Consider the following 144,179-nt stretch of genomic DNA (forward strand, 5'->3'; position numbering starts at 1 on the left):
CCCAGACCTCTCTCTGTCCTCACATCATGATAGTTACAGTTTAACTGATGTGTCATTCATTTTACAGGGTAATTAATGAAACTTTACAAATGAAAGGCAGCCAAAGATGTGGACTCTGTCAGACATTTGAGACTATTAGTTTGGGATAAATTTTTGTTCAGCGCAGGAATATGTGATTTGCACTGGACTTACAGAACAGGAAAACAAGCGAAACGTCAATAAGAATAAATAAAAATAAAAGGAAAAATGGAGAGACAACATCACATGATGTCAATGTGTAGTCAATAGAAATAAATAAAGATGGAATAGATAATAATGCATCATGTACTGTCAATATAAATAAACAAAGAAAAGAAATAAAAGAATAAAACGGATTAAAATGGTTTAAAAACAACGTCACAATCAACAGTGTTTGTTTGTGTCAAATTATTGGTATTTTAGGTGGATAACCATGTAATAAGCAGGATAATGTACAGTAAGAACTGTACTGTATATTATTTCTCACATGCTGTTTTACAACCAGCGAAAACTATTATATCAAAACTTTTATCAACAGACAGAAAGAAAATCATATGCCTTTGAAAACTATGACATTTTGTCGAAAAAGAATGCAGAGTCATAACAACCCAAATTGGCTCTTTGTCTGATTATAAAATACAAACATGTTTTTCCACTGAGTGAAGAAAAATAATGCTGTGGACCTCATACAGCCGGGTGAAACTTTGTCCTCTCTACAAAATTTCATGGCAATCAGTCCAACAGTTATTTAGAAATTGTACAGGACTTTAAGGACATGGTGCATTACTCTTAGGGTGAGTGCTTCTGTATTCTCTTTAATGTCCAAGACAAACTTCTCCTAAGGGAGACAATAAAGGTTGATCTAATCTGATCCAGATATTTCAGCCTGGAATAACCAATGACCAACTGGCCATAGAGCTGCTGCACTAGTCTGGCTATTAGTGCTCCAAGACCTTGGAGGGCATAAATCACAGTTTTTGGACTCAGCACCTGGACAAAAGAGAAATACAGTCCAATGTTTGACCAGAATTTCTATCAAATAGGCCACGCTTTCAAGAATTTGTATCATTTGTTTCTGGTTTGTCAAAGTGATTCAAATATGCATTCAGGAGTTTTGGTAGTTTATCTAGGTATATGCAGTTCAAAAGGTGATAACTGAGCGACTGGCCAATTGTCCTGAGGCAGTCAAAGATCAGGATACAATTCCTGCAGCATCTTTCAACATTTATCACCTTTTAACAGTTTGTTGACTTGGTGAAATTGATTGCAGTGAACAAGAGTTTCAATTCTCTGTCCAACCACTGAGACACTGTTGACCAGTGGACGCCTTAAAAGTTTGAATAAATGGCCTCATCTTCTCCATTAATGTCTGCAGTTTGTTCACCAAATGTTACATTTTCATAGTCAGCTTCATCATCACTGGTCTCGTCTTCTTCTTCTTCTTCCTCTTCCCCTCTGTTTTCCTCTACACTGAAACAGAACTCCGTGGCTGTTGTGAAATTTGCATCAGGGCCGGCTTCTTCATAATCCTCATAATCATCACTCTCATCTTCTCCTGCTCTCCCTGCTTCCTCTTTAAGGTTCTTCTTGATGTCCATTAGATCAACATTCACATAGTCCTCCTCCTCCCCCTCCTCCTCCTCCTCCACGTCATCACGTTCATAAAACTTCCCAACTCTGGCAGCTACGGAAACACAAGCATTGACACAAAATATGAATACAAGCATTTTGATGAAAGTGTGTATTTAAAATGGGAATACTGTGTGTTTTGGTGAGCACAGACATTGAGTTTGGTAGAGGACTGCAGGCTGCTTGGCTCGTCGTCTTCTCCTGAAGACCAGACAGACCACCAACAAGACCAGCAGGAGCAGCAGCAGGAGACCAACAGCTACTGATGAGACCAGCAGCAACAAAGACACTAAGAGAGAAAAACATTGATCAGTTTATCCTTCTAAACATGTCTGATTAAGTGTAATGTACTGCTACTTCTTCTCTCTAAATGATCTACTTGATTCAAACTAGTCTGGTTTCACGTGCGCTCAGTCGATTGAATCTGCACCACTGTCATTGTCTTAAGACCCCAACACATGATCAGCAGTTAAAAACACTTTGAGCTGCCTGTCCAACTATTTTCCTATGGAGCGAGTGATGGTGCCCCACTAAGTGGCACTGATACCCTTGGCGTGGTGCACTGTTCAGATCTGCTGCAGATCACTGTACTCAAAGTTCAAATCATTTTCCACTGACCTTTAAAAGTGCAACCAATGAGGTAACAGGTGTAAATGACGATACAGGCAGAAGAGACCACAGACGTGTGGAAGTGACACAAGCAGCAGAGGAAGAGACTGATGGTCGATGGCCATGTAGGATCTCGAGAGAGTGATCATATTAATGTTTGTGCAACTTCACAATGAAGGAACAACATACACAAATCTTGCAAGAGTTTTGCAAATCTAGGGTTCCCTTCCAGATACGACCAAAGAAAAGTGTTTCAGGGTTCCCCAAACTCTGCAACACAACATTTAAAAAAGACTACAACCTCGCTAGTAAACACATGACACGAGTAGTAACACATGACGAAATGTGAACAGTCAGGTTGGGCTGTAAGATTTTTAAATCATATAGTTTATGAACTTAGCCTAATCCAAAGCCAAAGGTAGCTCAGCCAATTGTATAGCAGTCAGATAGGACACAGTGGTTGTAGCACTGTGCTTTGCCTCTCTGCGCCCTGCCTCTCAGTGAGTCCAGGACAAATTTCTGACCCTTTAAGGTTAGTAGGAACTGATGCCCAGTCATCAGTTCTTATTTTACTGTAGCTGGAAGCCTGTCACTCAAAAAATCCACCTGTCCACCCCATCTGAAGGCATCTCAGGTACAGAGCTTATTTGGTTGGACTTTTACCTCACAGGGCAACCATTCAAAGTGGCGCAGTAAATCAGCATCCTAGGAGGGACTACTTGCAGCTAGGGGTGTGTGTAATCATGGCCTGGCCTCCTGATGCTGTTTTTCTGATGTAATCTGATGTTTCCATGTCACAGATGATGAAAGGTGTTAAAACACAAGATCAAAAAATATCAGACTCATGAAGGCTGATACTGATCAACATACAGTCTGTATGAAAATGGACTCACTCTGGACACTGAGCTGCTCTGTTCACACATGACTAGAGAGCTGACAGGGTTAAATCAGACCAAAACTGCAGACATTTGTCTTCACACATACAGCTCCTCTGGGTAGTTTCTAGATAACTGCAGAGTTGCAGTGCATGTGTGAGAGGGTGTGATGTTGTTGTGTGATGTGGTTATGATTATGGATAGATTATGAAATATATCTGGTAACTAGAGCTTCCTTTACTTCTATTAATTTATTAATGTTTAAATGTTCTGTAGTCCCTGAGGAGAGAGAGAGCAAGAGAAAGAGATCATGCAAATTAACAGACATGAAGACACAAAACAAAACTGATCGCTTGATAATGAGGCGTGATGTAACTCAGATTTATCAGTGAAGTGTGTGAACTACACTGCAGACTTGAATCTGCTGTTACTCTGACTGCTATGAACAGGTCCAGCACTGGTTAAATGAGTATCAGTAGATCCATATATATTTACTTCCTGTATGAAAGTCACATTCAGTTTCACTTCCTCCTCCTCCTCAATGCATAAATAATGATCCTTGTCATTCAAATGAATACCAAAAGCATGCACAGAATTTTATATAATGTCATTAAATAGACTGAGTTTCTCTCAACATCCTCAGCTCTGACTAACATGCAGGGCACCCACTTAGTCTGCAAGACACTGATTCAGTGACAGCACCTCAACCATTTTCCATGATGCAAAACTATGTATTCATTCATGCACAACTGTGTCATTCACATAGTTATTGCTTTTCTTCTGTTAGTATCTGCTGCTGCAAAACGGTGGAGAACCATTAAGTTGCTGACCCAAGCAAAGAAGTTTAAGTAGCCTGTCCCAGGGTCTTGTTCATGGGTGATGGTAAACTGGAGCTAGAGCTCAATCTGCAAAGTGCTGTGGTGTCAGCAGCAATGCAGGTGTTGTACTGAAGTCTTGTATTGAAAAGGCAGCTAAGCTGAAAGGCACAGCTTTTGATTTATCAGACAATCAATGTTCCAACCCCAAACTATGGTCATGAGTTTTGGATAGCAAAGGAAAGAATGAGGATGAGGACACAAGCAGCTGAAATATTTTTCCTCCATTGGCTGTGTGGGATCAACCTGAGACATGGGGTGAGGAGCACAGACCTCTGGAGGGAGTTCGGAGTAGAATCACTGGTCCTTCCTGTAAAAAGAAGCCAGCTGCGGCTTCTTTCCCATAAATGTCCAAGCACATGCAACTGGACCCAGTGTAGACCCCGAACTTGCAAGAGGGATATCTCATCTGTTCTAGGAACAGGAGGAGCTGGAAAGCATTGCTGGGACAGGGATGTCTGGAATAACCTGCTTAGTCTGATGCCACCAGGACCCAACCGAGGATAAGTAGAAGAAAATGAATGGCTGGAACCTGCAATCTGTACCGCAAAGTATGACTTTGAGAGGTCTGTTTATTTTTTTCAATTCAGGAAGTAACCATGATGAAAGTTTCTGTTTCTCTATAGTTTTGCCCACTGCCTCTCTTGTTTCTTTCTCTCTTTCTGTTCTATAATTTGTATCAGGTTTTATTTGTGTGGTCAAAGGGTGAATAGACAGAGATCACACCTGAAAAACTGACAACCTGACTTGTGATTACACTTTCACAATTACTGAACTGTGTCATTCAGTTATTCATGGTTATAAAAACACATGGCTAAATTCAACAGGGTACTTACATTGAATGACAACAATAATCTGTTCTGTTTCAGGAGAAGTGAATTTCCTTGAGGACAGTGTGACTTCATACACACAGCTGTAGTTTCCCTGGTGTTCATACTCAGCTACAGGGAAGTTGAAGGAGGCTGAGTGGTTGACTGCTGGCTTGGTGTCAATGATGTTGAAACCAGAGAAGATGAGAGAGAAAACACCTCCAGGATAGCTGGAGTTAATGGAGCAGGTGATGATGAAGCTGTAACCCCTGGTGACCTCTGCACCTTCAGGACCCCAGACCAACCCTCTGTTAGGAGATGTCAGGGAGATGCTGGGCTGCTGCAGTGGGACTACAAAAGAGACAACAGGATTAAGAAAACATTTTCCTCACAGATATATATATATAAATCTGTTAATTATACGAGACAAATCATGATGCAAATGATTTTGGCAACTAAAGTGGCATTCCAAGGTTGCAGTTTGATTTCCAATCTTTTACCAAAACGTAGTCATCTTCACCCCGTTTATCTGAGTCTACAGAGAACAGCTGCACTATGACTTTTAACATAAGTACTTACATTACTTACTTACATTAGTACTTACAGTACTTACATTTTATATTTGTTAGATTTTATATTTTTAATCTGATAGGTATATACATATTTTCTACTTTTTATCTTAATATTTATAAGCACTTATTGTCACTTTCTATCTGTAGTGCTTGAGCTGCTGTGACAACTGAATTTCCCTGGTGTGGGATCAATAAAGTTCATCTTATCTTATCTTATAGTTATTTTACTAACTTATTGCTAGTTTGTGAATTAGTTTTAAACCATCTAATTTTTTGCACTTTGCATCATTTATTTATTTTTTGAAAGGCCGCAATAATCACACTCACAAAAATAATGTTTGGATAACCAACATGAGACAGTGTCAACCAATTTACTTTATTGATTTATTTGTTAGTTTTCTTACCAGTGAGAGACAGTCTGACAGAGTTACTTTGGGGTGAACTGAATTCTCCACGTGAAAACCTTTTCTTATACTGACACTGGTACAATCCTTCATTATCAAAGTTGACTTTGAGGATATTGAAGGTAGCAGAGTTGGTACTTGATGTTTGGGTCCTTGTGAATGAACCTGAGGTTTTCTGCAGGATGAATGTTCCACCTAAAGCCAGAGTTGAGATCGAACAAGTGATGTCAATGTTCTGACCCCAGGCAACCTGACCAGCAGGATTCATAGAGATTCTGGCTTTTGGGAAGCTCACTGAAAAAAAAGCACAATATTAGTGTTAAATGTGTTGCCTTTGAGCTGAGCTATACTTATCTTGACTAATCAGTTTGCTTTCCTTTGAATAGTGAATGAATCATCAAGTTCAAGAAACACTTTTTTTCTCTTACCAGCAACAGAGAGTGTGACAGAGTCACTTCTGCGGGTGCTGACAGAATAACCTGAAATTGTTTTCTGATACTGACACTGGTATGACCCCTCATTGTCAAAGTTGACTTTGAGGATACTGAAGGTGGAAGAGTTAGTATTTGATGTTTGGGTCTTTCTGAATGAGCCTGAGCTTTTCTGCAGGATGAATGTTCCACCTAAATGCTGAGTTGAGATTGAACAAGTGATCTTGACGTCCTGACCCCAGGTAACCACACCAGTAGGATTCATGGAGATGCTGGGCTCTGGGAGCCTCCCTGCAAAAATAATACAATGATCAAGTTGAGACACTGTTTTCAGTGCTGGATCTTTAATCTGAGTTGAATTTTCTCGGTGTTCAGCATGTCTTGATGAGCCAACCACCTGAAACAACTCTCACAGACAGAATTTGGGATGCACCAACTATCAAATAATCACCCCATCACAGTCATTTTTAATTATAAAATAACAAATGTGTGACTGTAAAAAGCAGCTGCTTATTTATGACAACACTGACTTCATCTTCGACCATTTCCGAGCCACCCATTAAACCTACAGGAGGCTTTTCTTGTTTCAAATATACTGTTGAGTTTTGGTGGAGTATTCCTTTAAAACTGCTTCTTGTAGAAGATTATTACAATGAAATATGTTTTAAAGAATGAAATAAATACACCACCTACACTGGTCCAGTTGTGGTAACTGCTTGGTTTCACTGTTCAGACTTCATGAATATCCTGTCAGTGCAGTTTTAGGGCAGACATTACAGATAAGTGATGTGAATCAGTTAGTGTATTTCTGTACTTCCTGCTTTGAGTACATAAGTGTCTTCACATTGACATTCACAGCAAAATGAAATGTGTTGTGAGTACTCGGGTGATGAACACAAAACGGCCAAAAAGTTGAGTGTGGAACGCTGTATGAGGAAATAGCCATGGTGACTTCAGTGGCTGCAGTGAACACCGAATTATACACATATAAGTCATACATGTATTTTTATCAATAAATACCATTACACTGTTGTCAGATTGAAGTCATCAATACATTTATGTGGTTACATTTGTAAAGATTTGGTAGCACAAATTAATTATAAATCAGTATATTAGTGAAATTTCAGCCAGCAGGAGGAGGGAGGGCTGGACCATCACAGATGGAGAGTATGATGTATTTTTAACCTCCTGAGAAACACAGGGCAAACTAAAGCAAATAATATTAAAAGGATGTTCATAAAGTGAAATTGAAGTGAAACTGAACACAAATGAATAAACAAGGCAGTAGATGTCTTGGCAGGTGGCAGTAAGGCTCCGCCTGGCTTCAGTTCACCCACAAAGAAGAAAAAGAAGAAGAAGAAGAAGCTGCGATTGGCATTTCCAGTAAAACCACAATGGCTGTCCTCGATTTGAGACAACACTACCTTGTTGAAATTTGCACACTTATACCTGAGTGAGTACATAGTGTGCAAAGTGTACGACATGACAGTGTTCTAATGGAAGTAATTGAGACACAGCTAATGTAAGCTGTGTTTTCCTTTTTGGATAGGGCTGTTTTATGTTGTGAAGTCTTCATATTTAAAAGTTCCTATTCAGAGACTTTTATTTTGGAATTTTATTTTGAAAGTATGTGCTTGTTTTCTTCCTTCCTGTTGTTTGCAGCACTCTGTTATGTTTCTGCCTTCATCATGGAGCAGAAGTCACTGACAATGTGATGTCAGGCTCATGTGGCACAATAACTCAACTCACTGCAAAGTTTGGTAAAAAAAAAAAAAAAAAAAAAAAATCATATTGCGTTTACTTTGACCGAAACTGTGATTATGAAATGATCAGTTTTGCATCACAATTCTATGGAGCCCCTAAAGTTCCACAAAGAAAAAAAAAATATATTGTGCGCACAAGATACCAAATTGAGCGCATGAGATACTAAAACGTGCCTTCGTTTAAGCTAAATCTTGTGCTCGAGACACTAAAACATGCGCTCGATTTAATTAACTCCTTCATTTATACAGACAGGCGGCAACACAACAGACAGCCTATTGTCTTTTGTCGCTGTCTGACTGAAAAGGCTCATGGAAGTGCTATTTTACAATTCTTCAAATTTTAAACAAACAAAATTCGTTAAATCAAGTCATTTGGTGTTTTTAAAGTTATGAAATTGAGCCGAAACAGATTCTACATTCCGTTCATATTCAGAGGCTGAAGCTGAGCGCAGCAGACGTCTTGCACCGTGCACGCTTCAATGTTCAACATAGTAGGCTTAATAAAGTAAATGATCACTCAACATTAAAAAGTAAAACTCTAAAACAGGTCTCACTCACTTGGTGTGAGGCTTCAGATGGATTCTTCGGCAGTTTTTGGCATCTTTCTTCAGTTAGGGGTTTTGCCACAGCCACCTGCTGACCTTAAATCCATCGGATGCTGCAGTATTTCTCCCAGAAATGTTTTGGATAAACTATAAATACAGTGATCTTCAAACTTTAAGCTTTCACCTGGAATTTTGTCTGATATTCCAAATGTTGCTGCAAACCTAAGTCCAGCAGATTTTATGCCTCCAGCACAATTTACATTTCTGTTGTTTAATCTTTTGAAGTATTTCCACACAGAGTTGGTGGCAGACATCTGATCTGTGTCTCATTCAGATGGTAGAGCAAAAAAGTTATTGTGTTAAATATGTAAATGATCAGAGGTGCTTATACACATGGCACTTTGTGTTTGTTAACTAATTAATTAAAGCGCTTGGTGTGCTGGCTGGTAACATATAAGAGCAGCAAAACACACAGCAGCCCGCATGAAATCAAATACTAAGAACAATATAGTAACATGCTATGACTTTATTTTCCTTTTCTGTCAAATGTCAATTAAATTTATTAGACTATAGCTATTTGACAACTGCATTACATCCTGCTTTGTCTCAAGATTGGGGGATTGCTGCACCCCCAACTTCAACTTTGGGGGGGCATAAAATCCAATGCCCTCCATAGATGGTGCCTATGATCGCAGGTGCAGCACGTTTTAGTGTCTCATGTGCTCGATATAGTATCTTGTGCGCGCTATATAGATTTTGTCTCTAAGGCTGTTGTTATGATCATTATTATGACAACACACAGTATATCACATAAGAGATTCATAATTCTTCTCACCTGAACACACCACACCAGCGTCCTCACCGTGGTTACAGTCATGTGTCCCAAATCCTCTGTGCTGACACTCAGTTAGAGAACTTTCACTTCCTGAACAGACCACCTCATCAAGCCAGATTTTTCCAGTTCCTTCACCAAAGTGGTCCGAGTGGGGGGCACTCACTGCTGTACCACAGCTCAACTGTTTGCACACCACCATAGCATCATTTAAGTCCCAGTTGTCATCACAGATTGTTCCCCAGACACTGCTGTGTTGGATTTCAACTCTTCCAGAGCACCGAGTGGATCCAGACCCAGCTAATCTGATGGGAACACCTAAATTCAGAGCATAGAAATATAATCATCACAGGATAGAACACTTTCTTTTTTTAAATTTGGTCCTGACAGAAACACACTACACATTTGGCAAAATTTCTGATTCATTTACACACTGTTCATCACTCATACAGACTGTCAGTACAATGTAACACTTTTCACACTCGATCAAACATTTAATTAATTTCTTCATCAATATTACAGTTTAATTCACAGTATACTGAGCAACATTTCACACTTGTTATTCTGCTCTTTAATTCTAACAGCAGGCTGCAGGGTGAGCTTACAGATGTTTTCCACTGCTGCATCTGAATGACTGACATCACAAACCATGATGACCAGGTGACAGAACGAAATTATACAGAAAAAGACATATTTATTCAAAATACTTTGTTTAAAAGTTTTCTCACCTGAACACACCACACCAGCGTCCTCAGTGTGTCCACAGTCCTGTGTCCCAAATCCTCTGTGCTGACACTCAGTTAGAGAACTTTCACTTCCTGAACAGTCCACATCATCAAGCCAGATTGGTCCAGTTCCTTCACCAAAGTGGGCCGACTGAGGAGCATTTTGTGCTGTACCACAACGCAACTGTCTGCACACCACATTAGCATCATTCAAGTCCCAGTTATCATCACAGACTGTTCCCCAGGTGTTGTTGTAATAGACTTCAACTCTTCCAGAGCACTGAGTCGACCCAACTAATCTGATGGGAAGAGCTTTTAGGCAAATAAGACAGAGCATACAATATTTTCATATTATACACAGAAGGTAAAGTAAATGGATGTTTATGCATGACAGGAGAATGGACTGACCTGCAGCAGTTAAAGGTGAAGTCAAGAGGAAAGAGACTGTAGAAGAGGGAAAAAAAGGAATGACTCATTCCATTCAAGATACTGACAAAACAGACATAAATGTTGTTTCTGTCTGAGATATAAATAAAGAGAAAGATGTACAAACTCAAAAAAGAGTCTTAGAAGTTTTCTTTTGATGCTATACAATGAAACTGCTGTGCTATACAAAAAGTTGCAGTCTGAATTAAATTTTGTAATGCCTTCTTACCCAAAGCCAAGCAGTGAAGCTTCTTCTGTTGCATGCTCTCCATGACTGACAAAAAGTCTGCAACGCTGCTCTGTATCATTTATCAGTGACAACACAGACGACAGACAACTGAACTATAAACCACAGTGGCGATACACATAAACACTTCACACTGCCTGCTCTTCCTGGAACACTTCCTCTTTGTTTTTGTTGCTGTTTTTTTCAACTGAAACTACAGAGAACTCAGCAGAAGGGAACCCTTAGAGCCTTCTAAGTCAAACATATCAGCATTTCAAATGTTATATTTAAACATATTTGATCTGTCATTTAATAATTAAACTATTTTCTTCTGAATCAAAATCTTTCACTTCATTTTCTCTCAAGTTTGCTTCAGAAATGAAAGGGTTGCTGTACTGAAAACAGTAAAAGATGCATGTACATGCCACCCCCACACAAGTCAGTGTCTCACTTGGGCCACACCCATCAAAAAGGGTCTGGAAACACAACTGACAGGGAGTTCCAGAGTTTAGGAGCCCAGATTACAAAAGCCTTTAGTCTTCAGCTGGAATTTAGGAACAGGGAAGATCCCTGCTGGAGGATCTGAGGCTGCACTCTGGCTGGTAGTGCAGCAGGTTGGGGGAGACTCTTTGGTTCAGTGGATAGCACTGTCACCTCAGAGCTGAGAGAATCTGGGGGGAGGAAGTTTGCGGCTGATGCCTTTTTGTGTGGACTTTGCATATGAGTGTGAATGTTTGTCTACATGTTTCAGCCTCGTAATGACCTTGTGACCTGTCCAGGATGATGCCACCTCTCGCCCTGAGGCCCTAACAAAGGATAAATGCTTAAAGAATGGGTGAATGGACTGTGTTTGTGGATAATATGTCTCACTGAGACCATGTATACAGAACAACAACGGGCTGAAGATGGCGCCTTGGTGAACACCACAGGTTAGGAGAGCCACAGTAAGGGCTTTCCACTAAACGAGCTCTGTGTGACAATCACAGTTTAAACCAGTCTAAGATAGTATCTCATTTTTCAATGTGAGCCAACAAACTTTCATGATTTACAATATCATGTATAGAGATAACGTCAAGTTAACACTGAACAATCACCAACAGCAGCAAGATCATGTATCATGTGTGCTGTAAAAATAAAAATATATAAATATCCCGATATCCCAACAATATAAAAAATTGTTGGCAGATATCCAAATCAAGGGTCAAGGCAGAGTTTCTTGTGAAACTGGTGGACTACTGCATATTTAAGGCTGGAAGGAAAACAGCTGGTGAAAAGAGAACTAACAAAAGTCACAGTGACCTTTGATACTTTTGCCACAGTAAGAGATATGGGTCAAGAAGTTCTTCAGTTCTTTAATTTCGGTAATCTGACACATCAGATGGTTTGTTACTCAGAACCATCTGGGAAATTGTCCTTAGAAACTGTTTGGCAGGCAATTTTAAAAAACTAAAATCAACCGATCAAATTAGCAAAGCATATGATGTAGTAGGAGAGTTATGTTGCGAGGCAGCTGGATTTGCAAGATCTCGCAAGGATCTTTCAGTTCTGTGTAACAAACATCTGGTGTGTCAGGTTATTATCAGAGGAGCCAGTTGGCTCTTGCAGAAGCCGGCTTGGAGAAGAGTGAAAGCATCTTTTCCACTGCCTTCTTTCAATGAAGAAATCCTCTCCAGCTCTGACAGAACTGATGCTATCACAGTATCTACACTAACCTCTTCAGGAGCCGCCATTGTTTGTTTGAGTTGCTTCCAGGAAAGCTTCTCCTATGATAAAACCACAATCTTAGCTGCCAGCAGTTGATCCTAAGACACTGATTGGCTGCTTCAGTTTGGCACAGACACAAACAGATAACTTGAAACCTGGCAAGACAGATACTTTTTTGATAGATGTGTTTTATAATTTTTAACGGGGATGTAGCACATATGTAAGATATTTTCCTTTACAGTGCAATTCTGTCAGAATGTGTTCCAAATTTAAACTCTAAAATAGTCTAATACTGTAAGAATATCAGTCAGAAACAATAGAAAAAACTCAAAGGGCCTAATAGTGGGAAATGATGCACTTTAGTTTGCAGTCCTGCTCTCTTGTAATGCGTCCCTGATTATCCTCTAATAAGGGTCTAACAAAATTCGTGTTCAAGCCTGTGTTCAGCCTGTGTTTTAACACTGATAATTTTAAAGCCACTTGTTTCTTCTCTCCCAGAGCTGAGAAAATGTAATACTGAAACACTTTTTTTAATCAACCCAAACCTCAGGTCTTAAGTATCACTTCTTCAAAATGCTTCTTGACAAGGTTTTTGACCAGACAATTGATTTTGCACTTTGCATTACAAATAGTAAAGAAAAATGTAAACAGTGATTTAAACTGGCTGAAATAAATATTGTTATGAGCATACGCTATATTTAAAACATTTTCCCCGCTTTATTTTACTGTCAGACAGATTTTACCAACTGCGAACTGAAGTTGCTGTTCATGCTCACTTCACAGCCACAAAACCCCACTGAAAAATAGTCATTTTCCTTTGACACGGGAGCTGCTGGTCTACTGCTGCCTCGATCTGCAGCAAGTGCCGTTAATACAGACCCAAACAAATGTGTTAAAACACAGAAGTCACACCAAAGTCAAAAAGACAAACTCAAATGCCTACAACTCCTGTGTCTTGCGAGGAGAAAAGTCTATTTCTGTCAATGGGGTCTGGTGGTTGTAAACAGAGCAGAGATGGTGGCTTCAGTTCCTCATATCCACAGGAAATATGTCCACGATGGCTGATTCTACACCAAGTTTAAACACCAAGTTGTATTTGGTCACAGACCTGCAGTTAACATTTGCCTTTTTATTTATTTATTTACTTACCTTAATCTTTGCTCAACCATTAATCACACAGTAGTTGCTATGCACCGATATTACAGAAAGAGAGAATTTTAAGCAAAGATGCATCAACATTAAAAAAAAACAACCAACCAATTTTTATGTCCTTGTCAGACTGTAGTTTTTTTTAAAAAAAAAAACATATCTGAGAGGGATTTTTTTTTACATTAAAGTAACACATTTACTTTAGAATAAAGAAGCTATATGATGAAAAGAATTTGTACGCAGAGTTGAAATGTGCTTCTGGAGCAATTGTGGACTTTTTATTATTAAATGAGCAATAAAAACATTAATAAAGAATAAGTAATTATATGATTAAAAGAACATCAATATCTTCATTACTGTAGTTAAAGTTTTTGGTTTGAAGTGATCATCATTACTCCTTTTTGCATTTTATTAATTTTGTGTTCCTAATCTTGACAATATTATATTGAATCTTATTTGTCCTGTTCTGACTCTTTCAGTTCCAGTCAGTCTGTGTAACAGTGGTGAGGGACAGTGGTGATCAGGACTCAGGTGCAGACAGTCAGACAGGATGATTTCACTGATTTCATATTGACTTGTTTAAGACTCAAAAGTCTCACTTGTTGGTGAACTTGTTGGTCTTGATTTAGGATTTAAGACTTGAGTCTTCACTTGTGACAACTGTTAGCTAAAACTGCAGTGAACTGCAGCTTGTTTTCACACCACAACCTCAGAGTTTGTTACAGTGACAGTTTTTTAAAGCCTCAGTGCCACTGGTCCACTCCGTCCTCAGGAAAAGAAGCCTCTGTATGAGCAGCTTATTAGATGTTGGGATGAATGAATGATACAAATGAACTCAAGACTTTCACCCAGTGGGGTGTTTGTGAAGACTCACAGTCATCCAGGTCATGGTATTTGTAGCAAAAGGCTGTCGTAGGCAACTGGACTTGAAGAAGCTTCTTCAGTTCTGACTGACTGGTTGGGAGCTCCAGGTATTAAACCTCTGTGGAGTTGTTAACACCTTGAGAGGCATGTGACTGAAATGCCTCATTTATAAAACACCCACCTACCCCTGGTAGCTGCCTCAGGAAGTGTCCTCAAGCTACTTGATTGACTCCTTCCAACATGGCAGCCAGGCTCAGTTCTTCAGTCCAGAATCTTTCAGACCTCTTTCACAGCAACTGACACAAGTTAGGTGATATTTTAATGTCAGTGAAAGATTATGTGTTAGAGACACTAATGTAAATCATTTTGATTACAGTTATATTCCCATTGTTATGTGAAAACTTTAAATCTGTTTTGTTCACTTCCCCTCAATTTCATTTAAAATACATGATTCAAGACTAAGAAGTGAAGTTAGATATTTGAGTTAATTTGTGAAAGATAAAATTACAGTCTTTAGATTTAACTATTTACAATTTTATGCTCTCAGCAGTGTCTTTAATAACAGTTAAATTTGCTGAATTTGCCTCACACATTTACCTCAGTTTATCTGTTACTACAGCGTTACCTGATACAGATGATGTGGACATTGTGGACTACAGGAAATGGTGGAACATGTCATTTTATATTGTCTGAGTTACACATAAGACACTTAAAACTACACTTTAAATAAACTAAATCAACATGTACATTGTGATTTCTGTGGGCTTTATATGATTCAATGAGTTTCTGGTCCTATTACCAGGATGATGACACCTGAATCCGTTTCAGGTGTTGATCAATTTCAGCAGTCCTCTGATTGGCTGTTTGTAAATGGATGCAGTCTTTGTTTTTATATATGTGTAGAAATGTTTGCATGCTGCCAGTATAACTAATGGAGGTCGTCCAGACCGAAACGTCGGATATTTAATAAGCCAACAGAAAGCGAGACAGTGTGCATGAGTCTTTTCTGGTTTTCATTTTTTGAAATGCACTCTGAATTACTTTCCTTATGAAGTAACGCTGTAATGTAGCAAGTTACTTTTTAACAGCTGTAATCTTGTAATGTATTGAGTTACTTTTAAAAGCAAAACAGTTGCAGTAATCCAAACATGATGAGATGAAGGCATGCAAAATGATTGTATTTTTGAAATATTTTTAAGATAAAAATATGATTGCAAAAGCTTTGTATTGTTATTGTGCTGCTCAAAACATCAATTAAACACAGCGTCCATTTCCCTTGGAACAGGTTTGATATAATCCACCAGGGGACCAGCAGATGGCAGAGTTTGTTTTGTCATGTGCTGAGGCCCAATGACAAGGATCTCTGTTTTGTCTGGTTTTGAGTTCAGCTGACGTCTTTAAGTGAACTCAGCATGGCAGAGTCTGTGAATCTAACGGGCAGGTGCATCTGTGTGTCATCAACATAAAAATGATGAGAGACACTGTGTCTCTGAATAATGTGGCCAGGGTGGAAACATGAATGATAATCTTTTTGGGCAATTTGCCTTTATTTGATAGTGACAGCTGAAGATGTGACAGGAAGGTTGGTAGAGAGAAAGAGGATGACATGCAGCCAATGTGACGTTGGTGGGAGTAGAACCAGCGTCTGTTGCAGAGAACTGAGAGCATCAATGTATGGGACACGTGATCTACTCACTGAGCTACAGGAACACATGGAGCCTGGGATTTGTTGTGTTTTGTGTTTTTGAAATGGATACACACATTCAGTTTTAAAGTCATCAGGGACACAAGCATTAGATAAGGAAGTGTTAAAAACATAAATCTAACAGGGACACAATAAATTCCATTACTTTTTGTAAGAACTTTGTTGTTGTTTTGTTGTTTGTACTCTTATCTGTACTACTGTTTCTAGTTTCAGGTTCAGACAGGGTAGTGGGATAAAACAGGTTAAAAGTATCTTGTTGCAGGTGAAGAACATCAGAGTAAGAGACATTGGGAGTAATAGAAGCTCAACTGTAAGACACTTTGACAGTTTAGGTAGAAAAGTTCTACATATACACTCCATTTAACACTTTTAGTCTTGAGGTGAATCCTGTCCTCAGGAATATTTTTTACTCATCATTATTCTCTATCTGCAGTCTGGAGACACCTCAAACCAGCTGTGCAAGTGTTTGGATTTAGAGCAAAGGACTGAGAGTTTGTCCCCTCATTTTACACACCCAGTCAACAACTATAGACTAAAAGACAATGTAACACAGTCCTCTCAAGCTGTGTCCTCCATACATATAAATACATCAAGTTAAGGACATTCTGAAAAATGTCAGAGGGAATTTTTACTTTACAGTCACTTAGTGTGAGAGTTTAAAGAGTCTGAACATACAGTTTGTGAGTGAAGCAAAAATAGAAACAAGTCAGAGGTATGGCTTCATGCCTTTATGCATTGTGTTTTATTGAAGGTATAAAATGCAACATTTTCTTTAAAAAGACTCATAGAAACATAATAGCTCAGTCAAATCCCACTGATTCTACGTTTAAACAGAGTAAAATCAAAATAACATCTCTCAAAAGTTTCCTTCAAAATAAGTGAAAACACAAAATATGATGAAAAAGAAAAAAGCAAAATTGCAGAAAATTCTTACAGGGTTAATTAATTACAGTTCAAAATAAGAAGTTATGAGTCATGAGTAATAACAGATCAATATATCTGATCAATGCTGCACTAAAGACTTTTTATATTGTGTATAAATCAAAAAGTCACTCTGCACACTTTAGCATGTACACACACAAACAATTACATATAACATCTGTACATATAAACAGCAGTGTGCTCAGCATATCTGCATCATTTTCAAACCAAGTTATTGTTTTATTCATCAAATCATTTGAGCTGTTATCATGTATATTTGTTCCATTGATTCAAACACACTTCTCTTCTGCAATATGAAAATGTCAAATCCATCACTGAGCTGACAGGCGGTTGTGTGGCAGCTAAGAAATCCACCTGGAAGGAGCACAAGCTCATTGTAGGTCCTACTGCTGGGTTTCTTCCTCCTCAGCAGGCCCTCCTTCAGCTCCAACATCATCAAGGTTCTGATAATCCACCTCAGTCGTCTCCTGTTGGCTTGATTTCTTCTGCCCTCTTCTGGCCTGGAGAGACATAACAGCATGCACATGTCATTGGTTGCATCTCTCCTCTCTTCCAGTTATTATTCACAGAATGAACTGTGGATTTTAGCCTGTGAGGAACAAAGATGTACACAGTACCTTGTAGTAGAAATAAAGGACGATGATCACCAACAGCAGAATAAACAGCACAGTAACATGTCGGATTATACTTCCATAAACTGTTGGATCTGTTGAAAGAGATTTACATGATGAGTACACACACATTATGATATAATATACTGTGAAATACTGTGATCTGTTGGTTACTTGTTTGTTTTGCACCAACATAAATCCACATTGTCACTTTTCATGATAAATGGTTCAATACTGGAAATGTAGATGGTAAGAAATGAGTCTGTTAAGCGCCCAGTATCCTTGAAATTTGGAACAAAACAGAGAAAAAGGAAACACTGTTGATTTAACCATATGATTTTGCCATATGTGCATGTGGGAAGCAGGACACAGTAACATTTCTTCTGCAGTGTTTATTCATGGGCAAACTGTACATTTACTGCCACTAGATAACGTCACTGTTAAATCTTCATCACTCTGCTCTGATCACCAACACCTGTCTGCTTTGAGGACTCACTGCATTATATACATTGTGTTGATGAAAATACATCAGGACTGGAACATTTTTGGTACATCTGGCTAAATTTTCACTGAACTATACACACACACATATATATATATATATATATATATATATATATATATATATATATATATATATATATATATATATATATATATATATATATACATTTATATATGTATATATGTATATGTATACACATATGTATATGTATATAAGAAATGAATGATGCATAAGCCACTGAAGGGGGCACCATATAGGTCTGCTGCTCATACTGGTATTGTTAACATGGTGGCGCGTGTAGATGCAGCAACCCGGTGCTCTTCAGCTAGCAGCTACACATTGAGAAGGACTTACACCTGAACTGAATTATCAGCCTGAAACATCACTGGACCGGCTGGACCAGAAGGGTTCGACTCGTTCCCGGAGAGGATATGTCGGCGAGAACGGACAGAAAGGAGGCAACGGCGGCGCTGCGAAAGACGCCAAAAATGAGGCAAACGAGCCGGCATCAGAGCTAGGCTAACCGCAACCGAAACCAGCGGTTCCAAGCATCTTTCTCGCCAACGTCCACTCCCTGGTTAACAAGATGGACGAGATTTAACTACGGGATGTTAACAACCAGATAGACAGCTGTATCATGGTGATAACAGAGACCTGGCTGCATGAAAAGCGTGGAGCTAGCAGGACGTACAATCTTCTGGGCGGACTGCACATCGGAGTCTGGTAAGAGTAGAGGAGGTGGTGTGTGCATCTATATTAACAACAGTTGGTGCACGGACGCTGCCGTTACTGAGAGACACTGCTGCCCAGACCTGGAGTTTCTAATGTTGACGTGCAGACTGTTTTATTTGCCCAGGGAAATAACCCAATGAGCAGGCTGCATGACACCATCACCAGGCAACAAAACAAACACCCAGCGGGCTTCTTGATCTTGGCTGGAGACTTTAACCACACCAACTTAAAGACTGTGCTCCCCAGATTCTACAAGAATGTTGACATTCAGGTAAGGAAGGGCAGAACACTAGACCAGGTTTATACCAACATCTCTGGAGCATACAAAGACCACCCCTCCCCCCATCTCGGACACTCAGACTAGGGCTGAACGATTTAAGGAAAAGATCTAATTGCGATTTTTCTGGCAGATATTGCGATTTCAATTCGATTCGTGATTTTTTCTTCAAATCAAGCTTCAGTGCAATATTCACAATATATAGTAACATTTACAATCATTATTAATTATTCAAACTAGGTATTTGTGAGGGCTTCAAAGAAAAATAACATTAAGAGAAAAACTACTGACTATACTGAAGACAATTCGCACACATCATCACATTAAATCCGTATAAATAAATAAATTAATAAACACACACACACACAGGTCTGGTCCATTCATTAAGTTCCATAAGACGTTTGCTGCATTGTTGGTTGTGATGCACGTCAGAGGAGTGTAACTACGAAGCGAGATAAATGTGTTAGCGAGCTATGTTGAGTCTAAATCCAGGGTTTTCAGTGTCACGAAAGTGGCTCTCTTTTAACCTGCTAGATCACCGTGGTAATTTATGCTAAACTCATGACCTGGTCAGGAGCAGGTTATGTTAAGAGTTTCAGATTAAATCGTCTGTAAAACGCGCCGTTCTTTAACTTATTATTGTCCTAACAAGGTTGTTTATGAGCGATATAGCTTTTAAACTGAGGGAAGACATTAAAAATGAAAAGCTGCTGAGCTGTATGTTCGTTATATCACCGAATGAATCCATATAATGTAAAAATGAAACAGCGGCACAAACTGTCTGCATCGTGCTGTCATGATGGTAACCTCCGTTTGGTGATGCAGAGTCATTTTTCCTGTTTGCTCCAGATCATATTAATACTTTAAATTTACATCGTATATAATCCACACACTAAAATAATGATGAAACAACTACAGACACTTTGAATACTTTTTACTGTTATCTGTTTTGTCTTGGTGATTTTGCAGCTCAGATCACTGATTAGAAAATTCATCATCATTTATCACGGACAATCTTAAATCAGTTACACTCATTTTACTTTCGTTTAGCCAAAAACTTCAGTGATGTCCACGTCTCTGTCATCATAGGACAGTGTCAGACAGACTTAATCATGTTTAATCTGCTGTATGGAGTTTTATTGTTTAATGTGCAGTTTTCATGTTAGAATAAACAGCAGCATTAAGACCGCATTTAGTCCATCAGTCATTTTCTGACATCATTCTTCTTCTCCTGCTTTATTTGCAGCAACAATGTTGTTTTTTGCCGTAATGTATTTAGTATACTTTCCACAGCTCATAATTATAACAACTAGATCATTTCAGCTTAAGTGGCTCGCGATCGCTTCATTTCATGCGGAAGAAGAGTGAAATGATGCAACAAACGCCCCTTTTATGTGAGCGCGCACAGAGTCTGAAGATGAAAGCCTGGATTAACAAAGCGAGTTGATAACCACCGTTGTGATACCCGTTATCTCTGATTGCGGTTTTAGGCTTTGTCGATCCAGATCATGCAAAGAAAGCCTGGCTGTGTTGAGCTTGCTTCGTAGTACAGCCCTCAGGAGCACTGCAAAAAACCACAGCTTTGGCGATCACGTGATCGCATTGTCTGAAATCGCAATTTCGATCAGAAAATGATAAATCGTTCAGCCCTAACTCAGACCATCTTTCCTTGTTCCTGACACCAGCTTACAAGCCCCTCATCTGCAGATCTAAGCCACAGTACAAGCTAGTGCAGTGCTGGACTGAGGAGGCCACATTATCCTTGTAGGACTGTTTTGAGGACACCATATGGGAGCTCTTTGAAGACCTAGACATTGAGCTCCTCCTCTGTACTATCATATATCAGTTTCTGCATGGACAATGTAACATCAAGGAAACAGGTGAAAACATTCCCCAACCAAAAACCCTGGTTTAATGCCGATATCAGAGCACTACTCCAGGCCAGGGATTCAGCACTGAGGACAAGGGACATGGAAGCCTACAGGAAGGCTAGAGTGGACCTGAACAGAGGCATCAAGGCTGCTAAAACTATAAAGAGAGCAGATAGAGGCTCGGCATTTAAGTCCATCAGCCCCAGCCGACTCATCAACAAACTGCAGACACTACAACTTGGAACCTCCCTCTGTCTGTGGATCAAGGACTTCCTGACTAACAGACCCCAGCATGTCAGAATGGGCACCTCCACATCCTCCACCATCGTCCTCAATACTGGTGTTCCTCAGGGCTGTGTGCTGAGTCCAGTCTTGTACACACTGTACACTCATGACTGCGTCACTACTCATGGCTCCAACACCCTCATCAAATTTGCGAATGATACAACCGTCGTGGGGCTCATCAACAACGGTGATGAGGCACCATACAGGGAGGAGGTCCAAGCACTGGTGGCCTGGTGCAGTGACAACCACCTCAACCTCAACACCAAGAAGACAAAAGAAGTCATCATTGACTTCTAGAAGTCGAGGACCACACTGCACTCAGGCCTGAGCATCAATAGGGAGGAAGTGGAACGGGTCACTAGCTTTAAGTTTCTTGGCCTGCACATCTCAGAGGACCTGGGCTGGACTGTGAACACCACCCACATCATCAAAAAGGCCCAGCAGCATCTCTTTTTTCTGAGAACAATGAGGAGGAACAAACTCCCTCCACCTCTGCTGAAAAACGTCTACCACTGCACAATAGAGAGTGTCCTCACCTATGGATGTACGGTGTGGTATGCCAGCTGCACTGCATCTGAAAAGAAACAACTGCAGCGGGTCATCAAGACGGCTCAGTGGATTATCGGCTGCCCACTTCCACGCCTAGAGGAGATCTACTCCAGCCATCTACTCCGACGGGCCACAAAGATCCAGGATGACCCCGCCCACCCAGGACACTCTCTATTTACCAGCCTTACCTCTGGCAGACTCAGAGTCATGTGAGCCCGCACCAACAGACTGAGACACAGCTTCTTCCCCATGGCTGTGGTTTTTCAAGGTGGAACAGTGAAGAGAAGTTCAGGTAGACCATGTTTGACCATGTTGGTTCAAAATACAAGGGATAATTTATCCCAGGATCCCACATTTATGGTGCCCCCATCAGTGGCTTATGCATCATTCAGTCTTTGTCCACCCATGAATTAAAACAAAGATTCAATTCTGGCTACTTACATTTTATGGTGACGCTCATCGTTGCTGTTTCAGGAGAAGTGAATTTCCTTGAGGACAGTGTGACTTCATACACACAGCTGTAGTTTCCCTGGTGTTCATACTCAGCTACAGGGAAGTTGAAGGAGGCTGAGTGGTTGACTGCTGGCTTGGTGTCAGTGATGTTGGAGCCAGAGAAGATGAGAGAGAAAACACCTCCAGGATAGCTGGAGTTAATGGAGCAGGTGATGATGAAGCTGTAACCCCTGGTGACCTCTGCACCTTCAGGACCCCAGACCAACCCTCTGTTAGGAGATGTCAGGGAGATGCTGGGCTGCTGCAGTGGCACTGGGTAAAAAAGGGTAAAGAATATGAAGAAAATATATGATGAAGACCAACGCACAACAAGACAAATATTACTAAACTTTCTAATCATAAAAATGGAACAAAAAAAATGAGGAAGCTAAGCTAAGAAAACAGCAGCATGGTTGAAAGACACACACTGACAGCATCCCACAGAAAAGTAATGTCACTGTCATCAATTTAATCAAGAGTCTTTTTCTCCTAACTGGGCAGCTTTAGTAAGAACATGGAGGACATGGAGACGGAACATTAATGCAGCAACATCTTCTTCTTCTACAAGTCAAAAACAGAGCAAAACTCCTGCCTTATGGCAACTCTGAGGGGACACACTACCTTAAAACACAGAAGTTTTTTAAATCATGATGTTGCAATGGTGTGTCAGTGGTCAGTGACTGTCAGTCATCAGTGAAGGATGATGGCATTGACCATCAGCCCAAACCCCTAATACTCACAGCCAAAGAAATAGGCTTTTGTTAGTTATAATGAGTATGTTAACCATAGCTAACACTGTGTAAATCCATTCTCTTTAAAATACAGTTACATTTGTTGTGGATCAAGCAACATATTCACTTTTAGACACTCTGCTCTGAAATGATGAACATGTGCTGCAGAAACCATGTGTCCTAGAAATTACATTTATATATTACTAAAGTGTTTGTATAATTAATTTCCACCTGGATTATGTCCAGAGGAAAAGAAAAGGTCAAAACAAAATCTCGTCTCTGTCTAACCCATGTCTCTGATAGTTGGTGATTCATCCATTCATCCATTTTCTTCCACTTATAATCAGTCAGGTTGTGGTGGCAGCAGGGCGAACATGACGTCCTTCTCTCCAGCAACACTTTCCGATGGCAAGCCCTTTTAACATTTAATATCTAGGCTGGATATGTATTGCAGATATCTGTAATTCAAATCTTCTGATTTAAAAATAACATTTCAGATATCCACATCATTCTTACAAGGACAAATGACATCACTTTCCCCATTCATGTGTATGGGGTTCGTCATTACAGATCAAATATCCACAACTCACATTGAAGATATCTACATCTGAATTACAACTATCCCTAATCCCAGTTACAGATATCTACAACATAATTTTGACTAGTTGTAGTTACAGTTGAAGATGTCTTCACCCTTCACCCATAACACTGTAGATATCTTGAACTGGAATTATGACTATTCAAAATAGTCAATAGTCAATAGGAAGAATCATGTTGTGGATATCTGAAAAGTTATTTTTGAATAGGAAGAATTGAATTACAGATATCTGCAATTCATGTCCAGTTTAGCCATTAAATGTTAAAATGGCTTGCCATACTTTCCAGCTCCTCCACCTCAGCTGGTAAATTGATTGTATAAAAATGTAATTTCTAGGAGACATGGTTTGCTGCAGAGTGTGGTTACTTATTGTTTTCTAGTTTACTGCTGTGCCAACTGACACACATTATAAGACACAATTATTGGATGATAGACATGTAAAACAGTACAGCAGATGTTTACAGTGATTTGATATTCTGTAAATGATCCAAGATGTTTTCTCACCTAAACACACCACACCAGCGTCCTCAACACGGTAACAGTTGTGTATCCCAAATCCTCTGTGTTGACACTCACTTAGAGAACTTTCACTTCCTGAACAGTCCACTTCATCAAGCCAGATTGGTCCAGTTCCTTTACCAAAAATGGATGAGTTTGTGGTGTACAGCGCTGTACCACAACCCAACTGTCTGCACACAACTTCAGCATCACTCAAGTCCCACTTATCATCACAGACTGTTCCCCAGGTGTTGTTGTAATAGACTTCAACTCTTCCAGAACAATGAGAAGATCCAGACCCAGCTAATCTGATCTGGATGCCTATAGAACAAAAGACATACAGTCATACACAGTAATGTACAGACTTTTACACAGACTGTGAGTAAGAGTAACACTTTACACATTAGAATACAACCTGATAAACTTTTTCAGTTACATAACAGTTAAATCAAAATCTGGTGAAATGAAATTAAGTTTAGTTTAATTCTGCTCTTTAATTCCAAAAGCATGCTGCAGGGTGTGGTTACCAGATCTTTTCTTTGTCTAATCTGTGCAATAATACAATCCAAATATATATTTTGTGCCATTTCTTTCACTGAATCTTGAAAGGTTTTGTGTTAAATTAAGTTATTTTTTAGCTTCCAGTGCCTACATAGTTTACTCTTTTTATCTTTGGAACCAACTAAATGTATAAAAATCAATTTATAATCTGATAAAGGAGCATGGCAATGTGAAACTTCAGATATATGTAGTACACAAGACATAGAGATTTCTGTGTAGCCTAGACCACTTATCTACAACCTTTATCAAAAGAAAAAGAAAAAGAAATCTGACTGGAGCTGTAACTATTAAATTCTCTATTTTCCTCTGAGACTTTTCTTTGTTTGGATTTGGCAGCTAGCCTAGAGAGACTCAAGAGTATCAACAACATAGAGGAAAAGACCTGAAGACACACGATATGATGCACATTTTAAATGATAAAATATTAGAACTTTTTAAAAGATCTATTTGTTGTCAAGACTACAAATTTTTACGTGTGCATAAAGTAACAACGATCATTACTAGTTAACATTAAAATAAGAACTGTTATCCTCATGAATCCAGCTGCCTCACAAGCTTGTAGCAGGTTAGGTAGTTAAAATTGTTGCAGTTAACAAAATTGGTATTTCTTCTGAAAATAATAACTCTGTATAAGACAAGTAACTTTTCATGTCTTTTTCACAACTGCCAGAGCTGTAAGTTGACATCTGACAACTTTTATCTTAAACTCAAGTCTGCTGCATCTGAACAGCTCTGACATGATGAGCCCCAATAATGATGTGACAGAGCTGTTCAATTATACAGAAATCATTCACAATACTTTATCCAAAAGTTTTCTCACCTGAACACACCACACCAGCATCCTCACTGTGTGAACAGTTGTGTGTCCCAAATCCTCTGTGTTGACACTCAGTTAGAGAACTTTCACTTCCTGAACAGTCCACATGATCAAGCCAGATTTGTCCAGTTCCTTCACCAAAGTGGTCGGACTGAGGGGCTCTCAGTGCTGCACCACAACCCAACTGTCTGCACACAACTTCAGCGTCATTTAAGTCCCAGTTGTCATCACAGACTGTTCCCCAGGTGTTGTTGTGATAGACTTCAACTCTTCCAGAGCACTGAGTCGACCCAGACCCAGCTAATCTGATCTGATCACCTATATTCAGAACACAGAACACAAATAATTGCTGAATAAAACACAATCAATGAATCAATCTCTGATTGAATCATTGATTGATTGATTGGCATTTGGTCATGAGAGAAAGCGCTTTTGTAAGAAACATTTGGCAAACCTTCTCAATAATTCACATTCTTAACATTACTGACAAATACTGCAAGAAATAAACAGCACATTTCACATTAGATCAAATATTTGTGACAAACTTGGTCACCTACATTACAGTTTAATTATGGAGCAACATTTCACACTTGTTATTCTGCTCTTTAGTTTGAACAGCATGCTGCACGGTGAGGTTACCTGCTCTTCTCTAGACATCACAAGCCACAATGACGAGGTGAAAGAGCTGATAGATTATACAGAAAAGGACACATTTATTCAAAATACTTTATCCAAAAGTGTTCTCACCTGAACACACCACACCAGCGTCCTCACTGTGTGAACAGTGATGTGTCCCAAATCCTCTGTGCTGACACTCAGTTAGAGAACTTTCACTTCCTGAACAGTCCACATCACTGAGCCAGATTGATCCAGTTCCTTCACCAAAGTGGGCCGACTTAAGGCCACTCAGTGCTGTACCACAACCCAACTGTCTGCACACCACATCAGCATCATTTAAGTCCCAGTTGTCATCACAGACTGTTCCCCAGGTGTTGTTGTAATAGACTTCAACTCTTCCAGAACAACGAGAAGATCCAGACCCAGCTAATCTGGTCTGAAGACCTGTAGAAGACAAACAAAGTATTGCTGGTTAGAACACGTTCTTTTTGTTGTTTGTATATGACAGAAAATGATTTTAAAAGACACATTTAACAAAAAAATATGATAATCTTAAAATACATACTTCTCATCACTCCCACAGACTTTGAGTAAGATATGCAGGGTGAGGTTAGCAGATCTTTTTATCTGACAGGCTCTGACATCATAAGCCACAATGACGAGGTGACAGAGCAGTTAAATTATACATAAAAGGACACATTAACTACAAATACTTTATCCAAAAGTTTTCTCACCTGAACACACCACACCAGCGTCCTCACTGTGTGAACAGTTGTGTTTCCCAAATCCTCTGTGCTGACACTCAGTTAGAGACCTTTCACTTCCTGAACAGTACACATCATCAAGCCAGATTGGTCCAGTTCCTTCACTAAAGTGGGCCGACTGAGGGGTTCTCAGTGCTGTACCACAACCCAACTGTCTGCACACAACTTCAGCATCATTTAAGTCCCACTCATCATCACAGACTGTTCCCCAGGTGTTGTTGTAATAGACTTCAACTCTTCCAGAGCACTGAGTCGACCCAGACCCAGCTAATCTGACACCTAGTCACGGAACACAAAAAGTTATTGCTAGATAGAGCATGACAAAAATTTTATATGAATTTTACACACTTTTCATCACTCGCACAGACAGTGAGTAACATATAACACATTTCGCAGTGGATCAAACATTTAACAAACTTTGTCACTTATATCACAAATTAAACTACAGTGTATTAAGCAACATTTCACACTTGTTATTCTTCTATAGCAGCAGGATGCAGAGTGAGGTTACAGCTCTTTCCAGTGCTGCATCTGAACAGCTCTGACATCACAAGCCACAATGACGACATGACAGAGCTGTTCAATTATACAGAAAAGGACACATTTATTTAAAATACTTCATCCAAAAGGTTTCTCACCTGAACACACCACACCAGCGTCCTCACTGTGTCCACAGTCCTGTGTCCCAAATCCTCCAAGCTGACACTCAGTTAGAGAACTTTCACTTCCTGAACAGTCCACAACATCAAGCCAGATTGGTCCAGTTCCTTCACCAAAGTGAGCCGACTGAAGGGCGCTCAGTGCTGTACCACAACCCAACTGTCTGCACACAACTTCAGCATCATTTAAGTCCCAGTTGTCATCACAGACTGTTCCCCAAATGTTGTTGTGATAGACTTCAACTCTTCCAGAGCACTGAGTCGACCCAGACCCAGCTAATCTGATCTGAAGGTCTATGGTAAAAAAAAACAAACCAAAAAAAGACACAGAATAAAATATTTCAATATTTACTGAGTGCATCAAAGAGAAGCTACAACAATTTTACACAAGAGAATGGACTGACCTGCAGCAGGTGAAGATAAGGTCAAAAGAAGAGAAACTACAGAAAAAAAAACACACTGAAATATAAGAAGTCATTTTTGTGATACATAAATTAAGAAAAAAATAACTGTGAGTAAATATTTAAACATTTTTTTCCTTCTGTAAACCCTGTACTATCTGAATATAAAAACAATTAAGAAAAGTAAGTTTGAGGAAATGTTTCTCACCAGTGATCAAACAGAACAAGTGTCTCTGTTGTGAGCTCTCCATGGCTGAAACAGACAGGATGCTCTGAGTGGTCAGTGTCAGAGCAGAGGAGAGAAAAATGAACTAAGAGCTGTGGTGCTGTGTGACACTTCACCTTGCTGTTCTTCCTGAATCACTTCCTCTCTTCTGGTGTTTTTTCAACTAAGATCAGTAACTGATTAGTTTAAAGTCAGAGTGCTGCAGCACAAGCAACATTTAAAGAAACTATTAAATGTTATATTTGTTGGACATCAACAAGTTCAACAGCTACACCACATCCATGGTCAGAAAGATATGTCAAATGATTCATTTTACACTTTCAGAGAAATTTATTTTAAACACGTGGAACAGTTGTTTCTTTGGCACTTCTGTTCAACTGAATTAGCATGGAAGTTTGTTAACTGTCAGATTATAACTGTTTCAACTTCAGGTGCCCCAAAAGCAGAGATTCAACTGAAGACTTTTGTTTGTTACGTTCATGAACTCTTAACAAAAATGACCTGCAGGTACAACCTGAATACCTGTCTCCTGAGGAAACATTCCAGGTGTGGTCACAGTGAATTTCAGTCCTCCAAGTATTTACTCCATTTCTCATGATCTCCTCAAACTTCACCTGGTGTCACTTTCACAATAGTTCTCTGTGGGGACTGCAGTCATGGGAGTATGACATAAACAGTAGGGGGCTGAGCACGCAGCTCTGTGGGGCTTCGTTGTTGAGCACTAGAGTGTAGGAGGTGAGACCATCAATGTGAGCTGAAGTCCAATGTCCAGTTATAGAGGGTGGGACTGTTTTAGCTTAGTTTAATTGATAATTGAAATTCATCAGTTTGTGTAACGTGCATTGTTGGTAACAATGACCTGCTGTGCCCAGTCAAACCATGAATTCACCCAGATACTAACAAGCCACGCCCACAATCATCTGAAACTAGTGGTCCGTGGGCCAGATACGGTAACCTGACACACCAGAGGGTTTGTTACACAGACCATCTAAAAACTATTTGGAAAAGGGCAAGTACTTTCAAATAATATTTGGCAGGTGATTGGATGAACCATCTATCATGTCTAACATGGGCTAAGTTCAACCAATCAGATCAAACTCATCAACTCATGATCAAGACAGTGAGGAGAAGAGTGAAAACATCTTTTCCATGGAGAAAAGCCTTCAGTGCTGTTCTTTGCTCTTCTTTCAATGATGAAATACTCTCCACTTCTGATATAACTGATGCTCTTCAGGATCCAGTAGTCCCTCCTAGGATGCTGTTTGGCTGCACCACCTTTGGTGCAGACACAAGTGGATAACTTGAAGCCTGGCAAGATGGTTTCATGCATGATCTTGTGAATCCAGCTTGAAAATTATCAGATATGACCCTTTTGATTTTTTTTTTTTTTTTGGCAACCAATAGGCAGCATGGAAATCATGTTGATGTGTGTGATATAATAAATAAGACTAAGGTATATATCACTGAGCTACTTTGACACATTTCAACCAACCAATACAGGGTACCTGTGGGGTCTTAAAAACTTGAAAAAGTCTTAAATTTAATAATCGTAAATTAAGGCCTTGAAAAGGTATTGAATTTTGTTCACAAGTCTTAAATTTCGTTCTGAAAGGTCTTGTTTCCCTTTCTTACTTACATGATACAGCGCTATGAGTTGTCAAACATATATTCAATGTTATTCAAACACAGGCGTCCAGGGATATGATAGGCTGTTTCAATGAGCCAGGCAGAGATCACACGTGGGACTGTCTGTTAGATGGTTGGCTGTTCATGTGTCACTCTTAGCATGCTCTCTTGTGAAGGGATGTTACAGGTTGGTGATGAGCTGAAGCTCTGTGCTCCCATGTTGTGCATTTACACGTCAAATTATCCAACGTTTTATCGAGCTGTTTTCTTATTGCTATCAAGGAAATATGTTGCTAACGTTTTATCATCCAGGCCTAATATTTAGAACTTTAAACCTATTTGTATCAAACTTAGGATCACATGCAAACACAGTCCCATTTACAGTCAGTTATTCGGTCATTTGTAGGAGGCCTGGTTACTTGTTTCTCTCGCAAGATCTGGCAACACTGCTTGTGACTTACCCACTGAAGTCGTTGCTTGGGCAGCAACTTCTTGTCAGTGTCAGTCAAAGATGGGCAAGTGTCGGTTCAATCTGTTATGGCTAAATGACTCGAAATACGACTGGGTTCAGCCTGTACCAGGTAATGAGTGGAAGCTCAATGCAATTTGTGCCGTAAAAGTTTCAAGCTTGGAACCATGGGACACACTGCCTTGGACTCAGACATTGAGAATGCTAAACACTTAGCATACTCAGCAACAGGCACCGATATCACAGTTGTGCATGATGAACTCTGCAACAAGCACCTCGGCTAGCAGCGGTATCCAGCCTACCCAGCTGGGTAACATAAGAGCAGCAGAGCTTTGAAGGCTGTACAGCCTCTACTGTAATACATTGACACACAAGCGCACGCACAGACGTATTCACGCACACACACCCTTCACACAGTTATTGTGTTTTATATGACTGTGTCTGATGTTAATATAGTGTAGAGATTGCAATATGGTTGGGCAATTGGACAACTATATTGTCTATCAATGATGGGCTGAGCCCATCGCCAATGGCTTTTTTTGCCCGATTTTTAGGGCAATATTTGTCATTTTATTTTGCAAATGTAATAGTCTGCAGAGTGACAGCCTCTGACAGCGGTTTCATCCAGCAGCGCAGTTCACACCCATTCAGCTGACCATGAGTGCACTGAGCTGGGTGACGAGTGAGAGGAAAACAGCCTGCAGAGTCAGACTCTTTAAACTCTTTCCACGCAGTAAACCGAGGATTTATTTTGACCAAACCAGAGTTTGTGACTGTTGGAAAAGTGGACAGACTAACAAAGACGGTTTTGGTGAGTTTTACATGTTTTTCTGTAGAGTTATTCCGAGGTGTTAACAAGCCAATTAAGTTTGTATTACTTCGGTAAAAGAGAAACTTGAATTCATAAGGTGAACGGTTGTATTTCTCCATTTAAAATGGAAAATAAGTGTGAAAACCCGTAATTTTTTAGACACACACATTTTGAGTTTATTTTGTCCACTGGACGTAGTGAACGTACGCAGCATGCATAACATAGTGAATTCGCCGCCTGCGCACATCTCCCAGCTGAGACCCGAAAGGTCGGGAGAAGGTGGATGGGGGGATGATGGTACCGCCAATCGCTGATGGATGGGTTGACAGTGATCATTTGGACTTTAGCATATCGTCCGACTCTAGATTGCCACAGCTTTGAAGGCTGTAGGTTCTTTTGTGTAATGTATGTGTGTGTGCACACACATGCACACACACACACTCCTCACTAGGGGTGCAAAAAAAGTCACGGTTCGGATTGTGTCACGGTTTTGAGTCATAGATCGGATCATTTTTCGGATCAGCAAAAAATAAAAAAGTGGTGGGATTAGGGTTAAATTGTTTTAAAAATGCACTTGTCTTTGAACTTTGTCTGTCTGTAATGATCACCATAGTTATATAATGTAATAATAATGATAATAGTAATGATAATGGTAATAATATTAAAAATTACAATATAACTTATTCAGCTTACAATATAATTAGATCATTATACACTGTACAGTATAATACACAACTAGTCTGGCTCAATGTCCCGCCTACAGCACAGCACAGAATACGTGCAAGGTTGGTCTTAAATTTCATTGGAAGTGGTGTTAAAAAGGTCTTAAAAGGTTTTAAATTTAAGTTGAAAAACCCTGGGGGTACCCTGCAAAAACATATTGGTAACATCTTTTCAAAGCACCTGCTGTGATTGGCTGCAACAACAGCCATTTGTCCAATCAAACCCCACGTTGCATTCTGGGGCAGAGAGTTAACAGATATCAACAGAAAAGTAAAATGGTCAGATTCCTCAAATTCCTTGATATAAGAGGGTAATGTTATGTTATGTTTGTACGTAGTTAAAAACTGCATTGACACTAACAAACCTCAGTAATCCTGACTATATTCATAACTTGGTAATGTTTAAAAAAAAGCTATGATTTCCTGTGATCTCAGTGAAAATACCACCTAACATCTCTGCATCATTATCATGCTGGAGATCTTGATGACATGTCATCCTCTTATCTCTCTGCCTGAGTTCCTGTAAGACACCATAAAAGCTGTACATTGCATGAATGTCACATGCTTCTCTCTAAACACTAAAATTAAATTACAGAGAAATGTCTATAAAATAATGCACTGGACTTTAAACATTATGGTGCAGCTGTGTATGCAGCCTAATATAGTATGATGTGCTGTGGTCACAGCGGAAGATGCTGAATATAAAATCTATATTGTGATAAAATCAAGGGGAATAGTAGAGTTCATTAGGGGTCAAGACAGGAGAGATTAGTTCTTCACACTGCATTTTTTAACAACTTAAAGCTTTTGACTTCATGTTTTTTAAAATCAATTTATTTATCCTAATTTATTTGTCCTTGAACTTGTCTTTTTGTCATCATGCCTGGAATCTCCTGCTGCCTTATGACAAAAACTGCATTTCCAACCACCAGCTTGTATGCACATTTTCAGTTTGCACAAAAAGAAAAAAAAAAGAACAAATAAATTTGTTGAATTGAAAAGTGCTGCTGGTTCCTGACTTTTTTCCAAGTTTTGTTGTGTCCAGTCTTTTCCCACAGGCTCTGGTTATTTTTTGTGATGGTTCTAAGTTGAAACTTGTTATTATTAATGTTAAAATGACATGTTTATAATATTCTTAAATAGCTCAGAGGAATTCTAGATTAATCTAAAATTTGAATCAGATCACTGATGGTTATTATCCCACAGACAAATACTGCTGTTAATATATGCAGTCATTAAAGATTACTACAAATGATCGCTGTGTGTGAGTGAGCTAGACCCGCCTCCAAGCAGGCTGACGTCTGTCTGACCACGGCCAACCTATGACGACCCCTCTTTCTCCCCCTCAGACAAGTGAGTGTTTTCTGAAAGTGTCTGTGACTGTGTGTTCAGCTTTCAGTCCAGCTTTAAGTTTAGTTTCTCTCCTGTGTCTCTGTTTTTACATTCAGGTATCTGCTGTATTTTACTGTCAAAGCTTTTTAAAAAGCACAGGACTTTTATTGTGAAGAATTTGTAGGAAGTTCAGTGTTTGTTGACTGTTTTACAGCTGCTCGACTCAAGCTAAGCTGCTCGTCTTCAGTTAAAGACACACCTTCATGCGAGTAGCCCTGTTGTGATGAAAATGCAAATCCCTGCCGTGCTGGGCTGACGAGCCGAGTCAAACTGAGTCAAACCAAGCCAGCACATGTGTGGAAACTGGGTAACAGGCTGCTGTTCATTGTGAATGGGACCTGACATTGGACCCACTGACATCACAGAGGAAAGTTTAGAAACTTTAGTTTCAGAGCTTTGCATTCTTATTTTCACATGATATTTGTTCCTAATGCTTCTTGTTGAACGTTAACAAAATAATAATGATAATAAGAAGAGGATAAAATAACGTTGTCATCTTGTATCTCCTGAAATGATAACTAATTTACAGTAACCCTGAAAAAAATAAAAAAAAACATCAAATACACAAAGTGTTTCATGATCGCTGCAGTGAAATAAGAAACATTACAGGAGAGTTCATAATGACAGAGACAGCTACACTCATACTGTCCTTCATGCTCTGTATCTAATTAATGAAGAGGAAGTTGTAGGTTGTAGCAGTTCACACCCAGACCTCCGTGTTTTTAACACATACTATTTTTTTCTTAAACCACAGAGCCTCTTCAGTCTGTGGACACAGCTGGGAAAGTGACTGATTAAACCTGACACTGTATGCAACATGTTTAATATGGTGTACCACAAGGGTAGGGAAATTTTCTGATGATTCAGTGTCACAACATGACCACACACCACATCTGTACCCAAAGACACATGAAGTATGATTTTGCATCAGGTAGTTATAATGATGATTGAAATAAGAAAGAAAGAAATTGATTGACTATTTTAGCAACAAATTTAATGCATCTCACCACCTATATGGTCACATGATTATAGTAGAAATTAGTAGTATAGTATAGTAGTAAATAATGTTGCACAACAGTGTTTGCACTGCAGTCTGGTGTGTGTGTGGTCTGTGTGGTTATACTGGAGCAGCCTGGTGTTGAATTCAGGCCATTTAATGAAGGTAAACACACAGACTGGCTGTGTCTAACAGGTATTGTGTTCAGGCACAGAATTTCTCAGAGGCTGCAGATTTATTCATCCATATGTGGCTCTGTGTGTCTTCAGAGACATTAAAAGAAGTTTCAGAGACAGTAACATTAAAGAGACTTGATTAAAAGACCTTGCCCACCATTTAAAATTTGAACTCATTAGAAACAGCTAAGAGGCTTCAAAACCTTTATTTGTGTGTGAATAAGTGAAGGTGAATGATACAAATGCTAACCATAATCAAGCCTGCACGCATTGCGGCTCTGATTAATGGCAGGCCAGGAATAAATACATCACAACATGTGGATGGAGGCAATTTCTCCTGAGTTTTTCAGAATAATAGTGCAAAAGATGTGTTTAACATGGATTTTGCTATTACATTTCAAAATAATATGGAAACATGATCCCAGTATTGAAGTGCATTGTTGTTTTTGGTGAACATTGAGTAAGACAAAGACAATAATACTGATGATTTAAAAAAACAGATCTAAGTTAAGTTTAAAAAGGAAGTTCATTGAAGATAAATACTTTTGGTTGTTTACATAATGAATCATTACATGATCACATGACTGTAATTTGATTTGATTTGTTTAACTTGTAATGTGTGTTTTGAAGACACCAGTCACTAGTAGAGTGAGACGTCAGACAGAATGAGTTGTATTGGAATTAGTGTTTTGGTTTCATTATGTTTTGTAGCACCACCTTGTGGGGATTGCAGGTATCTGCACTGAGGGAGAAGTGAACTGATAGAGAAACAGGAAGCACAGTGAGCACAAGTGTGACAATCCTCTTAATCCTTTGCCTCCAAGTCCACAAAACAGCTTCATCTGTAAGTCATCTGTTATTTATGTTCATATTTGTATGTTTATGTAACTATTTCTTGACTTTGGGTCTAATTACCATTGTGCTTTCATCGTTTATTACATATTTTGACATGCCTTTAAGCGGCTGTTTGCATTAATTTGTCAGTAATGTTTCACTAATCATGTGATGGGTGTTCTTAGGACCCAAAAGCAGCACTCTGGAAATCTGGGACAGTTGGTAATGGCCCTTTAATTTTACACAAGCAAAACAGGAAACTCGAGCTGACACACAAACACAGGTAAAAGTTCTTTCTTGGGACCTGGAGCCCACACACAGTCTCTGGATGTCTGACGTGAGGAATGGGCGGAGCCAAACCTGGACACAGGACCGAGGGAGAAGCCGTGAGCCCCCAGACCCGTACAGTTCCCTTCTCCAGCAGGCAGGAGTGATAGAGAGAGGCTTACTGGAGGCAAAGTCGACGAGGCGAGGGATCCAAAACCAGGAGAGCTGTCCGACGAGGCAGAGGAGCAGACGAGGAGCGTGCAGAGGGGAAATCGGGACCAGGCGGAGGAGTCGGAGCCGGAAGAGCTGACAGAAACAGGAGACGCCGAGGCAGAACTCGTGGTCGGGGACAGAAGGCTGGCAAGTTTTCCGGGAGACAGGCAAGGTAGGCTGGTCAGAGGCAGGCAGGGTTGTCAACGGGAGATCAGGCAGGAAAAGAACGCTGGAAAGTCTTGCATGAATGCAGTAGAACAATCTGGCAAGGAGTGAGCGAGCTGGAGAGGTTATATGCAGGGCTGATTAGGAATGACCTGCTGCTGTGTTTGCAGGTGAGTGGAGTTGGGCTGACGAGGTGGGAGTGGCTGGCAGGTAGAGTGGAGCAGAGACAGGGAGAGTGGAATTATACTGAAGCAGAGGGACAGGAGGGAAACTGGAAGAATGGAGCTGTGACAAATTATTACTAGACATGTTATTAAGTACTTACAAAGGTATTTACTCCTCTGTATTTTGTGTTCTTTTGCAGTTTTACAAAATGAAATATCTTTCCCTTCATTAAATTCTGCCAAACACAACAACCTGCCTGTTCCTTGGAGGAAACAATTATGGAAAAGTATAATGTTAAGCCGGCTGTATGGCTGAAAAATACGTTGCCTGCAACAACTTTTAGTGAGGACAGCACATGAGTAATGCAAAAACAACACAGACGCTGAGGACTGATATTTATGTATTTTTGCTACTGTTCCTACAGGAATAAAAAATAATGTGTTACACAAACGATTGGCCACAACGTCAGTCTTATAAGTGTAACACATACTCTCATGTGTCCTTTATGTTGGCATGGATGTTGAGCAAAACATCCACCAGAGAGCGCCACTCAGAGTCAAAGAAGAAGAGTTAAAAGTTGCCCCATAGAAAAAGAGTCAAAGGTTTCTGACAGCAGCAAACATGGTGAAGCCTGATGAGGCTGTAATAATGAACCTCTTGAAGACGTTTTGAGGTTTTCTGTGCTCCATTAAATACATCACAACATGTGGATGGAGAATTTTGTTACTTTGTCCTTTTGTATTGTTTGTTTGCTTTTTTGCATTAGAGTCCTGAGATTACTCTCCTGTTGTAATGAGCAACGTAACACATTATCATACCATTCTGTTGGAGTTTTACTGCATTTTCACTACTGCACCACCAGAGAGGACACTGAGGATGACTTTTATCTTCTGAGACAGAGGACAGACACAGGCCTATATGGTATCAGCAGACACTGAAATCTCAAGTTGGGTTTTGAGATGAATGTATGACAAATTCCCCACGATCAGATCTTTCTACGAGTCAATACGCCTGTGGAGAGGCTTGTTAACTTTGGAAGTCTCATCAGAGGAACTGACTAGCTGAACATTGACTCATCGAGTCTATGTGATTTAAAAAGCCTGTGTGCTTTTATTAGTATTGGATGTGTTTTGAGAAGCATCCTCCCTTTTTGGCATGACTGTTACTGAAGTAGAAGTGCAAAGTCAGTTGGCAGTCTCAGCCTTGTAGCAGCACTGCAATTTCTTTACATTCTTTATATTAATATTGATTAACCAGGAATCCGTTTGTCCAGATTAGTCAGTCTGGGCCTGGATGAAAACCACTCTAACACTGTACCAGATATCCCCACACAGTGTCTCAGCCTGTCTAACAAGATGCTGTAATCAATCGTGTCAAAGGCTGCGCTAAGTTCCAGGAGCACAAGGGCTGAAAATGGAGGGTTGGGCAATTGTTAAAATATTCCATAGCCAGACCATCCATTGGTGACTGGGGACATCTTTGTCTCCCCTCGCACCTCCTCCCATCCTCTGGAGTCTCAGCTGGGAGATGTGTGCAAATGGTGAATTCACTACGTTACATACACTGCATAGGTTCACTACACCCAACAAACAAAATAAAGACATAAACTTTGAAGAAATTTAAATATTCTCACATCAATTGTCCTTTTTAAACAGACAAATAGAACAACACAGTCTCTGAATTCAAGTTTCTCTCTTTTTACCAGACTAAGACGAACTTAACTGGCTCGTTACCTCCTCGTAAAACACACGTCATTAAAACTCAGCTGAAAAGCATCATTAGTCTGTCCACTCTTCCAACAATCACTAACACTGACTTGGTCAAATTAAATCCTTAATTCACTGCATGAAAAGAGAACAAAGTGTCCAGCTTTGCAGGCTGTTCACCTCTCACTCCTCACACAGCTCAGAGCACTGAGTGTGTGTGTACTGTGCTGCTGGATGACCGACCATTCATCAGACCATTACATTAGCTAAATAAAATGACAAATATTACCCCAAAAATCAACCAGATCATCATCGAGAGACAATATATTCATCCAGTCACCCCACCCTGTGAGAACCTGCTGCCATCAGCAGCCAAAAATGTTATTTTCTAGTGCAGAAAGAAATGGCTTGAACACTTTTTTCTTTCTCTTTCCTTTTTTAATGTAAAAGGTGACTTGGAGGTTAGTCTATAGTTTTGAGGGAGGGATCCATTCTATTTCTTTTTCTTTTAGCAGTGGGCTCACACATTCAGTTTTAAAGTCATCAGGGACACAAGCATTAGATAAGGAAGTGTTAAAAACATAAATCTAACAGGGACACGATAAATTCCATTACTTTTTGTAAGAACTTTGTTGTTGTTTTGTTGTTTGTACTCTTATCTGTACTACTGTTTCTAGTTTCAGGTTCAGACAGGGTAGTGGGATAAAACAGGTTAAAAGTATCTTGTTGCAGGTGAAGAACATCAGAGTAAGAGACATTGGGAGTAATAGAAGCTCAACTGTAAGACACTTTGACAGTTCAGGTAGAAAAGTTCTACATATACACTCCATTTAACACTTTTAGTCTTGAGGTGAATCCTGTCCTCAGGAATATTTTTTACTCATCATTATTCTCTATCTGCAGTCTGGAGACACCTCAAACCAGCTGTGCAAGTGTTTGGATTTAGAGCAAAGGACTGAGAGTTTGTCCCCTCATTTTACACACCCAGTCAACAACTATAGACTAAAAGACAATGTAACACAGTCCTCTCAAGCTGTGTCCTCCATACATATAAATACATCAAGTTAAGGACATCCTGAAAAATGTCAGAGGGAATTTTTACTTTACAGTCACTTAGTGTGAGAGTTTAAAGAGTCTGAACATACAGTTTGTGAGTGAAGCAAAAATAGAAACAAGTCAGAGGTATGGCTTCATGCCTTTATGTATTGTGTTTTATTGAAGGTATAAAATGCAACATTTTCTTTCAAAACAACACATAGACTCATAGAAACATGATGGCTCTCAATCATCACTTATGATGGACTAGAAGTGTGTGGTGGTGTCTGTGTCTGCAGAGAACCTGCCTTCTGTCTGTATTTCACCATTTTTATCATTATTTTGCTGTTCTCAGGACACTTGACAAACTCAAAACGTTGGTATTTAACATCCTGGTATCTTTATGGTGTGTTTATGAACAGCTCAGACAAATCCTACTGATTCTACGTTTAAACAGAGTAAAATCAAAATAACATCTCTCAAAAGTTTCCTTCAAAATAAGTGAAAACACAAAATGTGATGAAAAACAAAGAAAATTGCCAAAAATTATTACAGGGTTAATTAATTACAGTTCAAAATAAGAAGTTATGAGTCATGAGTAATAACAGATCAATATATCTGATCAATGCTGCACTAAAGACTTTTTATATTGTGTATAAATCAAAAAGTCACTCTGCACACTTTAGCATGTACATACACAAACAATTACATATAACATCTGTACATATAAACAGCAGTGTGCTCAGCATATCTGCATCATTTTCAAACCAAGTTATGGTTTTATTCATCAAATCATTTGAGCTGTTATCATGTATATTTGTTCCATTGATTCAAGCACACTTCTCTTCTGCAATATGAAAATGTCAAATCCATCACTGAGCTGACAGACGGTTGTGTGGCAGCTAAGAAATCCACCTGGAAGGAGCACAAGCTCATTGTAGGTCCTACTGCTGGGTTTCTTCCTCCTCAGCAGGCCCTCCTTCAGCTCCAACATCATCAAGGTTCTGATAATCCACCTCAGTCGTCTCCTGTTGGCTTGATTTCTTCTGCCCTCTTCTGGCCTGGAGAGACATAACAGCATGCACATGTCATTGGTTGCATCTCTCCTCTCTTCCAGTTATTATTCACAGAATGAACTGTGGATTTTAGCCTGTGAGGAACAAAGATGTACACAGTACCTTGTAGCAGAAATAAAGGATGATGATCACCAACAGCAGAATAAACAGCACAGTAACATGTCTGATTATACTTCCATAAACTGTTGGATCAGAGATTTACATGATGAGTACACACACATTATGATATAATATATTGTGAAATACTGTGATCTGTTGGTTACTTGTTTCTTTTGCACCAACATAAATCCACATTGTCACATTTAAGACTAATGGTTCAATACTGGAAATGCAGATAGTAAGAAATGAGTCTGTTGGCCACAGGCGCCTTGTACCCTTGAAATTTGGAACACAACTGTGTTTTATTACAATATTAGGAAATGCTTTTGATTTAGCCATATGTGCATGTGGGAAGCAGGACACAGGAACATTTCTGCAGTGTTTATTCATGGGTAAACTGTACATTTACTGCCACTAGACAACTTCACTTGTCTGCTCTGAGGACTCACTGCACATATGCATCTTGTTGATGAAAAATACATCAGGACTGGAATATTTTTGGTGCATCTGGCAAAATTTTGGCTCAACTATATATACATATGCATATATAAAAAATACATATGTAGTACAATACAATAATTGGATTTTCCCATCTAAATTTAATCCTGGGATAAATTATCCCCTGTACTTTGAACCAACATGGTCAAACATGTTCTACCTGAACTTCTCTTCACTGTTCCAGCATCAAAAACTAGATTTTAATGCACATGCAAATGCTTCAAAGAGACAAAGCATAGAAATACTAGTATGAGCAGCAGACATTGACGGTGCCCCCATCAGTGGCTTATGCATCATTCAGTTCTTGTCCACACATGAATTAAAACAAAGCTTCAGTTCTGGCTACTTACATTTTATGGTGACGCTCATTGTTGCTGTTTCAGGAGAAGTGAATTTCCTTGAGGACAGTGTGACTTCATACACACAGCTGTAGTTTCCCTGGTCTTCATACTCAGCTACAGGGAAGTTGAAGGAGGCTGAGTGGTTGACTGCTGGCTTGGTGTCAGTGATGTTGGAGCCAGAGAAGATGAGAGAGAAAACACCTCCAGGATAGCTGGAGTTAATGGAGCAGGTGATGATGAAGCTGTAACCCCTGGTGACCTCTGCACCTTCAGGACCCCAGACCAACCCTCTGTTAGGAGATGTCAGGGAGATGCTGGGCTGCTGCAGTGGCACTGGGTAAAAAAGGGTAAAGAATATGAAGAAAATATATGATGAAGACCAATGCACAACAAGACAAATATTACTAAACTTTGTTTTTTTCTTTTTTATTATTGTGTTTATTGAGCTTCAGATAAGTAACTTCCATACATACGTACAAAAGAGATAACATTTTCAAGTTTTTCCCATTAACTAAAGGGGAAAACAACCTAAAAATTGATAAATAAATAAATTTTAAGACATTCCACCAAAGGATAAGAACCAAAATAACAACAACAGCAACAAAACACAAACATACAGGAAAAAAAGAGGGGGGTGTCAAGTTGCTTAAGAGCTCAGTGTGGCGGGGCGCCCCTATAGCTCAGTCGGTAGGGCGTGCGCACCATGTCCTGAGGCTCTTAGTCCTCTGCAACAGCCGCCGGTTCAAATCCCACCTCCGGCCCATTTGCTGCATGTCATCCCCTGTCTCTTCACCCCCCCTTTCCTGTCATACCTTCAGCTGTCACTATCATTAAAGGCAAAAATGCCCCCAAAAAAATAACTTTAAAAAAGAGTTCAGTGTGGCAAGATTCACTGATGTGGTATATCAAAAAAAAGAAAAAAAAACCAATAATGACAATGATGACAATGTCAATATGATTGAGAAGTGCATGAGAGGAGATCTAAACCTTAGATTCAGCCTAAACCATGAAGGGACACCACATTTTCTCAAATTTATTGGCAGAGCCACAGAGTGTTAATCTGAGTTTCTCCAGTTTGCTGTGCAGGTTGCTGTGTAGTTAACTTTGTTAGCTTGTTAACTGTTACCTCGCGGCTAATCCAGGTGATGTAGCTACTTGATTAGACGCAAGTCTGATATGTTTTGTTACGTTTTGTTTCAGTGCATCTTGAGTTGCATGTTTAATGAGAGCTGGCTGTGGACGCTAATTTGCTGTTCACCAGTGCCTAAATAAACGGCGGCCCAAGCCAGATAGTGACTGAGAGTGAATCATCGTTAATCTACACAATGCAAGAGTGCCTCACCTCCTAGAATCAAACTGTGTGAATTTAAATTAGGAACAGAGGTGAAGAATTTTGAGAAGAATCGCTCATCGTCAGAATTTGGAGCATAAATACTAGCCAAAATAAGTGGGATATTGTAGAGATGCCCAGTAACTAGAACAAATCTGCACTGAGGATCTGCAGAAATATGAGAGAAAGTAAAAGTAATTTTCTTGCTTATCAGGATGGCAGCACCCCTTGACTTTAATTGAAATTAAGAATGAAATATTTGTCCTATCTAACCCCTGCGTAGGTGGGAATGATATCTGCTTTTAGTTTTTTTAAATGGACCGAGACCTTTCACCTTTTAGTTGCACTATTTAGGCCTTTCTCCTCTAACATTTAGATTAGTCATTAATCACAAAACGGGAAAAACTCCATTTGGTTTTACTCACATCAAAAAGGGAATTATATTGCAACTTTCTATGACAGAGGATAACATTAAAAAAACAGGAAAACAGACAGACAATCTGAAAACCAAAAACACCTACCCACCCCCCATACCCCAAGAACCAATTCTAGCATAAACCTCAACATAGTGGTATCACACTACAACAGCTTAACTATGTGAACCTTCTGTTAAGCTAAGCTCCCTTTCAACAACAAAAATATGTAATATGTATTGCACACATAACCACTGAGCTATAATAAGTGGAAAGTAACACAAAGTTGTGACAATCACAATCTTCATAGTGGGTATTTTAACATAACATTCAAAGTAGAAAAAAACAAATATTCTTCAGAGCCAGAATCATTTTCTTCTGACTTTGCAAGTCTACATCACATAACATAGATGGACTGTTTTCTGTGAGAGTTTTGACTCTTGGAGCCACCGTAGTCTGCAAGGGGTTGTCGTGTTTAACATACATACATACACTCCATTGAAGTTGAGGATGCTCAGCTTTCTCTCATCTAGTTTGAAACAACATGCAAACAAAATGATAAATAAAGTTAGATCCGATCTACCGTCTTATTAGCCATAAAACGGAAAGGTTAATTTCTTGTCACTCTGATCATCATCATCGATCAGTCATATATGAGCCAGGCATTAGCATATAGCTAGCCAGCTAGCCAGTAGCAGTAATAACAGTAACTACAATGCTATAAAACATGTAAACGAAATATCAAAAAATAATCAAGTCTGATCTACCGTCCTATTACTAAACTTTCTAATCATAAAAATGGAACAAAAAATTAGGAAGCTAAGCTAAGAAAACAGCAGCATGGTTGAAAGACACACACTGACAGCATCCCACAGAAAAGCAATGACACTGTCACCAATTTGATCAAGAGTCTTTTTCTCCTAACTGGGCAGCTTTAGTAAGAACATGGAGGACATGGAGACGGAACATTGATGCAGCAACATCTTCTTCTTCTACAAGTCAAAAACAGAGCAAAACTCCTGCCTTATGGCAACTCTGAGGGGACACACTACCTTAAAACACAGAAGTTTTTTAAATCATGATGTTACAATGGTGTGTCAGTGGCAGTGGAGGACAGTAACGAAGTACATTTACTTGAGTACTGTACTTAAGTACATTTTTTGAGTATCTGTACTTTACTTGAGTATTTGTTTTTTTTGGAAACTTCTGACTTTCACTCCACTACATTTCAAAGACAAATATTGTACTTTTGACTCCACTACATTTCTAGGAAGGTTGTTGTTACTTTTTGACTGAGCACATCATTGAAGTCAGCTTTTGGTGTTTTTGCTTTTCTAAAATGCAGTTGGTCACATGCTGTGTTCCTCACAGAAGGAAACCAATCACAGTACCTCCTCTCAAATGGGACTGATGTAAAAGCAGAAATACGTCCAGACGCACTAACAAGAACAAGCAAACTCTCCCTCTTTCATTCAAACAAAAAGCAGTAATGGTGACGGCAGGAGAAAGACTAAATTAAATCTCAAGATGTTATTATAATTATTAATTATTCCAGGTAGCTTTTAAAGTTGGATTGTTTTTATCAAGATGAAAAATACAGCATAATTCATGTATATACTGCCTCTGAAGACAGAAAGAAATCTCAGTTATTTAACAGACTTGGAGAACTCCTTACAGTTAGCTTCAATCTAATTTTGTGATGTGATTTTAATACAGTTACATCAGAAATTGAATATCTGCCCTTTTTGTTTTTGATTGTATTTTATACTGAAGTTTTTATAGTTGTTTCTATAGGCTTTGTGTAGCAGAGTGGTTCTGCAAGCAGGTCAGTGCATCATCAGGTGGTTTCAGAGAGTTACAAGCTTCTGTAAATGCATCATGAAAACAATACAGCATACATTGGTATTAGAAAATGTACTTTGTAATTTGTACTTGTGAATACTTAAGTATTTTTAAAAACGTACTTTTGAATACTTAAGTATTTTTAAAACCAAATACTCTACTACTTTAACTCAAGTAAAATTGTGACTGAGCAACTTTTACTTGTAGTTGAGTAATATTTGACCAGGAGTATCTATACTTTGACTCAAGTACTGGGGTTGAGTACTTTGTCCACCACTTGTCAGTGGTCAGTGACTGTCAGTCATCGGTGAAGGATGATGGCATTGACCATCAGCCCAAACCCCTAATACTCACAGCCAAAGAAATAGGCTTTTGTTAGTTATAATGAGTATGTTAACCATAGCTAACACTGTGTAAATCCATTCTCTTTAAAATACAGTTGCATTTGTTGTGGATCAAGCAACATATTCACTTTTAGACACTCTGCTCTGAAATGATGAACATGTGCTGCAGAAACCATGTGTCCTAGAAATTACATTTGTATATTGCTGAAGTGTTTGTATAATTAATTTCCACCTGGATTATGTCCAGAGGAAAAGAAAAGGTCAAAACAAAATCTCGTCTCTGTCTAACCCATGTCTCTGATAGTTGGTGATTCATCCATTCATCCATTTTCTTCCACTTATAATCAGTCAGGTTGTGGTGGCAGCAGGGCGAACATGACGTCCTTCTCTTCAGCAACACTTTCCGATGGCAAGCCATTTTAACATTTAATATCTAGGCTGGATATGTATTGCAGATATCTGTAATTCAAATCTTCTGATTTAAAAAGAACATTTCAGATATCCACATCATTCTTACAAGGACAAATGACATCACTTTCCCCATTCATGTGTATGGGGTTCGTCATTACAGATCAAATATCCACAACTCACATTGAAGATATCTACATCTGAATTACAACTATCCCTAATCCCAGTTACAGATATCTACAACATAATTTTGACTAGTCGCAGTTCCAGTTGAAGATGTCTTCACCCTTCACCCATAACACTGTAGATATCTTGAACTGGAATTATGACTATTCAAAATAGTCAATAGGAAGAATCATGTTGTGGATATCTGAAAAGTTATTTTTGAATAGGAAGAATTGAATTACAGATATCTGCAATTCATATCCAGCTTAGCCATTAAATGTTAAAACCGCTTGCCATACTTTCCAGCTCCTCCACCTCAGCTGGTAAATTGATTGTATAAAAATGTAATTTCTAGAAGACATGGTTGGCTGCAGAGTGTGGTTACTTATTGTTTTCTAGTTTACTGCTGTGTCAACTGACACACATTATAAGACACAATTATTGGATGATAGACATGTAAAACAGTATGTTTACAGTGATTTGATATTCTGTAAATGATCCAAGATGTTTTCTCACCTGAACACACCACACCAGCGTCCTCAAAATGGTAACAGTTGTGTGTCCCAAATCCTCTGTGCTGACACTCACTTAGAAAACTTTCACTTCCTGAACAGTCCACTTCATCAAGCCAGATTAGTCCAGTTCCTTCACCAAAAATGGATGAATTTGTGGTGTACAGCGCTGTACCACAACCCAACTCTCTGCACACAACTTCAGCATCATTTAAGTCCCACTCATCATCACAGACTGTTCCCCAGATGTTGTTGTAATAGACTTCAACTCTTCCAGAGCACTGAGTCGACCCAGACCCAGCTAATCTGATGTGGATGACTATTGAAAGAAAAGACATACAGTCATACACAGTAATGTACAGACTTTTACACAGACTGTGAGTAAGAGTAACACTTTACACACTAGATTAAAACCTGATAAACTTTTTCAATTACACAACAGTTAAATCAAAATCTGGTTAGATTAAATTAAATTTAGTTTAATTCTGCTCTTTAATTCCAAAAGCATGCTGCAGGGTGTGGTTACCAGATCTTTTCTTTGTCTAATCTGTGCAAGAATACCATCCAAATATAAATTTTCTGCCATTTCTTTCACTGAATCTTGAAAGGTTTTGTGTTAAATTAAGTTATTTTTTAGCTTTCAGTGCCCACATAGTTTACTCTTATTCTCTTTGGAACCAACTAAATGTATAGAAATCAATTTATAATCTGATAAAGGAGCATGGCAATGTGACACATCAGACATATGTAGTCCACAAGACAGAGATTGCTGTGTAGCCTAGACCACTTATCTACAACCTTTATCAAAAGAAAAAGAAAAAGAAATCTGACTGGAGCTGTAACTATTAAATTCTCTATTTTCCTCTGAGACTTTTCTTTGTTTGGATTTGGCAGCTAGCCTAGAGAGACTCAAGAGTATCAACAACATAGAGGAAAAGACCTGAAGACACACGATATGATGCACATTTTAAATGATGAAATATTAGAACTTTTTAAGATGTATTTGTTGTTTAGGCTACAAATTTTTACGTGTGCAGAAAGTAACAACAATCATTACTAGTTAACATATTAAAATAAGAACTGTTATTCTCATGAATCCAGCTGCCTCAAGCTTGTAGCAGGTTAGGTAGTTAAATTTGTTGCAGTTAACACAATTGGTATTTCTTCTGAAAATAATAACTCTGTATAAGACAAGTAACTTTTCATGTCTTTTTCACAACTGCCAGAGCTGTAAGTTGACATCTGACAGCTTTTATCTTAAAATCAAGTCTGCTGCATCTGAACAGCTCTGACATGATGAGCCCCAATAATGATGTGACAGAGCTGTTCAATTATACAGAAATCATTCACAATACTTTATCCAAAAGTTTTCTCACCTGAACACACCACACGAGCGTCCTCACTGTGTGAACAGTTGTGTGTCCCAAATCCTCTGTGCTGACACTCAGTTAGAGAACTTTCACTTCCTGAACAGTCCACATCACTGAGCCAGATTGGTCCAGTTCCTTCACCAAAGTGGGCCGACTTAAGGCCACTCAGTGCTGTACCACAACCCAACTGTCTGCACACCACATCAGCATTATTTAAGTCCCAGTTGTCATCACAGACTGTTCCCCAGGTGTTGTTGTGATAGACTTCAACTCTTCCAGAACACTGAGTCGACCCAGACCCAGCCAATCTGACACCTAGTCATGGAACAGGATGTATTATTGCTATATAGAACACAACAAAAATTTTACATGAATGTTACACGTTTCATCACTCACACAGATGGTGAGTAATGTATAAGACATTCCACAGTGGATAAAACATTTAACAAACTTTTTCACTTATATAACAGTTTAAACTACAGTGTCGACCCAGACCCAACTAATCTGATCATGTCACCTATATTCAGAACACAGAACACAATTAATTGCTGAATAAAACTAATCTTTGATTGACTCATTGATTGATTGATTGATTGATTGATTGATTGATTGATTGATTGGTATTTGGTCGTGAGAGTAAGTGCTTTTGTAAGAAACATTTGGCAAAATTTCAGAATAATTTACATTCTTAACATTATTTACAAATACTGCCAGAAATAAACAACACCTTTCACATTAGATCAAATATTTGTGAGAAACTTGGTCACCTACATTACAGTTTAATTATGGAGCAACATTTCACACTTGTTATTCTGCTCTTTAGTTTGAACAGCATGCTGCACGGTGAGGTTACCTGCTCTTCTCTAGACATCACAAGCCACAATGACGAGGTGAAAGAGCTGATAGATTATACAGAAAAGGACACATTTATTCAAAATACTTTATCCAAAAGGTTTCTCACCTGAACACACCACACCAGCGTCCTCACTGTGTGAACAGTGATGTGTCCCAAATCCTCTGTGCTGACACTCAGTTAGAGAAATTTCACTTCCTGAACAGTCCACATCATCAAGCCAGATTGGTCCAGTTCCTTCACCAAAGTGGGCCGACTGAGGGGCTCTAAGTGCTGTACCACAACCCAACTGTCTGCACACAACTTCAGCATCATTTAAGTCCCAGTTGTCATCACAGACTGTTCCCCAGGTGGTTTTGTAATAGACTTCAACTCTTCCAGAACAACGAGAAGATCCAGACCCAGCTAATCTGGTCTGAAGACCTGTAGAAGACAAATAAAGTATTGCTGCTTTTTGTCATTTGTATATGACAGGAAGTGATTTTAAAAGACACATTTAGCAAAAATTATGATAAACATAATGTACATACTGTTGATCACTCCCACAGACTTTGAGTAAGATATGCAGGGTGAGGTTAGCAGATCTTTTTATCTGACAGACTGTGACATCACAAGCCACAATGACGAGATGACAGAGCAGTTAAATTATACAGAAAAGGACACATTTACTACAAATACTTTATCTAAAACTTTTCTCACCTGAACACATCACACCAGCGTCCTCACTGTGTGAACAGTTGTGTGTCCCAAATCCTCTGTGCTGACACTCAGTTAGAGACCTTTCACTTCCTGAACAGTCCACATGATCAAGCCAGATTGGTCCAGTTCCTTCACCAAAATGGGCCGACCACGGGGCATTCAGTGCTGTACCACAACCCAACTGTCTGCACACCACATCAGCATCAATTAAGTCCCACTCATCATCACAGACTGTTCCCCAGGTGTTGTAATAGATTTCAACTCTTCCAGAACACTGAGTCGACCCAGACCCAGCTAATCTGACACCTAGTCATGGAACACAAAAAGTTATTGCTAGATAGAGCATGACAAAAATTTGCATTAATTACACACACTTTTCATTTATTACACAGATGGTGAGTAACATATAACACATTTCGCAGTGGATCAAACATTTAACAAACTTTGCCACTTACATAACAGATGAAATTACAGTGTATTAAGCAACATTTCACACTTGTTATTCTTCTATAGCAGCAGGTTGCAGAGTGAGGTTACAGCTCTTTCCAGTGCTGCATCTGAACAGCTCTGACATCACAAGACACAATCACGACATGACAGAGCTGTTCAATTATACAGAAAAGGACACATTTATTTAAAATACTTTATCCAAAAGGTTTCTCACCTGAACACACCACACCAGCGTCCTCACTGTGTGAACAGTGATGTGTCCCAAATCCTCTGTGCTGACACTCAGTTAGAGACCTTTCACTTCCTGAACAGTCCACATCACCAAGCCAGATTGGTCCAGTTCCTTCACCAAAGTGGGCCGACTGAGGGGCTCTCAGTGCTGTACCACAACCCAACTGTCTGCACACAACTTCAGCATCATTTAAGTCCCAGTTGTCATCACAGACTGTTCCCCAGGTGGTTTTGTAATAGACTTCAACTCTTCCAGAACAACGAGAAGATCCAGACCCAGCTAATCTGGTCTGAAGACCTGTAGAAGACAAATAAAGTATTGCTGCTTTTTGTCATTTGTATATGACAGGAAGTGATTTTAAAAGACACATTTAGCAAAAATTATGATAAACATAATGTACATACTGTTGATCACTCCCACAGACTTTGAGTAAGATATGCAGGGTGAGGTTACCAGATCTTTTTATCTGACAGACTGTGACATCACAAGCCACAATGACGAGGTGACAGAGCAGTTAAATTATACAGAAAAGGACACATTTACTACAAATACTTTATCTAAAACTTTTCTCACCTGAACACATCACACCAGCGTCCTCACTGTGTGAACAGTTGTGTGTCCCAAATCCTCTGTGCTGACACTCACTTAGAGAACTTTCACTTCCTGAACAGTCCACATCATCAAGCCAGATTGGTCCAGTTCCTTCACCAAAATGGGCCGACTGAGGAGCTCTAAGTGCTGTACCACAACCCAACTGTCTGCACACCACATCAGCATCAATTAAGTCCCACTCATCATCACAGACTGTTCCCCAGGTGTTGTAATAGATTTCAACTCTTCCAGAACACTGAGTCGACCCAGACCCAGCTAATCTGACACCTAGTCATGGAACACAAAAAGTTATTGCTAGATAGAGCATGACAAAAATTTGCATTAATTACACACACTTTTCATTTATTACACAGATGGTGAGTAACATATAACACATTTCGCAGTGGATCAAACATTTAACAAACTTTGCCACTTATATAACAGATGAAATTACAGTGTATTAAGCAACATTTCACACTTGTTATTCTTCTATAGCAGCAGGTTGCAGAGTGAGGTTACAGCTCTTTCCAGTGCTGCATCTGAACAGCTCTGACATCACAAGACACAATGACGACATGACAGAGCTGTTCAATTATACAGAAAAGGACACATTTATTTAAAATACTTTATCCAAAAGGTTTCTCACCTGAACACACCACACCAGCGTCCTCACTGTGTGAACAGTGATGTGTCCCAAATCCTCTGTGCTGACACTCAGTTAGAGACCTTTCACTTCCTGAACAGCCCACATCACCAAGCCAGATTGGTCCAGTTCCTTCACCAAAGTGGGCCAACTGAGGGGCTCTCAGTGCTGTACCACAACCCAACTGTCTGCACACAACTTCAGCATCATTTAAGTCCCAGTTGTCATCACAGACTGTTCCCCAGGTGGTTTTGTAATAGACTTCAACTCTTCCAGAACAACGAGAAGATCCAGACCCAGCTAATCTGGTCTGAAGACCTGTAGAAGACAAATAAAGTATTGCTGCTTTTTGTCATTTGTATATGACAGGAAGTGATTTTAAAAGACACATTTAGCAAAAATTATGATAAACATAATGTACATACTGTTGATCACTCCCACAGACTTTGAGTAAGATATGCAGGGTGAGGTTAGCAGATCTTTTTATCTGACAGACTGTGACATCACAAGCCACAATGACGAGGTGACAGAGCAGTTAAATTATACAGAAAAGGACACATTTACTACAAATACTTTATCTAAAACTTTTCTCACCTGAACACATCACACCAGCGTCCTCACTGTGTGAACAGTTGTGTGTCCCAAATCCTCTGTGCTGACACTCACTTAGAGAACTTTCACTTCCTGAACAGTTCACATCATCAAGCCAGATTGGTCCAGTTCCTTCACCAAAATGGGCCGACCACAGGGCATTCAGTGCTGTACCACAACCCAACTGTCTGCACACCACATCAGCATCAATCAAGTCCCACTCATCATCACAGACTGTTCCCCAGGTGTTGTAATAGATTTCAACTCTTCCAGAACACTGAGTCGACCCAGACCCAGCTAATCTGACACCTAGTCATGGAACACAAAAAGTTATTGCTAGATAGAGCATGACAAAAATTTGCATTAATTACACACACTTTTCATTTATTACACAGATGGTGAGTAACATATAACACATTTCGCAGTGGATCAAACATTTAACAAACTTTGTCACTTATATAACAGATGAAATTACAGTGTATTAAGCAACATTTCACACTTGTTATTCTTCTATAGCAGCAGGTTGCAGAGTGAGGTTACAGCTCTTTCCAGTGCTGCATCTGAACAGCTCTGACATCACAAGACACAATCACGACATGACAGAGCTGTTCAATTATACAGAAAAGGACACATTTATTTAAAATACTTTATCCAAAAGGTTTCTCACCTGGACACACCACACCAGCGTCCTCACTGTGTGAACAGTAATGTGTTCCAAATCCTCTGTGCCGACACTCAGTTAGAGAACTTTCACTTCCTGAACAGTCCACTTCATCAAGCCAGATTGGTCCAGTTCCTTCACCAAAGTGGGCCGACTGAGGAGCTCCCAGTGCTGTACCACAACCCAACTGTCTGCACACAACTTCAGCATCATTTAAGTCCCACTTATCATCACAGACTGTTCCCCAGGTGTTGTTGTAATTGATTTCAACTCTTCCAGAGCACTGAGTCGACCCAGACCCAGCTAATCTGATCTGAAGGTCTATGGTAAAAAAAACCAAACCAAAACAAGACACAGAATAAAATATTTCAATATTTACTGAGTGCATCAAAGAGAAGCTACAACGATTTTACGCAAGAGAATGGACTGACCTGCAGCAGGTGAAGATAAGGTCAAAAGAAGAGAAACTACAGAAAAAAAAAACACACTGAAATATAAGAAGTCATTTTTGTGATATAGCTTCCTAATTGAAATAAATTACGAAAAAAATAACTGTGAGTAAATATTTAAACATTTTTTTCCTTCTGTAAACCCTGTACTATCTGAATATAAAAACAATTAAGAAAAGTAAGTTTGAGGAAATGTTTCTCACCAGTGATCAAACAGAACAAGTGTCTCTGTTGTGAGCTCTCCATGGCTGAAACAGACAGGATGCTCTGAGTGGTCAGTGTCAGAGCAGAGGAGAGAAAAATGAACTAAGAGCTGTGGTGCTGTGTGACACTTCACCTTGCTGTTCTTCCTGAATCACTTCCTCTCTTCTGGTGTTTTTTCAACTAAGATCAGTAACTGATTAGTTTAAAGTCAGAGTGCTGCAGCACAAGCAACATTTAAAGAAACTACTAAATGTTATATTTGTTGGACATCAACAAGTTCAACAGCTACACCACATCCATGGTCAGAAAGATATTTCAAATGATTCATTTTACACTTTCAGAGAAATGTATTTTAAACACGTGGAACAGTTGTTTCTTTGGCGCTTCTGTTCAACTGAATTAGCATGGAAGTTTGTTAACTGTCAGATGACAACTGTTTCAACTTCAGGTGCCCCAAAAGCAGAGATTCAACTGAAGACTTTTGTTTGTTACGTTCATGAACTCTTAATAAAAATGACCTACAGGTACAACCTGAATACCTGTCTCCTGAGGAAACATTCCAGGTGTGGTCACAGTGAATTTCAGTCCTCCAAGTATTTACTCCATTTCTCATGATCTCCTCAAACTTCACCTGGTGTCACTTTCACAATAGTTCTCTGTGGGGACTGCAGTCATGGGAGTATGACATAAACAGTAGGGGGCTTCGTTGTTGAGCACTAGAGTGTAGGAAGTGAGACCATCAATGTGAGCTGAAGTCCAATGTCCAGTTATAGAGGGTGGGACTGTTTTAGCTTAGTTTAATTGATAATTGAAATTCATCAGTTTGTGTAACGTGCATTGTTGGTTACAATGACCTGCTGTGCCCAGTCAAACCATGAATTCACCCAGATACTAACAAGCCACGCCCACAATCATCTGAAACTAGCGGTCTTTGGTCCAGATACGGTAACCTGACACACCAGAGGGTTTGTTACACAGACCATCTAAAAACTATTTGGAAAAGGGCAAGTACTTTCAAATAATATTTGGCAGGTGATTGGATGAACCATCTATCATGTCTAACATGGGCTAAGTTCAACCAATCAGATCAAACTCATCAACTCATGATCAAGACAGTGAGGAGAAGAGTGAAAACATCTTTTCCATGGAGAAAAGCCTTCAGTGCTGTTCTTTGCTCTTCTTTCAATGATGAAATACTCTCCAGTTCTGATATAACTGCTGCTCTTCAGGATCCAGTAGTCCCTCCTAGGATGCTGTTTAGCTGCACCACCTTTGGTGCAGACACAAGTGGATAACTTGAAGCCTGGCAAGATGGTTTCATGCATGATCTTGTGAATCCAGCTTGAAAATTATCAGATATGACCCTTTTCATTTTTTTTTTTTTTTGGCAACCAATAGGCAGCATGGAAATCATGTTGATGTGTGTGATATAATAAATAAGACTAAGGTATATATCACTGAGCTACTTTGACACATTTCAACCAACCAATACAGGGTACCTGTGGGGTCTTAAAAACTTGAAAAAGTCTTAAATTTAATAATCGTAAATTAAGGCCTAAAATAATAAATTTCGTTCTGAAAGGTCTTGTTTCCCTTTCTTACTTAAATGATACAGCGCTATGAGTTGTCAAACATATATTCAATGTTATTCAAACACAGGCGTCCAGGGATATGATAGGCTGTTTCAATGAGCCAGGCAGAGATCACACGTGGGACTGTCTGTTAGATGGTTGGCTGTTCATGTGTCACTCTTAGCATGCTCTCTTGTGAAGGGATGTTACAGGTTGGTGATGAGCTGAAGCTCTGTGCTCCCATGTTGTGCATTTACACGTCAAATTATCCAACGTTTTATCGAGCTGTTTTCTTATTGCTATCGAGGAAATATGTTGCTAACGTTTTATCATCCAGGCCTAATATTTAGAACTTTAAACCTATTTGTATCAAACTTAGGATCACATGCAAACACAGTCCCATTTACAGTCAGTTATTCGGTCATTTGTAGGAGGCCTGGTTACTTGTTTCTCTCGCAAGATCTGGCAACACTGCTTGTGACTTACCCACTGAAGTCGTTGCTTGGGCAGCAACTTCTTGTCAGTGTCAGTCAAAGATGGGCAAGTGTCGGTTCAATCTGTTATGGCTAAATGACTCGAAATACGACTGGGTTCAGCCTGTACCAGGTAATGAGTGGAAGCTCAATGCCATTTGTGCCGTAAAAGTTTCAAGCTTGGAACCATGGGACACACTGCCTTGGACTCACACATTGAGAATGCTAAACACTTAGCATACTCAGCAACAGGCACCGATATCACAGTTGTGCATGATGAACTCTGCAACAAGCACCTCGGCTAGCAGCGGTATCCAGCCTACCCAGCTGGGTAACATAAGAGCAGCAGAGCTTTGAAGGCTGTACAGCCTCTACTGTAATACATTGACACACAGGCGCACGCACAGACGTATTCACGCACACACACCCTTCACACAGTTATTGTGTTTCATATGACTGTGTCTGATGTTAATATAGTGTAGAGATTTCAATATGGTTGGGCAATTGGACAACTATATTGTCTATCAATGATGGGCTGAGCCCATCGCGAATGGCTTTTTTTGCCCGATTTTTAGGGCAATATTTGTCATTTTATTTTGCAAATGTAATAGTCTGCAGAGTGACAGCCGCTGACAGCGGTTTCATCCAGCGGCGCAGTTCACACCAATTCAGCTGACCATGAGTGCACTGAGCTGGGTGACGAGTGAGAGGAAAACAGCCTGCAGAGTCAGACTCTTTAAACTCTTTCCACGCAGTAAACTGAGGATTTATTTTGACCAAACCAGAGTTTGTGACTGTTGGAAAAGTGGACAGACTAACAAAGACGGTTTTGGTGAGTTTTACATGTTTTTCTGTAGAGTTATTCCGAGGTGTTAACAAGCCAATTAAGTTTGTATTACTTCGGTAAAAGAGAAACTTGAATTCATAAGGTGAACGGTTGTATTTCTCCATTTAAAATGGAAAATAAGTGTGAAAACCCGTAATTTTTTAGACACACACATTTTGAGTTTATTTTGTCCACTGGACGTAGTGAACGTCCGCAGCATGCATAACATAGTGAATTCGCCGCCTGCGCACATCTCCCAGCTGAGACCCGAAAGGTCGGGAGAAGGCGGGTGGGGGGATGATGGTATCGCCAATCGCTGATGGATGGGTTGACAGTGATCATTTGGACTTTAGCATATCGTCCGACTCTAGATTGCCACAGCTTTGAAGGCTGTAGGTTCTTTTGTGTAATGTATGTGTGTGTGCACGCACATGCACACACACACACTCCTCACTAGGGGTGCAAAAAAAGTCACGGTTCGGATTGTGTCACGGTTTTGAGTCATAGATCGGATCATTTTTCGGATCAGCAAAAAATAAAAAAGTGGTGGGATTAGGGTTAAATTGTTTTAAAATTGCACTTGTCTTTGATCTTTGTCTGTCTGTAATTATCACCATAGTTATATAATGTAATAATAATGATAATAGTAATGATAATGGTAATAATATTAAAAATTACAATATAACTTATTCAGCTTACAATATAATTAGATCATTATACACTGTACAGTATAATACACAACTAGTCTGGCTCAATGTCCCGCCTACAGCACAGCACAGAATACGTGCAAGGTTGGTCTTAAATTTCATTGGAAGTGGTGTTAAAAAGGTCTTAAAAGGTTTTAAATTTAAGTTGAAAAACCCTGGGGGTACCCTGCAAAACATATTGGTAACATCTTTTCAAAGCACCTGCTGTGATTGGCTGCAACAACAGCCATTTGTCCAGTCAAACCCCACGTTGCATTCTGGGGCAGAGAGTTAACAGATATCAACAGAAAAGTAAAATGGTCAGATTCCTCAAATTCCTTGATATAAGAGGGTAATGTTATGTTATGTTTGTACGTAGTTAAAAACTGCATTGACACTAACAAACCTCAGTAATCCTGACTATATTCATAACTTGGTAATGTTTAAAAAAAAGCTATGATTTCCTGTGATCTCAGTGAAAATACCACCTAACATCTCTGCACCATTATCATGCTGGAGATCTTGATGACATGTCATCCTCTTATCTCTCTGCCTGAGTTCCTGTAAGACACCATAAAGCTGTACATTGCATGAATGTCACATGCTTCTCTCTAAACACTAAAACTAAATTACAGAGAAATGTCTATAAAATAATGCACTGGACTTTAAACATTATGGTGCAGCTGTGTATGCAGCCTAATATAGTATGATGTGCTGTGGTCACAGTGGAAGATGCTGAATATAAAATCTATATGGTGATAAATTCAAGGGGAATAGTAGAGTTCATTAGGGGTCAAGACAGGAGAGATTAGTTCTTCACACTGCATTTTTTAACAACTTAAAGCTTTTGACTTCATGTTTTTTAAAATCAATTTATTTATCCTAATTTATTTGTCCTTGAACTTGTCTTTTTGTCATCATGCCTGGAATCTCCTGCTGCCTTATGACAAAAACTGCATTTCCAACCACCAGCTTGTATGCACATTTTCAGTTTGCACAAAAAGAAAAAAAAAAGAACAAATAAATTTGTTGAATTGAAAAGTGCTGCTGGTTCCTGACTTTTTTCCAAGTTTTGTTGTGTCCAGTCTTTTCCCACAGGCTCTGGTTATTTTTTGTGATGGTTCTAAGTTGAAACTTGTTATTATTAATGTTAAAATGACATGTTTATAATATTCTTAAATAGCTCAGAGGAATTCTAGATTAATCTAAAATTTGAATCAGATCACTGATGGTTATTATCCCACAGACAAATACTGCTGTTAATATATGCAGTCATTAAAGATTACTACAAATGATCGCTGTGTGTGAGTGAGCTAGACCCGCCTCCAAGCAGGCTGACGTCTGTCTGACCACGGCCAACCTATGACGACCCCTCTTTCTCCCCCTCAGACAAGTGAGTGTTTTCTGAAAGTGTCTGTGACTGTGTGTTCAGCTTTCAGTCCAGCTTTAAGTTTAGTTTCTCTCCTGTGTCTCTGTTTTTACATTCAGGTATCTGCTGTATTTTACTGTCAAAGCTTTTTAAAAAGCACAGGACTTTTATTGTGAAGAATTTGTAGGAAGTTCAGTGTTTGTTGACTGTTTTACAGCTGCTCGACTCAAGCTAAGCTGCTCGTCTTCAGTTAAAGACACACCTTCATGCGAGTAGCCCTGTTGTGATGAAAATGCAAATCCCTGCCGTGCCGTGCTGACAAGCCGAGTCAAACTGAGTCAAACCAAGCCAGCACATGTGTGGAAACTGGGTAACAGGCTGCTGTTCATTGTGAATGGGACCTGACATTGGACCCAGTGACATCACAGAGGAAAGTTTAGAAACTTTAGTTTCAGAGCTTTGCATTCTTATTTTCACATGATATTTGTTCCTAATGCTTCTTGTTGAACGTTAACAAAATAATAATGATAATAAGAAGAGGATAAAATAACGTTGTCATCTTGTATCTCCTGAAATGATAACTAATTTACAGTAACCCTGAAAAAAATAAAAAAAAACATCAAATACACAAAGTGTTTCATGATCGCTGCAGTGAAATAAGAAACATTACAGGAGAGTTCATAATGACAGAGACAGCTACACTCATACTGTCCTTCATGCTCTGTATCTAATTAATGAAGAGGAAGTTGTAGGTTGTAGCAGTTCACACCCAGACCTCCGTGTTTTTAACACATACTATTTTTTTCTTAAACCACAGAGCCTCTTCAGTCTGTGGACACAGCTGGGAAAGTGACTGATTAAACCTGACACTGTATGCAACATGTTTAATATGGTGTACCACAAGGGTAGGGAAATTTTCTGATGATTCAAAGTGTCACAACATGACCACACACCACATCTGTACCCAGAGACACATGAAGTATGATTTTGCATCAGGTAGTTATAATAATGATTGAAATAAGAAATAAAGAAATTGATTGACTATTTTAGCAACAAATTTAATGCATCTCACCACCTATATGGTCACATGATTATAGTAGAAATTAGTAGTATAGTATAGTAGTAAATAATGTTGCACAACAGTGTTTGCACTGCAGTCTGGTGTGTGTGTGGTCTGTATGGTTATACTGGAGCAGCCTGATGTTGAATTCAGGCCATTTAATGAAGGTAAACACTGGCTGTGTCTAACAGGTATTGTGTTCAGGCACAGAATTTCTCAGAGGCTGCAGATTTATTCATCCATATGTGGCTCTGTGTGTCTTCAGAGACATTAAAAGAACTTTCCGAGACAGTAACATTAAAAAGACGATTAAAAGACCTTGCCCACCATTTAAAATTTGAACTCATGAAGGTGAAGGTGAATGATACAAATGCTAACCATAATCAAGCCTGCACGCATTGCGGCTCTGATTAATGGCAGGCCAGGAATAAATACATCACAACATGTGGATGGAGGCAATTTCTCCTGAGTTTTTCAGAATAATAGTGCAAAAGATATGTTTAACATGGATTTTGCTATTACATTTCAAAATAATATGGAAACATGATCCCAGTATTGAAGTGCATTGTTGTTTTTGGTGAACATTGAGTAAGACAAAGACAATAATACTGATGATTTAAAAACAGATCTAAGTTAAGTTTAAAAAGGAAGTTTATTGAAGATAAATACTTTTGGTTAAAAGAGGGTGTTTACATAATGAATCATTACATGATCACATGACTGTAATTTGATTTGATTTGTTTAACTTGTAATGTGTGTTTTGAAGACACCAGTCACTAGCAGAGTGACACGTCAGACAGTATGAGTTGTATTGGAATTAGTGTTTTGGTTTCATTATGTTTTGTAGCACCACCTTGTGGGGATTGCAGGTATCTGCACTGAGGGAGAAGTGAACTGATAGAGAAACAGGAAGCAGAGTGAGCACAAGTGTGACAATCCTCTTAATCCTTTGCCTCCAAGTCCACAAAACAGCTTCATCTGTAAGTCATCTGTTATTTATGTTCATATTTGTATGTTTATGTAACTATTTCTTGACTTTGGGTCTAATTACCATTGTGCTTTCATCGTTTATTACATATTTTGACATGCCTTTAAGCGGCTGTTTGCATTAATTTGTCAGTAATGTTTCACTAATCATGTGATGGGTGTTCTTAGGGCCCAAAAGCAGCACTCTGGAAATCTGGGACAGTTGGTAATGGCCCTTTAATTTTACACAAGCAAAACAGGAAACTCGAGCTGACACACAAACACAGGTAAAAGTTCTTTCTTGGGACCTGGAGCCCACACACAGTCTCTGGATGTCTGACGTGAGGAATGGGCGGAGCCAAACCTGGACACAGGACCGAGGGAGAAGCCGTGAGCCCCCAGACCCGTACAGTTCCCTTCTCCAGCAGGCAGGAGTGATAGAGAGAGGCTTACTGGAGGCAAAGTCGACGAGGCGAGGGATCCAAAACCAGGAGAGCTGTCCGACGAGGCAGAGGAGCAGACGAGGAGCGTGCAGAAGGGAAATCGGGACCAGGCGGAGGAGTCGGAGCCGGAAGAGCTGACAGAAACAGGAGACACCGAGGCAGAACTCGTGGTCGGGGACAGAAGGCTGGCAAGTTTTCCGGGAGACAGGCAAGGTAGGCTGGTCACAGGCAGGCAGGGTTGTCAACGGGAGATCAGGCAGGAAAAGAACGCTGGAAAGTCTTGCATGAATGCAGTAGAACAATCTGGCAAGGAGTGAGAGAGCTGGAGAGGTTATATGCAGGGCTGATTAGGAATGAGCTGCTGCTGTGTTTGCAGGTGAGTGGAGTTGGGCTGACGAGGTGGGAGTGGCTGGCAGGTAGAGTGGAGCAGAGACAGGGAGAGTGGAATTATACTGAAGCAGAGGGACAGGAGGGAAACTGGAAGAATGGAGCTGTGACAAATTATTACTAGACATGTTATTAAGTACTTACAAAGGTATTTACTCCTCTGTATTTTGTGTTCTTTTGCAGTTTTACAAAATGAAATATCTTTCCCTTCATTAAATTCTGCCAAACACAACAACCTGCCTGTTCCTGGGAGGAAACAATTATGGAAAAGTATAATGTTAAGCCGGCTGTATGGCTGAAAAATACGTTGCCTGCAACAACTTTTAGTGAGGACAGCACATGAGTAATGCAAAAACAACACAGACGCTGAGGACTGATATTTATGTATTTTTGCTACTGTTCCTACAGGAATAAAAAATAATGTGCTACACAAACGATTGGCCACAACGTCAGTCTTATAAGTGTAACACATACTCTCATGTGTCCTTTATGTTGGCATGGATGTTGAGCAAAACATCCACCAGAGAGCGCCACTCAGAGTCAGAGAAGAAGAGTTAAAAGTTGCCCCATAGAAAAAGAGTCAAAGGTTTCTGACAGCAGCAAACATGGTGAAGCCTGATGAGGCTGTAATAATGAACCTCTTGAAGACGTTTTGAGGTTTTCTGTGCTCCATTAAATACATCACAACATGTGGATGGAGAATTTTGTTACTTTGTCCTTTTGTATTGTTTGTTTGCTTTTTTGCATTAGAGTCCTGAGATTACTCTCCTGTTGTAATGAGCAACGTAACACATTATCATACCATTCTGTTGGAGTTTTACTGCATTTTCACTACTGCACCACCAGAGAGGACACTGAGGATGACTTTTATCTTCTGAGACAGAGGACAGACACAGGCCTATATGGTATCAGCAGACACTGAAATCTCAAGTTGGGTTTTGAGATGAATGTATGACAAATTCCCCACGATCAGATCTTTCTACGAGTCAATACGCCTGTGGAGAGGCTTGTTAACTTTGGAAGTCTCATCAGAGGAACTGACTAGCTGAACATTGACTCATCGAGTCTATGTGATTTAAAAAGCCTGTGTGCTTTTATTAGTATTGGATGTGTTTTGAGAAGCATCCTCCCTTTTTGGCATGACTGTCACTGAAGTAGAAGTGCAAAGTCAGTTGGCAGTCTCAGCCTTGTAGCAGCACTGCAATTTCTTTACATTCTTTATATTAATATTGATTAACCAGGAATCCGTTTGTCCAGATTAGTCAGTCTGGGCCTGGATGAAAACCACTCTAACACTGTACCAGATATCCCCACACAGTGTCTCAGCCTGTCTAACAAGATGCTGTAATCAATCGTGTCAAAGGCTGCGCTAAGTTCCAGGAGCACAAGGGCTGAAAATGGAGGGTTGGGCAATTGTTAAAATATTCCATAGCCAGACCATCCATTGGTGACTGGGGACATCTTTGTCTCCCCTCGCACCTCCTCCCATCCTCTGGAGTCTCAGCTGGGAGATGTGTGCAAATGGTGAATTCACTACGTTACATACACTGCATAGGTTCACTACACCCAACAAACAAAATAAAGACATAAACTTTGAAGAAATTTAAATATTCTCACATCAATTGTCCTTTTTAAACTGACAAATAGAACAACACAGTCTCTGAATTCAAGTTTCTCTCTTTTTACCAGACTAAGACGAACTTAACTGGCTCGTTACCTCCTCGTAAAACACACGTCATTAAAACTCAGCTGAAAAGCATCATTAGTCTGTCCACTCTTCCAACAATCACTAACACTGACTTGGTCAAATTAAATCCTTAATTCACTGCATGAAAAGAGAACAAAGTGTCCAGCTTTGCAGGCTGTTCACCTCTCACTCCTCACACAGCTCAGAGCACTGAGTGTGTGTGTACTGTGCTGCTGGATGACCGACCATTCATCAGACCATTACATTAGCTAAATAAAATGACAAATATTACCCCAAAAATCAACCAGATCATCATCGAGAGACAATATATTCATCCAGTCACCCCACCCTGTGAGAACCTGCTGCCATCAGCAGCCAAAAATGTTATTTTCTAGTGCAGAAAGAAATGGCTTGAACTTTCTTTCTCTTTCCTTTTTTAATGTAAAAGGTGACTTGGAGGTTAGTCTATAGTTTTGAGGGAGGGATCCATTCTATTTCTTTTTCTTTTAGCAGTGGGCTCACACATTCAGTTTTAAAGTCATCAGGGACACAAGCATTAGATAAGGAAGTGTTAAAAACATAAATCTAACAGGGACACGATAAATTCCATTACTTTTTGTAAGAACTTTGTTGTTGTTTTGTTGTTTGTACTCTTATCTGTACTACTGTTTCTAGTTTCAGGTTCAGACAGGGTAGTGGGATAAAACAGGTTAAAAGTATCTTGTTGCAGGTGAAGAACATCAGAGTAAGAGACATTGGGAGTAATAGAAGCTCAACTGTAAGACACTTTGACAGTTCAGGTAGAAAAGTTCTACATATACACTCCATTTAACACTTTTAGTCTTGAGGTGAATCCTGTCCTCAGGAATATTTTTTACTCATCATTATTCTCTATCTGCAGTCTGGAGACACCTCAAACCAGCTGTGCAAGTGTTTGGATTTAGAGCAAAGGACTGAGAGTTTGTCCCCTCATTTTACACACCCAGTCAACAACTATAGAGTAAAAGACAATGTAACACAGTCCTCTCAAGCTGTGTCCTCCATACATATAAATACATCAAGTTAAGGACATCCTGAAAAATGTCAGAGGGAATTTTTACTTTACAGTCACTTAGTGTGAGAGTTTAAAGAGTCTGAACATACAGTTTGTGAGTGAAGCAAAAATAGAAACAAGTCAGAGGTATGGCTTCATGCCTTTATGTATTGTGTTTTATTGAAGGTATAAAATGCAACATTTCCTATAAAAACAACACAGACTCATAGAAACATGATGGCTCTCAATCATCACTTATGATGGACTAGAAGTGTGTGGTGGTGTCTGTGTCTGCAGAGAACCTGCCCTCTGTCTGTATTTCATCATTTTTGTCATTATTTTGCTGTTCTCAGGACACTTGACAAACTCAAAACGTTGGTATTTAACATCCTGGTATCTTTATGGTGTGTTCATGAACAGCTCAGACAAATCCTACTGATTCTACGTTTAAACAGAGTAAAATCAAAATAACATCTCTCAAAAGTTTCCTTCAAAACAAGTGAAAACACAAAATGTGATGAAAAACAAAGAAAATTTCCAAAAATTATTACAGGGTTAATTAATTACAGCTCAAAAGAAGAAGTTATGAGTCATGAATAATAACAGATCAATATATGTGATCAATGCTGCACTAAAGACTTTGTATATTGTGTATAAATCAAAAAGTCACTCTGCACACTTTAGCATGTACACACACAAACAATTACATATAACATCTGTACATATAAACAGCAGTGTGCTCAGCATATCTGCATCATTTTCAAACCAAGTTATGGTTTTATTCAGCAAATCATTTGAGCTGTTATCATGTATATTTGTTCCACTGATTCAAGCACACTTCTCTTCTGCAATATGAAAATGTCAAATCCATCACTGAGCTGACAGGCGGTTGTGTGGCAGCTAAGAAATCCACCTGGAAGGAGCACAAGCTCATTGTAGGTCCTACTGCTGGGTTTCTTCCTCCTCAGCAGGCCCTCCTTCAGCTCCAACATCATCAAGGTTCTGATAATCCACCTCAGTCGTCTCCTGTTGGCTTGATTTCTTCTGCCCTCTTCTGGCCTGGAGAGACATAACAGCATGCACATGTCATTGGTTGCATCTCTCCTCTCTTCCAGTTATTATTCACAGAATGAACTGTGGATTTTAGCCTGTGAGGAACAAAGATGTACACAGTACCTTGTAGTAGAAATAAAGGACGATGATCACCAACAGCAGAATAAACAACAGAGTAACACGTCTGATTATACTTCCATAAACTGTTGGATCTGTTGAAAGAGATTTACATGATGAGTACACACACAGTAAAGATATAATATACTGTGAAATACTATGATCTGTTGGTTACTCGTTTCTTTTGCACCAACATAAATCCACATTGTCACATTTAAGACTAATGGTTCAATACTGGAAATGTAGATGGTAAGAAATGAGTCTGTTAAGCGCCTAGCACCCTTGAAATTTTGAACACAACTGTGTTTTATTACAATATTAGGAAACACTTTTGATTTAACCATATGTTTTTGCCATATGTGCATGTGGGAAGCAGGACACAGGAACATTTCTGCAGTGTTTATTCATGGGCAAACTGTACATTTACTGCCACTAGATAACTTCACTTGTCTGCTCTGAGGGCTCACTGCACATATACATCTTGTTGATGAAAAATACATCAGGACTGGAATATCTTTGGTTCATCTGGCTAAATTTTGGCTCAACTATATATACATATGCATATATAAAAAAATACATATGTAGTACAATACAATAATTGGATTTTCCCGTTTAAATTTAATCCTGGAATAAATTATCCCCTGTACTTTGAACCAACATGGTCAAACGTGGTCTACCTGAACTTATCTTCACTGTTCCAGCATCAAAAATGAGATTTTAATGCACATGCAAATGCTTCAAAGAGACAAAGTATAGAAATACTAGTATGAGCAGCAGACATTGACGGTGCCCCCATCAGTGGCTTATGCATCATTCAGTTCTTGTCCACACATGAATTAAAACAAAGCTTCAATTCTGGCTACTTACATTTTATGGTGACACTCATCGTTGCTGTTTCAGGAGAAGTGAATTTCCTTGAGGACAGTGTGACTTCATACACACAGCTGTAGATTCCCTGGTGTTCATACTCAGCTACAGGGAAGTTGAAGGAGGCTGAGTGGTTGACTGCTGGCTTGGTGTCAGTGATGTTGGAGCCAGAGAAGATGAGAGAGAAAACACCTCCAGGATAGCTGGAGTTAATGGAGCAGGTGATGATGAAGCTGTAACCCCTGGTGACCTCTGCACCTTCAGGACCCCAGACCAACCCTCTGTTAGGAGATGTCAGGGAGATGCTGGGCTGCTGCAGTGGCACTGGGTAAAAAAGGGTAAAGAATATAAAAAAATATATGATGAAGACCAACGCACAACAAGACAAATATTACTAAACTTTCTAATCATAAAAATGGAACAAAAAAAATGAAGAAGCTAAGCTAAGAAAACAGCAGCATGGTTGAAAGACACACACTGACAGCATCCCACAGAAAAGTAATGACACTGTCACCAATCAAGAGTCTTTTTCTCCTAACTGGGCAGCTTTAGTAAGAACATGGAGGACATGGAGACGGAACATTAATGCAGCAACATCTTCTTCTTCTACAAGACAAAAACAGAGCAAAACTCCTGCCTTATGGCAACTCTGAGGGGACACACTACCTTAAAACACAGAAGTTTTTTAAATCATGATGTTGCAATGGTGTGTCAGTGGTCAGTGACTGTCAGTCATCAGTGAAGGATGATGGCATTGACCATCAGCCCAAACCCCTAATACTCACAGCCAAAGAAACAGGCTTTTGTTAGTTATAATGAGTATGTTAACCATAGCTAACACTGTGTAAATCCATTCTCTTTAAAACACAGTTACATTTGTTGTGGATCAAGCAACATATTCACTTTTAGACACTCTGCTCTGAAATGATGAACATGTGCTGCAGAAACCATGTGTCCTAGAAATTACATTTATATATTACTAAAGTGTTTGTATAATTAATTTCCACCTGGATTATGTCCAGAGGAAAAGAAAAGTTCAAATCAAAATCTTGTCTCTGTCTAACCCATGTCTCTGATAGTTGGTGATTCATCCATTCATCCATTTTCTTTCTCATGGAGCAACATGACGTCCTTCTCTCCAGCAACACTTTCCAGCTCCTCCACCTCAGCTGGTAAATTGATTGTATAAAAATGTAATTTCTAGGAGACATGGTTGGCTGCAGAGTGTGGTTACTTATTGTTTTCTAGTTTACTGCTGTGTCAACTGACACACATTATAAGACACAATTATTGGATGATAGACATGTAAAACAGTACAGCAGATGTTTACAGTGATTTGATATTCTGTAAATGATCCAAAGGTTTTCTCACCTGAACACACCACACCAGCATCTTCATGATGTCCACAGTCATGTGTCCCAAATCCTCTGTGCTGACACTCACTTAGAAAACTTTCACTTCCTGAACAGTCCACTTCATCAAGCCAGATTGGTCCAGTTCCTTCACCAAAAATGTTTGATTTTGTGGTGTTCAGTGCTGTACCACAACCCAACTCTCTGCACACAACTTCAGCATCATTTAAGTCCCACTCATCATCACAGACTGTTCCCCAGATGTTGTTGTGATAGACTTCAACTCTTCCAGAACACTGAGTCGACCCAGACCCAGCTAATCTGATCTGGATGCCTATAGAACAAAAGACATACAGTCATACACAGTAATGTACAGACTTTTACACAGACATGCTGCAGGGTGTGGTTACCAGATCTTTTCTTTGTCTAATCTGTGCAGTGATACCATCTAAATATAATGTTTCTGCCATTTCTTTCACTGAATCTTGAAAGGTTTTGTGTTAAATTAAGTTATTTATTAGCTTTCAGTACCCAAGTAGTTTACTCTTATTCTCTTTGGAACCAACTAAATGTATAGAAATCAATTTATAATCTGATAAAGGAGCATGGCAATGTGACACATCAAACATATGTAGTAGACGAGACAGAGATTGCTGTGTAGCCTAGACCACTTATCTACAACCTTTATCAAAAGAAAAAGAAAAAGAAATCTGACTGGAGCTGTAACTATTAAATTCTCTATTTTCCTCTGAGACTTTTCTTTGTTTGGATTTGGCAGCTAGCCTAGAGAGACTCAAGAGTATCAACAACATAGAGGAAAAGACCTGAAGACACACGATATGATGCACATTTTAGATGATAAAATATTAGAACTTTTTAAAAAATGTATTTGTTGTTTAGGCTACAAATTTTTACATGTGCAGAAAGTAACAACAATCATAACTAGTTAAAATGTTAGAGCACTGAGTCGACCCAGACCCAGCTAATCTGATCTGGTGAACTATACTCGGAACACAGAACACAAATAATTGCTGAATAAAACATGTCTTTGATTGACTCATTGATTGATTGATTGATTTGCATTTGGTCGTGAGAGAAAGTGCTTTTGTTACAAACACTTGGCAAAATTTCAGAATAATTTACATTCTTAACATTACTGACAAAAACAACAGCATGCTGCACGGTGAGGTTACCTGCTCTTCTCTAGACATCACAAGCCACAATGACGAGGTGAAAGAGCTGATAGATTATACAGAAAAGGACACATTTATTCAAAATACTTTATCCAAAAGTTTTCTCACCTGAACACACCACACCAGCGTCCTCAGTGTGTAGACAGTCATGTGTCCCAAATCCTCTGTGCTGACACTCAGTTAGAGAACTTTCACTTCCTGAACAGTCCACATCATCAAGCCAGATTGGTCCAGTTCCTTCACCAAAGTGGTCCAACTGAGGGGCTCTCAGTGCTGTACCACAACCCAACTGTCTGCACACAACTTCAGCATCATTTAAGTCCCAGTTGTCATTACACACTGTTCCCCAGATGTTGTTGTAATAGACTTCAACTCTTCCAGAACACTGTGTAGACTCAGACCCAGCTAATCTGATCTGAAGACCTTTAGGAGACAAATACATTATTGCTGGATAGAAGAACAATTGTTGTTTGTATATGACAGGAAGTGATTTTAAAAGACACATTTAACAAAAAATATGATAATCTTAAAATACATACTTTTCATCACTCCCACAGACTTTGAGTAAGATATGCAGGGTGAGGTTACCAGATCTTTTTATCTGACAGGCTCTGACATCATAAGCCACAATGGCGAGGTGACAGAGCAATTAAATTGTACAGAAAAGGACACATTTACTACAAATACTTTATCCAAAAGTTTTCTCACCTGAACACACCACACCAGCGTCCTCACTGTGTGAACAGTTGTGTGTCCCAAATCCTCTGTGCTGACACTCAGTTAGAGACCTTTCACTTCCTGAACAGTCCACATCATCAAGCCAGATTGGTCCAGTTCCTTCACCAAAATGGGCCGACTGAAGGCCACTCAGTGCTGTACCACAACCCAACTGTCTGCACACAACTTCAGCATCATTTAAGTCCCACTCATCATCACAGACTGTTCCCCAGGTGTTGTTGTAATAGACTTCAACTCTTCCAGAGCACTGAGTCGACCCAGACCCAGCTAATCTGACACCTAGTCATGGAACACAATATATCATTGCTATATAGAACACAACAAAAATTTTATATGAATTTTACACACTTTTCATCACTCACACAGACAGTGACTAACATATAACACATTTGGCAGTGGATCAAACATTTAACAAATTTTATCACTTATATCACAAATTAAACTACAGTGTATTAAGCAACATTTCACACTTGTTATTCTTCTATAGCAGCAGGTTGCAGAGTGAGGTTACAGCTCTTTCCAGTGCTGCATCTGAACAGCTCTGACATCACAAGACACAATGATGACATGACAGAGCTGTTCAATTATAGAGAAGGATACATTTATTTAAAATAATTTATCCAAAAGTTTTCTCACCTGAACACACCACACCAGCGTCCTCATTGTGTCCACAGTCATGTATCCCAAATCCTCTGTGCTGACACTCAGTTAGAGAACTTTCATTTCCTGAACAGTCCACATGATCAAGCCAGATTGGTCCAGTTCCTCTATCAAAGTGGGCCAACTGAGGGGCACTCAGTGCTGTACCACAACCCAACTGTCTGCACACAACTTCAGCATCATTTAAGTCCCACTTATCATCACAGACTGTTCCCCAGATGTTGTTGTGATAGACTTCAACTCTTCCAGAGCACTGAGTCGACCTAGACCCAGCTAATCTGATCTGGATGTCTTAGGGGAAAAGAACAATACAATAGCATGAAATATTTCAATATTCACTGAGAACATAAATGAGAGGCTACAAAGATTTTACACAGGAGAATGGACTGACCTGCAGCAGGTGAAGATAAGGTGAAAAGAAGAGAAACTACAGAGGAGAAAAACACACTGAAATATAAGACATCATTTTTGTAATATAGCTTCCTAATTGGAATAAATAATGAAAAAATAACCTCTGAGGATTTTCTTAACATTACCTCTGTAAACCCTCCTCCCTGTACTATCTGAATATAAAAACAATTAAGAAATGTAAGTTTGAGGAAATGTTTCTCACCAGTGATCAAACAGAACAAGTGTCTCTGTTGTGAGCTCTCCATGGCTGAAACAGACAGGATGCTCTGAGTGGTCAGTGTCAGAGCAGAGGAGAGAAAAATGAACTAAGAGCTGTGGTGCTGTGTGACACTTCACCTTGCTGTTCTTCCTGAATCACTTCCTCTCTTCTGGTGTTTTTTCAACTAAGATCAGTAACTGATTAGTTTAAAGTCAGAGTGCTGCAGCACAAGCAACATTTAAAGAAACTATTAAATGTTATATTTGTTGGACATCAACAAGTTCAACAGCTACACCACATCCATGATCAGAAAGATATTTCAAATGATTCATTTTACACTTTCAGAGAAATGTATTTTAAACACGTGGAACAGTTGTTTCTTTGGCGCTTCTGTTCAACTGAATTAGCATGAAAGTTTGTTAACTGTCAGATGATAACTGTTTCAACTTCAGGTGCCCCAAAAGCAAAGATTCAACTGAAGACTTTTGTTTGTTACGTTCATGAACTCTTAACAAAAATGACCTGCAGGTACAACCTGAATACCTGTCTCCTGAGGAAACATTCCAGGTGTGGTCACAGTGAATTTCAGTCCTCCAAGTATTTACTCCATTTCTCATGATCTCCTCAAACTTCACCTGGTGTCACTTTCACAATAGTTCTCTGTGGGGACTGCAGTCATGGGAGTATGACATAAACAGTAGGGGGCTTCGTTGTTGAGCACTAGAGTGTAGGAGGTGAGACCATCAATGTGAGCTGAAGTCCAATGTCCAGTTATAGAGGGTGGGACTGTTTTAGCTTAGTTTAATTGATAATTGAAATTCATCAGTTTGTGTAACGTGCATTGTTGGTAACAATGACCTGCTGTGCCCAGTCAAACCATGAATTCACCCAGATACTAACAAGCCACGCCCACAATCATCTGAAACTAGTGGTCCGTGGGCCAGATACGGTAACCTGACACACCAGAGGGTTTGTTACACAGACCATCTAAAAACTATTTGGAAAAGGGCAAGTACTTTCAAATAATATTTGGCAGGTGATTGGATGAACCATCTATCATGTCTAACATGGGCTAAGTTCAACCAAGCAGATCAAACTCATCAACTCATGATCAAGACAGTGAGGAGAAGAGTGAAAACATCTTTTCCATGGAGAAAAGCCTTCAGTGCTGTTCTTTGCTCTTCTTCAATGATGAAATACTCTCCACTTCTGATATAACTGATGCTCTTCAGTAGTCCCTCCTAGGATGCTGTTTAGCTGCACCACCTTTGGTGCAGACACAAGTGGATAACTTGAAGCCTGGCAAGATGGTTTCATGCATGATCTTGTGAATCCAGCTTGAAAATTATCAGATATGACCCTTTTGATTTTTGTTTTTTTTTTGGCAACCAATAGGCAGCATGGAAATCATGTTGATGTGTGTGATATAATAAATAAGACTAAGGTATATATCACTGAGCTACTTTGACACATTTCAACCAACCAATACAGGGTACCTGTGGGGTCTTAAAAACTTGAAAAAGTCTTAAATTTAATAATCGTAAATTAAGGCCTTGAAAAGGTATTGAATTTTGTTCACAAGTCTTAAATTTCGTTCTGAAAGGTCTTGTTTCCCTTTCTTACTTACATGATACAGCGCTATGAGTTGTCAAACATATATTCAATGTTATTCAAACACAGGCGTCCAGGGATATGATAGGCTGTTTCAATGAGCCAGGCAGAGATCACACGTGGGACTGTCTGTTAGATGGTTGGCTGTTCATGTGTCACTCTTAGCATGCTCTCTTGTGAAGGGATGTTACAGGTTGGTGATGAGCTGAAGCTCTGTGCTCCCATGTTGTGCATTTGCACGTCAAATTATCCAACGGTTTATCGAGCTGTTTTCTTATTGCTATCGAGGAAATATGTTGCTAACGTTTTATCATCCAGGCCTAATATTTAGAACTTTAAACCTATTTGTATCAAACTTAGGATCACATGCAAACACAGTCCCATTTACAGTCAGTTATTCAGTCATTTGTAGGAGCCCCGGTTACTTGTTTCTCTCGCAAGATCTGGCAACACTGCTTGTGACTTACCCACTGAAGTCGTTGCTTGGGCAGCAACTTCTTGTCAGTGTCAGTCAAAGATGGGCAAGTGTCGGTTCAATCTGTTATGGCTAAATGACTCGAAATACGACTGGGTTCAGCCTGTACCAGGTAATGAGTGGAAGCTCAATGCCATTTGTGCCGTAAAAGTTTCAAGCTTGGAACCATGGGACACACTGCCTTGGACTCAGACACTGAGAATGCTAAACACTTAGCATACTCAGCAACAGGCACCGATATCACAGTTGTGCATGATGAACTCTGCAACAAGCACCTCGGCTAGCAGCGGTATCCAGCCTACCCAGCTGGGTAACATAAGAGCAGCAGAGCTTTGAAGGCTGTACAGCCTCTACTGTAATACATTGACACACAGGCGCACGCACAGACGTATTCACGCACACACACCCTTCACACAGTTATTGTGTTTTATATGACTGTGTCTGATGTTAATATAGTGTAGAGATTGCAATATGGTTGGGCAATTGGACAACTATATTGTCTATCAATGATGGACTGAGCCCATCGCGAATGGCTTTTTTTGCCCGATTTTTAGGGCAATATTTGTCATTTTATTTTGCAAATGTAATAGTCTGCAGAGTGACAGCCTCTGACAGCGGTTTCATCCAGCGGCGCAGTTCACACCAATTCAGCTGACCATGAGTGCACTGAGCTGGGTGACGAGTGAGAGGAAAACAGCCTGCAGAGTCAGACTCTTTAAACTCTTTCCACGCAGTAAACTGAGGATTTATTTTGACCAAACCAGAGTTTGTGACTGTTGGAAAAGTGGACAGACTAACAAAGACGGTTTTGGTGAGTTTTACATGTTTTTCTGTAGAGTTATTCCGAGGTGTTAACAAGCCAATTAAGTTTGTATTACTTCGGTAAAAGAGAAACTTGAATTCATAAGGTGAACGGTTGTATTTCTCCATTTAAAATGGAAAATAAGTGTGAAAACCCGTAATTTTTTAGACACACACATTTTGAGTTTATTTTGTCCACTGGACGTAGTGAACGTCCGCAGCATGCATAACATAGTGAATTCGCCGCCTGCGCACATCTCCCAGCTGAGACCCGAAAGGTCGGGAGAAGGCGGGTGGGGGGATGATGGTATCGCCAATCGCTGATGGATGGGTTGACAGTGATCATTTGGACTTTAGCATATCGTCCGACTCTAGATTGCCACAGCTTTGAAGGCTGTAGGTTCTTTTGTGTAATGTATGTGTGTGTGCACGCACATGCACACACACACACTCCTCACTAGGGGTGCAAAAAAAGTCACGGTTCAGATTGTGTCACGGTTTTGAGTCATAGATCGGATCATTTTTCGGATCAGCAAAAAATAAAAAAGTGGTGGGATTAGGGTTAAATTGTTTTAAAAATGCACTTGTCTTTGAACTTTGTCTGTCTGTAATGATCACCATAGTTATATAATGTAATAATAATGATAATAGTAATGATAATGGTAATAATATTAAAAATTACAATATAACTTATTCAGCTTACAATATAATTAGATCATTATACACTGTACAGTATAATACACAACTAGTCTGGCTCAATGTCCCGCCTACAGCACAGCACAGAATACGTGCAAGGTTGGTCTTAAATTTCATTGGAAGTGGTGTTAAAAAAGTTTTAAATTTAAGTTGAAAAACCCTGGGGGTACCCTGCAAAAACATATTGGTAACATCTTTTCAAAGCACCTGCTGTGATTGGCTGCAACAACAGCCATTTGTCCAATCAAACCCCACGTTGCATTCTGGGGCAGAGAGTTAACAGATATCAACAGAAAAGTAAAATGGTCAGATTCCTCAAATTCCTTGATATAAGAGGGTAATGTTATGTTATGTTTGTACGTAGTTAAAAACTGCATTGACACTAACAAACCTCAGTAATCCTGACTATATTCATAACTTGGTAATGTTTAAAAAAAAGCTATGATTTCCTGTGATCTCAGTGAAAATACCACCTAACATCTCTGCATCATTATCATGCTGGAGATCTTGATGACATGTCATCCTCTTATCTCTCTGCCTGAGTTCCTGTAAGACACCATAAAAGCTGTACATTGCATGAATGTCACATGCTTCTCTCTAAACACTAAAATTAAATTACAGAGAAATGTCTATAAAATAATGCACTGGACTTTAAACATTATGGTGCAGCTGTGTATGCAGCCTAATATAGTATGATGTGCTGTGGTCACAGCGGAAGATGCTGAATATAAAATCTATATTGTGATAAAATCAAGGGGAATAGTAGAGTTCATTAGGGGTCAAGACAGGAGAGATTAGTTCTTCACACTGCATTTTTTAACAACTTAAAGCTTTTGACTTCATGTTTTTTAAAATCAATTTATTTATCCTAATTTATTTGTCCTTGAACTTGTCTTTTTGTCATCATGCCTGGAATCTCCTGCTGCCTTATGACAAAAACTGCATTTCCAACCACCAGCTTGTATGCACATTTTCAGTTTGCACAAAAAGAAAAAAAAAAGAACAAATAAATTTGTTGAATTGAAAAGTGCTGCTGGTTCCTGACTTTTTTCCAAGTTTTGTTTTGTCCAGTCTTTTCCCACAGGCTCTGCTTATTTTTTGTGATGGTTCTAAGTTGAAACTTGTTATTATTAATGTTAAAATGACATGTTTATAATATTCTTAAATAGCTCAGAGGAATTCTAGATTAATCTAAAATTTGAATCAGATCACTGATGGTTATTATCCCACAGACAAATACTGCTGTTAATATATGCAGTCATTAAAGATTACTACAAATGATCGCTGTGTGTGAGTGAGCTAGACCCGCCTCCAAGCAGGCTGACGTCTGTCTGACCACGGCCAACCTATGACGACCCCTCTTTCTCCCCCTCAGACAAGTGAGTGTTTTCTGAAAGTGTCTGTGACTGTGTGTTCAGCTTTCAGTCCAGCTTTAAGTTTAGTTTCTCTCCTGTGTCTCTGTTTTTACATTCAGGTATCTGCTGTATTTTACTGTCAAAGCTTTTTAAAAAGTACAGGACTTTTATTGTGAAGAATTTGTAGGAAGTTCAGTGTTTGTTGACTGTTTTACAGCTGCTCGACTCAAGCTAAGCTGCTCGTCTTCAGTTAAAGACACACCTTCATGCGAGTAGCCCTGTTGTGATGAAAATGCAAATCCCTGCCATGCCGTGCTGACGAGCCGAGTCAAACTGAGTCAAACCAAGCCAGCACATGTGTGGAAACTGGGTAACAGGCTGCTGTTCATTGTGAATGGGACCTGACATTGGACCCACTGACATCACAGAGGAAAGTTTAGAAACTTTAGTTTCAGAGCTTTGCATTCTTATTTTCACATGATATTTGTTCCTAATGCTTCTTGTTGAACGTTAACAAAATAATAATGATAATAAAAAGAGGATAAAATAACGTTGTCATCTTGTATCTCCTGAAATGATAACTAATTTACAGTAACCCTGAAAAAAATAAAAAACATCAAATACACAAAGTGTTTCATGATCGCTGCAGTGAAATAAGAAACATTACAGGAGAGTCCATAATGACAGAGACAGCTACACTCATACTGTCCTTCATGCTCTGTATCTAATTAATGAAGAGGAAGTTGTAGGTTGCAGCAGTTCACACCCAGACCTCCGTGTTTTTAACACATACTATTTTTTTTTTAAACCACAGAGCCTCTTCAGTCTGTGGACACAGCTGGGAAAGTGACTGATTAAACCTGACACTGTATGCAACATGTTTAATATGGTGTACCACAAGGGTAGGGAAATTTTCTGATGATTCAAAGTGTCACAACATGACCACACACCACATCTGTACCCAAAGACACATGAAGTATGATTTTGCATCAGGTAGTTATAATGATGATTGAAATAAAAAATAAAGAAATTGATTGATTATTTTAGCAACAAATTTAATGCATCTCACCACCTATATGGTCACATGATTATAGTAGAAATATCATAGTATAGTAGTAAATAATGTTGCACAACAGTGTTTGCACTGCAGTCTGGTGTGTGTGTGGTCTGTATGGTTATACTGGAGCAGCCTGGTGTTGAATTTAGGCCATTTAATGAAGGTAAACACACAGACTGGCTGTGTGTAACAGGTATTGTGTTCAGGCACAGAATTTCTCAGAGGCTGCAGATTTATTCATCCATATGTGGCTCTGTGTGTCTTCAGAGACATTAAAAGAACTTTCCGAGACAGTAACAATAAAAAGACTTGATTAAAAGACCTTGCCCACCATTTAAAATTTGAACTCATGAAGGTGAAGGTGAATGATACAAATGCTAACCATAATCAAGCCTGCACGCATTGCGGCTCTGATTAATGGCAGGCCAGGAATAAATACATCACAACATGTGGATGGAGGCAATTTCTTGTGAGTTTTTCAGAATAATAGTGCAAAAGATGTGTTTAACATGGATTTTGCTATTACATTTCAAAATAATATGGAAACATGATCCCAGTATTGAAGTGCATTGTTGTTTTTGGTGAACATTGAGTAAGACAAAGACAATAATACTGATGATTTAAAAACAGATCTAAGTTAAGTTTAAAAAGGAAGTTCATTGAAGATAAATACTTTTGGTTGTTTACATAATGAATCATTACATGATCACATGACTGTAATTTGATTTGATTTGTTTAACTTGTAATGTGTGTTTTGAAGACACCAGTCACTAGCAGAGTGAGACGTCAGACAGTATGAGTTGTATTGGAATTAGTGTTTTGGTTTCATTATGTTTTGTAGCACCACCTTGTGGGGATTGCAGGTATCTGCACTGAGGGAGAAGTGAACTGATAGAGAAACAGGAAGCAGAGTGAGCACAAGTGTGACAATCCTCTTAATCCTTTGCCTCCAAGTCCACAAAACAGCTTCATCTGTAAGTCATCTGTTATTTATGTTCATATTTGTATGTTTATGTAACTATTTCTTGACTTTGGGTCTAATTACCATTGTGCTTTCATCGTTTATTACATATTTTGACATGCCTTTAAGCGGCTGTTTGCATTAATTTGTCAGTAATGTTTCACTAATCATGTGATGGGTGTTCTTGGGACCCAAAAGCAGCACTCTGGAAATCTGGGACAGTTGGTAATGGCCCTTTAATTTTACACAAGCAAAACAGGAAACTCGAGCTGACACACAAACACAGGTAAAAGTTCTTTCTTGGGACCTGGAGCCCACACACAGTCTCTGGATGTCTGACGTGAGGAATGGGCGGAGCCAAACCTGGACACAGGACCGAGGGAGAAGCCTTGAGCCCCCAGACCCGTACAGTTCCCTTCTCCAGCAGACAGGAGTGATAGAGAGAGGCTTACTGGAGGCAAAGTCGACGAGGCGAGGGATCCAAAACCAGGAGAGCTGTCCGACGAGGCAGAGGAGCAGACGAGGAGCGTGCAGAAGGGAAATCGGGACCAGGCGGAGGAGTCGGAGCCGGAAGAGCTGACAGAAACAGGAGACGCCGAGGCAGAACTCGTGGTCGGGGACAGAAGGCTGGCAAGTTTTCCGGGAGACAGGCAAGGTAGGCTGGTCAGAGGCAGGCAGGGTTGTCAACGGGAGATCAGGCAGGAAAAGAACGCTGGAAAGTCTTGCATGAATGCAGTAGAACAATCTGGCAAGGAGTGAGAGAGCTGGAGAGGTTATATGCAGGGCTGATTAGGAATGAGCTGCAGCTGTGTTTGCAGGTGAGTGGAGTTGGGCTGACGAGGTGGGAGTGGCTGGCAGGTAGAGTGGAGCAGAGACAGGGAGAGTGGAATTATACTGAAGCAGAGGGACAGGAGGGAAACTGGAAGAATGGAGCTGTGACAAATTATTACTAGACATGTTATTAAGTACTTACAAAGGTATTTACTCCTCTGTATTTTGTGTTCTTTTGCAGTTTTACAAAATGAAATATCTTTCCCTTCATTAAATTCTGCCAAACACAACAATCTGCCTGTTCCTTGGAGGAAACAATTATGGAAAAGTATAATGTTAAGCCGGCTGTATGGCTGAAAATACGTTGCCTGCAACAACTTTTAGTGAGGACAGCACATGAGTAATGCAAAAACAACACAGACGCTGAGGACTGATATTTATGTATTTTTGTTACTGTTCCTACAGGAATAAAAAATAATGTGCTACACAAACGATTGGCCACAACGTCAGTCTTATAAGTGTAACACATACTCTCATGTGTCCTTTATGTTGGCATGGATGTTGAGCAAAACATCCACCAGAGAGCGCCACTCAGAGTCAGAGAAGAAGAGTTAAAAGTTGCCCCATAGAAAAAGAGTCAAAGGTTTCTGACAGCAGCAAACATGGTGAAGCCTGATGAGGCTGTAATAATGAACCTCTTGAAGACGTTTTGAGGTTTTCTGTGCTCCATTAAATACATCACAACATGTGGATGGAGAATTTTGTTACTTTGTCCTTTTGTATTGTTTGTTTGCTTTTTTGCATTAGAGTCCTGAGATTACTCTCCTGTTGTAATGAGCAACGTAACACATTATCATACCATTCTGTTAGAGTTTTACTGCATTTTCACTACTGCACCACCAGAGGGGACACTGAGGATGACTTTTATCTTCTGAGACAGAGGACAGACACAGGCCTATATGGTATCAGCAGACACTGAAATCTCAAGTTGGGTTTTGAGATGAATGTATGACAAATTCCCCACGATCAGATCTTTCTACGAGTCAATACGCCTGTGGAGAGGCTTGTTAACTTTGGAAGTCTCATCAGAGGAACTGACTAGCTGAACATTGACTCATCGAGTCTATGTGATTTAAAAAGTCTGTGTGCTTTTATAAGTATTGGATGTGTTTTGAGAAGCATCCTCCCTTTTTGGCATGACTGTCACTGAAGTAGAAGTGCAAAGTCAGTTGGCAGTCTCAGCCTTGTAGCAGCACTGCAATTTCTTTACATTCTTTATATTAATATTAATTAACCAGGAATCCGTTTGTCCAGATTAGTCAGTCTGGGCCTGGATGAAAACCACTCTAACACTGTACCAGATATCCCCACACAGTGTCTCAGCCTGTCTAACAAGATGCTGTAATCAATCGTGTCAAAGGCTGCGCTAAGTTCCAGGAGCACAAGGGCTGAAAATGGAGGGTTGGGCAATTGTTAAAATATTCCATAGCCAGACCATCCATTGGTGACTGGGGACATCTTTGTCTCCCCTCCCACCTCCTCCCATCATCTGGAGTCTCAGCTGGGAGATGTGTGCAAATGGTGAATTCACTACGTTACATACACTGCATAGGTTCACTACACCCAACAAACAAAATAAAGACATAAACTTTGAAGAAATTTAAATATTCTCACATCAATTGTCCTTTTTAAACAGACAAATAGAACAACACAGTCTCTGAATTCAAGTTTCTCTCTTTTTACCAGACTAAGACAAACTTAACTGGCTCGTTACCTCCTCGTAAAACACACGTCATTAAAACTCAGCTGAAAAGCATCATTAGTCTGTCCACTCTTCCAACAATCACTAACACTGACTTGGTCAAATTAAATCCTTAATTCACTGCATGAAAAGAGAACAAAGTGTCCAGCTTTGCAGGCTGTTCACCTCTCACTCCTCACACAGCTCAGAGCACTGAGTGTGTGTGTACTGTGCTGCTGGATGACCGACCATTCATCAGACCATTACATTAGCTAAATAAAATGACAAATATTACCCCAAAAATCAACCAGATCATCATCGAGAGACAATATATTCATCCAGTCACCCCACCCTGTGAGAACCTGCTGCCATCAGCAGCCAAAAATGTTATTTTCTAGTGCAGAAAGAAATGGCTTGAACACTTTTTTCTTTCTCTTTCCTTTTTTAATGTAAAAGGTGACTTGGAGGTTAGTCTATAGTTTTGAGGGAGGGAGGGATCCATTCTATTTCTTTTTCTTTTAGCAGTGGGCTCACACATTCAGTTTTAAAGTCATCAGGGACACAAGCATTAGATAAGGAAGTGTTAAAAACATAAATCTAACAGGGACACAATAAATCCCATTACTTTTTGTAAGAACTTTGTTGTTGTTTTGTTGTTTGTACTCTTATCTGTACTACTGTTTCTAGTTTCAGGTTCAGACAGGGTAGTGGGATAAAACAGGTTAAAAGTATCTTGTTGCAGGTGAAGAACATCAGAGTAAGAGACATTGGGAGTAATAGAAGCTCAACTGTAAGACACTTTGACAGTTCATGTAGAAAAGTTCTACATATACACTCCATTTAACACTTTTAGTCTTGAGGTGAATCCTGTCCTCAGGAATATTTTTTACTCATCATTATTCTCTATCTGCAGTCTGGAGACACCTCAAACCAGCTGTGCAAGTGTTTGGATTTAGAGCAAAGGACTGAGAGTTTGTCCCCTCGTTTTACACACCCAGTCAACAACTATAGAGTAAAAGACAACACAGTCCTCTCAAGCTGTGTCCTCCATACATATAAATACATCAAGTTAAGGACATCCTGAAAAATGTCAGAGGGAATTTTTACTTTACAGTCACTTAGTGTGAGAGTTTAAAGAGTCTGAACATACAGTTTGTGAGTGAAGCAAAAATAGAAACAAGTCAGAGGTATGGCTTCATGCCTTTATGCATTGTGTTTTATTGAAGGTATAAAATGCAACATTTCCTATAAAAACAACACATAGACTCATAGAAACATGATGGCTCTCAATCATCACTTATGATGGACTAGAAGTGTGTGGTGGTGTCTGTGTCTGCAGAGAACCTGCCTTCTGTCTGTATTTCACCATTTTTATCATTATTTTGCTGTTCTCAGGACACTTGACAAACTCAAAACGTTGGTATTTAACATCCTGGTATCTTTATGGTGTGTTTATGAACAGCTCAGACAAATCCCACTGATTCTACGTTTAAACAGAGTAAAATCAAAATAACATCTGTCAAAAGTTCCCTTCAAAATAAGTGAAAACACAAAATGTGATGAAAAACAAAGAAAATTGCCAAAAATTATTACAGGGTTAATTAATTACAGTTCAAAAGAAGAAGTTATGAGTCATGAGTAATAACAGATCAATATATCTGATCAATGCTGCACTAAAGACTTTTTATATTGTGTATAAATCAAAAAGTCACTCTGCACACTTTAGCATGTACATACACAAACAATTACATATAACATCTGTACATATAAACAGCAGTGTGCTCAGCATATCTGCATCATTTTCAAACCAAGTTATGGTTTTATTCAGCAAATCATTTGAGCTGTTATCATGTATATTTGTTCCATTGATTCAAGCACACTTCTCTTCTGCAATATGAAAATGTCAAATCCATCACTGAGCTGACAGACGGTTGTGTGGCAGCTAAGAAATCCACCTGGAAGGAGCACAAGCTCATTGTAGGTCCTACTGCTGGGTTTCTTCCTCCTCAGCAGGCCCTCCTTCAGCTCCAACATCATCAAGGTTCTGATAATCCACCTCAGTCGTCTCCTGTTGGCTTGATTTCTTCTGCCCTCTTCTGGCCTGGAGAGACATAACAGCATGCACATGTCATTGGTTGCATCTCTCCTCTCTTCCAGTTATTATTCACAGAATGAACTGTGGATTTTAGCCTGTGAGGAACAAAGATGTACACAGTACCTTGTAGAAGAAATAAAGGACGATGATCACCAACAGCAGAATAAACAACAGAGTAACACGTCTGATTATACTTCCATAAACTGTTGGATCTGTTGAAAGAGATTTACATGATGAGTACACACACAGTAAAGATATAATATACTGTGAAATACTATGATCTGTTGGTTACTCGTTTCTTTTGCACCAACATAAATCCACATTGTCACATTTAAGACTAATGGTTCAATACTGGAAATGTAGATGGTAAGAAATGAGTCTGTTAGGTGCCTAGTACCCTTAAAATTTTGAACACAACTGTGTTTTATTACAATATTAGGAAACTAATAAACACTTTTGATTTAACCATATGATTTTGCCATATGTGCATGTGGGAAGCAGGACACAAGAACATTTCTTCTGCAGTGTGTATTAATGGGCAAACTGTACATTTACTGCCACTAGATAACTTCACTTGTCTGCTCTGAGGACTCACTGCACATATACATCTTGTTGATGAAAAATACATCAGGACTGGAATATTTTTGGTTCATCTGGCTAAATTTTGGCTCAACTATATATACATATGCATATATAAAAAATACATATGTAGTACAATACAATAATTGGATTTTCCTGTTTAAATTTAATCCTGGAATAAATTATCCCCTGTACTTTGAACCAACATGGTCAAACATGTTCTACCTGAACTTATCTTCACTGTTCCAGCATCAAAAATGAGATTTTAATGCACATGCAAATGCTTCAAAGAGACAAAGTATAGAAATACTAGTATGAGCAGCAGACATTTACGGTGCCCCCATCAGTGGCTTATGCATCATTCAGTTCTTGTCCACACATGAATTAAAACAAAGCTTCAGTTCTGGCTACTTACATTTTATGGTGACGCTCATCGTTGCTGTTTCAGGAGAAGTGAATTTCCTTGAGGACAGTGTGACTTCATACACACAGCTGTAGATTCCCTGGTGTTCATACTCAGCTACAGGGAAGTTGAAGGAGGCTGAGTGGTTGACTGCTGGCTTGGTGTCAGTGATGTTGGAGCCAGAGAAGATGAGAGAGAAAACACCTCCAGGATAGCTGGAGTTAATGGAGCAGGTGATGATGAAGCTGTAACCCCTGGTGACCTCTGCACCTTCAGGGCCCCAGACCAACCCTCTGTTAGGAGATGTCAGGGAGATGCTGGGCTGCTGCAGTGGCACTGGGTAAAAAAGGGTAAAGAATATAAAGAAAATATATGATGAAGACCAACGCACAACAAGACAAATATTACTCAACTTTTTCATCATAAAAATGGAACAAAAAATGAGGAAGCTAAGCTAAGAAAACAGCAGCATGGTTGAAAGACACACACTGACAGCATCCCACAGAAAAGTAATGTCACTGTCATCAATTTGATCAAGCGTCTTTTTCTCCTAACTGGGTAGCTTTAGTAAGAACATGGAGGACATGGAGACGGAACATTAATGCAGCAACATCTTCTTCTTCTACAAGACAAAAACAGAGCAAAACTCCTGCCTTATGGCAACTCTGAGGGGACACACTACCTTAAAACACAGAAGTTTTTTAAATCATGATGTTGCAATGGTGTGTCACTGGTCAGTGACTGTCAGTCATCAGTGAAGGATGATGGCATTGACCATCAGCCCAAACCCCTAATACTCACAGCTAAAGAAATAGGCTTTTGTTAGTTATAATGAGTATGTTAACCATAGCTAACACTGTGTAAATCCATTCTCTTTAAAACACAGTTACATTTGTTGTGGATCAAGCAACATATTCACTTTTAGACACTCTGCTCTGAAATGATGAACATGTGCTGCAGAAACCATGTGTCCTAGAAATTACATTTATATATTACTAAAGTGTTTGTATAATTAATTTTCATCTGGATTATGTCCAGAGGAAAAGAAAAGTTCAAATCAAAATCTTGTCTCTGTCTAACCCATGTCTCTGATAGTTGGTGATTCATCCATTCATCCATTTTCTTTCTCATGGAGCAACATGACGTCCTTCTCTCCAGCAACACTTTCCAGCTCCTCCACCTCAGCTGGTAAATTGATTGTATAAAAATGTAATTTCTAGGAGACATGGTTGGCTGCAGAGTGTGGTTACTTATTGTTTTCTAGTTTACTGCTGTGCCAACTGACACACATTATAAGACACAATTATTGGATGATAGACATGTAAAACAGTACAGCAGATGTTTACAGTGATTTGATATTCTGTAAATGATCCAAAGGTTTTCTCACCTAAACACACCACACCAGCATCTTCATGATGTCCACAGTCATGTGTCCCAAATCCTTTGTGCTGACACTCACTTAGAAAACTTTCACTTCCTGAACAGTCCACTTCATCAAGCCAGATTGGTCCAGTTCCTTCACCAAAAATGTTTGATTTTGTGGTGTTCAGTGCTGTACCACAACCCAACTCTCTGCACACAACTTCAGCATCATTTAAGTCCCACTCATCATCACAGACTGTTCCCCAGATGTTGTTGTGATAGACTTCAACTCTTCCAGAACACTGAGTCGACCCAGACCCAGCTAATCTGCTCTGGATGCCTATAGAACAAAAGACATACAGTCATACACAGTAATGTACAGACTTTTACACAGACATGCTGCAGGGTGTGGTTACCAGATCTTTTCTTTGTCTAATCTGTGCAGTGATACCATCTAAATATAATGTTTCTGCCATTTCTTTCACTGAATCTTGAAAGGTTTTGTGTTAAATTAAGTTATTTATTAGCTTTCAGTACCCAAGTAGTTTACTCTTATTCTCTTTGGAACCAGATAAATGTATAGAAATCAATTTATAATCTGATAAAGGAGCATGGCAATGTGACACATCAAACATATGTAGTAGACGAGACAGAGATTGCTGTGTAGCCTAGACCACTTATCTACAACCTTTATCAAAAGAAAAAGAAAAAGAAATCTGACTGGAGCTGTAACTATTAAATTCTCTATTTTCCTCTGAGACTTTTCTTTGTTTGGATTTGGCAGCTAGCCTAGAGAGACTCAAGAGTATCAACAACATAGAGGAAAAGACCTGAAGACACATGATATGATGCACAAAAAAAATTAGAACTTTTTAAAAAATTTATTTGTTGTTTAGGCTACAAATTTTTACATGTGCAGAAAGTAACAACAATCATAACTAGTTAAAATGTTAGAGCACTGAGTCGACCCAGACCCAGCTAATCTGATCTGGTGAACCATACTCGGAACACAGAACACAAATAATTGCTGAATAAAACATGTCTTTGATTGACTCATTGATTGATTGATTGATTTGCATTTGGTCGTGAGAGAAAGTGCTTTTGTTACAAACACTTGGCAAAATTTCAGAATAATTTACATTCTTAACATTACTGACAAAAACAACAGCATGCTGCACGGTGAGGTTACCTGCTCTTCTCTAGACATCACAAGCCACAATGACAAGGTGAAAGAGCTGATAGATTATACAGAAAAGGACACATTTATTCACAATACTTTATCCAAAAGGTTTCTCACCTGAACACACCACACCAGCGTCCTCAGTGTGTAGACAGTCATGTGTCCCAAATCCTCTGTGCTGACACTCAGTTAGAGAACTTTCACTTCCTGAACAGTCCACATCATCAAGCCAGATTGGTCCAGTTCCTTCACCAAAGTGGTCCAACTGAGGGGCTCTCAGTGCTGTACCACAACCCAACTGTCTGCACACAACTTCAGCATCATTTAAGTCCCAGTTGTCATTACACACTGTTCCCCAGATGTTGTTGTAATAGACTTCAACTCTTCCAGAGCACTGTGTAGACTCAGACCCAGCTAATCTGATCTGAAGACCTTTAGGAGACAAATACATTATTGCTGGATAGAAGAACAATTGTTGTTTGTATATGACAGGAAGTGATTTTAAAAGACACATTTAACAAAAAATATGATAATCTTAAAATACATACTTTTCATCACTCCCACAGACTTTGAGTAAGATATGCAGGGTGAGGTTACCAGATCTTTTTATCTGACAGGCTCTGACATCATAAGCCACAATGGCGAGGTGACAGAGTAGTTAAATTATACAGAAAAGGACACATTTACTACAAATACTTTATCCAAAAGTTTTCTCACCTGAACACACCACACCAGCGTCCTCACTGTGTGAACAGTTGTGTGTCCCAAATCCTCTGTGCTGACACTCAGTTAGAGACCTTTCACTTCCTGAACAGTCCACTTCATCAAGCCAGATTGGTCCAGTTCCTTCACCAAAGTGGGCCGACTGAAGGCCACTCAGTGCTGTACCACAACCCAACTGTCTGCACACCACATCAGCATCATTTAAGTCCCACTCATCATCACAGACTGTTCCCCAGGTGTTGTTGTAATAGACTTCAACTCTTCCAGAGCACTGAGTCGACCCAGACCCAGCTAATCTGACACCTAGTCATGGAACACAATATATCATTGCTATATAGAACACAACAAAAATTTTATATGAATTTTACACACTTTTCATCACTCACACAGACAGTGACTAACATATAACACATTTGGCAGTGGATCAAACATTTAACAAATTTTATCACTTATATCACAAATTAAACTACAGTGTATTAAGCAACATTTCACACTTGTTATTCTTCTATAGCAGCAGGTTGCAGAGTGAGGTTACAGCTCTTTCCAGTGCTGCATCTGAACAGCTCTGACATCACAAGACACAATGATGATATGACAGAGCTGTTCAATTATAGAGAAGGATACATTTATTTAAAATACTTTATCCAAAAGTTTTCTCACCTGAACACACCACACCAGCGTCCTCACTGTGTCCACAGTCATGTATCCCAAATCCTCTGTGCTGACACTCAGTTAGAGAACTTTCATTTCCTGAACAGTCCACATGATCAAGCCAGATTGGTCCAGTTCCTCTATCAAAGTGGGCCAACTGAGGGGCACTCAGTGCTGTACCACAACCCAACTGTCTGCACACAACTTCAGCATCATTTAAGTCCCACTTATCATCACAGACTGTTCCCCAGATGTTGTTGTGATAGACTTCAACTCTTCCAGAGCACTGAGTCGACCCAGACCCAGCTAATCTGATCTGGATGTCTTAGGGGAAAAGAACAATACAATAGCATGAAATATTTCAATATTCACTGAGAACATAAATGAGAGGCTACAAAGATTTTACACAGGAGAATGGACTGACCTGCAGCAGGTGAAGATAAGGTGAAAAGAAGAGAAACTACAGAGGAGAAAAACACACTGAAATATAAGACATCATTTTTGTAATATAGCTTCCTAATTGGAATAAATAATGAAAAAATAACCTCTGAGGATTTTCTTAACAGTACTTCTGTAAACCCTCCTCCCTGTACTATCTGAATATAAAAACAATTAAGAAAAGTAAGTTTGAGGAAATGTTTCTCACCAGTGATCAAACAGAACAAGTGTCTCTGTTGTGAGCTCTCCATGGCTGAAACAGACAGGATGCTCTGAGTGGTCAGTGTCAGAGCAGAGGAGAGAAAAATGAACTAAGAGCTGTGGTGCTGTGTGACACTTCACCTTGCTGTTCTTCCTGAATCACTTCCTCTCTTCTGGTGTTTTTTCAACTAAGATCAGTAACTGATTAGTTTAAAGTCAGAGTGCTGATCAGAAAGATATTTCAAATGATTCATTTTACACTTTCACAGAAATTAATTTTAAACACGTGGAACAGTTGTTTCTTTGGCACTTCTGTTCAACTGAATTAGCATGAAAGTTTGTTAACTGTCAGATGATAACTGTGTCAACTTCAGGTGCCCCAAAAGCAGAGATTCAACTGAAGACTTTTGTTTGTTACGTTCATGAACTCTTAATAAAAATGACCTACAGGTACAACCTGAATACCTGTCTCCTGAGGAAACATTCCAGGTGTGGTCACAGTGAATTTCAGTCCTCCAAGTATTTACTCCATTTCTCATGATCTCCTTAAACTTCACCTGGTGTCACTTTCACAATAGTTCTCTGTGGGGACTGCAGTCATGGCAGTATGACATAAACAGTAGGGGGCTGAGCACGCAGCTCTGTGGGACTTCGTTGTTGAGCACTAGAGTGTAGGAAGTGAGATCATCAATGTGAGTCCAATGTCCAGTTACAGAGGGTGGGACTGTTTTAGCTTAGTTTAATTGATTATTGAAATTCATCAGTTTGTGTAACGTGCATTGTTGGTTACAATGACCTGCTGTGCCCAGTCAAACCATGAATTCACCCAGATACTAACAAGCCACGCCCACAATCATCTGAAACTAGCGGTCTGTGGGCCAGATACGGTAACCTGACACACCAGAGGGTTTGTTACACAGACCATCTAAAAACTGTTTGGAAAAGGGGAGGTACTTTCCAAGAATATTTGGCAGGTGATTTGATGAACAATCTGTCTATCATTTCTAACACGCACTAAGTTCAACCAATCAGATCAAACTCTTGCCAAAGCCAGTCAAGGTTTTCCATGAAGAAAAGCCTTCAGTGTTGTTCTTTTTTCTCTTCTTTCAATGAACAAATACTCTCCAGTTCTGATATAAGTGATGCTATCACAGCATCTATGCTAACCTCTTCAGGAGCCAGTAGTCCCTCCTACAATGCTGATTGGTTGCACCACTTTTGATGCAGACACAAACGGATAACTTGAAGATGTTTTTTTCCATGATCTTGTGAATCCAGCTCCAAAGGTAACAGATACAACCTTTTGAGTTTTTCTAGGGTAACCAACAGACTGCATGACAATCATGTTGACGTGTGTGATAAGATAATTAAGACTAAGGTACATATCACTGAGCTACTTTGAGACATCTCATCCAACCAATATGGTGTCAGTAACATCTATTCAAAGCACCTGCTGTGATTGGCTGCAACAACAGCCATTCATCCAGTCAAACCTCATGTTGCATTCTGGGGCTGTACTACTGTTTCTAGTTTCAGGTTCAGACAGGGTAGTGGGATAAAACAGGTTAAAAGTATCTTGTTGCAGGTGAAGAACATCAGAGTAAGAGACATTGGGAGTAATAGAAGCTCAACTGTAAGACACTTTGACAGTTCAGGTAGAAAAGTTCTACATATACACTCCATTTAACACTTTTAGTCTTGAGGTGAATCCTGTCCTCAGGAATATTTTTTACTCATCATTATTCTCTATCTGCAGTCTGGAGACACCTCAAACCAGCTGTGCAAGTGTTTGGATTTAGAGCAAAGGACTGAGAGTTTGTCCCCTCATTTTACACACCCAGTCAACAACTATAGACTAAAAGACAACACAGTCCTCTCAAGCTGTGTCCTCCATACATATAAATACATCAAGTTAAGGACATCCTGAAAAATGTCAGAGGGAATTTTTACTTTACAGTCACTTAGTGTGAGAGTTTAAAGAGTCTGAACATACAGTTTGTGAGTGAAGCAAAAATAGAAACAAGTCAGAGGTATGGCTTCATGCCTTTATGCATTGTGTTTTATTGAAGGTATAAAATGCAACATTTCCTATAAAAACAACACACAGACTCATAGAAACATGATGGCTCTCAATCATCACTTATGATGGACTAGAAGTGTGTGGTGGTGTCTGTGTCTGCAGAGAACCTGCCTTCTGTCTGTATTTCACCATTTTTATCATTATTTTGCTGTTCTCAGGACACTTGACAAACTCAAAACGTTGGTATTTAACATCCTGGTATCTTTATGGTGTGTTCATGAACAGCTCAGACAAATCCCACTGATTCTACGTTTAAACAGAGTAAAATCAAAATAACATCTGTCAAAAGTTTCCTTCAAAATAAGTGAAAACACAAAATGTGATGAAAAACAAAGAAAATTGCCAAAAAATCTTACAGGGTTAATTAATTACAGCTCAAAAGAAGAAGTTATGAGTCATGAGTAATAACAGATCAATATATCTGATCAATGCTGCACTAAAGACTTTGTATATTGTGTATAAATCAAAAAGTCACTCTGCACACTTTAGCATGTACACACACAAACAATTACATATAACATCTGTACATATAAACAGCAGTGTGCTCAGCATATCTGCATCATTTTCAAACCAAGTTATGGTTTTATTCAGCAAATCATTTGAGCTGTTATCATGTATATTTGTTCCATTGATTCAAGCACACTTCTCTTCTGCAATATGAAAATGTCAAATCCATCACTGAGCTGACAGACGGTTGTGTGGCAGCTAAGAAATCCACCTGGAAGGAGCACAAGCTCATTGTAGGTCCTACTGCTGGGTTTCTTCCTCCTCAGCAGGCCCTCCTTCAGCTCCAACATCATCAAGGTTCTGATAATCCACCTCAGTCGTCTCCTGTTGGCTTGATTTCTTCTGCCCTCTTCTGGCCTGGAGAGACATAACAGCATGCACATGTCATTGGTTGCATCTCTCCTCTCTTCCAGTTATTATTCACAGAATGAACTGTGGATTTTAGCCTGTGAGGAACAAAGATGTACACAGTACCTTGTAGTAGAAATAAAGGACGATGATCACCAACAGCAGAATAAACAGCACAGTAACATGTCTGATTATACTTCCATAAACTGTTGGATCTGTTGAAAGAGATTTACATGATGAGTACACATTATGATATAATATACTGTGATCTGTTGGTTACTTGTTTGTTTTGCACCAACATAAATCCACATTGTAAGTTTGGTGAATTAACCAATCACATTTTGATCTACAGTGGGTGGGACCAAAACTATTCCCCTCAGGCCTTCCTGTAGGACAGCAATATCTCGCTCGAAGCGAAGCAGATGAGACTGATGCTGTTGCTAGGTGGCTAACTTGATAGCACTGCCTTTTTCAAGGTTGACTTTGGCATCGTAGCAGAGAATCTGCAAAGGACTGTGGTATTTAGGAGACTGAAATTACCATCATCACCCTTTTAAAAAAGAATTTCCAGACACTTGTGTATGTTGTTTGCTGTTCTAGTACAATACAATACTTGGATTTTCCCATTCAGTTATAATCCTGGGTTAAATTATTCCCTGTATTTTGAACCAGCATGGTCAAACGTGGTCTACCTGAACTTCTCTTCAATGTTCCACCTTCAAAAATGAAATTTGATGCACATGTTAGAGACAAAGTATAGAAATATTAGTATGAGCAGCAGACATTTACGGTGCCCCCATCAGTGGCTTATGCATCATTCAGTTCTTGTCCAGGCATGAATTAAAACAAAGCTTCAGTTCTGGCTACTTACATTTTATGGTGACGCTCATCGTTGCTGTTTCAGGAGAAGTGAATTTCCTTGAGGACAGTGTGACTTCATACACACAGCTGTAGATTCCCTGGTGTTCATACTCAGCTACAGGGAAGTTGAAGGAGGCTGAGTGGTTGACTGCTGGCTTGGTGTCAGTGATGTTGGAGCCAGAGAAGATGAGAGAGAAAACACCTCCAGGATAGCTGGAGTTAATGGAGCAGGTGATGATGAAGCTGTAACCCCTGGTGACCTCTGCACCTTCAGGGCCCCAGACCAACCCTCTGTTAGGAGATGTCAGGGAGATGCTGGGCTGCTGCAGTGGCACTGGGTAAAAAAGGGTAAAGAATATAAAAAAATATATGATGAAGACCAACGCACAACAAGACAAATATTACTCAACTTTTTCATCATAAAAATGGAACAAAGAATGAAGAAGCTAAGCTAAGAAAACAGCAGCATGGTTGAAAGACACACACTGACAGCATCCCACAGAAAAGTAATGTCACTGTCACCAATTTGATCAAGAGTCTTTTTCTCCTAACTGGGCAGCTTTAGTAAGAACATGGAGGACATGGAGACGGAACATTAATGCAGCAACATCTTCTTCTTCTACAAGTCAAAAACAGAGCAAAACTCCTGCCTTATGGCAACTCTGAGGGGACACACTACCTTAAAACACAGAAGTTTTTTAAATCATGATGTTGCAATGGTGTGTCAGTGGTCAGTGACTGTCAGTCATCAGTGACTGTCAGTCATCAGTGAAGGATGATGGCATTGACCATCAGCCCAAACCCCTAATACTCACAGCCAAAGAAATAGGCTTTTGTTAGTTATAATGAGTATGTAAACCATAGCTAACACTGTGTAAATCCATTCTCTTTAAAATACAGTTGCATTTGTTGTGGATCAAGCAACATATTCACTTTTAGACACTCTGCTCTGAAATGATGAACATGTGCTGCAGAAACCATGTGTCCTAGAAATTACATTTGTATATTGCTGAAGTGTTTGTATAATTAATTTACATCCAGAACATATCCAGAGGAAAAGAAAAGTTCAAATCAAAATCTCGTCTCTGTCTAACCCATGTCTCTGATAGTTGGTGATTCATCCATTCATCCATTTTCTTCCACTTATAATCAGTCAGGTTGTGGTGGCAGCAGGGCGAACATGACGTCCTTCTCTTCAGCAACACTTTCCTATGGCAAGCCCTTTTAACATTTAATATCTAGGCTGGATATGTATTGCAGATATCTGTAATTCAAATCTTCTGATTTAAAAATAACATTTCAGATATCCACATCATTCTTACAAGGACAAATGACATCACTTTCCCCATTCATGTGTATGGGGTTCGTCATTACAGATCAAATATCCACAACTCACATTGAAGATATTTACATCTGAATTACAAGTATTCCTAATCCCAGTTACAGATATCTACAACATAATTTTGACTAGTCGTAGTTCCAGTTCAAGATGTCTTCACCCTTCACCCATAACACTGTAAATATCTTGAACTGGAATTATGACTATTCAAAATAGTCAATAGTCAATAGGAAGAATCATGTTGTGGATATCTGAAAAGTTATTTTTGAATAGGAAGAATTGAATTACAGATATCTGCAATTCATGTCCAGCTTAGCCATTAAATGTTAAAATGGCTTGCCATACTTTCCAGCTCCTCCACCTCAGCTGGTAAATTGATTGTATAAAAATGTAATTTCTAGGAGACATGGTTGGCTGCAGAGTGTGGTTACTTATTGTTTTCTAGTTTACTGCTGTGTCAACTGACACACATTATAAGACACAATTATTGGATGATAGACATGTAAAACAGTACAGCAGATGTTTACAGTGATTTGATATTCTGTAAAAGATCCAAAAGTTTTCTCACCTAAACACACCACACCAGCGTCCTCAACACGGTAACAGTTGTGTATCCCAAATCCTCTGTGCTGACACTCACTTAGAGAACTTTCACTTCCTGAACAGTCCACTTCATCAAGCCAGATTGGTCCAGTTCCTTCACCAAAAATGGATGAATTTGTTGTGTACAGTGCTGTACCACAACCCAACTGTCTGCACACAACTTCAGCATCACTCAAATCCCACCAATCTTCACAGACTGTTCCCCAGGTGTTGTTGTAATAGACTTCAACTCTTCCAGAGCACTGAGTCGACCCAGACCCAGCTAATCTGATCTGGAGACCTATAGAAAAAAAGACATACAGTCATACACAGTAATGTACAGACTTTTACACAGACTGTGAGTAAGAGTAACACTTTACACATTAGAATAAAACCTGATAAACTTTTTCAATTACACAACAGTTAAATCAAAATCTGGTTAGATTAAATTAAGTTTAGTTTAATTCTGCTCTTTAATTCCAAAAGCATGCTGCAGGGTGTGGTTACCAGATCTTTTCTTTGTCTAATCTGTGCAAGAATACCATCCAAATATAAAATTTCTGCCATTTCTTTCACTGAATCTTACGGAGCCCCTAAAGTGTCATGAAGAAAAAAAAAAACTATATTGTGCGCGCGAGATACTAAATCGAGCGCACGAGATATTAAAACGTGCGCACGTTTAAGCTAAATCATGCACACAAGATACTAAAACGTGCACACGTTTAAGCTAAATCGTGCGCACAAGATAATAAAACATGCGCACAAGATGATAAAGGTCCCTTTGAAAAGTACTGTCTTCTGTGAAGTCTCCGTCGCTGTCTGAATGCAGACCCCTCTGGATCCAGCTCGGCCAATATAACTCTTACTTCTTCTTTTTTAACTTTTAGGCCATTTTCTTGGCACTTGGTAAACATCCATCGATATCCAGGTGTGATGCCCACTTAATGAATGTTATTCATTTTGTTGTTGTGTATTATTTGTTTTGTTTGGGGAATGCTATGTTCATGTTGTGAGAAAGTAACCTGGATTTGGGTCAAAGTAGATAACTGCAGTGGCGGCTTTGTGTCAGTGGGCGGCAGTGTGAGACCGTTGTTTGCACTGGTCTGTGGCCAGGACCGTTGCTCTGCTGGTTTCCTCTCATAGCAACAGAGGATCCAGTTGAGTCCAGTCGCGTCTCCCTGCCTCATCATTGTTCCTTGCATTACAGGACACACACATATAACTGTTCATGGGTGCCGCAGCCCGGTACCTGTAACACATGCATCTTCCCCGGACCCTGTAATTGTTCCTGGATGAAGTCAATAACACGGCCTAAATCTGCATAGTCCTTCCGTCAGCTGAGCCTATTGTTCTTCAGTATGCGCAGCAAAGTACTCCTGTTGATGATTATCCTATGTCTCCTGGCAAGAGCAACAAGAATGTCATTATATGACATTCCGAGGTGAAAATAAAAGTTAATTAGCTGAGTTCTTCTCTCCATTGTATCGCATGTGTTACTGTGAACATCTGAAGTGGTCACTTTAATATCTCGATATAGTATCTCGAGCGCACAAGATATTAAAACGTGCGCACGTTTAAGCTAAATCGTGCGCACGTTTTAATATCTTGTGCGCTCGATTTAGTATCTTGTGCGCGCGTTTTAGTATCTCGTGCGCATGATTTTGTTTTTTTTTCTTCATGACACTTTAGGGGCTCCGTAGAATCTTGAAAGGTTTTGTGTTAAATTAAGTTATTTTTTAGCTTCCAGTGCCCACATAGTTTACTCTTATTCTCTTTGGAACCAACTAAATGTATAAAAATCAATTTATAACCTGATAAAGGAGCATGGCAATGTGACACATCAAACATATGTAGTAGAGAAGACAGAGATTTCTGTGTAGCCTAGACCACTTATCTACAACCTTTATCAAAAGAAAAAGAAAAAGAAATCTGACTGGAGCTGTAACTATTAAATTCTCTATTTTCCTCTGAGACTTTTCTTTGTTTGGATTTGGCAGCTAGCCTAGAGAGACTCAAGAGTATCAACAACATAGAGGAAAAGACCTGAAGACACATGATATGATGCACATTTTAAATGATAAAATATTAGAACTTTTTCAAAGATGTATTTGTTGTTTAGGCTACAAATTTTTATGTGTGCATAAAGTAACAACGATCATTACTAGTTAACATATTAAACATATATTATTATTCTCATGAATCCAGCTGCCTCACAACCTTGTAGCAGGTTAGGTAGCTAAATTTGTTGCAGTTAATAAAACTGGTATTTCTTCTGAAAATAATAACTCTGTATAAGACAAGTAACTTTTCATGTCTTTTTCACAACTGCCAGAGCTGTAAGTTGACATCTGACAGCTTTTATCTTAAACTCAAGTCTGCTGCATCTGAACAGCTCTGACATGATGAGCCCCAATAATGATGTGACAGAGCTGTTCAATTATACAGAAATCATTCACAATACTTTATCCAAAAGTTTTCTCACCTGAACACACCACACCAGCATCCTCACTGTGTGAACAGTTGTGTGTCCCAAATCCTCTGTGCTGACACTCAGTTAGAGACCTTTCACTTCCTGAACAGTCCACATTATCAAGCCAGATTGGTCCAGTTCCTTCACCAAAGTGGTCCGACTGAGGGGCTCTCAGTGCTGTACCACAACCCAACTGTCTGCACACAACTTCAGCATCAATCAAGTCCCAGTTGTCATCACAGACTGTTCCCCAGGTGTTGTTATAATAGACTTCAACTCTTCCAGAACACTGAGTCGACCCAGACCCAGCTAATCTGATCTGATCACCTATATTCAGAACACAGAACACAAATAATTGTTGAATAAAACACATTTTTGATTGACTCATTGATTGATTGGCATTTGGTTGTGAGAGAAAGTGCTTTTGTAACAAACATTTGGCAAAATTTCTCAATAATTTACATACTTAACATTACTGCAACGAATGAATAACACCTTTCACATTAGATCAAATATTTGTGACAAACTTGGTCACCTACATTACAGTTTAATTATGGAGCAACATTTCACACTTGTTATTCTGCTCTTTAGTTTGAACAGCATGCTGCACGGTGAGGTTACCTGCTCTTCTCTAGACATCACAAGCCACAATGACGAGGTGAAAGAGCTGATAGATTATACAGAAAAGGACACATTTATTCACAATACTTTATCCAAAAGGTATCTCACCTGAACACACCACACCAGCGTCCTCACTGTGTGAACAGTGATGTGTCCCAAATCCTCTGTGCTGACACTCAGTTAGAGACCTTTCACTTCCTGAACAGTCCACATCACCAAGCCAGATTGGTCCAGTTCCTTCACCAAAGTGGGCCGACTGAGGGACTCTCAGTGCTGTACCACAACCCAACTGTCTGCACACAACTTCAGCATCATTGAAGTCCCAGTTGTCATCACAGACTGTTCCCCAGGTGTTGTTGTGATAGACTTCAACTCTTCCAGAACAACGAGAAGATCCAGACCCAGCTAATCTGATCTGAAGACCTGTAGAAGACAAATAAAGTATTGCTGCTTTTTGTCATTTGTATATGACAGGAAGTGATTTTAAAAGACACATTTAACAAAAATTATGATAAACATAATGTACATACTGTTGATCACTTCCACAGACTTTGAGTAAGATATGCAGGGTGAGGTTAGCAGATCTTTTTATCTGACAGACTGTGACATCACAAGCCACAATGACGAGGTGACAGAGCAGTTAAATTATACAGAAAAGGACACATTTACTACAAATACTTTATCCAAAAGTTTTCTCACCTGAACACACCACACCAGCGTCCTCACTGTGTGAACAGTTGTGTGTCCCAAATCCTCTGTGCTGACACTCAGTTAGAGACCTTTCACTTCCTGAACAGTCCACATCATCAAGCCAGATTGGTCCAGTTCCTTCACCAAAATGGGCTGACTGAGGGGTTCTCAGTGCTGTACCACAACCCAACTGTCTGCACACCACATCAGCATCAATTAAGTCCCACTCATCATCACAGACTGTTCCCCAGGTGTTGTTGTGATAGACTTCAACTCTTCCAGAGCACTGAGTCGACCCAGACCCAGCTAATCTGACACCTAGTCATGGAACACAAAAAGTTATTGCTAGATAGAGCATGACAAAAATTTGCATTAATTACACACACTTTTCATTTATTACACAGATGGTGAGTAACATATAACACATTTCACAGTGGATCAAACATTTAAGAAACACTGTCACTTATATAACAGATGAAATTACAGTGTATTAAGCAACATTTCACACTTGTTATTCTTCTATAGCAGCAGGATGCAGAGTGAGGTTACAGCTCTTTCCAGTGCTGCATCTGAACAGCTCTGACATCACAAGACACAATGATGACATGACAGAGCTCTTCAATTATACAGAAAAGGACACATGTATTCAAAATACTTCATCCAAAAGTTTTCTCACCTGAACACACCACACCAGCGTCCTCACTGTGTCCACAGTTGTGTTTCCCAAATCCTCTGTGTTGACACTCAGTTAGAGATCTTTCACTTCCTGAACAGTCCACATGATCAAGCCAGATTGGTCCAGTTCCTTCACCAAAATGGGCCAACTGAGGGGCACTCAGTGCTGTACCACAACCCAACTGTCTGCACACCACATCAGCATCATTTAAGTCCCACTTATCATCACAGACTGTTCCCCAGATGTTGTTGTGATAGACTTCAACTCTTCCAGAGCACTGAGTCGACCCAGACCCAGCTAATCTGATCTGAAGGTCTTAGGGGAAAATAACAATACAATAGCATGAAATATTTCAATATTCACTGAGAACATCAAAGAGAAGCTACAAAGATTTTACACAGGAAAATGGACTGACCTGCAGCAGGTGAAGATAAGGTGAAAAGAAGATAAACTACATAAGACAAAAACAAATATAAGACATCATTTTTGTAATATAGCTTCCTAATTGAAATAAAAAATTAAAAAAATAAACAATAAAAGGATTTTCTTAACATTACCTCTGTAAACCCTCCTCCCTGTACTATCTGAATATAAAAACAATTAAGAAATATAAGTTTGAGGAAATGTTTCTCACCAGTGATCAAACAGAACAAGTGTCTCTGTTGTGAGCTCTCCATGGCTGAAACAGACAGGATGCTCTGAGTGGTCAGTGTCAGAGCAGAGGAGAGAAAAATGAACTAAGAGCTGTGGTGCTGTGTGACACTTCACCTTGCTGTTCTTCCTGAATCACTTCCTCTCTTCTGGTGTTTTTTCAACTAAGATCAGTAACTGATTAGTTTAAAGTCAGAGTGCTGATCAGAAAGATATTTCAAATGATTCATTTTACACTTTCACAGAAATGTATTTTAAACACGTGGAACAGTTGTTTCTTTGGCACTTCTGTTCAACTGAATTAGCATGAAAGTTTGTTAACTGTCAGATGATAACTGTGTCAACTTCAGGTGCCCCAAAAGCAGAGATTCAACTGAAGACTTTTGTTTGTTACGTTCATGAACTCTTAATAAAAATGACCTACAGGTACAACCTGAATACCTGTCTCCTGAGGAAACATTCCAGGTGTGGTCACAGTGAATTTCAGTCCTCCAAGTATTTACTCCATTTCTCATGATCTCCTCAAACTTCACCTGGTGTCACTTTCACAATAGTTCTCTGTGGGGACTGCAGTCATGGGAGTATGACATAAACAGTAGGGGGCTGAGCACGCAGCTCTGTGGGGCTTCGTTGTTGAGCACTAGAGTGTAGGAGGTGAGACCATCAATGTGAGTCCAATGTCCAGTTATAGAGGGTGGGACTGTTTTAGCTTAATTTAATTGATTATTGAAATTCATCAGTTTGTGTAACGTGCATTGTTGGTTACAATGACCTGCTGTGCCCAGTCAAACCATGAATTCACCCAGATACTAACAAGCCACGCCCACAATCATCTGAAACTAGCAGTCCGTGGGCCAGATACGGTAACCTGACACACCAGAGGGTTTGTTACACAGACCATCTAAAACCTGTTTGGAAAAGGGGAGGTACTTTCCAAGAATATTTGGCAGGTGATTGGATGAACCATCTGTCTATCATGTCTAACATGGGCTAAGTTCAACCAATCAGATCAAAGTTGTATAAAAGGCCTGGATATTCTGGTTGCCTGGGAATAGGGTCATGCTAAAGGTCGTCCCTGTGCTCGTGCGTTATGGAGAGCAGACCCTAGACACCTTTGCCATTCTGGACGATGGTTCTGAGAGGACGATGCTGTTACCAAGTTTCTTGGCATCAAGGGGACCCCTGAGGATCTTCCTCTCCGTACAGTCTGTCAGGATATCCAGGTACTCCATGGCCACACTGTGTCCTTCCGTGTCTCCCCAGCTGCCAGCCCTCAGACAAGTTATAAGATCAACTGTGCCTTTACAGCTGGTCGCCTCAGCCTGGCTCAGCATACCCACCCTGTTGACCGCCTTCAGAAGAAGTTCAACCACCTACGTGGCACTTCCATACCTGCTCTGAGTGAGGCCAAGCCATCTCTCCTTATAGGCTCCGACCAGCCCCATCTCATAACTCCCATTGAACCGGTGAGACTTGGCCACCTGGTAGCCCAGCTGCGGTCCACACCAGACTTGGGTGGACACTTCAAGGCCCTATCCACCACACGGGGTGGCCAACTCACTCAGCACAGTGTCTGTTTACGACATCTCCAACACAGCTGGATGAATTATACAAGCATGTTGAAAGGCTCTGGCAAGTGGATACCATACCTCAGCGTACGGAGAGAGAGGTGACTCGGTCAAAGCAGGACCAACATCAGTAGCATTACTCGACGCCCAGACAGTCCGTACACAGGTAGATGGACTCCTCAGGTATGCTACACCGCTGCTGCGCCATGCAAATATGCCACCATTGTGAGCACCAATGGAATCAGTCATGCCTCTCCTGCATAGCACAGAGAGACGTCTCCTCAAAGACCCAAAGCAAGCTGAAGCCTACAAAACAGAGATGCAGAAGCTTATCAGAACCTGTCTGGTGCAGGAAGTCAGCACAGAGACCTCCTCTAAGGAAAGCTGGTTCATCAAGGGGATGTTTCACCAGGTGCGCCTCCTCCCTGATGATCGCCCTCTGCTGAGGTTCCTGTGGCGTGACTTGAACGTGGATGAGGCTCCAAGGACGTTTGAGTGGCAAGTCCTGCCCTTTGGCACAACCTGCAGCCCCTGCTGCGCCACGTACGCTCTCCAACGCCATGTTATTGACCACAGCCAGCCTGATGACAAAGTGCTTTTACGTCAACAACTGCCTGCAGAGCGTGCGTACTCCAGAGGGAGCCAAGCTGTTGGTGGATCGGCTCCATGCTCTTCTGGCCTCGTCAGTGGGCGTGCAATGATACCAGTGTCCTGAACCACTTGCCCCAAGAAGCCAGATCAGAAAGCCTGGACCTGTGGCTAGCTCAAGATAAGTCCAACCCTCTCGAATCAACACTCGGCGTCAGCTGGAATTGGGAGACAGACTCCTTGAGCTACAAGCACAGGCCTGTAGTCTATGAAACCCCAACCCTGAGGAACATTTATCGAGTCCTAGCTTCTCAATATGATCCCTTAGGTTACTTATTACCTTGTGTATATATATATATATATATATATATATATATATATATATATATATATATATATATATATGTATACATATATATGTATATGTAAACCCCAAAAATATATATAAACCCCAAAAGTTAAAAAATAACCAAGTCAGTTGTCATTATCACTTTTAAGCTGACATTTTTATTAAACCTATACTTATAGAGGTAAATCTTACGGTATGTCAGCTGACCACTATCACTTGACATAGGCTAGAGGAAGATGGTAAATGGTCCGTATTTATATAGTGCTTTACTATACCTGAAACGATACCCAAAGCGATTTACATTATACATCACGTTCACCCAGTCACACACTGATGGCGGAAGAGCTGCCATGCAAGACATTAACCACGACTAATCAGGAGCGGTTAGGGGTTCAGTGTCTTGCTCAGGGACACCTCAACATGAGCTCTGCAGGCCAGGATCGAACCAGCAACGGTTACAAGACGGCCACTCTACCCACTGAGCCATGCCGCCCCGTCATTCAAAGTGATATAATAACCATTTTTGAGAGGATATATTTATGTCAAATTTTAAATAATGAGTTGGTGTTATGAAAACTTATGCATACCTTCGTCAAATGAAGTGTTACTTAAATTTGTTTTGTTGGTTTGTGGTTGTTTTCACGAGGTAGTGATTCGTTGGAAAACTGTGGAGAGTGAAGTAGGTTTAGGGAAGCAATAGTTATTAACTCTGAGGATGAAGCAGAGCTCCAGAAGGCCACCTTCTGTGGGGTAACAGTGACTTCACCTGTAGCTGGCAGCTCAGATGACAAGGTGTACAACACCTGGCAGGAGCTCATGGATGCCACCGCTTCGCAACTCCATGGACAGCCTGTTGTCTTGGACGCCTCACACCCAGTGACCCGCCTGCTCATCCAGAAATACGACGCCGACCTACACCATCCTGGTCCAGAGTGAGTCTTCACAGAGCTGCGGAGGTCATACTGGATAATCCGTGGACGGGAGGCAGTTTGCCGACATCAGCGTGCCTGTGTCGAATGTCAGCGCTGGAGAGCTCGGCCTTCCATCCCCAAAATGGCCAACCTTCCCACTGCCCACCTCCAGTTACATAAACCATCCTTCCACTCCACTGGGGTGGATTGTTTTGGGCCCGTGCTTGTTAAGGTGGGTAGATGCCAAGAGAAGCGCTGGGGGATTATATTTAAGTGTTTAACTACCAGGGCAGTACACTTAGATCTCCTCAGAAGTATGGATGCTGATGCTTACCTCATGGCCCTGAGGCGATTCATCGCCCGAAGAGGAACCCCTATGGAGCTGTGGTCAGCCCAAGGGACCAATTTTAAAGGAGGGGAATGCGAACTTCAAGAGGTCTTTGCTAGCATGGCACCAACCTTGCAAGAACAACTTGCCCGACAAAGGATTAAGTGCCAGTTTAACCGCTCTGTTAAGACATCCTTCTCACGGTGCTCCTGGAGGTTGAGGCAATCCTCAACTCAAACCCATTGGGTTATGTATCTGCAGACATAGCGGATATTGACCCTGTGACTCCAAATAGTCTCCTCATGGGGCGGCCCGATGGATCACTTCCCCAAGTGGTCTATCCTGAGACGGAAATCCTGAGCCGCAGACGGTGGCGGCATTCACAGATCCTTGCTGATCACTTCTGGTCCAGATTCATCAGGGAATACCTCCCTGGCTTGCAGACTCGACCCGCAGCTGCCTCGGGCCCTGTGGGCCATTGGACATGTAATTAAGATTCACCGCAGCGACGATAGGTGCATCAGGTCAGCTGATGTGAACGTCAAAGGTCATGTGTACACCCGCCCAGTAGCTTGGTTGGTGATCCTGCCAGCTCTCCCGTCAGGGGAGGACAATAAGGAGGCCAAACCCAGGCCTGACTGATAGACCTTTTATTTGTGCAAATGTGCCCTGCACATTTGGGGGCGGCTGTATAAAAGGCCTGGACATTCTGGTTGCCTGCCCCTTTAATCCGTATGTGTTGCTTTTGGGTGCGTGTGTGGAGAGAGGAGGAGCTGCAGTTCGGCATTCACCACTCACAGTTTTAGCCTTTTGTCACCTGTTGTCTGTACCTGACGATTGTTGCCTTGTTCCTCCTGTGTAGCGTTGATGTTTCCAGTATTGAGTTAATGACCAAAAGTAAGTGCCCGTTGATTCATGTTAATGTATGTTAATTAGTCTGTTGTAATGAGCGATAATCCTGATGTAGTCACGTCGCTTATGCTCTAGTTTACTGGCGAGAGTTCAAGCTAACGGCAGTGCTAAGTGTTAGCCTTCATGCACTCGAGTCAAAACGGCACCGTCTATGTTGTCATAATGTGAAGAGCTGACAGCTCCTCCATGTGAGAGGAGATGTCGGGCATGTGGACACTATTATTGTATTAATGCATCTAGCCACAGTGTGGCGCCATTGTCATCTGTAACTTGGGTGATATGTGAAGTTGAGTCATTTTTGCTTAGTATTGTGAGGGTTTCATTAATGTGTAACTTTAAGCTACTGTTTGGTCAGAAACAACTATTGCAACATATATTTGTTTATGTTTGAATTGCATTTGGTGGGTGTAATAGGATAATGTTCATAAAGGCATTTATATTCATGTTAAAGAAGTTATTTGCTGTACTTGTTCAGATTTCAGTATCTCACAGTGATTTATTTGTTATTCTAGACTGATGACAATACTATATGGAATAAATCTGGCTGGACTACACTTCAGTTCTAAGAAGGCATTACATATCTTCATCATCATTCCTGTGTCCTGGCCGATACACCATCCTGTTTACTGTTAAACCCCATACGAGCTCGCCCTGCTTAATCACCTCCATAACAAAACTCTTGTCAAAGCCGGTCAAGGTTTTCCATGGAGAAAAGCCTTCAATGCTGTTCTTTGCTCTTCTTTCAATGAAGAAATACTCTCCAGTTCTGATATAACTGATGCTGTCACAGCATCTATGCTAACCTCTTCAGGAGCCAGTAGTCCTGTAGTGGTATATTTTTGTCATGACATTCATCCAGCATATGTCATTCAATATTGCTGCAGTGTTTGGTGTTTTCCAGAGTGGTTGTAATGAAGGGTTTGACAGCAATATTTATCACCTAGGTCACCTATGTGCTTTCCCAGCACTTGATTCCCAGCATTTGGGCTGGCTATCTGGCCACCATTCAGGCTCGCGTTCAGGTCAGCTCTCTTATCTGTTAAAATAATAAATCTTTTCGTCTTTTAATTAATTTTCTTTTAAAAAAAACACAAGAATAAATCATGCAGGTCTAAGGGAAGAAGCAATTTGGTAGAATATGAATGACATTAAGCCCTGATAAGACAATATTTGATTCACAAATGTGTTTGAACGTAAGCCAAAATATTAAAAATGGGAGGAGGCTCCTAGAGCCTCCAAACTGGTATACAATAAGGTGTTTTGAACCTCTTTCTTCAGTCTAACCCGGGGTTGATTTTTCTACACCACAGAGATCAATAAACTTTGTATGGCTCCTCCAGTGATTCTTCTAGACTCTTCCTGATTTTTCCTGATGCTTCTAATGATAGTTTGAACTTTGACAGAAGAGTAATAATAGTGTTTTTTATTAAGGAAATTAAGGTGTTGTGGCCTTAAGCCCAGACCTCACTGACCTATTTTTCTGAGACTTTTTGTCACAACAGTCCCTCCTACAATGCTGATTGGTTGCACCACTTTTGATGCAGACACAAACGGATAACTTGAAGATGGTTTCTTGCATGATCTTGTGAATCCAGCTCCAAAGGTAACAAGATGTGACCTTTTGAGTTTTTCTATGGTAACCAACAGACTGCATGAAAATCATGTTGATGTGTGTGATATGATAAATAAGACTAAGGTACATATCACTGAGCTACTCTGAGACATCTCAACCAACCAATATGGAATCAGTAACATCTTTTCAAAGCACCTGCTGTGATTGGCTGCAACAACAGCCATTTGTCCAGTCAAACCCCACGTTGCATTCTGGGGCAGAGAGTTAACAGATATCAACAGAAAAGTAAAATGGTCAGATTCCTCAAGTTCCTTGATATAAGAGGGTAATGTTATGTTATGTTTGTACGTAGTTAAAAACTGCATTGACACTAACAAACCTCAGTAATCCTGACTATATTCATAACTTGGTAATGTTTTTAAAAAAAGCTATGATTTCCTGTGATTTCAGTGAAAATACCACCTAACATCATTATCATGCTGGAGATCTTGATGACATGTCATCCTCTTATCTCTCTGCCTGAGTTCCTGTAAGACACCATAAAGGTGTCCATTGCATGAATGTCACATGCTTCTCGCTAAACACTAAAACTAAATTACAGAGAAATGTCTATAAAATAATGCACTGGACTTTAAACATTATGGTGCAGCTGTGTATGCAGCCTAATATAGTATGATGTGCTGTGGTCACAGTGAAAGATGCTGAATATAAAATCTATATGGTGATAAATTCAAGGGGAATAGTAGAGTTCATTAGGGGTCAAGACAGGAGAGATTAGTTCTTCACACTGCATTTTTTAACAACTGAAAGCTTTTGACTTCATGTTTTTTAAAATCAATTTATTTATCCTAATTTATTTGTCCTTGAACTTGTCTTTTTGTCATCATGTCTGGAATCTCCTGCTGCCTTATGACAAAAACTGCATTTCCACCCACCAATATTTCTGCACATGTTCAATTTGTGCAAAAAGAAAAAGGACTGGAAAGACCCCCTCCCAGACAAAGGTTGACATATTGCACAAGTTTTTGCCCTTGTCTGTGGTGGAAAACTTGGTTGTATTGATAAAATCAAAATGTAAAAAAAATACAGTGGAAACTGACTTGGTGAAAACATTATGACATAAATGAAGCATGTGACTCACTTCAGTAGGGGAGACCAGGGACAGATGTAACACTTTTTGTCTCAGTCTTGAGTCTTCAGTTAAAGACACACCTTCATGCGAGTAGCCCTGTTGTGATGAAAATGCAAATCCCTGCCATGCCGTGCTGACGAGCCGAGTCAAACTGAGTCAAACCAAGACAGCACATGTGTGGAAACTGGGTAACAGGCTGCTGTTCATTGTGAATGGGACCTGACATTGGACCCACTGACATCACAGAGGAAAGTTTAGAAACTTTAGTTTCAGAGCTTTGCATTCTTATTTTCATATGATAATTCAAATTTTTGGTTTGTTCCTAATGCTTCTTGTTGAACATAAACAAAGTAATTATAATAATAAGAAGAAGATAAAATAAAGTTTTTGTCTCGTATCTCCTTAATTGATAACTAATTTACAGTTACCCTGTAAAAAATCATTTGGGCTAAATGATTGCAGGTATTTATCACCACTGTGTTTTTGACAAAACACACTAAAACCTGTCATCACTGTTTGCCTTTGTGGGTCAACATTAAATACACAAAGTGTTTCATGATCGCTGCAGTGAAATAAGAAACATTACAGGAGAGTTCATAATGACAGAGACAGGTACACTCATACTGTCCTTCATGCGCTGTATCTAATCAATGAAGAGGAAGTTATAGGTTGTAGCAGTTCACATCCAGTCCTCAGCATTTTTAACACATACTAGTTTTTTGGGTTTTTTTTAAACCACAGAGCCTCTTCAGTCTGTGGACACAGCTGGGAAAGTGACTGATTGAATCTGACACTGTATTTTTATGTCATGATGATGCAATCTGACAGATATCTGTATATGAATTTTATTTCATGTTTTATTAATTTTCCTTTATTTTCCCATGGAAGACATTAAGAACAAATCCTTAGTATATACTATAACATATGCCTATTATATACTTATATAGGGAGGTGGTAGAGAGAAAGAGGATGACACGCAGCCAATGTGACGTAGGTGGGAGTAGAACCAGCGTCTATTGCAGAGAACTGAGAGCATCAATGTGTGGGACACGTGATCTACTAACTGAGCTACAGGAACACATGGAGCCTGGGATTTGTTGTGTTTTGTGTTTTTGAAATGGATACACACATTCAGTTTTAAAATCATCAGGGACACAAGCATTAGATAAGGAAGTGTTAAAAACATAAATCTAACAGGGACACAATAAATTCCATTGGTGGCACTTTTTGTAAAAACTTTGTTGGTACCACATCCAGAGGACTGGAAGACACTCTTATCTGTACTACTGTTTCTAGTTTCAGGTTCAGACAGGGTAGTGGGATAAAACAGGTTTGGCCTGATTTTAGCGACGTCAACAGCTTTCAAAGTTGTATTTTCTCTGTTTAAACTTTGCGATTGGACTTGATCTCAGTGGTTGCATTTCAATCAGGAGAGACTAAGAGTTAAAGAGAAATGGTTTATTGGCACGTGCATGATATATGAAACATGAATAGTCTTCGGCGGTTAGACCCCATTGAGGTGAAACAATATGTATATATATATAATGATGAAGCTGTAGTGAAGAGAATTGTGAACTGATTGGATAGTAAAGACGAAGGTGAACACCCACAACAGCTGATTAGAGGGACTAGGAGGAGAGAGCAGGAGTAAAGGAAAGTTGTGAATGAAGGCAGCGTAATAGAAGGTCTTCCTGATTGAACTTGCGCTGAGCTTCATAAGTGGCTGAACTTGTATTACAGCTCTGCTAGTTTTAAGAGATCTTCCCCTTTGCGTTCCTGTCAAACTACACCTGGTCTCTGGTCACACGACTGACTGACGGATCCGTTTGTATTCCACCAGTTATCTCCTGTGAGTACTGCGTACTGCTCAAAAAAGCAAACAAAAAGATTGGTGACCTTAAGGAAGATATCCAACAGCTCTCTGGTGAGCTCCGGAGAAAAGACTCTCTTTTAACCATCTACATTGATGTGGCTGTTGGACAATCCAAACAAATCACCTCCTTCAACACGGCCATACAGGACACAGTTCTCTGGGGCCCCACAAATGGTCCCTCGCTCTCCTGCTCACACCGAACCGGCAGGCGTCCTGGGCCGAGGTGGTAGTCCGTGGCCGCAGGAAAGACTTGGACGGGGCTGCTTCACCCCTGCACATGAACCTCTCCAACCGGTACGCGACAACAATCCAGCTCACCCAGTTGATGCTGTTGCTCATGCGGCTCCAGCTCCATCGGCTCCACCGGCTCCGGTTGCCCAAGATCAGGACCCCTCTCCAGGGATTGCGATTACTGACACCGCGGCCTCCCTCCCACGGGTGGTTAGCGGTGTTCCCTGCGCCACAGGAGTGACAGAACAACGTCCTACATCCCGCGAAGTGACCTCGGCTCCGCGCCGGGCAGCTCACTGCTCCACTGCGGGGTCTGATCAGCGACCTTCATCCTGGCAACTTACCTCCGCTTCCCATCATAGGATCCTGAAGGAGGCCGTGCTCAGGCGTTCTGATAGTCTTCCTTGCCCTGCACCAGGGAGTCCTTCGGGATCAGATGCTGCTGTCCCGCCACCATGCTCACCGGCTGAATGTGCACCCTCAAGCTCAGAGAACTCACAGCCGTCAGGTCCTTGTCCCCTCTTCTCCCCTATTACATCAATTGTAGGTGACTCCATAATCAGAAACGTCCGTTTCTTCAACGCTGCCACTCATTGCTTCCCGGGAGCCACAGTCCCTGTCATTTTGGGTAAACTCCTGGGGCTGCTCCGCTCACTCCCATCTTCTACTAGACGAGTGATTGTTCACGTGGGGACAAACGATGCAGCTCGGAAGCAGTCTGAGCTGACCAAGAAGGATTTTAACGAACTTTTTAACCTTTTAAGCACTTCTGGAAAGTCAGTTTTCATTTCCAGCCCCATTCCCACACTGGACCAGGGGGCGGGTCATTTTAGCAGAATCCTCAGCCTGCACACCTGGCTCCAGTCCGCATGCAAAACTCACGATATAGGTTTTATTGACAATTTCAATCTCTTCTGGAACCGCTTCTCCTTCCTAAGGAGTGACGGAATTCACCCAAACAGGCTGGGTAGCCGAGTGCTAGCGGCTAACATACAGCACACCATACAGTCTTCTCCACATGACTGACTGTTTACATCCCACACCCCTTCTCTGGAATCTTCTTCTACGCCCACAGAAACGCCACAGAGCACTCATCTCTCCACTAGCCCCCCCTATCGGTTATATCTGTCATCAACCCTCCTACCTGATAACTAACTCCATTACCTAAATCACCTGCTTATATGCACACAACCTGTCATAAGTTTGCCCTCTTCAATACCAGATCTATTACCAATAAAGCCCCTCTGATTAACAAATTCATCACAGATCACAAACTGGACTATCTCTGTCTCACTGAAACCTGGCAGTCACAGAATGATTTTTTACAGTTAAACTCTGCAGCTCCACCAGGATTCATTTACATCTCCAAACCCCGTCACTCTGGCAGGGGAGGCGGCCTTGCTGTGATCTATCATGAGAGCATTAAACTAACCCCCCTCTCTATTCCTGAGCAGTCCTCATTTGAATTGCTGGCAGCTATGCTTCGTGAACCTGCACCCACTATTTTAGCTATCCTGTATAGACCACCTAAGCCCTCGAGTATTTTTATTTCTGAACTCTCAACAGTTTTATCTACTCTTACCGAAATGTCTCCTAATATTATACTAATGGGGGATTTTAATATCCATTTTGACAACTCAGACAATACTTTTACTAATGATTTGAAAGCAATGTTGGACTGCTTCAATTTAACTCAGTATGTCCAATTTAAAACCCATAGCAAGGGCCATATCTTGGATTTAGTCTGTTGCTTTGGTATCATACCAAATAATATTACCCCTGCCGAGTTACCCATCTCAGACCACAAAGCTGTACTATTCAATACTAACCTGTTGCTCAGTAAATCTAAGGTGCACCGTATCATTTCATACCACAATATCAGAAATATTAACCCCAGAGACCTTACCAGTTTAATTACCTCATACCCAGTTCCTGGCCCCTCCTCCTCACTCTTGGATCTCATGGACTATTACAATTCTACTTTATCCTCAGTGCTTGATACCTACGTGCTAGCCCCTCTGAAAACAAGACTTGTCTCCTTCACCCATACTGCTCCTTGGTATACGCCTGAACTACGCCAGCTCAAGATGCTAGGCCGGCGCCTCGAGAGGCTTTATAACAGGACTGGACTTGTCATTCATAAACAAATGTATCTTCATCACATACTCCATTACAAAAATGCACTCTCAACAGCCAAAACTTCTTATTATACAAAAATCATCAATACAGGCGACAGAAATACCAAAACCATCTTCTCCATAGTGAAACGTCTGCTCAACCCTCTGGAAAACCAGCATGTACAATAACCTCTCCAATGAATACTGTTCCACTTTTCTGCAGTTCGTCAACTCCAAAATCACCGGAATTCATAAGCAACTGACCTCTGAAAACACGATGTCCACTGATCTGCCATCTGCAAGAGCCCTTGAACTGCCTCCATCAACTGCCCTATGTGAGTTCATGCTGCCAAGAGAAACATCCTTAGAATCATAACCCAGTCCAATACTTCCACATGCCAACTGGATCCAATGCCCACAACCCTTGTTAAAGCATGTCTGCCCTCCATCATCTCTCTGATAACCTCCATCATCAGCTCCTCTTTGTCCACTGGTACAGTTCATCCCTCTCTGAAAGCTGCCTTAATCAAACCAACACTGAAAAAACCTGGACTTGACTCCACAGATCTGAACAACTACCGGCCCATATCTAATCTTCCATTCATCTCCAAAATCACTGAGAAAGTAGTTACACTCCAACTTCAAAGCTACCTTGAAAACAATAACCTCTTTGAACAGTTCCAATCAGGCTTCCGCACTAAACACAGCACAGAAACTGCCCTGGTCAAGATCACTAACGACCTCCTCCTGGCAGCCGACTCTGGTCAGCTCTCTCTCCTCATCCTTCTAGACCTCACTGCTGCCTTTGATACAATATCTCATCAACTCCTCATGGACCGTCTTGCCAGTATTGGAATCAAGGGCACTGTGTTAAAATGGTTTACATCCTACCTTTCTGACAGATCGCAATTTGTACAAATTCAGAACTGTAAATCAGAAAGCACCACAGTCCATCACAGAGTTCCACAAGGTTCTGTATTGGGGCCCCTCCTGTTCATCATCTACCTCCTCCCTCTTGGCAATGTCTTCCGGCATTCATTTTCATTCCTACGCTGATGACACACAGCTCTACGTAACTACAAACCCCACCTCTACTTTACCCCCTAGTACACTCATTGCCTGCTTCAAGGACCTCCAGACATAGATGACAATCAACCACTTAAAATTCAACAGTAAGCTCCTCATTGGTTCCAAATCCACACTCTCAAAAATAAACATCCACTCACTTTCCATAGCTGATGCCCCCATACCCATCTCCACACAAGTCAAGAGTCTTGGTGTTATCATGGACAGTACCCTCTCCTTCTCCAGCCATATAATGAGTGTATCACGAACTGCCCTTTTCCATCTACGAAACATCTCCAGACTACGCCCTGCCTTAACACAGCACTCTACTGAAATCCTTGTCAATGCCCTGGTCACCCCACGCATGGACTACTGCAACGCAATCCTCACTGGTATCCCTAATAAACTCATCCACCGACTTCGACTCATCCAAAACTCTGCAGCACAGATCATTACCCGCACAAAATCCACTGAACATGTCACTCCTCTGCTTATTCAGTTACACTGGCTCCCTGTATCACAACGCATCAACTTCAAAATCCTTCTGCTAACCTTTAAAGCCCTTCATAACCTGTCATCCGTCTACCTCACAGAACTCTTACACACCTACACTCCACCTCGACCACTTCGGTCTTCATCTGCTGATCTACTAATAGTACCATCTGTTAACCTCTCTTCCCCACCATATCCGTACACTGGACTCTGTTGCAAAATTTAAATCCGCCCTTAAAACCCATCTGTTTAAACTTACGTACTTGCTCTAACTCCTTTGATGGAATCTCATTTATTTAGTACAGTTACTGATTTTAATTTATTTCTGCTCTATATGTTTTGCTACTGTCGTTTTTTGATTGTATGAGTTTTATGTGTGATCTATGCTGTTGTCATTTCTGATGTAAGGTGACCTTGAGTGTTATGAAAGGCGCCACTAAATAAAACATATTATTATTATTATTATTATTGTTATTATTATTATTATTATAAAAGTATCTTGTTGCAGGTGAAGAACATCAGAGTAAGAGACATTGGGAGTAATAGAAGCTCAACTGTAAGACATTTTGACAGTTCAGGTAGAAAAGTTCTACATATACACTCCATTTAACACTTTTAGTCTTGAGGTGAATCCTGTCCTCAGGAATATTTTTTACTCATCATTATTCTCTATCTGCAGTCTGGAGACACCTCAAACCAGCTGTGCAAGTGTTTGGATTTAGAGCAAAGGACTGAGAGTTTGTCCCCTCATTTTACACACCCAGTCAACAACTATAGACTAAAAGACAATGTAACACAGTCCTTTCAAGCTGTGTCCTCCATACATATAAATACATCAAGTTAAGGACATTCTGAAAAATGTCAGAGGGAATTTTTACTTTACAGTCACTTAGTGTGAGAGTTTAAAGAGTCTGAACACACAGTTTGTGAGTGAAGCAAAAATAGAAACAAGTCAGAGGTATGGGTTCATGCCTTTATGTATTGTGTTTTATTGAAGGTATAAAATGCAACATTTTCTTTAAAAATACTCATATAAACATAATAGCTCAGTCAAATCCCACTGATTCTACGTTTAAACAGAGTAAAATCAAAATAACATCTCTGAAAAGTTTCCTTCAAAATAAGTGAAAACACAAAATATGATGAAAAAGAAAAAAGCAAAATTGCAGAAAATTCTTACAGGGTTAATTAATTACAGTTCAAAAGAAGAAGTTATGAGTCATGAGTAATAACAGATCAATATATCTGATCAATGCTGCACTAAAGACTTTGTATATTGTGTATAAATCAAAAAGTCACTCTGCACACTTTAGCATGTACACACACAAACAATTACATATAACATCTGTACATATAAACAGCAGTGTGCTCAGCATATCTGCATCATTTTCAAACCAAGTTATGGTTTTATTCAGCAAATCATTTGAGCTGTTATCATGTATATTTGTTCCATTGATTCAAGCACACTTCTCTTCTGCAATATGAAAATGTCAAATCCATCACTGAGCTGACAGACGGTTGTGTGGCAGCTAAGAAATCCACCTGGAAGGAGCACAAGCTCATTGTAGGTCCTACTGCTGGGTTTCTTCCTCCTCAGCAGGCCCTCCTTCAGCTCCAACATCATCAAGGTTCTGATAATCCACCTCAGTCGTCTCCTGTTGGCTTGATTTCTTCTGCCCTCTTCTGGCCTGGAGAGACATAACAGCATGCACATGTCATTGGTTGCATCTCTCCTCTCTTCCAGTTATTATTCACAGAATGAACTGTGGATTTTAGCCTGTGAGGAACAAAGATGTACACAGTACCTTGTAGCAGAAATAAAGGATGATGTTCACCAACAGCAGAATAAACAGCACAGTAACATGTCTGATTATACTTCCATAAACTGTTGGATCTGTTGAAAGAGATTTACATGATGAGTACACACACAGTAAAGATATAATATACTGTGAAATACTATGATCTGTTGGTTACTTCTTTCTGTTGCATCGACATAAATCCACATTGTCACTGTTCACGATAAATGGTTCAATACTGGAAATGCAGATGGTAAGAAATGAGTCTATTGGCCACAGGCGCCTAGTACCCTTGAAATTTGGAACACAACTGTGTTTTATTACAATATTAGGAAATGCTTTTGATTTAGCCATATGTGCATGTGGGAAGCAGGACACAGGAACATTTCTTCTGCAGTGTGTATTAATGGGTAAACTGTACATTTACTGCCACTAGACAACATTTAAAGCTTCAAAAATGAGATTTTAATGCACATGTAAATCCTTCAAAAAGACAAAAGTATAGAAATACTAGTATGAGCAGCAGAGATTTACGGTGCCCCCATCAGTGGCTTATGCATTATTCAGTTCTTGTCCACACATGAATTAAAACAAAGCTTCAATTCTGGCTACTTACATTTTATGGTGACGCTCATCGTTGCTGTTTCAGGAGAAGTGAATTTCCTTGAGGACAGTGTGACTTCATACACACAGCTGTAGTTTCCCTGGTGTTCATACTCAGCTACAGGGAAGTTGAAGGAGGCTGAGTGGTTGACTGCTGGCTTGGTGTCAGTGATGTTGGAGCCAGAGAAGATGAGAGAGAAAACACCTCCAGGATAGCTGGAGTTAATGGAGCAGGTGATGATGAAGCTGTAACCCCTGGTGACCTCTGCACCTTCAGGACCCCAGACCAACCCTCTGTTAGGAGATGTCAGGGAGATGCTGGGCTGCTGCAGTGGCACTGGGTAAAAAAGGGTAAAGAATATAAAAAAATATATGATGAAGACCAACGCACAACAAGACAAATATTACTCAACTTTCTAATCATAAAAATGGAACAAAGAATGAAGAAGCTAAGCTAAGAAAACAGCAGCATGGTTGAAAGACACACACTGACAGCATCCCACAGAAAAGCAATGACACTGTCACCAATTTAATCAAGAGTCTTTTTCTCCTAACTGGGCAGCTTTAGTAAGAACATGGAGGACATGGAGACGGAACATTAATGCAGCAACATCTTCTTCTTCTACAAGACAAAAACAGAGCAAAACTCCTGCCTTATGGCAACTCTGAGGGGACACACTACCTTAAAAAACAGACGTTTTTTAAATCATGATGTTGCAATGGTGTGTCAATGGTCAGTGATTTTCACCCGGGATTTACACCAGGCACGCCTGCGCCAAAGAACGGCTGTCCCGCGGTTTTGCTCCGTCATGCACGTGACTTCAATTTACACTAGCAGCGTTTCAGAAGCATTTCAGCAGCGGAGCGTTTTGCCCATCTGATTATGTTTACTTGCTCTGATTTTGTTGATTAAGTCCTCTTTCCTTGCTCTTTGTGCTTCTACCATGGATAAGCAGGCTACATAGTTAAATTGATTATTTTCTGTCTGTCTTTATGATCGCCAGTCTGCACAGGGTCTTTAATTTTGAAAATTAACCGGATTCTCCCCTGTTTTCCGTGCCTGACTTCCTGCCCGTTCAACCAGCTCTGTGTCAATTGACGCGCCATCCGTCGAAAATAGACTTGCAGCGTATTCTCCGCAGAGCTGGGACGCTGCTGAGACGCGCCGCGGCGCTTCTGGTGTAAATTACAGTATTGACTAGAATGGGATCCATTTCACTGCGTGCCACGGCGCAGCCGTTCCACAGCACAGCCGCACCGGGTGTAAATGCCGGGTCAGTCATCGGTGAAGGATGATGGCATTGACCATTGGCCATCATCACCTGGCTAGAAAAAAATTTCCAGATACTTCTGTGTGGTGTTTGCTGTTCTAGTACGATACAATACTTGGATTTTTCCATTTAATTTTAATCCTGGGATAAATTATCCCTGTACTTTGAACCAACATGGTCAAACATGTTCTACCTGAACTTATCTTCACTGTTCCACCTTAAAAAATGAGATTTTAATGCACATGTATGAAACAGAGTATATAGAAATATTAGTATGAGCAGCAGACATTTACGGTGCCCCCATAAGTGGCTTATGCATCATTCAGTCTTTGTCCACACATGAATTAAAACAAAGCTTCAGTTCTGGCTACTTACATTTTATGGTGACGCTCATTGTTGCTGTTTCAGGAGAAGTGAATTTCCTTGAGGACAGTGTGACTTCATACACACAGCTGTAGATTCCCTGGTGTTCATACTCAGCTACAGGGAAGTTGAAGGAGGCTGAGTGGTTGACTGCTGGCTTGGTGTCAGTGATGTTGGAGCCAGAGAAGATGAGAGAGAAAACACCTCCAGGATAGCTGGAGTTAATGGAGCAGGTGATGATGAAGCTGTAACCCCTGGTGACCTCTGCACCTTCAGGACCCCAGACCAACCCTCTGTTAGGAGATGTCAGGGAGATGCTGGGCTGCTGCAGTGGCACTGGGTAAAAAAGGGTAAAGAATATAAAAAATATATGATGAAGACCAACGCACAACAAGACAAATACAACTAAACCATTAAATGATAAAAATGGAACAAAAAATGAGGAAGCTAAGCTAAGAAAACAGCAGCATGGTTGAAAGACACACACTGACAGCATCCCACAGAAAAGTAATGTCACTGTCACCAATTTGATCAAGCGTCTTTTTCTCCTAACTGGGCAGCTTTAGTAAGAACATGGAGGACATGGAGACGGAACATTAATGCAGCAACATCTTCTTCTTCTACAAGTCAAAAACAGAGCAAAACTCCTGCCTTATGGCAACTCTGAGGGGACACACTACCTTAAAACACAGAAGTTTTTTAAATCATGATGTTACAATGGTGTGTCAGTGGTCAGTGACTGTCAGTCATCAGTGAAGGATGATGGCATTGACCATCAGCCCAAACCCCTAATACTCACAGCCAAAGAAATAGGCTTTTGTTAGTTATAATGAGTATGTTAACCATAGCTAACACTGTGTAAATCCATTCTCTTTGAAATACAGTTACATTTGTTGTGGATCAAGCAACATATTCACTTTTAGACACTCTGCTCTGAAATGAAGAACATGTGCTGCAGAAACCATGTGTCCTAGAAATTACATTTGTATATTGCGTTAGTGCTACACTAGTGTTTGTATAATTAATTTCCACCTGGATTATGTCCAGAGGAAAAGAAAAGGTCAAAACAAAATCTCATCTCTGTCTAACCCGTGTCACGTCCATTCAAATCTTCCGATTTAAAAATAACATTTCAGATATCCACATCATTCTTACAAGGACAAATGACATCACTTTCCCCATTCATGTGTATGGGGTTCGTCTTTACAGATCAAATATCCACAACTCACATTGAAGATATCTACATCTGAATTACAACTATCCCTAATCCCAGTTACAGATATCTACAACATAATTTTGACTAGTTGTAGTTCCAGTTGAAGATGTCTTCACTCTTCACCCATAACACTGTAGATATCTTGAACTGGAATTATGACTATTCAAAATAGTCAATAGGAAGAATCATGTTGTGGATATCTGAAAAGTTATTTTTGAATAGGAAGAATTGAATTACAGATATCTGCAATTCATGTCCAGCTTAGCCATTAAATGTTAAAACCGCTTGCCATACTTTCCAGCTCCTCCACCTCAGCTGGTAAATTGATTGTATAAAAATGTAATTTCTAGGAGACATGGTTGGCTGCAGAGTGTGGTTACTTATTGTTTTCTAGTTTACTGCTGTGTCAACTGACACACATTATAAGACACAATTATTGGATGATAGACATGTAAAACAGTACAGCAGATGTTTACAGTGATTTGATATTCTGTAAATGATCCAAAAGTTTTCTCACCTGAACACACCACACCAGCGTCCTCACCGTGTCCACAGTTATGTCTCCCAAATCCTCTGTGCTGACACTCAGTTAGAGACCTTTCACTTCCTGAACAGTCCACTTCATCAAGCCAGATTCGTCCATTTCCTTCACCAAAGTGGGCCGACTGAGGGGCTCTCAGTGCTGTACCACAACCCAACTGTCTGCACACAACTTCAGCATCATTTAAGTCCCACTCATCATCACAGACTGTTCCCCAGATGTTGTTGTGATAGATTTCAATTCTTCCAGAACACTGAGTCGACCCAGACCCAGCTAATCTGATCTGGATGTCTATAGAAAAAAAAGACATACAGTCATATAAAGCATTTCAAAATTTACACAGGACATGAATACAGAACTACAAGGATTTTCCACAACAGAATGGACTGACCTGCAGCAGGTGAAGATAAGGTCAAGAAAAGAGAAACTACAGAGGAGAAAAACGCACTGAAATATAAGACATTCTCTTTGTGATATAGCTTCCTAATTGGAATAAATATAATGAATGAACTGTAGTTTTTTAACAGAATATTTCTTCTGTAAACCCTCCTCCCTGTACTATCTAAATATAAAAAACAATTAAGAAAAGTAAGTTTGAGGAAATGTTTCTCACCAGTGATCAAACAGAACAAGTGTCTCTGTTGTGAGCTCTCCATGGCTGAAACAGACAGGATGCTCTGAGTGGTCAGTGTCAGAGCAGAGGAGAGAAAAATGAACTAAGAGCTGTGGTGCTGTGTGACACTTCACCTTGCTGTTCTTCCTGAATCACTTCCTCTCTTCTGGTGTTTTTTCAACTAAGATCAGTAACTGATTAGTTTAAAGTCAGAGTGCTGCAGCACAAGCAACATTTAAAGAAACTATTAAATGTTATATTTGTTGGACATCAACAAGTTCAACAGCTACACCACATCCATGGTCAGAAAGATATTTCAAATGATTAATTTTACACTTTCACAGAAATTTATTTTAAACACGTGGAACAGTTGTTTCTTTGGCGCTTCTGTTCAAGTGAATTAGCATGAAAGTTTGTTAATTGTCAGATGACAACTGTTTCAACTTCAGGTGCCCCAAAAGCAGAGATTCAACTGAAGACTTTTGTTTGTCACGTTCATGAACTCTTAACAAAAATGACCTGCAGGTTCAACATGAATACCTGTCTCCTGAGGAAAAAAATCCAGTGTGGTCACAGCTTCTTTGAGTGATCTCAACCAACCAATATTATATTGTGTTACCTCCACAGCTTTGTAGTTCCTAATCGTAGTATGGAACAGCTGGTTATAAAACTAAGTCTTGTTTCACCTCAGCTTGGCTTGTTTGGTGCTGGTAACTAGCAGTCTGGGCTAATTTCACACACAGAGGAGGAGAGGAAGAGTACTTGAACACATGGATCAGGTCTTTATTAGGATCTTTTCTTCCTTTCAAACTTACAACACAGAACTTTTATGGCTGTAGAGTAAAGCTTCATCACACTGACTGTACAGAAACTTACAGAGGCTATAGCTGACATTACCTCTTGCACGGTTTACCAGAGAGGGAGACATACACGCTTCTCTGTGAGCGTACACACACTGACAACATGGCTACATGCTGCCTACATCTCTCTCTCACACACACACACTATCCATGAGGCCACCTCCTTAAACAGGATGCTCAGGCTGGTAACAGTTGGTAACATCCTTTCAGAGCACTTGGTGTGATTGGCTGCAACAGGATTACACCCAACAGCCATTCATCCGGTCAAACCTCACGTTACATTCTGGGGCAGAGAGTTAATGGATGTCATCAGTAATGTCTGTCAACACCAAATTAAATGGTCAGATTCCTCAAATTCCTTGATATAAGAGGGTAATGGTATGTTATGTTTGTACGTAGTTAAAAACTGCATTGACACTAACAAACCTCAGTAATCCTGACTATATTCATAACTTGGTAATGTTTAAAAAAAAGCTATGATTTCCTGTGATCTCAGTGAAAATACTACATAATATCTCTACATCATTATCATGCTGGAGATCTTGATGGCATGTCATCCTCTTATCTCTCTGCCTGAGTTCCTGCAAGACACCATAAAAGTTGTACATTGCATGAATGTCACATGCTTCTCTCTATCTATCTCTCTGTTTTTTAAAGGCAATTTATTGTAAACTTTGGATTTCCTTTGTCCTTGAACTTGTCTTTTTGTCATCATGCCTGGAATCTCCTGCTGCCTTATGACAAAAACTGCATTTCCACCCACCAATATTTCTGCACATGGTCAATTTGTGCAAAAAGAAAAAGGACTGGAAAGACCCCCTCCCAGACAAAGGTTGACATATTGCACAAGTTTTTGCCCTTGTCTGTGGTGGAAAACTTGGTTGTATTGATAAAATCAAAATGTAAAAAAAATACAGTTGAAACTGACTTGGTGAAAACATTATGACATAAATGAAGCATGTGACTCACTTCAGTAGGGGAGACCAGGGACAGATGTAACACTTTTTGTCTCAGCACCTATAACTCACTGAGGTCTCAAATCTCAAAGAGCACAAATATCAAAGAAGCTTTACTTATTACAAATAACAATGTTTCCAACTTTTCCCACAGCCTCTGATTGTTTTTCAGTAACATGTTTATAATCTTAAAAAATACATTTAACAGTTTATCACTCTGATTAATTGTAGATTAATGTAGAATTTGAATCAGATCACTGATGGTTATTATCCTACAGAAAAATACTGCTGTGAATATATGCAATGACATGCATATTCATGAATGTATGAATACATTTTACAAAATTAGTGTTGTGGTGTTTTGTGTTTGATTCTTAAAATGATTGAAAAAAATAATGTGTTAATCTCCAAGTCTGGTATTTATCATGAGAAATAATAAAGTTTTGATGTCAAAGGTCAAAATGACACTGATGTACATTCTAGTAATTATGGAATTCTGGCACTTCTAGTGTTAATTTCATCGTCATGCTTCACCCTTCTCCTTGGCATAGAATTGACCCTTCACTTAAGCCCCGCCTCCAAAGCACCCGGAGGCACTTTTGGCCGTGCCAAGTCAAACCATGACACTCTGATTTGAATTTCCATCACCCCTTTTATCATGCTGAGCTGTGCTGAGTTGAGCCTGAGATGGACCTGCTCTGTAGTGGGGCCAAAATGAGCTAGACCCGCCTCCAAGCAGGCTGACGTCTGTCTGACCACGGCCAACCTGTGACGACCCCTCTTTCTCCCCCTCAGACAAGTGAGTGTTTTCTATAAGTGTCTGTGACTGTGTGTTCAGCTTTCAGTCCAGCTTTAAGTTTAGTTTCTCTCCTGTGTCTCTGTTTTTACATTCAGGTATCTGCTGTATTTTACTGTCAAAGCTTTTTAAAAAGCACAGGACTTTTATTGTGAAGAATTTGTAGGAAGTTCAGTGTTTGTTGACTGTTTTACAGCTGCTCGACTCAAGCTAAGCTGCTCGTCTTCAGTTAAAGACACACACACACCTTCAGGCTTCTTGTCGAAGCATTAACAAAGTAATTATAATAATAAGAAGAAGATAAAATGATGTTTTCATGTTGTATCTCCTTAATTGATAACTAATTTACAGTAACCCTGTAAAAAAATAATTTGGGCTAAATGATTGCAGGTATTTATCACCACTGTGTTTTTGACAAAACACACTAAAACCTGTCATCACTGTTTGCCTTTGTGGGTCAGGATCAAATACACAAAGTTCTTCATGATCACTGCAGTGAAATAAGAAACATTACAGGAGAGTTCATAATGACAGAGACAGGTACACTCATACTGTCCTTCATGCGCTGTATCTAATCAATGACGAGGAAGTTATAGGTTGTAGCAGTTCACATCCAGTCCTCAGCATTTTTGACACATAGACTACTATTTTTTTTTTAAACCACAGAGCCTCTTCAGTCTGTGGACACAGCTGGGAAAGTGACTGAATGAAACTGACACTGTATGCCACATGTTTAATATGGTGTACCACAAGGGTCCTCTTCTGGACCATTTGTTTTTTATAGACACACTATTTATCCACAGTGGGATATCTTTTCAGTGTGATGTTATGATGGTGCCATCTGTATAAACAGATATGAATTTTAGTTATTTATTTTTTAAAATTAAGTTTATCTTTATTTCACCAGGCAAGTCACTATGAACAAATCCCCCCATCACTGGTCACTGGCTCAAGATGATAGAAAGGCAACAGTAACTCAAATAACCACTCGTTACAACCAAGGTATGCAGAAGACCATCTCTGAACGCACAACACGTTGAACCAACAGAAAACCACCAGGTGCTGTTACGGTGTGCACGCATGAGTGAACGGCATGTTGGGGCTTTTGGGGGACTTTGCTTGTCACCATTTACTTCAACCGTTTGGGAGATTCTGCAAAGCTGTTTTTCTGTGAAACCCCAGCTGTGTTTTGTGGACTCAAAAACTAAACCCGACCCTAAATAGGCATGAGGGTGAGTAGATAATGACTGAATTTTTATTTTGGGGTGAACTGTTCCTTTAACTCCAGGAAAAGAGAGATCCTTGTCATGAGTCCCAGCAAATAACAAGACAAATTCTCCCATCTGCTGGTTCCCTGGTGGAACACATTAATTGTCTGGACTAATTGCACAGCAGACATGCTGACATGTCATACCAGAGAACTCACAGGTGTATTAATGATTATTGCATTCCACTTAGAGGAAGTCCATCTATTGTGGATGCTGGTCCACTGTCACTTTTACTGGGACATTTAATGGAACTGAGCCTTAATTACTTAATTACTACCTTAAGTCCACCTGTGTTTTTCCTGCTCTGACAAGTCAAAATGTCTGCTGTGTAACCAGACCATTACAAGAAGTCTTGGTGTTTTGTTGAGCAGCATACAACAAAAAATATACAATCTGAGCTTCAAAATATTCCTAGACCCAAAAGACCCATAACTTTTTACTTACCTTAACCAAAAATCTTTGTAGGCCTACAAAGATGATGACCTGTTTTTAAAGACAAAAATGAGACTAAAACTTAATAACTGTCTTTGAAAGTGAGAACGATGATGATGTCATGGTTGTAGGGTTTTTGGTTTTTGTCTTGTTTGCTTTGTGTTTCTTTTTTCTCTGTCTCCCGTTCCCCCTCCCCTTTCCTTCCAGGGCAGTATGTGTGGCAGCAGCGGCAGTCATTGGCTGGCTCAGTGCAATGAGACGCACCTGGCTCTCATCATCTCGTCCCCCCTGCTATATAAGCTTGGCCAAGTCACCACTCCGGTGCCGGACTATTCAGTCGCAGTCGATAACGTTGTGCTAACAAGTCTCTAGTTCTCCAGTGGACTTCTAGTGTTTTTTCGTGACTCTAATCTTCAGTGTTTTTGTGCAACCTATAGTGTGCCTCCCGACCGTGTGTGCATCTCTCGTGTTTCTGAACTGACACCAGCTCGGTTACCTCCCTGCCTGCTCTGCTGCTCCAGCCAGCCGACCACGGCCAGCACCTGCCCTCGCCTTCAGTTGTTTTTTGTCCCGTGTGAAAAAATAAACTTTTTGAAAACCTTTTCAAAATCTCAGTCTCTGCATCCAGGGTCCAGGCCTTTGCTCTGAACATAACAGATGAGATGCAAACTCTTATTCAAAGCATTCATATCACAGTGTCCTCTGGTGGTGAAAAAATATGTTGACATTTTGCACTGAAAAGCAGCATCTAGCATTCAGTTGCTAACATTATGTCTCTTACTGTAATGTTAACTAGCATTACTGTTATTGGAATGAAAATGTAAGATGTTTATGCACTAGATTCATTCAGTCCTACTGGAAGCCATTGTAATATTTCATGTAGCTAACCTTTGTTACAGGTTTAAATAAACAAGTAACAGCTTGAAAGAACTAAAACATGCAGAATTTAGACTAAAACATGAATATATGTCGTTTAGTTTTTTTTGTTCTCATCACATCCTGTCCACAGGGGTCCTTCAGCTGAGCTCATCAGAAGTCCTGTGTCACAGCTCCACTCCCCCAGTTCCCTCCTGTCCCTCTGCCCCAGTAAATTTCCACTCTCCCTGTCTCTGCTCCACTCTACCTGTCAGCCACTCCCACCTCATCAGCTCAACTCCACTCACCTGCTGGCACAGCTGCAGCTCATCCCCAATCAGCCCTGCTCATAAGCCTCTCCTGCACTCTCACTCTTTGCCAGATTGTTCCTCAGCATTCATGCAAGACTCTCCAGCATTCCTTTCCTGCCTGACCTCCTGTTGCCGAACCTGTCTGCCTCTGACCTGCCTGCATCGCCTGTCTCCCGGTAAACTCGCCAGCCTTCTGTCCCTGACCACGACTTCTGCCTCAGCATCTCTGGTTTCTGTCTGCTCACCTGGTCCTGACTTCTCTGCCTGTTCCCGTCTTCGCTGCTGCTCATCCCCTGTCTGCTCTGCTGCATCATCGGCCTGCACTTTTGGTTCTGGACTCCTCGCGTCGTTGACCTCGTCTCCTGTAAGCCCCTCTCTGTCACTCCTGCCTGCTGTTGAACAGAACTGTACGGGTCCGAGGGTTCACGCCCTCCCCCTTGGTTCCACATTCAGGCTCAGCTTGACCCAATCCTCGAGCCTGAAACCCAGAGACTTTGTGTGGGCCCTGAGCCTGAAGAAAGAACTGTTTTCTGTGTTTCCTCATCTGCTCGAGTTCCTGTTCTGCTTGTGTGTAAATAAAAGTCTTTACCAACGGTCCCAGAATTCCAGAGTGCTGCGTTTGGGTTCTAACTACACCCGTCACATCCTGCTTCACATCACATCCATCCAGGTCTTCAGGCATCACTCTTCACCCCTTAACAGTCCCTCAAAGAAGTTGTGATCGCAACAATTCATGTGTGAATTCTGCACCATCTTGCAATTTTGTCCAAACTCAGCAACCTTTCTGTAAATCTGAGCAATCACAGTAGCTTCCCACAGGTTCTACCAATCACAGTAGTCCCCCGTGCAAATATCATACACGTACGTCACAATGTTTCGCTATTTTCTTTTTTGAATTTACATTTTTTTAATTTTGTCATGGGAAGAACACAAGATTTGTCATTGATATAGGCATTTATCAATGCCCTGTGCGCTTCTGAAAATAATTTATACCCTGCAGGTGCACTTTTTCTTTTACAAATAAACCTATTCTGTTAGAATTTTTTGTAATCCTGAGCCTTTTTGGGACAGTTACTTAAAATTACAAAAGGCTGGAAACAAGCATTGTACACAGAAATGAGTCATTTTAATCATCTGTTGAAACTAAACCCTTAACAAAATTGATAAAGGGTCTCCATCTATGGGTTTGACAAGTTTAAATATAAGTTGTTGCTACATAATGCTGCATATCACATGTGGATTTACTGTATTTGTCCTTATTAAAGACTGATCCAACTCACAGCTTACCCCTCCTCTCCTGTCTGCACTTGTTGTAGTATCCTGTCCCAGCCACTAGAGGCCACTACAGTATTGGTGTCCACTGGACCATACCCGCAGTTGGCCAATAACAAGTTGTTTTTAGGTACAGTGGCTGCAAGAACCACAGATTTTGTTGATTGTAGTTATTTTGGTTGCTGTAGCGTTCTCTGGAGAGCAGTTCCAAGTAAAACATTATGTACAGTGTGCTTGTATCATATCATACCGTCTCACCCACTTTGTTCTCTTCCTGATCCGAGCAAGCTGGGAACGTAAAAAACCTTTATTCCCCGGCAAAAAACCCTCCAGTGTGAGAAAGAAAATGTCAGAGCTTTCCTAAAATGAATATAATTGAAGCATTCACACAGAGATGGCGCACACTCACACTGCATGTGCACACTGAGCGATACTGACAGCTCAGTGAGCCTCATAGCGTGAGAAGGCTGAGGAAGTGACTGGTGTGAGAATGCTGCCACCGCAGCCTTGTGGCAGCTCAGTCTGAAGCCTGCGGTAGACTCGATTCACCCACCCGTCCCTCTGAACCCCATTACAATCTGCTTTCAACTGCCACTGTACCGTTGTCACACTTTCACAGAAATTATGCAAAACCATACAGTTTACAGACGATAATTTCTCTCTGACAGTTTCTCCAACTTTTATTGTTGTTACTATGATGATTATTTTCATTTTATAACTATTTTTTAGTTCTTTCAATCATGTCCTCTCATTTTTCACAAAATGGAACATCTTTTTTGTTCTGTAGTTGTATCTGCTTTGTCAAATACAGACAGAGTTGGCACACGTTCTGTACTAGAAGGACAGATACTTGTGTTTAAAAAAAAGTTAAAGTAGTGATTCAACTTATTTACTCAAGTAAGAGTGAAAAAAGTACAGACTGAAATGTACTCAAAGTATAAAAGTGAAAAGCCGCCCTCTGAAGGACATTTCTACTGATTGTTTCTGTGCAAAGGAAACTGAATTTCACCTTTTCTCCACTGTCATGTCTCCCTCTCTATTTTGTCCAGTTAGGTCAGGGGTCTGCAACCTTTAAGATCAAAAGAGACATTTTTGGCCAAAACAGGGGGAAAAAAATCTGTCTGGAGCCGCAGCTATTAAATGCTCTCTTTTCCCTGAAGACTTTTTTAGGCAGCCATAGCTTATGGAGACTGAAGAAGACAATTTAGAGGAAAAGACACCGACCCATAGACAGTCTTTGATATTTTACCTGATGAAATATTAACACTTTTTTTTAAATTAAATTTATCTAAAGAAGAAAAGAAAATTATCTCAACCAAAGATCAGTGCTGGTAAAACATGAAAAATATTTCTTTAAAAAGTTCACAGGGAGCCACTGGAGAGGAGCTGAAGAGATGCATGTGGCTCTGGAGCTTCAGGTTGCAGATCCCTGGGTTCGGTCTTCTACTTTCATCTCTTATCTTGTTTTTTTGCTTATAGTTGTGTTATATCATTTTCGTCTTGTTCCATCTTTTATGTCGTTTTTGTCTTGTTGTATTGTTCTCACCTTCTCACGTCTTTTACATCATTTTTATCTTGTTACATCTTGTTGGGTCATTTTTCTATTGTTACGTCTCCATAATTTTTGTCTTGCTACATTTTTGTATCATATTCTTTTTTTTTCAACAATATGTTTATTGAGTTTTCCATTTACTATTTCCCTTACAAACAAGAAAAGAAGTATTGAAAACAGATTAAATAATGACAGTAATAACTATAAGAATATCTATGGCACTATCCACTGGTGTAATAGGTAAGAAAAACAAACAAGCAAAAAAAGGGGGGAAAAATCAACTGTGAGTACAACAGATAGACATTATGACATGATAATATACGAAACACACTATAATGTTACATAATGCTGCATTACATGTAGCCTTTATAATAGATTGCTCAGACTTTGACTGGTCTACAGAACCACATAAAAGTTTGACCGTGTACATCAGAATCACGAGGAGTTCTGTTTTGTAAAAAGGTTTCAAAGCTTCCATTTTCTCTTCTCTGAGTGTAGGTATGATGGGAGCTCTTTAAGCCACTGAGACACACTGGGGGATGCAATGACGGCTAGTCTGACAAAGCGGATATTGCCTTTCATATTGACTGCTAAAACTGTATCTTAAACATGTTTTTATCTTCCTATGTATTGTGACTTTTTACATTGTTTTTTGCGTCGTCTTCATCTTGCATTAAAACTAAAGGAGCGAGCTTGTTTTGAAAATGTAAGGAGTAGAAAGTACAGATATGTACTTTCATACAGTCATGTACAGTCATGAAAAATAAAGATCCAACACGATGCAGAGGAAACTGTCCATAAAACTCCATGTAAAACTAAAATAAATGCACAGAGTGCACCTGTAGACCGCAGCCAGCAGCTGTCCAATAAGTCCCAGCGGGCGTAAACCAGCTGAATGCCTTAAGTAATTTAGGCAGGAACTAATTAGTGTAATGTGTTAATGTGTAATTAAAATACTAGTTAAAGTGCTGTAAATGATGAAAGTATTATCATATGTAACACCATTTGTAACAGTAAACTTATGCTGTGTAATTATTATACCGAAATATATCATGCACACAGTAAACTGCACAGCTTAATAAGGAACACAAAATTAGTAAATTACAACAAATAACCCAAAAATGTGATGTGTACAGTAACTATGGTTACAGTAGAAGCAGGAAACGGCAACAGTGATCTGAAAAAAAAAAGTAATGGCATTATTAAGTACTCCTATCCGTACTAGGAATCAGCAAGTACCCAAATGTAAGTACTTGTACTCGGTCTGAAAAAAGTGTTATCAGTGCATCCCCAATATATTTATTATTATTTTAAATGATCTGAGTACTGCTTCCATCACTGACGGGGGCTGTTTTTTGTACTGTGAGGTTCACTGCAGTTCATCCTGGAGAGCATCATGCCTGCACTGTAAATGCACTATACTTGTGGTGTGTGAGGGAGTGTAATGCTCACTGACCGACATCTTCATCTGCTGCACGCAAACACACACAGTCATATGTTCAAGAATTTGAGGTCATAATGTTGAAGATTTGGTCAGATGCTGTTGCGTTTAAGCGTAAAGTTGTTTTTGTTTAGTTTTTTCCTCATGCTTTCTCTTTCTCAATCCGTGCACTCACACACACACAACACACACACACACACAGCGGGAAGCTGCCCATAAAGGTTACCAGAGGTCATGTCTGAGTAGCGGAACTGAAAAACAGGAAGAAATTTGAGGTGTAAGGATGGCAGCGAAGTGTGTCTGGTGTGTGCACGTGTGTGTGTGTGTGTGTGTGTGTGTGTTTAGCTGGGTGAAGCATGAGGGTGGAAAGCAGTTGGTTAAACATGCATCTTGTGCAATGCAGAGAACACATGAGACAGATGGGAGGGGCGTGTGTGTATGTGTGTGTGTGTGTGTGTGTGTTTTGTTTTGGGGGTGATTAAGAGGCAGCAAGTAAGGAAAGACAGAGATTCCTTCATTTTGTTTTACAGCACTGGGGCTGTGTTCCTCTACACACACACACACACACACACACACACACACACACACACACACACACACACACACACACACACACACAGAGTGCCCAGCAACTGAATGTAATTCGGACCGACAGCTAGCCTTCACGCTCTGACGCACCTCGCCTCCCAAAATGGACGCAGAAGGACCGTTTACACACACACACACACACACACACACACACACACACACACACACACACACACACACACACACACACACACACACACGCACATAGTGTCTAAATGGGCTTTCTGTCCACAGCAGCTGAAAACCCAAAACATTAAGTGGAGGAGGTGGAGGTGGGGATGAATAGTTGAGGGGTGGAGATTAGGTGGACGGATGATCAGGGTGGGTTTGGGCCAGCAGACAGACAGGGAGCAGAGAGACCCACAGGAGGACTGACAGACGGGCACGGACGTGCCATGAGACATACTGACAAATCAGGAATGTTGACATGTTAGACAAATCCATCAGTGGCTAAACAAGGCAGGCAGACCAGCAGTTGGTACAGGGCAAAATGTGTGTGAGGTAAAATACACTCGTCTCATTCACTGACACTGTACCTGCAGTAGCTGAACACACATGGACAGATGAGCACAGCAGTTCATATGATTGATAAAATTAAAATACAGCTGCTGAGATAAGACAACAGGAAACATCTGCATGACTGACCAACACAAGGCAGAGTCAGCAGTGTTTGTTTAATACACAATTAAAGACAATTTCCAACAATATAGCACTGCACTTCCATAAAGTTTTTGTGCCTAAACCTGTCCAAGTACTTTTTGTGCCTAGACCTAACCAAATACTTTTTATCCCTAACCCCAATAAAGTTCTTGTTATGCCTAAACCTAACCAAGTACTGTTTGTGCCTACATCTGATCAAGTACTATTTGTGCCTTTTGAGCAAGGATGAGAATGGGTTGGTATAACATGCCCAAATTTGAGACAAACCTTTCAACAATCAAGTTGCACTGAGAGTAATTTATGTGCCAAGTTTTGACAAAGAAGAATAGTTAATGGAAGTAAAATAAATCTAATAATTTTATAGTGCAATGATAATTCTGTGCAAAACTGCTTCAGTACCATCTGTTAGATTGTCCTTAGCAGGTAAAAGCCCACATCATTCAAACTCTGTAACACAGACTTTGTGAACATGACCTGCTGCACAACTGTGTACAAGTTAAAGGATTTATATCCAGATGTTATCCAAGTAATAAGCAATCTGATCTTGACTTTGAGTTCCCTGTTGTCCAGAGAAAAACCTGTGCGCAAGTCATCTGAGGTGGCGTCAAATCAGCCCCAGACTCCTTTATAAAATCACAGAGTTTTATCACTTGTTGTCAGGGTAAACTTTATAAACTTGGTGAAACACTGTCTACAAGAAATTCTCAATTATTTATTCCCTCTTGTTAATTTAGCAAATGTAAAAATTAAGTTATTCCTTTTTATATAAAGGATTAAGTCACTGCCCCAGTGTGTTGCTGTACTGGCATGTAGAATACTAAGTGACTGGATAAATTATACGTCTTGTTAACATTAGATGAGAAGAATACAGCACACACTATTACACACACAGTTGTTTCTCACTGTATATCATTAGTTTCCTATTGCTTTCATTATTACACAATTCTGTTGAAAAAATCATCCTTTGATGCTTTCATGACACAGATTATAATCAGTCATTGGAAGCACGTCTCTTTCAGCCTTTTCTCTTGCTCTCTGAGATCATGCAGTGCATTTTCTTGTATTTTCCTTTTATCAGGATAAGGTGTGATACAGGTTTCATTTTAATAGCATGTGTAAATGAGTTCTAAGATACTTTTGACAACATCTGCAGGGTTCATGAAATATTTCTCAAATTTAGGGCAAATTTGAAACAAATTTCTTGAATTATTGATTTTATTAGGAGTTGCCATTAAAGCCTTGCAGAGCCTTGCACAGTAAGCATTAAAGAGTGTTAGTCAAATTTCAAATGAAAGAAAACTTTTATTGTGTAACACCTCTTTTCTTATAATATGACTGCATTGTAACATGCAGACACATTGCATGTAATGGTGGCTATTTATGCTCTCTGCAATCAGCTGTCTGTTTAAGTTTAATTTCATCTTGCACATGCTGGCAGACACAGAACACTTCTTGATTCAGTCATGAGTTAGGCCATGTGAGAGTCATGCATTAACCGGTAGGCTATCTACTATTTACTTCTGTGTTGGTAAGTGGCATCTCGCCCCGTAAGCCACCAGTTTAAAAGAAAAAAAAGATTAAAAATTATGGAGTAAGAAAGTATTGAGCAATGCTGAATGTCTCTTTTACCCTCACATGTATCAAGAATGATAGCTGGTGGAGAGCGCTCAGAGTGCACAGATCTCCACTGTCACCTTCTAAATATGTAATTTAATAACAGAGAAACTTTTAAATCTGCATGAACGTACATTTATAAACAGGTATGCAGCTAGCCATGTTTTTTGGAGAATAGCTAAATCCTCTCCAGCTATATTAGTCTTTGTCCAAGCTTGCATTTCATTCCTAATTTCAAGTGAGTCAGACTCATGAGTGCTGAGTCAGGATGATAATCTCATCAAGCTGAGTTCACAAAATTACTCAATTTCTATACACAGGTCTGTCTACATAGATACCTCACCATGTAGCAGTGGTGGAATGTAACTAAGTACGTTTACTCAAATACTGAAATATTGTTGAAAACAGAGCTGAGCTGATGTTCTCACAGGATGGTGAAGCTACAAGCATGATGATCTTATAGACCATGATGCATTGCTGTAGATCAAAGTACCCAACTGTATGTAAAGTTGTTAAAATGAGCTCAACCTTAAACATCTACAGCGGTAAAATACAACATACACATTAATGCAGCAGTAATATTCATCCAAAAATATCATATATAATAGAAAACACTACAATTTGCTGATAACACTTGAATCTCTTTACTTAAGAGAGGACTTTGGCTTGTAGTGGAGTATTTTCAGTGTGGAATTTGAACTTCAACTGAAGTAAACGATCAGATTTTTTTAAATTCACCACTCAAATAACATATTTTAATCCCCAGACCTCCACAGATGCTATAGTTTACTCTTCTATGCGAATCTGCAAGCGCAAACTTCACAGTTAATGGACTGTGAAAGACCCTGTAACACTGCATTATGTAACTCACAACTCAACAAAATGTAATACACTTTCACTAAATTTTCACATCATTACACAATAAAAAAAAAACATCACAGTAATGACACATTTTGTGATAAACAGCCTGAATGCAATACGTAATACATTCCCCAGAATTTTGCAATAAACCTTTGCATTTTGCAGTGGTTATTAAGTTCAGGAAAGTATGACTGTTTTTTTTTTTTTGATGAAAAACTTTTGTATCAACATTTGTTACATTGTGGCATGAATCATACTGACTCAAAATTAATTTAAATGATACAATGAATTCAGTAGATTAGCAGTATCTTTCATCAAGTGTCACTGTATTCCTTAGATTAATGACCACAATATGTAATAATTTGTGACAAAATGCAGGGACATATATTACATACTGCATCCAGGCTGTTTATTACAAAATATGGCAGATAATTACAACAGTCCAACTGAATTTATTACATTTTCTTGAGGTTTTACAAAAGGCAGGTGATATTACAAAATACACTGTTACAGACTCTAGGATCAAAAATTGAGCACTACAGTCTGTTTATAACTGTCAGTCGTATGTCGATGTAAAGCTCAGCACATTATCCCGAAAACAAAAGTTCACTCGTCTGAAAATACACACCCAGTTTTGACTTCAGCGACTGTCTTACTGTCTCCCACACTTCATTTACAAATCATTAAACTGAACCATTATCCTCCTTCTATAAGACTACTGATGACTTCTTATGACTCATAAATAGACACTTACTCATTTGGCGAAATTTGTCATTAATTTGAACTTTAACAGACAAGCAAACAAAAATAGATGTTCCACACTGGAATGGAAATATCAAAGGAGAACATACTGTTTGTAGCATTGTTGTCAAAGAAACCGGTATCTCAGTTTAGCATGTTTCCTACCATATAATGATCATTTTATGAATTCAGATTGTAAATACATTACACATTTGTATGTATTTGGATGAAGGGAAGATTATAATTAGTTGCATGATATGTGTGTATTTTAAGCCACACCTTAGGTTGAGAAAAAGTGTTCTACCATGCAGAAATTTCTGTTAAATTTATCAAATGTACTTTTTTTTTTTTTTTTTTTTTGCAACACTTTATCCACTTAACAGCTTTTAACAGCTTTAAAGTGATAGTTCACCCAAAAATGAAATTTCACTCAATATCTCCTCCCCCCTGTGCTGATGTGAGGATGGGTGAAGATCTCCAGTTCACAAAACACTCCTGGAGCTTCAGCAGAAAACAGCGTTGCAGTCAAATCCAGTACAACTGAAGTGAACAGTGACCAGTTTTAAAATGTAAAAAAAGAACACAAAAAAACACAAAATGTCTCCATACTGCTCGTGTGGTGTAATCCAAGTGTCCGTAAGCCACAATATTAAAATCTGACCCACAAAGACGCCATTTACACCATGTTTTTAGTCTAAATGTCAGACCTGATCCTCATACACACACCTGAAGCAGGTACACAAACTCTCACCCAAGCGGCGCAACATGAGATGTAAGAGATCTCATGATACCATCACATCTGTGTTTACATGCTACCTGGAAGCAACTCAGACAACAGAAAGAGATCTGCTCAGAAATAGTGACTTGTTATGTGCACAGTTCACTTCACAAACTTTCAACAAAGAAGAAAATGTCAGAGGACTTCGACATAGAAGAGGAATATCATTTCTTTGCTGCAGCCGCGCCGCCTGTGTACCTGCTTCAGGTGTGTGTATGAGGATCAGGTCTGAGAGGCTACAGTTGACATTTAGACTAAAAACATGGTGTAAATGGCGTCTTTTTGGGTCAAATTTTAATGTTGAAGCTTACGGACACATGGATTACACCACACGAGCAGTATGGTGTACATTTTAAAACTGGTCACTATTCACTTCAATTGTACTGGATTTGGCTGCATCGCTGTTTTCCAGGAGTGTTTTGTGAACTGGAGATCTTCACCCAGCCTCACATCAACACAGGGGTGAGGAGATATTGAGTGAAATGTCATTTTTGAATGAACTATCACTTTAAGCACCACAGGCTGAGTCTTTACTTCCATTATATTTGAGAGTGGACTGCCGATGTCTCCAAAACTCTGCAACTCACACTCAAACAGTCTAAATGGATATTTAGTACTACAGGTAAGAGGGAAACTAAGTATTTTTTGATTTATGGGCAAAGACATTGTCATTTAAAAGCCTTCAATCTGAGCTCTCCTGTTTTCAAATTCTTCGCAGCATTATGTTGCCGTCACTGACAAACAGAAGCCTGTCTTAACCTGCCATGGAGAGAAAAAGTTAGAAAAGTGTTTATGATCCACAAGAGAAAAGTGGGATCCTAAGAAGTAGAGGAGAAAAGAAACATAGAGGGGAAAGTGATTTAAAGAGCGGTTGAGGTATGTAATAGAGACAGTGAGGTGTGATTTAGGGCCAAGAGGAAAATGGAGGAGTGGGGGTGCGTTCTTGGCAAAGATTGAGTGTCATTTAATGCGGGAGTGAGTGGAGAAATTATTGCATGGCTGCTACACTAGCTGACTATAGATGTGACACATCGCTCATACGGCTGCTATCCCAGCTGAATGGGAATTACCCCATTAGCGCAAGCTGAATGCTAACTGCTACAGCACATATTGGGCTGGCAGGAAAGAGCTGAGCTGGCTAATGACTGTATGTCACTGTAATGGTGTGTCTCTATCAAGTGGCTCTGCCTCTGCGGGACGCTTAGCTCGTCATCGCTCCGCCTGGCCTCGACTCTTCTTCATCCTGCCGCCGGATGACCTTCCAACTGCTGCTTAAGATGAAAAAGTCATCGTCGCGAGAGGTTCCTCACGTCGCACATTCTTCACTGCATCACGCGTACATTTTGCACATCTTCAATGCCTCACTTCTAGACAGATGGGGTTTTTTTTAAACAGCACCATCCAAGTGAAGAAAGATTCTGATTACCCCTTTCACATGACTTCGGAACAATTTGCTCTAATGATCCAGGTGCTTCTGATATAGAAAGCAGTTCAGCCCAGACATCCTTCACTGGAATGTTGTAAAGGCTGTCACCATAAAGGAACAGAGATGTTTTTATAGTTTTGGGTTCTACATCCTTACCAGGGTTGGGAGGGTTACTTTAAAATGTATTCTGATACAGTTACTAATTAAATGTTAAAAATATAGTTAGCAATATAATTCAAGTATCACAAAAGTTACTTTTTGATTACATCAGTATAAAAATGGGTGCAATTCTTTAGCCTAATTTTATTTTTAGAGCTGAAACTAACAGTTATTTTCATCATTGATTGGTCGGTTGGTTATTTTCTAACTTAATCAATTTGTTGTTTGGTCCATAAAATGTCAGAAAATGGTGTAAAATGTTCAAGGTGACGTCTTCAAACATCTTGTTTTGTCCACAAGTCAAAGATATTCAGTTCAATGTCAGAGAGGAGTAAAGAAACCAGAAGATATTCACATTTAAGAAGCTTAAATCAGAAGTTTTACATTTATTTAATTAAAAATTGACTGAAAACCATCAATTAATTCATCCTGTCACAATCTTGTCACTTTGAAAATAGGTTCAAACGTGTGGAGCACACATCAATCAATCTGTTGCCTGCTTTGTCCTTAAATTAATTAGTTATTTATCCCTTAAAATGTTGATCAGTGTTTCCCAAAGCTCAAGATGAAGTCCTCAAATGTCTTGTTTTGTCTCCAACTCAAATATATTCAGTTTACTGTCAGAAAGGAGAGAAAAAACAGAAAATATGCACATTTAAAAAGCTGAAATCACAGAATTCAGACTTTTTTTTTAGATAGATGCTGATTAATTTAACAGTTGATTAATAAATCGATTAATAGTTGCAGCTCTAAGTGTTTTATGTTTGTTTTTAGGTGTATTAGTTTCTCCAGCTGTAATCCCATTACATGTTGGACATACTGTACCAAGAGGAAGCTTTCACACTGGCAAACTACCACTGGCCCTGTCTGGGATCAGTGGCTATGTGTGACAAGGGATATCAAATTGAGGATATGAAACAAAATACTTTGATAACAGTTGTTGGGGAGGGAGCGCACGGCCCCAAGATGTAAGGGAACTCATTAGGAATAACCTTGAATAACCTCATTCCTTGGTTTCCAACCTTATACCCCAACAGAATGTGAACATGACAATTTAACAAAACCCCTAATTCATTCCATGAATTTTTAAGGTTATTTATTTGTAAAACGTATGCACATTGCAACTATGGGATGGTTAAGGTTAGGGAAGGATTAGCAAAAAAAAAAACATTAACTTGAGGTAAAGCCCAGTCTGCTGCATAAACATGAGATGAGCTACATGCTAAACCACCACGAAGATGCCAGAAATGTGGCGGCAGTGTTCAACAGTTTGAAATTTTCACTTTTACTTGAGTAAAGAAGTTGGATCAGGAGTATCTGGATCAGAAGTATCTGTACTTCTATATGAGTAAAGAATGTGTGCACTCTACTTTGCCATCTCTGGAACTGGAGAGCTGAAAATAGGAGTAAAGAACGGCACTGAAGGCTTTGCTTGACTGAAAAGATGTTTTCACTCTTCTCCCAACTGGCTTTGACAAGAGTTTCCTCTACCAACTGGCTCCTGTCTGGTTGGTGGTTGGTTGAAGTTAGCTTGTTGACAGATGGTACCTGTGGTACCAGATGTTTGTTTTTTTTTTTTTGAAAGTGCCTGCCCTTTTCCAAACAGCTTCTACGGATGACTTCCCAGATAGTTCTGTGAAACAACCATCAGTCTGAGTCAGCTGTCTAGAGCTAAAATTCAAGTGACTACATGTTCTTTGTGCAAGTTTTTCCACTGTAACATGTTTTGATTCTCTACAGGCTAATTTTCATCATGCTGTATACTGAAATGAAGTGAAACCAGTAGCCGCCTGCATACCTTAAAGCTTTGATTACTGTGAAAACGTCCTACACACTGGTTGGTTGCTGTGCAAACTCTTGTGGTAGCCAGCGTGTTAGTGACTCCCTTTCCCTGGAACTTGGCTGTACACTTTATCCACTTACATCACCTTCATCTTTATACCTAATCACAATAGAGATGGCTCCTCTGGGTATTATTGCTATATTCAGGGGGACTGGACTTCCTAGTTGTTCCCCTGAGACTATCTATCTATTCTTGATACAGAGCGTGAGTCTGAAAGCAGTGGGCTATCTGTCATTCATGCTATTAGTTCATGGTTATCATCAGCGGTGGCCAAGGCCATTAGCCCAAAGACATTAGCAGCAGCCATCAGCAAAGCCATTAACTCTTCTCCCTGCTAAAAGGCTACTGTCCCTCACAAAGACTCATTAAGGAGAGGTAAGGAGAGATGGGCATTGAGGGAGACAAAGAGATGGAGAGACGGAGGGAAAGGGAAGAATGAAATGGGGGGGCAGAGGTGGGTGAGAAGAAGAAATACAGAAAGACTGAGGGAGCGAGGGCGCAATAAGGCAGGGAAGGGAAGACTTAGATCATTTTAATTGTTCACTGTGTCATTTTCCCTCCACTCCCAATCTGTAGTTGGTGGAGGACATGGACACACACACACACACACACACACACAGCTTTACTGTAGCATTGTTACATTGTCGTGGACTAGCATGGTTGCAAAGTACAAAACTGCTAACTAAAGACCTTATACCTTAAAGGGATAGTTCACCCAAAAATGAATATTAAGTCATTATCTACTCACCCTCATGCCGATTGAAAGTCAGGTTTAGTTTTTTAGTCCACAAAATACTACTGGAGTGTAACAGTGTTGCAGAATCTCCCAAACATTGGAAGTGAATGGTGACCTGTTTTCAAATGTAAAAACAAGTGCTGCAGTAGTGCTTTGTAGACTAAAAAACTAAACCTGACCTTCAATCAACATGAAGATGAGTAGATAATGACTGAAATTTCATTTTTGGGTGAACTATCCCTTTAAGGGCTTCTCTGTAAAATGAGATATCTTCAACCTAAAAAATATTAAGACCTCCAACAGAAAAACTTAACTGTTAAATGGGCTATCAGAAGATTCAATTTAAGAGTTGTATATCTTAAACACTGGTCAGTCAACAGCAGTTGTTGAGTTCAGTTGTTCTGAGGACCCAGCATGTTTTTCTGTGCACCCTGCCTTTTCTACGTGCCCACTCCGAGGTGAAAATCTCTGAACTTTTCAGAAAGGCGCTGGTGTTGTCACCATCACAATCGTTTCGGGCAGCCAATCATATGTTAGACAGGGACTCGTCACCCCAGTAACCTAGAAAATGGAGCCCTTTGCCCTAGTTTCAAGTTTATTTTCTCTCTTGTGCTGCTGTTTGTACTTCCAGGTATCTGCTTTTTTATTGTTTCAGGTTTGCTTTCAGGTAAAAGGGGTCATGTCAAGCTCCTCACAAAGAAAACCGAACATTTCCAGATTTTGCTTGCTTCATAATAATGGATCACAAAAAATTGGGGGATCTTTATTGTGAAGAATTAATAGGACATGGTATGTGGTTAACCAGATTTTTCCAGCAGCTTAATTCAAGACAAGCCCATATAAAGACACACCTTCATGTGAGCAGACCAGATGCAAATCCCGGCCTCACTGGGGTCAGACTGAGGCAGCACATCATCTGGTTGGTGCTCACAGGAAAAAAAGTCAAAAGTATTGATCATAACTTCACATAAGGCCCAAACAAAAGAATCACCAAATATAATGTCTGCTTCATCAGACTTTATCAGGCACATGGCAACACACATGGATAGTGAGTGAGAAGTTAATGTGAAAGTTAATGTTACCGCTTGTGGATGGTTAACAAACATGTTTGGCTCAGTATTATCAGCTGTATGAATTTTATGAATTTTGAAATTTATTTTGCAAACTTAAGCGTGCGTTTGTTTGTTTGGCGCACCTGTGCGCAGAGAGGGCCACTTTGCCGAAATAATTTCATCTTCTCTGGTTTTGGAATGATGGTGGCTTCTTGGTCTTCTCATGTTCTTTTTTTTTTAGCTTTTATCTGTGGGATGTCTGTGTTTTTCCTGTGACTTACTCTTTACTGAGTGTTTTGTGCACTCCACTCTCCCTCCTTGCTGTCGGCACATGGAGAGCTGTGTTTCCCCTGTGCTGTGTAACCTTGGTCTGTGCTTTCACAGTGCAGTGGGCTTTAGTTTTTGCCAGTCTTCATCCCCTCATGGAGAATGTTAGATATTCTACTGTGCTGTATGATTGGGGTGCATATGAACTTCTGTGATGCGTCATTACACATTACAGTGTGGCATAATTGCTTTTATAATGTTGTAACTCAGCTAGTCATCCAGTTACTTTTTGAGAGCAGTAACTAGTAACTGTAAGTACTTACTTATTTTCAGTAACTTGCCCAAGACTGGATGCAACCCTGTCACCAGATGAGAATGTGGATACTGGCCACAGACTATGTTCTGCAAAAAAATAATTTGAAGTCCAACACCAGTGTTTTTGAAATTCCTTCTGTCTGTGCAGGATGCCTTTCTGGGCTATCTATGTTAATGTTAACCTTATGGTTACAGGTGAAGGTACAGGTCAACTTCATTGTGACATATACAATTGTACAGCCACCATGCAGCACCGGGGACCAACCCCAGATCTAAACCAGCACCTTGGTCAGGGACTGACTGGAGAATTGACCAAGCATAAATGTTGTTTTTGATGGCGAAGAGAACCGGAGGACCCACAAGAAATCCTCGTAAGCACGGGAAGAACATCCACAGCCTTCTTACGGCCTTCTTACTGTGAGGTGAAAATGCAAACCGCCGCACCTCCGTGCTACCTGAACTTCATCCCTTCATTTCCCAAACAGCGCTCTCCTTAAATCTCATGTTGAAAACATTCTTGATGGAAGCAGACCCAGAGGAAAAGAAAAACTCAAAATAAGCTCTCGTCTTTGTTTAGCCTGTGTTTCCTAGACATAAATAAACTCAGTTTTAGGGTATAGGAGAAACAGGTGAGACTTAAGTAAACTCCAAATTAGAATCTCATTTATTTTTCATTGTCTAATTCTTCTCTAATTGCAAATGATCAATATAATGATGACACAAGCAACTGTCAAATTCATTGTAATGTGCATACTGCACATATCATGATTTATTTTAAATGTGTTTTAAAATTGTGATCCTGCCAAACCTGCACCATGTAATCAGTTACTTCCCAAGCTGTATTATCAGAGTACTCCAGGTAGCACATCCAGGTTTCTCATAAGGCTACAAAAGACCTTCAGCCTGATGCATTCATGAGAGAGATGTAAGAGAGCGATGCACAAAAGTGATGGAAGAAGAAAAAAGAAGAAAAGAGGGAGGGCAGTGAAAGAGAGAAAAATGAGGGAGGTGAGTTTACCCTTTGACCCAACGTTCCATTTTATCCCAGAATACTTTGGGGCCCCCTGACAGACGCCTAATGCCTCACATGGACGCACATGAATGTACATTTACACACACACACACACACACACACACACTCCTGCAGATGATCTCTGATGTGCTTATGGGGGTGGTTGATTTCATTAGCAGGGCGCTAAAACATTAGCTCTAATCTCTCATTCTCGTCTCTCACTCTTTCTCTTCTCGTGTGCAAGTTGACTCTAAGAGATGAAATGACGCGCGTGCACTTGCACACAAGCAGACAGACAGCGAGCTGGATGTCAATAGGTTTGTTTTGGAGCCGGGATCAGGTGGTTCACTATGTAGGTCAGAGGGAGAATAAAAGGAGAGAGAAGCCATGTGTTGGTATCCTCAATAATTAATCAATCCTTTTGCTTCCTCTGCCTCTCTCACTGGCTGGTTTGGTGGTAGTCAGGCATGCAAACATGGGCAGAAGAGGAGACAGTCAACCGCACATCAAGCTGGGGAGTTTATTTGTCCTCAGGGAGCCTTTAGCTAGGATAATCACCTCAAGGAGCTTTTAGCAAACTGCTGTCATCACCAGTTTGTCAAAATTCAGATTACACGTTCAAATGTCTCCATTTTTGGTGTGAATATTTTCTGTGAAGAAGTTGCTTCTGAGGAACGCAATCATGTCCTTTGATCTGCAGTATCATCATGTGATCTCAGAGAGAAAAAGGGGGAACCCATGACGTTGGTGGATTTCAAAGAATGGTGGTGCTGCTGAATGATTGACGTCTACACCCGTAGTGCTCGCTTAGGTGACCTCATACACACACAGGCAGGCTGGTGACACAGGATATCCTGCTGTGGGCGTCAGCCTAGGGAAGAGGAAGTGCAATCTGCAGAGGCTTCAGTTTGTACGTCCTCGCTATACGCCAAAAATATTAGTATGGAGACGCCACAACACGACAGAGGCATATAATTAATGAGGTAAAACTAAACTAAATATACAGATAAACTTATGATACATGAATATATCCTAAATGAAACTGTCCTGTTGATAAGAGACATTTCAAATGTCACATGTCTGAGGAGTTATATTAAAGGGACAGTTTAACTACCAAATCAAAAATACATATCATCGCTGTCCAAAAAAAATGTCAAGTTTTCAGGAGCAAAGAAAAACAGCAATATTTTCAGCTGAATAGCTTTGTAAATGCTTTGTTTGGCTGAAGAAATATAATTAGACTAAAAGGTGCTCAGCAAAAAAAAGGCATCATTTTTTCTTCCAAAATTCTGGACCTGGTTTCTCAGGTCATGCAGGAACTGCTTTCTTTCTGCAGTAGAATCTACCAGAACTACTTTGTTTATGACTAGGACGAAAACTATCACAGACAATAATAATGAGTTGTTTTTTTCAGGATTTTATACACTTTAATAATAAAATTGGAATATCTAACACTTCAACAGGAAAAACAGCCTTAATGAAGAAGCCTACATCTCCAGAGATTGATGCAATGTTGCAGAAATAGAGTTGGACAGTTAGGGGTTTTCTACACGTGAGGACAGGAAAGTGGAAGAGAGAATGGGAGATGACATGCAGCGAAAGATCACAGGTGGGATTCAAACCCAAAGTCACTGCAGACGACTCACAGCCTCAGTACATGGGGCACACGCTCTACCAACTGAGCTACCAGGCCACAGACAATTATGTTTTTAATTATCAAATTCATAAATCTCTCTGATGCATGTATTTCTCTTACATAAGAGCCTCTCTTTCACCCAATTACACCTGTTACTAAAACGGGATCCATTGCTGGATACCTTATTCAGATAATAAACGATTAAGCATTCAGCATGGACTTTTGGTATGAAATGAGTTGCAAATGGCGATTTCCTGCATCAAAGACACACACTTTATTGACTTGTCCTTCTATCCAGACCACTTCTATAAAATCAGTACAGTATTTACACAGCCATTAGAGATCCTTGTCAGGAAAACTAAAAATTTGTTTAAGGCATATGGACAACATAGAAATGTTATTCTTGTGAAAGAGAGTCTTGGACAAACAGAAGGTAGGAAGCACAGGAAGTGAAGGGAGTGAGCAGGGAGCTAGCGATAGAGGCAGGGAGGGAGGGGAAGCTCGATGCCTGAAGCAGATGGGGAATAAAACAATGGGGGAGCTGTGGCATGGAGGGATTCCCCTACATTCCCCTGTTTGACAGAGACAGAAGGGCCAGCAGTGACAGCAGTGTATTTACACACAGCCTGCTTGTCATGCGCTGGAATGAGAACCAAGGGGCACATGTGTGTGTGTGTCTGCACACAGAGGGTTTATTGTAACAGGACATCGATGAATCCATAAAACAGAATCTCCTGTGAAAAGAATGTTAGCAGAACGACCTTTTCATTGGATTAAAGATGCAGAAAAAGATTCTTTGCTTTTTGCGGTTTTGAACGGTTTGGGAACACGTAACTGCTGATGTGATGAGAGGCTGCAGTTATGAACACATTGTGTAACTAGTTGCGCAGTGCAGAGCTGTCTGACCTTACACAACAGACCCAAATATTTCCGCAGATACACACACGCACACACAAACACGCACACAGGCATGTTCTCACCCACATCATCCCAACGGAGTAATGGGGTCACAGAGAGTTAGCTGAGAGCTGTGCCGCTCTCCTTTGTCTATTGATGATTTCTCTTCCTTTTCATGTAGCCTCAGGTGTCTCCATCAGCCTGTGTAACTGGCTGTGTTCAATCAGGGCTCCAGCAACTTTTCTTAAGTTAAATTCAAGCACTTTTCATGCATTTCCAAGGTGCATGTTCAAGCTTTTCCAGCACCTACCAGCAGTGGTAAATTACATATTTATATACATACTAGCCAATCCGATTCCTGAATTTCGATGTCAGTTGATCTCAGTGCTCTAACACATTATAGGCGTACCTGCCAACCTTGAGACCCCCAAAAATAAGGAGAATAGGAGAATAATAGCATAATATTTGAGTTCCAGTGACTTTGTCTCCTGCATTCTGGTGACTTTTTAAGGAATGAAAATAACAGCACATGGCAACAGTATTTTTATATTGAATTTTTAAATTTTTCTTGTAATTTTCAAGAAAGAACGAGTAATAAATAAAATAAATCTGTAGCATAAACTAATTCTCATCACTTTTCTTTCATTCATTTATTTTATGCCACTGTCCCTGAGAGAAAATTGACGCAGCAGATTTTACAAAATGGATGCCCCTTTCCTTCAAAAAGTTCCTGTAGAAATGTGTATTCTTCTCAGGAAGTCTGGTTTGGTGTAGCTGTATTGTTGTTTGGGAAACAGTAGACTTTCACCGGTTGATTCCACTGAGCACGGCATCGGCACCACGGTTCTCATCCGTACTCCACAAGCCCCAACAGCAGCGTTTCAGAAGCATTTCAGCAGCAGAGCGTTTTGCCTGTCTGATTATGTTTACTTGTTAAGATTTTGTTGATTAGATCCTCTTTCTTTGCTCTTTGTGCTTCAACTATGGATAAGCAGACTATGTGGTTAAACTGTTTCTTTTCAGTCTGTCTTTATGATTGTGAGTCTACAACGGGTCTTTTATTTAGAAAATTAACTGGATTCTCCCTGCCTTTTCTGTATCTGACTTCTAGTCCCTGCTCCATGCTAACTGACGCAGGATCCGTCAAAAATAGACTCAGTGCGTACTTGAAGTGGGGTGGAGAGCCGCTTCTGGGATGCACCAAGGCACTGCTGCTTGTGATTAAAGTAGTGCAATAGCAATTTCAAACACTTCATCCAAAACCCAAGCACTTTTCAAACCTTGAAAACACTACATTAAAATTAAAGCATTTTCACCCATGCACCCAACTGTCAATTTGATTGGTCTAGCCACCTGTGTGTCTTTTATTTACTACCCCGGTCAACTTTAGGCTTTAATCCCAGTGCAAAATGGCTCTCAATTGTCATCAAGACTGACATGATACCTTCATAACATGACATGACATCTGTCATGAACACAAAGGAGTCTTTAAGAATGCTTAAGTATTGTTTGGTCAATTATGTTACTTTTACTTTAAAGCTGACGTTGTTATGACAATTTGAAATTAACCAATCAAACTCAAATAAACTAGCTGCATGTTTTAAAGTCTGTAAAGCATTTATACATGTGTATTTTGCATTTGTCACACCACAGAAACATGATTAAGCTGCAAAGTTTAATGATTTTAAAAAAAAGTGTATAAAATTAGGTCACAAAATCATGAAAAAATAGCATTTTTCTCTGCTCTGAAATGCTGGGGGTGTGTCCCAAGTGGTAAACACTTGACCTGTGAAACATGGATGCTGCGTCTAGCAGCTTTACTGGACTTGTAAAGACATGTTTGAGCCACCAGAGCCAGAGGATGGAGACTCATAAACTTGTTTGAGAATCAACTCGTTTCTCTTAGTGTGCAAGACAATGGTATAGTTTTTCTTCAGTGCTGGGTTGTTGGAACTGAAGTGAGCAGTAACCACTGAATGAGCTCATTTGGACTGAAAAAGTCACTGAGGGTACACACATGACTGACTGTTGGGGAGGGTAGGGCTGAGGGAGCTGTTGTTTGTATGTTGGGGCTTGTATAGCATGGCTCCATTGCCTCACCAAACCATGTTACAGGTCTGCCCAAAAAATCCTGGCTACATAAATTTCAGCAGCTATTTTCTAACATGTATAATGTGTTCAGAAGAAAAAATGAATTTCCTTCATGAAGACTTAAACATTGCATTATACTGTCATATGTGGTTGGCTGTATATAATTGTTTCCACTACAGTGATGCATTTTAGATTTGTCATAAAGATATCATTAAATGCTATAAGGCTAGTTTGATGACAGAGTACAGTATTGAGGTTTTTTTACAGAGTTACCTGATGAACAGAGTAAGACCGGCTGTTGTGTGACTACATCTGGGTACGAAAATACACAGACATCGTAGCTTCAGTGGCTAACGTTAGCTTTTGGAGGGGGAAAGACGTCATCATGTCACTTACATGACCTCTGGGTTTGTAGTATTTGTAATTACGTAGCTTCACAGTCTGATGCTTCAACAGTTTTACAACAAACTGACTTTCATTTCTATTTACAAACATCAAATGTGTGATTTGTGGCACAATTCAAAAGGGATCAAAAACTAATTTGTTTATATTTTT

At 39.9% G+C, this 144,179-nt stretch overlaps 5 protein-coding genes and 1 pseudogene across 5 annotated transcripts; all 6 read right to left on the reverse strand.

The window, feature by feature from the left end:
- Positions 1 to 421: 421 nt before the first annotated feature.
- LOC146310121 (scavenger receptor cysteine-rich domain-containing protein DMBT1-like) lies at positions 422 to 28,323 on the reverse strand. The gene is made up of 9 exons (XM_084743351.1): positions 28,281 to 28,323; positions 28,076 to 28,111; positions 27,651 to 27,965; positions 26,378 to 26,692; positions 25,634 to 25,948; positions 5,792 to 6,085; positions 4,843 to 5,166; positions 1,802 to 1,936; positions 422 to 1,702 (listed from the first exon to the last, which is right to left on the reverse strand). Exons 1-9 carry the CDS (start codon positions 28,321 to 28,323, stop codon positions 1,347 to 1,349), a joined length of 2,133 nt encoding a protein of 710 aa, XP_084599477.1. The 3' UTR covers positions 422 to 1,346.
- LOC146310122 (scavenger receptor cysteine-rich type 1 protein M160-like) lies at positions 6,130 to 10,785 on the reverse strand. Its single transcript, XM_084744062.1, has 4 exons — positions 10,743 to 10,785; positions 10,496 to 10,531; positions 10,091 to 10,399; positions 6,130 to 6,513 (listed from the first exon to the last, which is right to left on the reverse strand). Exons 1-4 carry the CDS (start codon positions 10,783 to 10,785, stop codon positions 6,155 to 6,157), a joined length of 747 nt encoding a protein of 248 aa, XP_084600188.1. The 3' UTR covers positions 6,130 to 6,154.
- Positions 28,324 to 39,820: 11,497 nt separating the features above from the next.
- On the reverse strand, positions 39,821 to 97,689 carry LOC146310123 (scavenger receptor cysteine-rich domain-containing protein DMBT1-like). The gene is given in 16 exon segments (XM_084744251.1): positions 39,821 to 39,937; positions 40,055 to 40,134; positions 40,900 to 41,223; positions 65,186 to 65,495; positions 82,309 to 82,619; positions 84,943 to 85,257; positions 85,543 to 85,878; positions 86,209 to 86,515; positions 88,529 to 88,548; positions 92,542 to 92,856; positions 95,038 to 95,352; positions 95,755 to 96,069; positions 96,346 to 96,654; positions 97,013 to 97,327; positions 97,428 to 97,463; positions 97,647 to 97,689. Coding segments are annotated over 16 exon segments (3,768 nt in total).
- LOC146310124 (scavenger receptor cysteine-rich domain-containing group B protein pseudogene) lies at positions 47,261 to 48,836 on the reverse strand (annotated as a pseudogene).
- Positions 88,951 to 91,732, reverse strand: LOC146310125 (uncharacterized). Its single transcript, XM_084744063.1, has 4 exons — positions 91,729 to 91,732; positions 90,645 to 90,968; positions 89,900 to 89,988; positions 88,951 to 89,782 (listed from the first exon to the last, which is right to left on the reverse strand). The coding sequence occupies exons 1-4, from the start codon at positions 91,730 to 91,732 to the stop codon at positions 89,666 to 89,668; spliced, it is 534 nt and encodes a 177-aa protein (XP_084600189.1). The 3' UTR covers positions 88,951 to 89,665.
- Positions 97,690 to 111,852: 14,163 nt separating the features above from the next.
- On the reverse strand, positions 111,853 to 117,248 carry LOC146310126 (uncharacterized). The gene is made up of 5 exons (XM_084744252.1): positions 117,206 to 117,248; positions 116,569 to 116,883; positions 113,215 to 113,538; positions 112,608 to 112,696; positions 111,853 to 112,490 (listed from the first exon to the last, which is right to left on the reverse strand). Exons 1-5 carry the CDS (start codon positions 117,246 to 117,248, stop codon positions 112,374 to 112,376), a joined length of 888 nt encoding a protein of 295 aa, XP_084600378.1. The 3' UTR covers positions 111,853 to 112,373.
- Positions 117,249 to 144,179: the final 26,931 nt, after the last annotated feature.

The sequence above is a fragment of the Lutjanus erythropterus genome, chromosome 19 (assembly GCF_056507025.1).
Source record: "Lutjanus erythropterus isolate fLutEry1 chromosome 19, fLutEry1.hap2, whole genome shotgun sequence".
Taxonomy (NCBI): domain Eukaryota; kingdom Metazoa; phylum Chordata; class Actinopteri; order Lutjaniformes; family Lutjanidae; genus Lutjanus; species Lutjanus erythropterus.

Bases quoted from the DNA above. Each gene is read 5' to 3' on its own strand.
- LOC146310122 (XM_084744062.1), bottom strand. From the start codon at position 10,785: ATGGAGAGCATGCAACAGAAGAAGCTTCACTGCTTGGCTTTGG. The intron at 10,532-10,742 runs GTAAGAAGGCAT...CCTCTTCTACAG, and splicing joins GCTTCACTGCTTGGCTTTGG to TCTCTTTCCTCTTGACTTCA. The intron at 10,400-10,495 runs GTCAGTCCATTC...TTTGCCTAAAAG, and splicing joins TTCACCTTTAACTGCTGCAG to CTCTTCCCATCAGATTAGTT.
- LOC146310125 (XM_084744063.1), bottom strand. The intron at 89,989-90,644 runs GTAAGTAGCCAG...CTCTTTCAACAG, and splicing joins GATGAGCGTCACCATAAAAT to ATCCAACAGTTTATGGAAGT. The intron at 89,783-89,899 runs GTACTGTGTACA...ATGTCTCTCCAG, and splicing joins TCCTTTATTTCTACTACAAG to GCCAGAAGAGGGCAGAAGAA.
- LOC146310126 (XM_084744252.1), bottom strand. From the start codon at position 117,248: ATGGAGAGCTCACAACAGAGACACTTGTTCTGTTTGATCACTG. The intron at 116,884-117,205 runs GTGAGAAACATT...TTTTTTCTATAG, and splicing joins CTTGTTCTGTTTGATCACTG to ACATCCAGATCAGATTAGCT. The intron at 112,491-112,607 runs GTACTGTGTACA...ATGTCTCTCCAG, and splicing joins TCCTTTATTTCTGCTACAAG to GCCAGAAGAGGGCAGAAGAA.
- LOC146310121 (XM_084743351.1), bottom strand. From the start codon at position 28,323: ATGGAGAGCTCACAACAGAGACACTTGTTCTGTTTGATCACTG. The intron at 25,949-26,377 runs GTGAGAACACTT...TTCTGAATATAG, and splicing joins CGCTGGTGTGGTGTGTTCAG to GTGATCAGATCAGATTAGCT. The intron at 1,937-4,842 runs GTAAGTACCCTG...TTTCTCTCTTAG, and splicing joins GATTATTGTTGTCATTCAAT to TGTCTTTGTTGCTGCTGGTC.